The sequence below is a fragment of the Miniopterus schreibersii genome (assembly GCF_964146895.1).
Source record: "Miniopterus schreibersii genome assembly, chromosome: 1".
Taxonomy (NCBI): Eukaryota; Metazoa; Chordata; class Mammalia; order Chiroptera; family Miniopteridae; genus Miniopterus; species Miniopterus schreibersii.
The window spans coordinates 133,716,704-133,838,599 of record NC_138101.1 but is presented as its reverse complement, the minus strand read 5'-3'; the positions used below and the strand labels follow the sequence as shown (position 1 = coordinate 133,838,599).

The 121,896-nt window shown below is 49.3% G+C and overlaps 4 protein-coding genes and 1 long non-coding RNA gene across 9 annotated transcripts in view; 2 read left to right on the top strand and 3 right to left on the bottom strand.

Moving 5' to 3' along the window:
* Positions 1 to 1,126: 1,126 nt before the first annotated feature.
* LOC308557673 (myosin-6) lies at positions 1,127 to 27,810 on the bottom strand. Of its 3 annotated transcripts, none has more exons than XM_081138348.1 (39): positions 27,643 to 27,810; positions 25,826 to 25,858; positions 25,285 to 25,497; positions 23,950 to 24,093; positions 23,590 to 23,746; positions 23,464 to 23,491; positions 23,096 to 23,207; positions 22,721 to 22,813; positions 21,765 to 21,828; positions 21,430 to 21,528; positions 20,882 to 20,985; positions 20,658 to 20,796; positions 19,460 to 19,728; positions 19,007 to 19,177; positions 17,546 to 17,855; positions 16,803 to 16,873; positions 16,436 to 16,523; positions 16,230 to 16,347; positions 15,997 to 16,120; positions 15,577 to 15,713; positions 13,801 to 14,056; positions 13,425 to 13,667; positions 13,061 to 13,237; positions 12,633 to 12,778; positions 12,301 to 12,391; positions 9,859 to 10,248; positions 9,386 to 9,512; positions 9,176 to 9,294; positions 8,632 to 8,828; positions 7,931 to 8,114; positions 7,595 to 7,760; positions 7,370 to 7,494; positions 6,170 to 6,478; positions 5,660 to 5,863; positions 4,675 to 4,800; positions 4,190 to 4,465; positions 2,419 to 2,514; positions 1,586 to 1,720; positions 1,127 to 1,211 (listed from the first exon to the last, which is right to left on the bottom strand). In XM_081138348.1, the coding sequence occupies exons 3-39, from the start codon at positions 25,483 to 25,485 to the stop codon at positions 1,191 to 1,193; spliced, it is 5,817 nt and encodes a 1,938-aa protein (XP_080994474.1). In that variant the 5' UTR covers positions 25,486 to 25,497; positions 25,826 to 25,858; positions 27,643 to 27,810; the 3' UTR covers positions 1,127 to 1,190. The 3 variants fall into 3 exon arrangements, with proteins under 3 accessions (XP_080994474.1, XP_080994473.1, XP_080994472.1); XM_081138347.1 differs by lacking the exon at positions 27,643 to 27,810 and adding an exon at positions 26,361 to 26,570; XM_081138346.1 differs by having other exon boundaries at positions 1,129 to 1,214.
* A 2,666-nt stretch (positions 27,811 to 30,476) lies between these two features.
* On the bottom strand, positions 30,477 to 53,663 carry LOC308557681 (myosin-7). Its single transcript, XM_081138378.1, has 40 exons — positions 53,617 to 53,663; positions 52,212 to 52,265; positions 51,359 to 51,567; positions 50,936 to 51,079; positions 50,503 to 50,659; positions 50,286 to 50,313; positions 49,575 to 49,683; positions 49,401 to 49,493; positions 49,237 to 49,300; positions 48,748 to 48,846; positions 48,398 to 48,501; positions 47,641 to 47,779; positions 47,423 to 47,541; positions 47,160 to 47,309; positions 46,710 to 46,880; positions 45,466 to 45,775; positions 45,118 to 45,185; positions 44,655 to 44,742; positions 43,901 to 44,018; positions 43,668 to 43,791; positions 43,248 to 43,384; positions 42,749 to 43,004; positions 41,887 to 42,129; positions 41,523 to 41,699; positions 40,596 to 40,741; positions 38,561 to 38,651; positions 37,462 to 37,851; positions 36,864 to 36,990; positions 36,610 to 36,728; positions 35,749 to 35,945; positions 35,004 to 35,187; positions 34,668 to 34,833; positions 34,404 to 34,528; positions 33,550 to 33,858; positions 33,098 to 33,301; positions 32,851 to 32,976; positions 32,465 to 32,740; positions 31,462 to 31,557; positions 31,206 to 31,340; positions 30,477 to 30,613 (listed from the first exon to the last, which is right to left on the bottom strand). Exons 3-40 carry the CDS (start codon positions 51,557 to 51,559, stop codon positions 30,596 to 30,598), a joined length of 5,808 nt encoding a protein of 1,935 aa, XP_080994504.1. The 5' UTR covers positions 51,560 to 51,567; positions 52,212 to 52,265; positions 53,617 to 53,663; the 3' UTR covers positions 30,477 to 30,595.
* On the top strand, positions 40,604 to 48,144 carry LOC308557689. Its single transcript, XR_013998879.1, has 5 exons — positions 40,604 to 40,769; positions 43,849 to 44,127; positions 46,803 to 46,920; positions 47,144 to 47,316; positions 47,594 to 48,144. It is a non-coding gene; the product is annotated as an uncharacterized lncRNA (long non-coding RNA).
* Positions 53,664 to 72,049: 18,386 nt separating the features above from the next.
* On the top strand, positions 72,050 to 79,068 carry NGDN (neuroguidin). Of its 2 annotated transcripts, none has more exons than XM_081145597.1 (11): positions 72,050 to 72,097; positions 72,428 to 72,487; positions 73,110 to 73,181; positions 76,097 to 76,234; positions 76,485 to 76,569; positions 76,656 to 76,708; positions 76,959 to 77,079; positions 77,173 to 77,341; positions 78,084 to 78,240; positions 78,381 to 78,438; positions 78,893 to 79,068. In XM_081145597.1, the coding sequence occupies exons 1-11, from the start codon at positions 72,077 to 72,079 to the stop codon at positions 78,910 to 78,912; spliced, it is 954 nt and encodes a 317-aa protein (XP_081001723.1). In that variant the 5' UTR covers positions 72,050 to 72,076; the 3' UTR covers positions 78,913 to 79,068. The 2 variants fall into 2 exon arrangements, with proteins under 2 accessions (XP_081001723.1, XP_081001724.1); XM_081145598.1 differs by lacking the exon at positions 72,050 to 72,097 and adding an exon at positions 72,254 to 72,305.
* Positions 79,069 to 113,205: 34,137 nt separating this feature from the next.
* The window catches only part of ZFHX2 (zinc finger homeobox 2), a gene marked incomplete at its 5' end in the record, with an annotated part of 13,718 nt that continues 5,027 nt past the window's right edge, over positions 113,206 to 121,896 (bottom strand). The window contains 5 exons of one of the 2 annotated variants that reach the window (XM_081159130.1): positions 113,206 to 115,181; positions 115,442 to 118,924; positions 119,092 to 119,218; positions 119,670 to 119,870; positions 121,553 to 121,611. In XM_081159130.1, the coding sequence (XP_081015256.1) occupies positions 114,202 to 115,181; positions 115,442 to 118,924; positions 119,092 to 119,218; positions 119,670 to 119,870; positions 121,553 to 121,611 (4,850 nt within the window). In that variant the 3' untranslated portion in view covers positions 113,206 to 114,201. Of the gene's footprint in view, positions 115,182 to 115,441; positions 118,925 to 119,091; positions 119,219 to 119,669; positions 119,871 to 121,540; positions 121,612 to 121,896 lie in introns of both variants that reach the window. The other variant, XM_081159129.1, reaches the window with a different exon arrangement.

The window sequence follows — 121,896 nt, the reverse complement described above, 5'->3', positions numbered from 1 at the left end:
CTTGCTATCTCCTCTCTCTAATGCTTGTTTGCTCCTGTCCTGAAATGCTTTCCTTCTTCTGGGTGCTCCTTCCAGATGCAGGCCCCAGCTCCTAAGCCCTGCCTGAACCCTGGGACTCTGGTAGAGGTGCTCGGCTCCCCTTGGTGATAACCACGGGTATCTTGGTCTGACTTCTCTGGCCTCCTGCTTCTTGGTCTCCTAGCCTCATGTCCTGGCTCCTCACCAGAGCTGGAACCAAGGTTTCTGTGTTTCTCTAGTCTCTGCTCACAGTTCTCAGGGCTTCATGCACACCCCATTCTGAAGACTGGGGGCTAACCTTGGGGGCAGGGCCAAGGCCTCAGAGGAGGGCTAGAAGGGGCCTTAGCCAAGGGCATCCAGGAGATGAGGTGCCAGGGGAGGGGATGAGAAAGTGGTCAGGGGAGCCTGGCTGTAAAGCCCAGCATGGGGCAGGGGTTTGCTTGGAGCAGAATGAGGTCAGGACCAGTCCTGTTCCCTGAGAGCTGTGTAACCCAAACCAGACGATCCCTTGTGGGAGCTCAGAGAAAGAGAAGTGCCATTTATGGTGTGTACCTACATGTGCATCTGTGCCTCCATGTGAAGAGCTGAGCCACAGAGGCTGAGGTCAGTCCTTGGCCCCAGCTGACTGTCCCTGGGGATCATGGGGAGAGGGACTCCCCGTGGGCTACTTCTAAGGGGCTGATGACCACAATGGGACCTGTCCCAACCTCTTTATCTGCATGTCCATCCCCAGCCAGCTCTACACCTCTCCTTGCATCAGTGGGAAATTTATGTAGGAGGAAATGGGTGTCCCAGGACACTTTTAACCCTGGCCTCAGAGGTGGGATAGGTGGAGAGTGGCTTTAGCTTTGGCACTAAAATTCTGTTTCTCAGTGTCTAGAATTGGCTCACCCTTCTGGTGTCTGTTTTCTCCACTTTTGAAATTTCTCCCTCTTACCCTTTAACTGGTTGACTGAGCAGGATTGGACTTATGGTTCTGCTGCCCCAGGGAAGACACTTCCCTTCTCAGGGTCTCAGTTTCCTTCTCCACAGATGTGGGAAACCTTGGCTACCACAGCTTGGACACAGGGCAGGCTGCTTTCCAAGCTCAGGACAGAAAGGACAGGGGCTCAGGCAGAGTGTGGCACTCAGATTTATTATAAGTTAGCAAGAGCGAGGTCCTGAAGGCAGTGTCATTCCTCATCATGCATTTTCTGCTGGGAAAAGAATAAAAGGTGTGAGGGGGCAGCTGGCAAAAAGGAAGAAGGCTGTGGGGAGGAATCTCCAAGGCTTTCATGGGCGTAAGGGAGATACTCTGAGAGGGAGAGGTTCAGGTCTCAGGGATATTAGGATTCCATTTAGGGGTCTTTGTGATTTAGGACCTCTAAATGGAACCCCGAGGGGCTGGGGTTCTGTAGAGGTTCCAGTCATAGGGTTGCTCTGAGCAGGAAGGGGATTGTCAGGAATGGCTGCTATGGGACTCTTAGGGCTATCCAAATATAGGGTAAGAAGTGCCCACTCAGAGGGGCACTAATGTTGGAGGAAAGCTGCTGTGGGGGTGACTAGCCAGGCCTGGGAAGGGACTCACCTTGGTGCCGATGTCACGGCTCTTGGCCCGCAGCTTGTTGACCTGGGACTCAGCGATGTCCGCCCGCTCCTCTGCCTCATCCAGTTCATGCTGCACCTTGCGGAACTTGGACAGGTTGGTGTTGGCCTGCTCCTCCTGCAGGGTTCAAGGGGGTGAGAGGATGAGGTGAGAGGGGGTGGGGACTCCCTGTCCCTGACTGGGTTCAGTACTCTCACCCTTCACCCATGTTCCTGCAACAGCCTTGCCAAGGGCATCCTACTCCTGGCTTGGCACCTTCCTCAAACCTGCCCAGTACTCAGAATCCTCCATGGTCATCCACTGCCCAAGATGACTCCCTGCTGCCTGGTCCGGTCCTACTCAACTCTAGCTTCACTGCACCCGTCCAACTGTGAATCTGATGGACGCTCCTGTACCTGGGGTTTCCTGCATAGGTGTGCTCAGCAACACCTCACATCCACACTTTTCTGCCCATCCAGATGTCTTCCTCACTGTGCTATGCCTGGTCAGTTTCCCTTTCAGGCTCAATTTCACTGCCACCTTCCAGCCCTTTAGCATTGTCTGGCCTCCTGACCTATATGAGCAGCCACACTGCTTTCTCCTGGGCTTGGATATGAATTATAAGCAGCTTGTGGGCAAGTCCTGGGTCAAATAAGCATTGCTTTTGTTAACTCAGTGTACCTGACACAACTCTGAGCACACTGGACACCTGTAACAAATGTTTGAAAGTTAAAGTGACTACAAACGCGTTGTCCAGGCCCCATGCTGGGGAAGACACTTATTGCTTCAAACACACAGGAGTCTATTCACTAGAGTGGAGAAAACCATGAACTCACCGCCTCCTCGGCCTGGCGCTTGTAGGCCTTGACCTTCAGCTGCAGCTTGTCCACCAGGTCCTGCAGCCGGAGCAGGTTCTTCTTGTCCTCTTCCGTCTGGGGGTGGATGGGCAGGAGAAGTCAGTTTTGGGGGAGGAGCAAGTGCAATCACCTTTTCCTCCCTCACCACCCCACTTTTCTCCCCAAGTCTTAGCTGCCCCTCCCTCAAATGTGCCAGGTTAAAGAGGTGGTTGAGAGAGTCCATCTCTGACGCTCCTTGTAGGTCAAAGGGCCAAGACAAAGTCCTCAGTCCAGGATTAAAAAGCAATGAGAGCACTAGCTGGTTTGGTTCAGTGGTTAGAGCGTCGGCCTACAGACTGAAGGGTCCTGGGTTCGATTCCGGTTAAGGGCATGTACTTCGGTTGCAGGATCAATCCCTGGCCCTGGTCGGAGCATGTGCGAGGCAACCAATCGATGTGTCTCTCTCACGTTGATATTTCTCTCTCTCTCTTTCTCCCTTCCACTCTGTCTGAAAAAATAATGGAAAAAATGTCTTCTGGTGAGGATAAAAAAAAAAAAAAGCAATGAGAGCTGCCGCCTTAAAGCTGGAAGTGGGAGCAGGGGCTCAGAACCAAATGGAATTCCATCATCTAATAATATGGAGACACTGGACTGTTCCAGCTCCAACTTATCAGTTCCACCATAGATGCTCTTGGCCAGGGGTTCTAGAGTGACCAGAAAGGAATAATGATGAATGCAGAAAGAAAGGGGTATTATAGTCCAGATCATTCCAATCTATCATAACCCAATATTCTAATATACTATACTTGGCCAAATTTTGGGCACCAGGATCACTGATTCCAATGTCACTTGATCCTTCCTATCTCTACCTCGTTGCATGTGCTAGGCTGACGTTTCCTAGGCTGACATTATGTCCACAATATGTCTACAGTTCTACATCTGTATCTTTTCCTGCCCCTCATATCCAGCTGTCAAATGGACCAATAATCCTTTCTCTGTCTTTTGTTACCAGGCACACTGTGAAAATACTGAGTCAAAGGCAAAAGCTCTGAGCTATGCATAGGGAGGTCTTAGAACATTTTGGGGTCTTCTTTCTCTAAGGCCTTCTACCTGTTGTCCCAGAAGTTCCATGAAAAGATCTGAGTCTTTTCCCGTCCCTGACTTCTATCCCTAAAGTGCCACACAGTGTCCCTCCTGATCAGGTTAGTAGAAGGTGGAAAGATTCCTTGGACTATTCTGAAGCCTTCATGGTAGACCTTCAGGTTATTAGAAAATCTGGGGAAATTCTGATTAAAAGTGCTTTCAGAAAGTAGAAGTAGACTTTCCTGCATTCACTGGAAAAATTCATGGACTGAAGCCAAACTGACTCTGGAATACGTGAAAGAAAGTTAATCTAGCCCAGCCGGGTATGGCTCAGCGGTTGAGCATCGACCTAGAATCCAGGAGATCGAGGTTCGATTCCTGGTCAGGGCACATGCCCGGGTTGCGTGCAGGAGGAAGCCGATCAATGACTCTCTCATCATTGGTGTTTCTCTCTCTCTCTCTCTTCCTCACCTTTCCTCTCTCTGAGGTCAATAAAGATATATTTTTAAAAAAGAAAGAAAAAAAGAAGGTTACTCTAAAGGCAGCTTTTCAAGGAGCAGGTTTCAGGAGGGCCAAGTGGCATTTCCTGGGTGGCGGTTTGGCATGGGGTCTGTGGGGGCCAGGAGGTGGGTCTAGGGTAGCCCTTTGACCTCTAGTGGCCCAGCCCCAGAGCAGCCACCAGCCACACCTGGTAGGTGAGCTCCTTGATGCGCCGCTCGCTCTTCCTCATGCCCTTGACTGACTCCACGTTGCGCTTCTGCTCGGCCTCCAGCTCATTCTCCAGCTCCCGCACCCGGGCCTCCAGCTTCTGCAGCTGCTTCTTGCCCCCCTTGAGGGCGATCTGCTCGGCCTCGTCCAGCCGGTGCTGCAGGTCCTTGATGGTCTGCTCCATGTTCTTCTTCATGCGCTCCAGGTGGGCGCTGGTGTCCTGCTCCTTCTTCAGCTCCTCCGCCATCATGGCGGCCTGGGGACAGGAGACAGATGTAAAAGAACTGGGGCTCCGGTCTCTTCACCCTCAAGGATCACCTCTTTCCCATCTTGGCGTTTGCTCCCGGAGGCCCTCAAACCCACGGAACTGCAGAGTCAACTTGTTCTTACAGCACAGTGGCCTGGCCTGGCCCCAGAGCCCTTGTTCATGTCTCAGGGGAGGCGGGAAGGTGCGGGGACACTCACGTCTGTGATGGCCTTCTTGGCCTTCTCCTCAGCGTTCCTGCACTCCTGCACTGCCTCCTCCACTTCTGACTGGAGCTGGGTCAGGTCCGACTCCATTTTCTTCTTCTGGTTGATGAGGCTGGTGTTCTAGATACGGGCAGAGAAAACTTTCGAATGTATACTTTGTCGCCTGATCCTACACTTTATTCAGAGAGAATTAAAACTGGTCATTTGTTAAACACATGTCTTGCTTTTAGTATATACTCTCTTTTTCACCTGCTTTTCCTTTTCTTATGAGAATAGAGAAGTTCTAGATGTTGTATCTAATATTATCAGCTCTGAAAAAGATGTCAAGCAACAAAGAGTCTGCAGTTCTACTCCTGAGCTCTTTAGTAACATGGCTATGCAAAAGCATAAAAATATTCCAAGGAAAATGGGAATAACTTTATACCAGGACAATATCCTGGAAATGATTACAGTTACAGAAAGAATGTAGTGGGGTAAGGAAGAGAGGATCAGGTCAGTGCATGATGTCATTCCCACACATACTAGATTATGGAACTCTACCGGGCACTGCAATAAAATGGGCACAGAAACTCATTGCAGAGTACAGCAGTGTCTATGGGATTGCAGAAAAATGGTGTTCTGTTGAGAACTTACTTTATAAGTAGACACAGTTGTGCTCTTTTAAATTCCCAAAGTCCCATCTTTACAGAGCAAGATGGAGGTGTTTTCTAGATCAAGGATATCGAATAACAGCATGTATAACTCCTGATTTGGGACTTTGGCAGGCATCACCAACCAATTATGACACTCTTAGTTTTTATATCTATACTCCCTTCTCAGGTAGTGGTTCCACAGCCACGACTAACAGATGAGAGTTGACTCAAGAGATAGCTTGGGATCCTGGTTTAACATGCTCACTCAGAACCTCTGGTTCAGAGCATCTATGTCCCAGGCTCTGCCATTCAGCAGGTTTTCCCGTGGTGGCCCCTGACCTCCTCACCTGGGAGTGCAGCAGCTGCACCCGCTCGCTGGTCTCGATCAGCTCCTGCTCGGCCAGCTTCCGAGACCTCTCCGTCTGCTCCACCACGGCCCGCAGCTCCTCCAGCTCGGCCTGCAGCAGGTTGTTGCGCCGCTCCACGATGGCGATGTTCTCCTTCAGGTCATCGTTGGCCCGAACTGAATCGTCCAACTGGATCTGGGTATCCTGTGAGGGGAAAGAGTAATGTGAGGAGGACTCCCATTCGGGGTCTGATGTGCCCTATCCCAGATTCACAAACCTCTTGTCAAGTGGAGGGCAAAGAGGCACCTTCCCACATCTGGTCTCTAGGCCTGGAGGCTGGTCTGGTCCAGGACATGCTTTAGAGTCTGGTCAGCTCTCCTCCCCCAAGCCTCCAAGTCCAGGAGGTAGGTGACTCCTACCTTCTCATATTTGTTAGCCCAGGGCCCTTTTCTCTGGCCTTCACCATCCCTCTGGGCACACCCCCCTTCTGAGAGCCCCAACTTCTATTACCTTTAGATGGGCTTGGGCAATCTTCAGGTGCTTCTGGGCCTCTGAGGCTATCCTGTTAGCCTGGCTGAGCTGGATTTCCATCTCATTGAGGTCGCCCTCCATCTTCTTCTTCACACGCAGGGCCTCGTTGCGGCTGCGCGTCTCTGCGTCCAGGGAGGTCTGCAGCGAGTCCACCACCCGCAGGTGGTTGCGCTTGGCCTGCTCCATCTCCTCGTCCTTCTCAGCCAGCTTCCGCTCGATCTCGGCCTTGATCTGGTTGAACTCCAGCTGGGCCCGGAGGATCTTGCCCTCCTCGTGCTCCAGGGAGGCCTGGGAGAAAGAATCAAAGGCAGAGAGTCAGGGCATGGGGCAGGGTAGAAAGGGAGACCAATTGGATTTGGGTGTCAGCCAGGACTACGGCCTGGAGAGGAGAGCTGGGAAGAGACCAGGTAGGACCTGCCTTCCAGGCCACCTGGGTGCTCTGGGGGAGGAGGTGCAGGATGCCCTGGGCTTCCACTGCCAAAGACAGGATTTGGACCTCACAATTGCCAAGAGCCCCCAGCACCAACACTGCATGGTTCTGACTCATCTAAAATATTATAGAAAAAGAAGGGAGTTTTATAACCACAAATTCAAAACTTTACCTTTGCTTTCCAGGCCCCTCATCCTCGTGAAAAAAGTTAGAACCCCCAAACTCAGGGCTATCCCTAGGTTCTTAAAAATGAACAGTAACAATAGCTAATATATATCAAGTGCTTAAGTGTGTTACTTCATTTAATTTTCATAATAATAATACATTAATCTTATTAGATATGTACAATTAATTTCATTTTACAGGCAAGAAAACTGAGGCACAGAGATGTTAAGGAACTTGCTCCATGACAGTGGAAGTCCTGAAGCCAAGTTTCAAACTCAGGTCTGTTTGACTCTAGAGCCCTTGCTGCCACCCACTGTTTAAGGGGTTATTATGATGACCAGGCTTCAACTTTATAAACTTGGTGGGAAACCATATGGCTTATGATCAGACTGTGATGTTTCCTTTGTGCAGACCTTGGCCTTGGAGATTCGTGGGTAGTGGGTAGGCGACCTTCCACTAAGAATAAGAAGCCAATAGCTTTGTCTTGGGGTCAGGGCGAGAAGGACTTAAGGAGTCAGAAAAATAGAGTTGGGGGGAGCAGGAGAGAGTTCAAGGCAGGGGTGCAGGCGGAGCCAGGCCCTCACCTCAGCCTCCTCCAGGGCCGACTGCAGCTCCAGTTTCTCCACCTCCAGCTGCTTGCGGACCTTCTCCAGCTCATGCACATTCTTTCCTCCTTCTCCCAGCTGCTCAGTCAGGTCGGAGATCTCCTCTGAGGATTAGAGGGCCAGAAAGCTCAAAGCCTGTGTTCTCTCTAACACCCAGTGGCCCTCCTTGCCCCCACCCCTCCCCGGCCTTGGACCCCAGCGCACCCTGAAGGTTCTTGTTTTCCCTCTTGAAGGTCTCCAGGTGCTCCAGGGACTCCTCATAGGCGTTCTTGAGCTTGAAGAGCTCGGTGCTGAGAGAGCGCGCCTCCTTCTGTGAGGACTCCAGCTCCGACTGCGACTCCTCGTACTTCTGCTTCCATTCAGCCAGGATCTATGGGGACAGAGTTGGGTTCACTGCGCAGTCCCCGGCCCCACCTCCTGGGGCTGCCCAGGTCCCTTGCCTGGACTCAGCTCCTCCCTGCTCCCAGGAGGATGTCCTTGGCCTCATACTGATGCCAGCACCCCTGCTCTGCCCCTGACTGAGGCCCCCACCAGGCCCACCTTGTCGAAGTTCCTCTGCTTCTTGTCCAGGGCTGCGGCAGCCGCGTTGGAGCGCTCCACGTCCACCATCAGGTCCTCGATCTCGTTCTGCAGCCGGTGCTTGGTCTTCTCCAGGGATGAGCACTTGGCGTTGACGGCCTCCACGGCCTCCTCAGCATCCTGCAGCCGCTGGGCCAGCTTCTTCCTGCCAGGTTGGTTGTGTGTGTGTGTGACTCTACCCGGGAATAGCGGGGCCTTGGGACTGCCACATGGGGAGAACCCACTCCCTCCCCGCAGATCCTTGAGACGATGAGCAGACCCTTTAGGCCCTGGGACTCCAGCCTTGAGGGAGCCAAGGCTACGGGTGCCTAGAACAGTCTCCTCCCCACATGCAGCAGCCTCTGAGTGGCAGCCCCCACCTGTCCCCATGCCAGGCTGATCGATGGTAGCTCCTCTGACCAACAAGCTTTTTGCTCGTCTTATACGTGAGCATCAGGTATAACCCGGGCCAAAAGCTCGCCTGTCACAGGAAGTGAGTCAGGGCCAGTTGGGGTTCACTCAAGAGTGCAGGATCCAAGCACCTCTATTTTCCACCACATTTCTCCCACCCTCCTCTCTCTCCTACCTCAAATCTCCTTCCCATTCCCACTTTGCCTGTCTCACCCCATGTGCTCTGGCTTCTCCCTCTCTTAGATTCAATGTGGGGGCTGCCTGGGACTCACTTGGCCTCCTCGAGCTCCTCGGTCCGCTGGATGGCGTCCGTCTCATACTTGGTCCTCCACTGGGCCACCTCCGAGTTGGCCTTGGACAGGACTCGCTGCAGCTCCGCCTTGGCCTCCGTCTCCTCCTCGTACTGCTCGCGGAGCAGGTCGCAGTCGTGCCGGGCCGACTGCAGTGCGTGGGCCAGGGCGTTCTTCGCCTGGGAGGTGGGCGCCAGGAGGTGGGCTCAGCTTTCAGGAAAGCGAGGGGGTATGCCTTCCCCCGTATCTAAATCCTTTTCATATCTACGAACTTCAACTAAGGCCCCAGCCACAGTCAGGGTGCGAATCTCAACATCCTAGAGCAGCTTCCCAGTCTGCCCGCCCCACCCCTTTACAAATAAGAAAAGAGGCACTTGATGATGCAAGTGTGGCTTAGTTGAAGAGAAGAGCCTAGGCTGGAGGCCTTCCCATACAGGGGCCTCTCTTCTTTCCATTCCCGGTGTTGATGTTAACTGCCCCGGGGCTGCCCTCAAGCCTGTCCTGCCGCCTCCTAGCTGGGCCTCACCTTGCCCTCCTCCTCCAGCTGCCTCTTGAGGTCCTCCATTTGCTGGGTGTAGGAGAGTTTCCCTCGGGTCAGCTGGGAGATAAGTGCCTCCTTTTCTTCCAGTTGCCGGGACAGCTCGCCTGGAGGTGAGAATGTGGGTTTGTGGGCCATAGAAGAGGGCAACCAATGGCTTATCCTGGGGCTGGTACAGGGCTGGTTAGGAACACCCACCATTCTCCGTCTGCAGCTTGGCTTGCTGCGTGGTGAAATCGTTGAGGGAGCGTTGGGCCTCCTCCAGCTTAGTGCGGTACTCGTTGGCCTGATCCTCCAATGTCCGAGATACCTTCTCCAGGTTTGCCTTCAGGCAGTAAAGGGGCAGAGAAGTGTGAATGTGGGAGGGGCTGGAGTTGTCAGGGAGTAGGGGCTGGGTAGACCAGAGGAAGGAGGGGAGGCCAAGGTGGGGAGAGCACAGAGGGCAGGGGTGTGAAATGCGGTGGTGCTGGAGGGGCACAATCTGAAGAGGGTGCCTGAGTTCAAGAAGGGAAGAGTGGTGAGGAGACGAAGATATGGGTAGAAGGCAAGGGAGAGACCAAAAGGTGATGGAGAGAGTGACAATGAAAAGAGAGATGGCAGGTAGAGAAAGTGGAAGGAAAGCTCAAGCTGTGAGGGAGAAGAGGGCGAGGAGAGGCTAAGCACAGGCCCACCTTGGCCTTGATGATCTGCTCCATGTTGGAGGTGACATCGTCCAGCTCCAGCTTGAACTCACTCTTCTCCTTCTCCAGCTTCTGCTTCACACGCTGCAGGTTGTCAATCTGCTCGCCCAGCTCGGCCACACTGTCAGCATGCTTCTTGCGCAGGGCCGCTGCCGTGGCCTCGTGCTGCAGAGTGGCCTCCTCCAGGTCCCGCCTCATCTTCTGGAACTCAGCCTCACGCTTCTTGTTCATCTCAATCTGCACAGACGTGGCCCCGCCAGCCTCTTCCAGCCGCTCGCTGATCTCCTCCAGCTCCCGGGACAGGTCTGAGCGCAGCTTCTCCACCTTGGCTCGGGCAGTGCGCTCAGCCTCCAGCTCCTCCTCCAGCTCCTCGATGCGTGCCTGGGCCAGGACACAAAGGGCTCAAACCCATAGCCTGGGAGCCTCCTCCCCCAGCTCTAGAAGACTCCTGGCCCAAGCACAGAGGTCCTGTAGAGCAGTGGTTCTCTAGGGGTCAGTTGGCAATGTCTGGAGACATTTTTGACTGTTGTGACTGGGGTAGGAGGTTGCTACTAGCATCTAGGGGGCAGAAGCTAGGGATGCTGCTAAATATCCTATAATGCATAGGCCATCAATAGGAATTTGGTTGAAGCCAAAACTTCACGGCACTTCCCAGGGGCATCTCAGACCCAGTCTAAGAATCTGCAGCCCTAAATCCTGAGAATATGTGTTCAGAAGGGATCTTGGGATTCGTGAGATCCCGAATCTCATAGATTCCACAGATGCACTAGGCTCTGCTCTCCTAAACATAAGGCAGGAAAGCAGATGCTTGTATTTTACAAATATTTGCAACAATATGCCTCACAACAACCAAAAGCTTTTGATATCTTCCAAGTTGACCATAAAGTCCAGTCGACCACATTCTTCACTCTACAGGGCTTGCTTTATTTATGCCCAGGACTGGGCTCCAGTTTTATTGTCCCCTTCCAGGCCAGCTGAGTGCCCTCCTCTGCCTCTGCCTCATTCTTCTGGCCTTAGCCTTGGCCTTGACTAAATGGGAATAATGTCTCATCTACCATTTTGATCTGTTGTTTGACCAGCCAGGAGCAAAGGGGAGGATTGCTGAGATCCCTTCAAGTGTGGTCATGGACAGTCTTAATGGAATGTGGGTGGGTGGGTTCTGGGTGCAGGAGAGAGAGGACCACCATGCCTCTGCTCCCAAGATGGAGAAGGTGGGGCTGTGTGCGAGACCTTGAATAGGAAAAAGGAGGAGCCACAGCCTGTTGCCAAGGCCTGATGAAGATAACAGTACTATTTTTCTGGATCCCTGAGTCAAAGAAGTTGCCCAGACCCATGGTAGAAGAACCTGAGGATATCCTGATTTTCTGGCTAAAACCCAGAAGGTGCACCCAAGAAGAGGGGAGGGCAAATTATCACTGATGGCAGCCAGTCCCCGAGCAGCCCCTAGAGGAGTGAAATTGTGTTCATGTGTCACTTGCAGCCTGGGCCATGGGACCCAAATGCTGAGGGGAGACCCGCTATCTCCACTAGCTGCCATCTGACCAGAAACTGAGAGGATAAAGCCCTGCCCCCAGTAGCTGAGTGCCTGTTGCCCATGGGGTCACTATGTCCAGAGCAAGCCATGCAGCTTTTGCTCTTATAAAATGGTGATGACAGTACCTGTCTTCTTTGTTTCCAGGGTTCTGACAAAAACAGGACTAAAAGCTCATTAAAATTCGGGGTGCATTAAAGGTAAGGGAGACTGTGGCTGTTAATTTAATCTCCTCTTGCAGAGAGATGAGAAGGCCATGGGAAGAAAAAAGAACCCGTCCTTGCTAGCTGGCTGGCTGACTTCTAGTTGACAGAGTGGTTTCATATACACTTTTTCCTGTGGTCCTTTGTAAGCCAGGGGTTATAGTCCTATTTGACAGATGATAAGAGACTCTGAGGCTCTGAGCGGAAGTGACTTGCTCAAAGTTGTAGGAATTCACCCATATCATGGGTGCTCTGTGGGGATTAAGCCTGGGTTAGTAGCTGTGGTCAGTAACCGGGAAGAGTATGAACAGAGCAGCCTGTGAGGTGCTCCACGAAGGCACTTCTCATTCCCATGCAGGCGGAGAAGTACAAAAAAAGGGTTAGAGGAGAATCAAACCTTAGCAATTGTCCCAGAGCAGAAAACCTATGAGGCAGAGCATAGCTCAGAAAGAGAAGCCCTTTTTGTAGGTATGATTCCCGCCCCATTCCACCTCCACCCACAAAATAGTCTTGCTGCAATAAGACATTACTGTTCTAATGGGAGAAGGCTGGTGTTTCCAAGTGCCTGTAATCAGGACTGGTGGGACCTTTGGAGTGGCCTGGAGTTTTAGATACTGTCTACAACCCTAAGCAGCTCCTGAGGCCATAGCTGCATCAGAGCCATTGAGCACCCCTGGCCTGCACTGGGAAGAACTTTACCTGGTTTTCCTTCAGTTTCTTCTGCAGCTGAAGGGCCAGTGCCTGCTCATCCTCAATCTTACTGTTCTGCTGACTAATGTCAAACTCCTTCCTGGAGGAGAAGCAGGGTGACAGGTGGTCTTCCTTTTTCTGTGCCCATTCTCTTCTTTTGCCTTGACATGCCAGGACCAGTCCCCTCCCCCCTGGCTAAAAGCGTGAAGGAGGGGGGCTGTGATTGACACCTCATTCCATTGTACCCAGAGCAAACATGGCCAGTGGGGGTGCAGCACCCTGTGCTCTAACCCTCTGCCAGACACCTCCATTAGCCCTTCCTGGCCACCATAGTCTCCTACTTCTTGAGCTTTTCTTCCAGCTGCAGCTTGTCATTCTCTAGGTCCATGATGCTCTCCTGGGTCAGCTTCAGATCACCCTCCAGCTTCCTTTTTGCTCGCTCCAGGTCCATGCGCACTTTCTTCTCCTGCTCCAGGGATCCCTCCAGCTGGTGGAGAGAAGAAAACAAACAGGGTGTAGATAACCAGAGATCCACAGTGCATGCTTATCTGCTCTCCTCTAAACTCAAAGTCCAGTGGATTGGAAGTCAAAAGCAGCGTAGAAATTCCTGCAAGCACAAAAAATTCAGAGACCCAAGCTAGGACTACAGAGAGCAAAAAGGCCCTAGGGGTCACAGAATTTAGTTCTAGGGATCAGGAACCCCTTGGTCATTGGTGTTGCCTGCAAAATCCTGACCTGAGAGAGATCAAACGTGGTTCTTATTACTCACATCATCCACCTGTTGCTCCAGCTTGACTTTAGATTTGGTCAGTGTGTTGACCTTGTCTTCCTCAGCCTGAAGGTCATCCAGGGCCTGCTGGTGGGCCTCTTGCAGAGCTTTCTTCTCCTTAGTCAGTTTGGCGATGATCTCATCCAGCCCAGCCATCTCCTCTGTGAGGTTCTTCACCTGTCAACCAAGAACCCCATCCCTTTTAGGGTCAAAGGTTACCAGCCTGGAGACATCTATTGCCATCTCCAATGCCAAGGACCATGCTGCTATCAGGATTCCCTGAGTGGCCTAGTGTTGGTTAAGGTCAGTGTGGTCTTTGAATCCTTTGGAGACCTGGGCGGGAACCAGAGGGAGGTGCCCTCACCTTGTTCTCTGTTGCATGCTTCTCTTTCTCCACCTTGGCCAGGGTCAGCTCCAGGTCATCAATATCCTTCTTGAGCTCAGAGCACTCATCTTCCAGCTTGCGCTTCTTGGCGGTAAGCTCGGCGTTCATCTCCTCCTCGTCCTCCAGCCTCTCATTCATCTCCTTCACCTTGGCCTCCAGCTGGATCTTGTTCTTGATCAGCTGGTCACAGCGTTCCTCTGCATCATTGAGGTTGTCTTGTTCCTGGAAGAAGAGGACAGACAGGAGAGCTGGTGATCAAAGACAGTAGAGATCCAGGGTTGGTCCCTGGTGATGAGATTTGCTATAATCTAGGGGAGGGGAGAAGAGAGGTGAAAAAACAATCATGTGGCCTCACCGCCTGCACTTGGAGCTGCAGGTCATTCTTTTCCTGCAGCAGGGACACCATCTTCTCCTCCAGCTCCTTGCGGCGAGCCTCGGACTTCTCCAGCGTCTCTTTGATGCGTCCAAACTCCTCCTTCATGTTGGCCATCTCCTTCTCTGTCTCTGCGCTCTTCAGTAGAGGCTTGATCTTAAAGTACAGTTTCATCCAGGGCCAGTTCTTGACCCCCATGAAGGCCCGAATGTTCCACTGGATTACCAGAAGAGCATCCCTGGCAAAGAAGCATGGAGGAAGGGAGGGGCACTATGAAAGGGCACTTCCCAATCATGGGCAAACTGCACTTGGCTCCCAGCCCATCTAAGCAAGGTTGTAGGCATCTGTGGGCAGGAGCCCTATCTTGCAGCCTTGATAAACACCCCTCACTTCAGCCTCGTACACTGAACATGGAGTTGCTCAATAAACATTTATTAGTTGATCAATTAAAGACAAGGGCAGTTTATATCTTTCCTACTGGGGCCTTAGTAGTAATGAAAGCTACCACTTATAGAATGTTTACTATGTTCAGTATTTCTAATCTTATAAGAATTTCAAATATTAACATAACAAAATTATGTTTTACATATAAGGATATCTATAATGTATGTTATGAAGCATGAAACAAAATGACTATCCATGAACCTATCACCCAAACAAGAACTAGAGCATTGCCAGCAATGACTCTACCTGTGTGTTCCTTTCTCTCCCCTTTTTTAGTCCCCTCACCAGAGGCAGCCACTACCCTGAATCTTGTGGTTTTCCTTTCCTAGCTTTTTCAAAAATACTATAACTATATGTGTATGTATCTTTAAACAATATGCCACTATTTTTATTATTTATGAGCTTTATGAAAATTGAATCACACTATATGTATCCTTCTGTGACTTGTTTTTGTTTATTCAACAATATGCTTTTAAGGTTCGAACATATTACACCATGTAGTTGTAGTTCCCTCCTTTTCGTTGCTATATAATATTCCATCAAACGACTGTATTATTTACCCATTCCCCTGTGGATGGAAAATTGAGTTGTTTCCAGATCTTTGCTATTTTTACTAATGCTGCAACGAAGAGTCTTTTGTTGTCTTGTGTTGTACACATGTAGGAGTTTTTCTGTGAACATGTACTCAGGAACGGAGTTGAACGGTATGCAATTGTTCAACTTTAAAAGATGATAAATTGTTTTCCAAAGAGGTTGCACTAATTTACACATCTGTAAGCAGTGAATCACACACTTCCTGATTTTTGTAAATCTAGTGTGTGTAAATGGTATCTCGTGAGTGTTTTAATTACATTTCCCTATGAAAAAATTTTTTTTAAAGAATTCAAAATGAGCCCTGGCCAGTGTTCTCAGTGGTTAGAGCATCAGCCTGCGCACTGAAGGGTTTCAGGTTTGATTCCAGTCAAAGGCAAGTACCTGGGTTGTAGGTTCGATCCTGGCCCCGGTCAGGGCTCATGCAGGAGACAACCAGTCCATGTCTCTCTCTCTCTCTCTCTCTCTTTCTCTCTCTCTCTCCCTCCCTCCCTCCCTTCAACTCTCCCTGAAAAATGAATGAAAAAAATATCCTCTGGTGAGGATTAACAACAACAAAAAAGATTTCAAAATGAGACCCTGAGTGGTAAAGTCATTTGCTCAGACAAGCTGATAAGTCATAGAGTTAGGATTTGAACTCAGGTCTTCTGACCCAAGCCAGTCTATACTACTTGTCTGCCTCTTACATCTCTGGGGACACCTCTTCCTTCCCTCATGCCTCACCTGCGCTCCACAATCTTCTTGAACTCAATGCGCATGAGCTGGCCCCGGGCCTGGGCCTGGATGCGGGTGATGATGCGGCTCAGCCTCTCATCTCGCATCTCCTCCAGTAGCCCCAGCAGCCCTGCCTTGAAGAATACCTGCAGACAAGGGGGAGAGCCAAGGGGGCTGCAGCCTCAGAGAAGGCTATCAAGGGTGGAGAAAGGGTGGGAGACCCTGGCTGAGCTCCCAGAGGACCCGTCACCTGCTCATTCTAGACCTGGGAGTGAAATGTGAAAGATAAGACAGGAAGGAAGCCAGGCTTCCAGTCTTTGGGTTGATGCAGGAAGCCAAGAATCAGCGGTCTGCCTTCCAAACTCCCAGCTACTCCACTCAGCATGACTGCATGTCCTGCAATTCTACCCCATGGACCTCTAGACTCACCTTGGTGTGGCCAAACTTGTACTGGTTGTGGTCAATGTCCAGGGAGCCCAGCAGCTTCTCTGACCCCTTTCTGCTGTCAATGAACTGCCCTTCAGGGATGGCTGCTGGGTTGAGGATGCGATACCTGGGAAGGAGGCGCCCAGAGTCACCCATGTTCTGCACTGGTCTGCTCTGCCCACAGAATTTGGGACCACCTGCAGACTCCATTCCCCATGAAGTCCACCTGTACTCACCTCTGCCTGAAGTCCCCGTAGAGGATGCGGTTGGGGAAGCCCTTCCTGCAGATGCGGATGCCCTCCAGCACGCCGTTGCAACGCAGCTGGTGCATGACCAGGGGGTTGTCCATCACTCCTGTGGCAGTAGGGAGGAGAGAGAGGTCAGCCTCAGGGCAAGTGATGCCAAGTGCCATTCCCAGACTAGACCCTTCCTCATGGCTCACCCGGAGCCTTCCGTTCATTGGGGATAATGCAGCGCACGAAGTGAGGGTGGGTGGTCTTCAGGTTGGCCATCAGCTTGTTCAGATTTTCCTGGGGGTGGATAAGAGGAGGGAGTCAGGAGTCACAGGAACCATCCCTTTGGTCCCTGGTCCCTGGGCCCAAGATAACCTGTCACCAGGACTCTCAAAGGGATAAAGAGTTGACACATAATCTATGATGTGAGTTCAAGCTTGTGTAGAATTTACACGCCAAAAATGACCATGCAGCTTGAGATTCTTTCTTCCCCAAACTCAGAGCATCAGGTTAGGGCGGTGCACCCAAAGGCTCTGGGCTGGGCCCGCCCACCACAGGTCTCCGGGCCCTTCTCACCCGGTGGAGGGCTGACACCGTCTGAAAGGATGAGCCCTTTTTCTTGCCTCCTTTGCTTTTACTGCTATCCCCTGAAAAGAAGAGAAAGAATCATGACCAAGAACTTTAAACAGAGGAGCCCTTGGGCAGGGGCAGGACTCTGACTTCACTAGCTATGTGACTTCTTATTTCCAAGTCTCAGTTTTTCCGTGAGGATGGTAATTACCTTTAAAGGTGTGAAGATTAGATAAGATCAGTACCTAAACATGTCACCAGTGCTTGCCACATAGCAGGTGCTGAAATAGCATCGGCTCACTTCTCCCACCCTCTTCTAACCCCACCCTTCATGCTGACATCTTTCCACTTGCTACTTTTCTTCTGGCATTTCACCCTCCTTTCAGCCCACACCCTTCCTCTTCCTTTTCTGACCTGGAGGCTCATTTGTTCCTCTGTTTACCATAACCACCTACTCTGCAAGCTCTAATGCTGGGCGTGGCTCAGTGATATGTGCTCTACCTTCGCTGATCTCCAGGTGCTCACAGTCTTGAGATGACACATGACATATACACTGATATCCATAACACAAAGTGGAACATGGCACTTTCACAGAAGGGGTACAGATGGACTACTGTGGGATCTTCTGGCCCCCATCCCATGGCTCACAGGCTCCCTCCCGCCTCTAGAGCCATGAGCTTTGAAACAACGGGAACCCTTGCCCCTTGCACCTGAAGTGCTCTGGCCCAGTGCAGAGGCTGCCCTCTTACCAGCATCAGCGGCAGCATATGAGGAGAAAAGTGTGGCCATGAGCTTGAGGGAGGACTTCTGGTATAAGCCCACCACCGTCTCATTGAGTGGGTCTTTGTTCTTCTCCAGCCAGCCGAGGATGTTGTAGTCCACGGTGCCAGCATAGTGGACCAGAGAGAAGTGGGCTTCCTGCTTCCCCTTGACATTGCGAGGCTTCTGGAAGTTGTTGGACTTGCCCAGGTGGTTGTCATACAGCTTGGCCTTGAAGGTCATGTCAGTGGCCTTGGGGAACATGCACTCCTCCTCCAGGATGGACATGATGCCCATGGGCTGAGAGCAGGGTGGGGAGGTAGAGATAGTATCACTGAGCACATACCAGGCTTCCAGAGTCCCATACCCTGATGGAGCATCAGCCCAGTGTAGCTGGCAGGCCACAGAAAGCCTGCTGCCATCTCTTGTCCTCTTATAGGAAGCCAATGCTCTTGGAATTAACCTAAATTCAATTATATTCAAATCTGGCCTATATAACCTTTTTCTGCCCCAGAATACCCAGTGAAGAGCCATGTACCTCCCATCACCCCGCGAGCCCCCAAGGCCTCCCAGCACAGACCCCGCCTTCCTGGATAGCAATGACCCCAGAAGACAGTGAGGGCAGGGACAGGAATGTGTCAGAGCCACCAGACTGCAGGGCTGGCCAGACCCCTCTCTACAGGACAGATAACAATTCTGCAAGGGATGGTTAGAGGGATCCAGGTTCTGCACAACATCCTGCTCTTCAGAAAGGATGGTGGTTTTTGGGTTTTGACTTTTCTTGGGGCAAGAATTCTATTGAAAATTTGATGAAGCAAAAACTGCCTCTCCAGAAGAAATGCGTGTATACACATGCACACCGACACCCACACCCACCCTTTTCCATATAGTTTCAAGGCATTTTGAGGTCTCTGGAAGAGCAGCACCCTAGATAACCACCCAAGGCCTGAGGGAAGCTTTCCTGAAGGACAGTGGCTGCGCTGGATGAGGGTCAGTCCCTCCAGACTCTGTATCAGCAAAGCCCAAGGGCATCCTGAGGGCAAGTTAGCCCTGGGAGCCTCCCACAGCTTCATCCCTGTCTCTGGGGTCTATAGGAAATACGGGCTTTTCTCAGTGAAGGGGGAGAGGATGGGAACCAACACCCCTAGTTTCAGCCGAGGATCTGCCCATGAGTAATGCTTCCCTTGGAGTGTCAGAGGGGCCAGGAGTCCTCTCGTTTACTACATTCCCCTCTGAAGACACTGAGATGTGACCACTGTGAGGACAAGTCCTGGGAACAGAAGGAAGGGGCTTGTCCTGTGTGTGTCTGTGACTCCACAGTGGGTGAAAGCTGAGCCTGGAGAGAGGCTTGGGATTCTGGGGACTTGTTTCTTGGCTGTAGAAGGGATGAAGCTGTTCCTTTGTCTGGGATGATGGGGAAAGGAACACAGGGGATGGGGCTGAGGCAGCACCTTCTCAATGAGGTCGATGCAGGCCTGCAGGTCCATGCCAAAGTCGATGAACTCCCACTCAATACCCTCCTTCTTGTACTCCTCCTGCTCCAGCACGAACATGTGGTGGTTGAAGAACTGCTGCAGCTTCTCGTTGGTGAAGTTGATGCAGAGCTGCTCGAAGCTGTTGAACTGCAGGGGGAATGAGGGCAGAGGCCGGTCAGGTAGGCAGGTGTGCTAGTGGCCAGTGGGCTCAGCCCAGGGCTGTGCCCAGCCCAGCGAAGGGTGTGGCTGGTCCCCTCCCCTCCCCTGTTGGAGCAGGGAGGGATGACCCCCCTGAAGACAGGAATCTGACTGCCTTGGTCACTAGTGAACCCCACTTGTCTCTCTGGCGCCTGGCCTATGGTTGTCCTGTGGCCTGTGCCAATGAGTGTTATTGCTCTCCCTACTCCCAGGCCCCCCTTCCGAACTCACGTCGAAGATCTCAAAGCCAGCAATGTCCAGGACTCCAATGAAGTACTGGCGCGGCTGCTTGGTCTCCAGGGTGGCGTTGATCCGTGTCACCATCCAGTTGAACATCTTCTCATACACTGACTTGGCCAGTGCCCCAATGGAGTAGTACACCTGCTGCACGCTCTGTCCCTTGGTGACATACTCATTGCCCACTTTCACCCGAGGGTGGCACAGCCCCTTAAGCAGGTCGGCTGAGTTTAGTCCCATGAGGTAGGCAGACTTATCGGCATCTGGTGGAGAAGGAAAGGAGTAAGCAAGCACTTTCAGCAGACCCTCTTTCCCTGCCCCAGGGCCAGAGCCTTTCTGAAGGATGGGGTCCAATACCTTCTCCCTAAATAGCTGCAAATGGAGGCCTGGAAGGGCACAAGGCTTGCTGTGGTTACACAGCCAGTATATGCCCGAGTCAACCTGAAGCCCAGGACCCTTCATTCACCTTGGGCCTCCCACCACATGGCAGCTCCTCTTGCCTCCATCTTTATGTGTGTTGGGTGTCTCTGGCCCAGGCCCTTCACTAGCACTGTGTTAGCATGTCCCCAAGCTCACTGCACATTCTCATCTCTCCAGGGAAGGGATGGGAAGAGACGTGCTGTGCTCCCTGCCTCCTTTGTTCGCATCCTAAGACAGGCCCAGCATTGGGTATGCTCTACTCAATCCACGTGTTGACCAACTTTACTGGCTGGAAAGTTAAGTTCCTAACAGCATGTTGAACAGCCCCCACCCCCACCCCAACTCCAGCTCTCCAAATGTGCCTCCCAGTCTGCCCACCTCTCCCATGTCCCTCTCCCTCTTCAGCCTTTACCACACCCATCTACGCCACAAACCTTAGGTCCTCTATGGGGACTGACGTGGGGACAGTGGGTGGCCAGAGGCCTGGCTAAGCTCTAACAGAAAAGAAAGCCTGGAGGCAGGGCTGAGTAGGGAGGGGGTGGGGGCAGAGCCTGCCCCTTGGAAAAGGCTGCTCCCTCTGACTACCTGCTTCTCAGACTTCTGGTTTCCTCCCACTTTCTCTATTGTTGTCCACCTGGCTCCTTAAGAATTGTTAAAAGGCACCACTTTTGGATGCAGTGTGGGAGACCCTGCTCCCAGAGGACTGTCTCCTCTTGACCGTGAACACCCAGCACCTCCGGCCTTCCCAGCGCCTGCCCTCCTGCCCCTGAACCTTCGGTGCCGTCGGGCTCGGCCTGCTCTTCCCGCTGCTTCTGCTTGAACTTCATGTTTCCGTAGTGCATGATGGCACCCGTCAGCTTGTAGACGCCAGCTTTCTCCTCAGCAGTGAAGCCCAGCACGTCAAAGGCGCTCTGGACAGAGCACAAGAGGCAAAGAGCTGGTTGGAGTGGGTGGCCCAGGGGCCCTCTGGAGCCCTCACACCACCTCCTCACTCACGTCTGTGGCCAAGAGCTCCTCGGAGTCGTCGATGGAAGCCACAGACACCTCTCCCTGAGACACGAAGGCATAGTCGTAGGGGTTGTTGGTGATCAGCAGCATGTCTGTCCAGGCAAAGGGCAGGGGACAAGGGGGCGGGAGGGGTGGGAAGGGGTTGGGAGAATGGAGAAGAGGCCCAAGAGCAGATAGAGAGGAGGCGAGTCAGCAAGGACCATGGAGAGGTTCCAAAAGAAATTAAAAAGTAGGAGGGGTTTTGTGCCCCCCCCCCCAGGAGGGAGGACAGTGGGGAAATGACACCAAGGAGAAGAAGAGGGAAACAAAGAGGAGGAGAAAGCCAACAGGGAAGGGGAGGAAAATAAAACAGGAAAGGCTGGGGAGGGAGGCAAGAGGAGACGCAGGCAGCCCCAAGGTGGCGCAGAAGGAGAAAGCCACTGGGCAGGTGCAAGGAGGAGGGAGGTGGAGGGGGGGGCGGCAGGGGGAGGACGTGGAGGGCACTGGCCCTGCTTGGGGAGGGCAGTGGGGCAGCAGGGGCATGGGGCCGGGCTCACCCAGCAGTTCTGGCTTCTTGTTGGACAGGATCTGGTAGAAGATGTGATAGTTCCTCTCAGACTTGAGCTGGAAGATCACCCGGGACTTCTCTAGGAGATCTGAAGTGAGGAGAGGAGAGGAAGGTGGGTAAGGAAGGGGAGAAGGTTGATCCAGCAAGATGGAGAGAGTCAGGGGAAAGCCACAGTTTAAGGAACAAAGGACTAAACTAAAGCCGAGAGACAGATGTAGACGAAGACAGAAGATGGAGGGGAAATGAGGAAATAGGGCCACTCTCAGGGGAAAAAGGCAGAGGAGGGGTGTTGGGAGAGGTGCGCAGGGCTGCCTGCATACTTACAGGTCTCTATGTCTGCAGAAGCCAACTTTCCAGTGGCCCCAAAGTGGATCCTGATGAATTTCCCCTGGGGGCAGATGGGACAAAGAGTGAGGAAACTGGCCAGAAGAGAGAGAATTGGGATCTTGGACTTCAATGCAACTGGGAATGCCCTGGACATGTAAATGACTTATTTGGGGCCCCAGTTTAGTATCAGTAAAACAGGGAAAGGATGACATACCACCCATGGATCTTGGAGCAGAAACAATGGCACAGGAATGAGCACAGAGAGAATGCCTCCTGTTTGTACTTCTGATATGACCTCATGTAATCCTCTCAGTGACTAGTACTACTTGTTTCACAGATGAAGGGACTAGGACTCAGACAGGTGTGGGACTTGCTGGGCAAGTGTAAAGCCAGAGAATTGGCTCCAATATCTATGCTCTCTTCCCACTCTAATGTGGAAGAGCTCTAGAAAGAGAAATAAGGAAAATCTAGAATGTGACCAAATCTACCCCATTTCTTGACTATGGAACAGCTCTGGTGACTCTGTCTTTTTCCTGAGTTCCCAGAACCCAGGAAACTAGGCTGAGTAAGGAGGGTTGAGAGAGAGAGAGGCATTTGTTGATATCCCAAAGTCAAACACAGGACAATCAACTGGGTGTGGTTAGTGTTGGTTAACAGCCCCCCCCTTTTAAATCCTCACCCGTAGATATGTTTCCATTGATTTTTAGAGAGAGAGGGAGGAAGAGAGAGAGAAACATCAATGTGAGAGAGGAACATTGATTAGTTGCCTCCTATACTCATCCTGACTGGGGGTTCAACCCACAACCTAGGTATGTCCCCTGACTGGGAATTGAACTCAACCTTTTTGGTGTATGGGAATACATTCCAACCAACTGAGCCACCCTGCTAGAGCTAGCACCCCTTTTGTTGTCAAAGCCAGATGAAGCCAGTTGGCAGTGGTCAAGGGCACTCACAAATCGGGAGGAGTTGTCATTCCGAACAGTCTTGGCGTTGCCGAAGGCCTCCAGGGCAGGGTTGGCCTGGATGATCTGGTCCTCCAGGGTGCCCTGCAAAGGGAGCAGAACCATGGGAATTCATCTTCTGTCCACCTTTAGGTGATGGTGGAGAGGGCGGGGGCTTCTCTGGTCCTGGGGAAGGGGGTTGGGGCTGGGTGCGCTGCTGGGGAGTGTGCAGCTCCAAAAGGCCATAGAGTGTGTATCTTTTGCCAGAAAGGTCTGGAGCACTGGATTCAGTGGTGCTGCCACCACTGTTCCTCAGGGCAAAGCTCAGGGTCACCAGGGTCAGCCTGCCCCAGGCCCCTTCTGCAGAGCCTGTGGCCCAACCCGCACCTTGTTTGCATTGGGATTGTCCTTCTTGCCACGGTCACCTATGGCTGCGATGCTGGCAAAATACTGGATGACACGTTTCGTGTTCACAGTCTTCCCGGCCCCGGATTCTCCGCTGGAGGCAACAGGGACCTATCAGAACCTAGGATTCCCACTGCCCTCCATTTGGAGCTCAGCACTGCCCCCTCCTCCCTCAGAGTCCTGGCCATCTGACCTCCTCCACCAGGAGGATTTGCTCACCATCATTGGTCACTCCAGCACTTTTCTGAGAGCCCAGCACCCCACACTCCTTGCACTCACAGCCTTAAACCATTCCTCAGGAATCAGCCTGGGTCCCCCAACCCCTCTGTGGGTGGATGGCGCTCACTCACGTGATGAGGATGGACTGGTTCTCCCGATCTGGAAGAGAAAAGTGGACAAGCACTGGGGTCAGGGCTGAGGGCCTAGGTCCATGGCTGCAGGGCTGAGGAGGCACCGGGCAGGGCCACAGGGCTCACCTGTCAGCATGTACTGATAGGCGTTGTCAGAGATGGAAAAGATGTGGGGCGGCGCCTCACTCCTCTTCTTGCCCCGGTAGGCGGCCACCACCTCAGCGTTGTACACCGGCAGCCACTTGTAGGGGTTGACGGTGACGCAGAAGAGGCCTGAGTAGGTCTGGAACAGGAGACAGGTAGGCAGGAGAGTCCCTGGTCACCCCAGCTGGCTCCTCTCTTCCTGCAGCTGACCAGGGGCAGGAAGGAGGTGGGGGCACTGGGCCCCTTGGGAGAGATTTGACCTTCTCCCCTTGCGAATGTCACCCTGCCCTACTTTGGCCTTGGCCCAGGACGAGCTCCCTGCCATGTGCAGAATGCACTCACGTAGATCATCCAGGCCGCATAGCGCTCCTTGAGGTTGAAGAGCACGGCGGGCTCGTGGAGGAAGGTCAGCATGGCCATGTCCTCGATCTTGTCGAACTTGGGCGGGTTCTGCTGCATCACCTGGTCCTCCTTCAGGGTCACCGTCTAGGGAGGGAGCATGGGTCATAGGACAGAGTGAGTATACCTCCCAGTCTGTAGTTACCAGCGTCACCCATTTACCTCCTCCCAGAACATAGGCCACAACTTGGCCTTGGAGGCTCCCACAGCTCTTTTCTGACCAGTGCTTGGGTCCTACCCCAGAGTTCCCCAGAAAATTTGTCCACCTCCTGTCTCTCCCACCCCAGGGACTGTCTTAGAGTCCCTGTGTCTTGTCAGTACCCCAGACCCTATGCCTATAAGTATTACTGTTCAGTCCCTGTTTCAAGTCTAGTGACAAACTCGGAGAGGCTGCCAGCTCTGTCATCTGGGGCAGTGCTTGAGGCAAACCTTCACCTTTACTGGAAGGACATCTCACCCATCTGCCCTACCTCCCCACTGGCCACTGTCACTGTGGTTTGATTGGCACTGGTCAGTCTGCCATGCTCTGATGTCGTAAGATCTTGCGGGCCAGTATTCCAGCATTTGTTACAGTGGAGGAAGCTGTGGCTTGAATAATTAAATGATGTGCTGGGATGGTGGCTAGTTAGTGGAAGAGCTGGGATAAGATTCAAAGCCCCCAGTGGGTTGTGGCCCATTATTCCACACCTTGCTGGGACTAAACACTCAATCAGTGCATCTATAAGGCACACAGTCCTGAGCTGCTGCTGGTGACCAGTGACAATTCTCACAGCGGGCATGAGGGACAAGGGACCTGAGGCTTCTGAGTGCCAACCACTAGCCCCGGGACTGAGCATTAAGCTTAAGAGTTCCTGCTCTTTGTGTTCATCTGGGTCTAGAGTTTGCTCTTGGCTTGGGTAAGGGGAATTTGGGAGTTTGTCTGTGGAGAAAACTGAGGCACAGAGAAGAGGGATACAGGTTCGAGAAAGGAGTTTTGATGTTGTGACTATGCCCTCTATCAACGAGACCCCTTTGAGGAGGAAATCAGTTGAGGTTTCCAGCATCCTCTCTGGCAAGGGGTGTGAAATGCTGGGTGGTGCCCTGTCACACTCACTCAGGTCCCCCTGAGAAAGGTCAGAGTTCTCACTCAGATACTGGGCTCCTCAAGGGGGCATGTCTTGCAACCCAGCTGGCTTTGGCTCTTCTCCAGGACCCATCAGCTCCCAGTGCAAGTGGCTCCACCTCTGCACCTCCCCAAAAACCTTTCTTCCCCTTCCCCTGGCCCTGTGCTTCACACACCTTGCCATTCTCGGTCTCCGCAGTGACCTTGCCCCCCTCCCTGGATACGATCTTGGCCTTGACGAACTCCTCTTTGTCATCAGGCACAAAGCATTCAGTGCGGATGTCGAAGGGCCGGGTCTGGGCCTCTAGACGCTCCTTCTCCGACTTGCGGAGGTACTCGGCTGCCGCCCCAAAGTCAGCCATCTGGGCATCACTCATCTTGTTGCTCCTCTGTGGCAGAGACAGAAGGACCCAGGCCTCAGTGGGTGGCACTGCCCGCTGTACCCCCACTCCTTGCCCCACCTTCTCATCACCTGGGTCCTATCACTCTCCCCGGCCCCTCCCTTGAAAGGCACCTGGCTTGGGTCCAGCCCTCCCCACTCAACTTCTGTTTCCCTTGCCCTCTGAAGTGACACTGAAGGAGAATCTCTGTGAGGGGTCTGCAGGGGGTGGAATTGGCTGGAGTTTGCTAAGGGGAGGTGCTGAGCTGCTCAGAGGAGAGACAGTGAGCCCCTGGTCTAGCCACCTGGCTCCCAGGAGAAAATTGGGTGGTTCTCACCTGGTTATCACCTCACAAAGAATTCTGAAGATTCTGGACCATGGGTGGAGCCACAGAGGTGCAGTCAGGCAGAGAGAGCAGGAGATGAAGAACCGTGGAGGCAGGCCGACGGGGAGAAGGGAGGGGTGGGATGTGGAATCAGTTGAAATCAGAGAGAGGCAAAGAGATTAGAACACACAGCAAGAAGGGAGAGAGAGGGGGAGAGACACAGAAGTATGACAAGTATTGACAAGGACCAAGAGGCAAAATAAAACCAGGCAAAGAGAGGGAAGCCATAGAGGAGGGAGAAAGATGGAGACAGCATGGGGAGGACCCAAAAAGCAAGAGATGCTGGATGCAGGGAGATGCAGATGGAAGAAAAGGGGTTTCAGGTTTTTCCATTGGAACCTCCTCTCTGTCAGTGGGAACTTCCCAGGGCTGGAGGAAGGCAGTTCTAGCTCTACCCTTGCGCCTCCCACTGACCTGCACCCCATTCCCCCGTGAAGGCTGAGAGTTCTGGGGCTGGGCCACAGAGCCTCCGCCCAAACCCCCTTACCTGGTTCAGAGGAGTGTCTGTCTGTCTTTGCAGCCTGCTCTTTTTATATCCCGCTGCCCCCACCGGCTTCCTAAATTTGGAGTCCTTCCGGAGGGACCCTCCCTCCCACCTCTCTCCACGGCTAGCTCCTCCTCCCTTGATCCTTTGGCTCTGGAGGTGACAGAAGGACAACCGGGCCTCCAGATTTGCCCATGAAAGGTCTGTTGCCCCAGCCCCTCTGGCTCCAGGGCCTTTTTTAGTCCTTGGGCACATTCCTCCCCTCCAAAGGACTAATGGGCAGATAGTGGGAAGACTGGACCTTCTCACACCACCTCCCCTGTCCCACCAGGCCCTTACCTTGGTTATTTTTAACCTGAAGGGTGAGTTGAGCACACTGGGTGAGGGTCACCTTCTCCTACATGCTTGTCCCCTGCCCCCAAACCACAGGCTCCCCCAATCTTTCTCACCACCCTCTCCTTTCCACTCTGGCCTGTCCTCACATGGCCCCAGGCTGGGAGCATCTCCCACTCTCTGCCCTGCAGTCCTACAGTGCTAGGGATGGGGAGCTGGAGCCAGGATGCCCAAGTAGGGGGGTCTACTGCTCAGCTCCATGACCTCTGTGCTGCCCTCTCTCAGCACAAAAGCTGTGTCCTGTTTCCTTCTGTTCCTCAGTTTTTCACACAGGTGTCCTCCCAGGGATCTGAGGCTGTGCTGCTTTAGGGACACATCTGGAGCCCCCCAGCCCCTCTCTGAATGCTCCTGATACAGTGCCCATCATCCAATCGCTCAAGCAGGGGAAGGGGGGTTCCCTCATTCACCACAGCAAATCTGTACACAGACCCACAGGCCAATGCCCTTACATGCGGACTTGAGCACCACACATCCACACCCATTCTTAAGATTTTCACGCTTATAAACTTAAGCTTACAAATTTTACTACTTGTTACACACACTGACACACACATTTGCACACCCACATTTGCGCACATAAGCTTTTACTCTCCCACTGCCACCTTCTGCTCCTGGTGGGGAACAGCAAGGGCATGGGAAGAGGCAGGAGGCATTAATCCCTGGGGCCTGAGGGAAGAGGGGTGGGGGTGGGGGGTTGCTCCCTTCTGCCTCTCTGAACTGCCAGAGGGTACAGGTGCTGCTGAAGCTGGTTGGGGCCTGGGGATTTGCACCAGTTGGGCCCTAGGCTCTGCATTGCCTAAGGTGGGGGTGGGGGGTGGAGCTCAGCAGCCTGCCACCCCTTCCCAGGTAGAGCTTTGGTGCCCCTTCCAGCCCTCTTGAGGCTTATACTCACATGCCCTTCTCCATGGTGTCCCCAAGTGCCCCAGGCTCTCAAGGCCCCCTCCCCAGCCTCCACTGATGCCACCTCTCAGAGGCAGTAGGTGTCAGGTCTTCGGCAGCAGTGCCCGTTATGACTAAGTGGACATTGTGTTCAGGAAACAAAGCCAGCCTCCCCTGCTCTGGCTTTCCCCCACACCCTCACACCCAGGAATACTCTCCCAGCCCCCCACCCCATCTACTGTCACCTCTCAATATAGCTCTAGAGTGTGGAGGTGGGTAGGACACACAGGGGTCACCTTCTCCGGGTAAGAGAGCTTTCCATTAAGTATGTGGCTTCTCTCCCAAGGTTCCCAGCTCCCTAGGACCCTCCATTGCCCCATTAGCAGACTCAAGAATACATATCTATCTCCAGAGGACTTGTATCCTATATCCAGTGTCCTGCGAGTCAATGCCACACTCCCATCTCCTGCAGGTGCATACGTCAAATTGCTATCCCCAAGAGATACAGGCCACCTGTCCCCAGCTCCAGGTCACTTGAGGCCCCATTGTGCAAGCTGGGGGGTTAGCTCTTGGCTCACTGCGTCACTGCCTGGTTCCCATTGCCCTGGGGACATGATAAGGGGCTGAGAACAGCAGGTCAGGCTGGGTCAGGTCTAGGTGACAAAGACTGGGCTTTGTCCTCAGGAAACCCTGTGTTCTGAGCAGGTCAGACTCCATGTAGGTGGAGAGGGGGGTGAGGGGTGGCAGGCAGCTCTCGGTGTCTCCTATGGAAGGTAGGAGGAGGGAAGGGGCTGACTTGGTTCCAGGCTCTGCCCCCTGTGTGGCCTGGTTTGCCCTCCTGTTCCTCTCGGATGCCCCTTCCACTCTCCCGGCTCTCACGCCCAAACCCGCTCTCCAGCTCCCTCAGCTGCCCCTCATTCTGCTGGAAGTCCTGCAGGGCAAGGGCACGAGCTGGAGGCTCCGGCCACAGGTGAGGAGATGAGGAGGTAGGACCAGATCTCCTCTCTTCGCCTGGCTCCCTGTATCTCTGTCTGTCTGTCTGGCCATCCTTTCCCTCTGCCTGGCTTCCTTTCTCAAGGTCTGACCTGGCCTCGGCCGTGTTTCTGCCCATCTTGGGGTCTGACGTGCCTACATTTCAGGAGTCTCTGCCTTCCCTAAGCCTGACCTCCGCTTGTCATCTGCCTGTCTCAGCTCTGCCTCCACGTCTTGCTCCAGGCTCTTTGCTGATCTCTCTCTCATCGCACTGTTCTCAGCTTTCTGATTTTCTTTGTATCTGAAGGTGACCCGAGATTCTTTCCTTCCTTCAGGATCACTCGCCTCAGCTCTTTGGGTTCCTCTATCCAAGGCTCACCCTCCCTTCTCTCCCATCCCCTCTCAGCACCCTCCCCTCGGGTGGCTCAGCTGCCAGTTCCCTCTCACACTCTCTATTGCCTGCTGTTCTCTCAGCATCCAGCGCCTGCTCTGTCTTCTGCTCTGAGAGCTTAGATTCTCTGGGTATCCCCTGCACCTCCCTTTTCAAATGTGTCCCTCTTTTCTCTACCTGATCTCATTGCTCTCGGGTGGGAGAATGGAGAAAGGTGCCAGGAGAAAGGTGGGAGGGCCTGCGTATCTTTTCTCTTTGATGGTTTCCCTGGTCCTCCTGTCCCCAGGTTTCTTGAGCTCTTGCCCTCTCTCTCCCCTGCCACCCTCTTCAGGTCTTTCCCTTTCTCTCTTCTCCCTTCCCCTCCTGTAATCTGCATCCCTCGTTCCTGGGATGAGCCCTTGCCCTCACTCTGACTGCAACATTTAAAGCTCAGAGGTCAGAGTCTGGGATGGAGCAGGAGCGGGGCTGGGATTGGCTGTGTGTGATGGGGTTGGGGACATTCAGCCCAGCATTGAACCAAGGCTTCCAGAGTCTCAGCAGGAGGCTGACAGTCCCATTTCCTCCTCAGCCCCTGCCCTCCGTGGCCCACAGTCCCAGGCCTTTGCTAAGCAGCCCAGGAGAGTCAGTGGCTCCAGGGAGACTGGGCTTGTTTAGCTGCAGTGGGGCTTGCTCCTTCCTCCCAGCCCCCCAGCCCCCCAACGACCCCACTCCTCCTCCTCTTCCCCAGAGTCCTGCTCACACGTGACTCTCCCCAGTCCCTCATCTGCCTGCTTCGCCTTGAGATGGCCTGCTGTGAATGGGCCACTGAGGAGAGACTTGTGAATGGAAGTTATAGTGGGGAGAAATGAGGGAGAAGAAAGGAGCCCCCTGGATGGAGGGGCCCAGGCCCTGGGAGATGAGGGGGAGGTGAAGGTGGGCTGCGGGTAGTGTTCTCCTGCCTAGGTGGGGAGAGGGGCACTGGCCTTTAGGGGTGGCTGTGTCTGGAAGGGTAGTGGGCTACAGGGGCAAGTCCTTGTGCTCTCCCAGAGACCTGCCTTGACTGGGGTTTGGGGGTCATTACCCTACCTACTCAAGTGGGTCACATCTCAGAGGGTACTCCTACACACGAAACCCCCTCCCCATGGCCCAGCCCTGCTATTGTCAGTGGCGGTGGTGGGGTAGCATTGATCAGAGCTGGGACGTATGTCCATAGGAGATGGGCTCACGTGCTCTAGGTGAGTTTTAAGGGCTTCCCTAAATTTCCTTAACCTTGAGTGTCTCTGAGCCAGGGAGAGGGCTGGAAGGAGAGGTGTCAGCTGCTGAGAGGGAAGTGAGGGGGGTGCAGACACTGCTGCACTGGGGATGCTCAGACCCTCACAGGCTCCCTGGGGAGGCTTCTTTGGTCTGGCCTGTGAAGCTGCCCCTCCTCCCCTCACTCCTGTGTCCCACCCCTGTGCTCATATCCTTGTGGCTGGCAGGCAGTGAAGAAGAGTCCAGAGGCAGGATCTCACTTCGAGGAAAACTGTTTTATTCTGCTTCCTCTAAGAGGGCTGCTTTTATAGGCTCCGAGACTGGGATTCTGTTGGTGCCTCAGGGCTGAGCAGAGCAAGGAACTGTGGCACAGCTACTCCTCATTCAAGCCCTTTTGAAAGAAAACACAGTCCAACTTAGCCCTGGAAAGGTGGGTGTTGGGTAGGGTTGGGCACAGAAAACAAAGGGGAGACAGGGCACTTGGTGGGGTGGGGGACTGCTGTGTGGCCTGACAGGGACCCCCTTGGTGGGGGAGGGTGTATCCTAGGGATTGGTTGGAGGGGCAGTTCTGGAGGGTAGGACTCTGGGTCAGCCAGGGGGAGCTGTGAGGGTGAGGACAAGGGTGCTCTGGGATGTCGACTTTAGATTTGCTTTGCAGGTTTGTAGGCCGAAACTAGGCACAAAAAAAGTGGAAACTGGCAGCTGGGGGAAACTGGGCATATATAGGAAATTAGGTGTTCTAGGGGTTGCTGACCACTCTAGGGCTGGGGTTTGCAAAATCACTGAAAGTGAGAGCTGGAAGAATCTTAGAAGTCACAGAGGACTGAATCACCCTGCCTTCTAGGGCCTTGTGCTCCAGCTGTGGGGGATGAATGAAGAGGAGGCATCCCTTGTGTGGGGGGCTGAGTCTGGGCACTGATATGAGGGGGTGCGCTGCCATGGGGGCCACTAACAAGGCCTGGGGGTGGGGGTTGAGAACCCACCTTGGTGCCGATGTCACGGCTCTTGGCCCGCAGCTTGTTGACCTGGGACTCAGCGATGTCCGCCCGCTCCTCTGCCTCATCCAGTTCATGCTGCACCTTGCGGAACTTGGACAGGTTGGTGTTGGCCTGCTCCTCCTGCAGGGTTCAAGGGGGTAGGAGGATGAGGTGAGAGGAGGCGTGGGGTCAGCCTCCCAGTCTAGGGCACTGGCTCTCCTGTGTCCCTCCTCCAGGCTCAATCTCTAGCAAGGTCACTCACCGCCTCCTCTGCCTGGCGCTTGTAGGCCTTGACCTTCAGCTGCAGCTTGTCCACCAGGTCCTGCAGCCGAAGCAGATTCTTCCTGTCCTCCTCCGTCTGGGGGTCAGGGGTGGTCAGGAGTGAGGATGGCACAGTCATAGGAGGCATGGCCCCTCCCTCCACTTGTCATCTTCACCCTGACCCAATTCTACTTTCTGATCCTCACAAAACATGTAAGTTCTCCTTATAATTTTTCGTCCCCTCCCAAAAAAGTATAAGTATTTTTAACAGTTTGTACCATGAAAGGGTCTAGGGAGCTGATGGACTCTAAAAAGTGTGCACAAAATTGTTAGTGTGCACCGTTTCGGGGAGCAGGCCCTTGGGGGTTCTGGTGCCCTATGAAGGATAAACCCCACAGCTCTAGAACCCAGCAGGTGCTGGCGGTGACTCTGGGACCGCAGGTGTGATGGGATCTCCTGGGCTGCAAGGAAATGACATAGACTTGATAGAGATTAAGGACATATGTGCATAGAGGGATGGTGACTTTCTGGATTGGACAGAAACAAAATATAATTGAGAGTCTTATTCTAGAAAATACAATGGAAGGCTAAAGTCTACACCTCCTTGTGTAACTGAAAAGTTTTGCAGTTTGTTTGAATGGCTTTGGTATATTTTTTTGGTGTATTTTAGTGGTGATGGTGCCAGGCCAAAGCTTGGCCACATACTTGCTTTCTGTTTAGGGTGAGCTCTCTCTGGAGCTCTGTGTGTGTCCTCAGGGGACAGGCTGAGGGTGAATGCTGAGGAGGAGCTCTTAGCCAGAGTCACAGAGACTGACCTCTGAGCCAGGGGACACCCAGGGCAGGACAGGGATGAGCAATGTGGAAACGGGCATCCAGGGCTTGCACTCCCATGCCTTGCTCTGGAAGAGGCTCACAGAGAACACTTCATTCCTGTCCACTGGTGGTCACCCTGGCTTCAGGCCATGGTACAGAGGACCCGGCCCCAGAGCAGCCACCAGCCACACCTGGTAGGTGAGCTCCTTGATGCGCCGCTCGCTCTTCCTCATGCCCTTGATCGACTCCGCGTTGCGCTTCTGCTCGGCCTCCAGCTCATTCTCCAGCTCCCGCACCCGGGCCTCCAGCTTCTGCAGCTGCTTCTTGCCCCCCTTGAGGGCGATCTGCTCGGCCTCGTCCAGCCGGTGCTGCAGGTCCTTGATGGTCTGCTCCATGTTCTTCTTCATGCGCTCCAGGTGGGCGCTGGTGTCCTGCTCCTTCTTCAGCTCCTCCGCCATCATGGCGGCCTGGGGACAGGAGGTGGGTGATAAGTGGTCTGGCTGAGTCCTCACACTCACCACCCAGGAAGGAGACCCTGGCCTGGTGCAGGCGGGGGGGGGGCGGCGGGGGCACTCACGTCTGTGATGGCCTTCTTGGCCTTCTCCTCAGCGTTCCTGCATTCCTGCACCGCCTCCTCCACTTCAGTCTGAAGCTGAGACAGGTCTGCATCCATCTTCTTCTTCTGGTTGATGAGGCTGGTGTTCTGAGGGCCGGGGTGGGCAGAGCATGAACAGCACTGAGCATCCATGACTGGCTCCCAAACCTCACCTGCTGGGTCCTGCAGCCCACGCTTCCCTCCAGGAATGCGCAGGGGAGCTGCTCACCTGGGAGTGCAGCAGCTGCACCCGCTCGCTGGTCTCGATCAGCTCCTGCTCCGCCAGCTTCCGAGACCTCTCCGTCTGCTCCACCACGGCCCGCAGCTCCTCCAGCTCCGCCTGCAGCAGGTTGTTGCGCCGCTCCACGATGGCGATGTTCTCCTTCAGGTCATCGTTGACCCGGACTGCGTCGTCCAGATGGATCTGGGTGTCCTGTGGATCAGGAGGATGGACATGAGAGAGGGAGCTGGCCTCTGGCCTGTCAGAAGGCTCTTACACTGAACTGGGTGCCAGTGGAGAACCACTGTGGTGGCTCAGGCGGAGCTGGTGGGTTGTCTCTGCAATGGCCCTGGGGCAGGAGGTATATGGAGCTGTAATGGGACACCACCAGCCACTTGGCCACGTGGACGCCATCCCCTCTCTGGGCAGCTGACTTCCTGCTTCCGAGAGTCTCCACATACCTTCAGCAAGCTCTGGAGGCTCTTGACTTGTTTCTGGGCCTCAGCAGCTATGCGGTTGGCATGGCTGAGCTGGATTTCCATCTCATTGAGGTCGCCCTCCATCTTCTTCTTCACACGCAGGGCCTCGTTGCGGCTGCGCGTCTCTGCGTCCAGGGAGGTCTGCAACGAGTCCACCACCCGCAGGTGGTTGCGCTTGGCCTGCTCCATCTCCTCGTCCTTCTCAGCCAGCTTCCGCTCGATCTCGGCCTTGATCTGATTGAACTCCAGCTGGGCCCGGAGGATCTTGCCTTCCTCGTGCTCCAGGGAGGCCTGGGAGGGGGGCGGGGAGAGAGGGTCCAAGGCAGACAGTCAGGGCATGGCCGGGGCAGGGGTCTGTCCATGAATCACAGATACAAAGTGAATTCAAGAGTGGTGTAAGTGGGTCAGTCAAAGAAGCAGAAGGAGGAAGAAGAAAAGAGAATTTAAAAGAAAAATGAAATAGGCCTAACTGAAGGTGACTCAGGCCCCGCAGAGGAGAGCCAGCAAAGAAGACAAAGGAAAATGAAGAGAAAGATGTTGCCAAGGAAACAAGCAATCAGGCACAGAGTGTAAAACCCCCAAAGAGGGAGGCAGAGGTGGAAAGGGGAGGAGAGTGAAAACAGAAAATCTTTCCTAAGATGTCATAGGTAAAGTGTTTGTGTGAAGGGAACTGAGTGACCTTTTCATTCATTCCACAATATTTGTTGAGTGCCTACTATGTGCCAGGCACTGTTTTAGGCTCTAAGGATGGACCAGTGAACAAATCAGACAAAAGGGAGATGAGAACAGGGACCACAGCCTAGAGCTCCCCCCACCCCCACATTACCCCCCCACACCTCCGCCTCCTCCAGGGCCGACTGCAACTCCAGCTTCTCAGCCTCCAGCTGCTTGCGGATCTTCTCCAGCTCATGGATACTCTTTCCACTGGAACCCAACTGCTCAGTCAGGTCCGAGATCTCCTCTGTGGGAGGGGCCGAACAACTCAGTTGGGGGCTGCCCTGGTCCACTGGGGGAAGGCGTGTGCCTCTTGGAGGCCCTGTGTGGTGCCAGGAGTGGGCATTCTTCCCACCCCTCCCCGGTGGTTTCCAGCCCCAGCGCACCCTGGAGGTTCTTGTTTTCCCTCTTGAAGGTCTCCAGGTGCTCCAGGGACTCCTCATAGGCGTTCTTGAGCTTGAAGAGCTCGGTGCTGAGAGAGCGCGACTCCTTCTGTGAGGACTCCAGCTCCGACTGCGACTCCTCGTACTTCTGCTTCCATTCAGCCAGGATCTATGGGGACAGAGTTGGGTTCACTGCGCAGTCCCCGGCCCCACCTCCTGGGGCTGCCCAGGTCCCTTGCCTGGACTCAGCTCCTCCCTGCTCCCAGGAGGATGTCCTTGGCCTCATACTGATGCCAGCACCCCTGCTCTGCCCCTGACTGAGGCCCCCACCAGGCCCACCTTGTCGAAGTTCCTCTGCTTCTTGTCCAGGGCTGCGGCAGCCGCGTTGGAGCGCTCCACGTCCACCATCAGGTCCTCGATCTCGTTCTGCAGCCGGTGCTTGGTCTTCTCCAGGGATGAGCACTTGGCGTTGACGGCCTCCACGGCCTCCTCAGCCTCCTGCAGCCGCTGGGCCAGCTTCTTCCTGCCCGGAGAGGTGGGAGTGGTGGGGGGTGGGAGAGGGTGGGGAGGGTGGAGGGTGTGGATTTGACAAGAGGAAATGACATGAGTCTTGTGGAAAACAATCCTTGAAAACTCAGAAGCGGGTGGGAGAAGCCTGAGGATGGGCCCCAGGGGGCGAGAACGGGCAGGCAGAGTCTTGGTGGCAGGATGTGAAGACCCACAGCACCCAAGAGGGCCTTCTGGGTGGCATCCCCCTAATCCTGGGCCAGCCTTTACGCTGCAGACCTGGAGGGGACATGAGCTTCTGCAGGCCACCCCATCTCCCCCTCCACAGCACCCTGCCCCAGGTGGGAGCACTCTGCCCTCAGACAAACCTTTTGTTCGTCTTATATTCGGATGAGAAACATAACGCGAGCAAAAAGCTTCCCTGAGAGGAGAAGGAGGTGGGGCCAGGGCAGGGTCCTCCTGTGTTGTCAAAACCAAGCCAAGCATCCGTCCCCATGCCCAACCTGCTGAGGTTGGAGCGGCACTACGTCCTGCCTGCATAGGGTCCCCAGCCAGGGGCGGGCTGCCTGGGACTCACTTGGCCTCCTCGAGCTCCTCGGTCCGCTGGATGGCGTCCGTCTCATACTTGGTCCTCCACTGGGCCACCTCCGAGTTGGCCTTGGACAGGACTCGCTGCAGCTCCGCCTTGGCCTCCGTCTCCTCCTCGTACTGCTCGCGGAGCAGGTCGCAGTCGTGCCGGGCCGACTGCAGTGCGTGGGCCAGGGCGTTCTTCGCCTGGGAGGTGGGCGCCAGGAGGTGGGCTCAGCTTTCTCCATAAGCAACACCCGCCCTTGCCCACCTCTTCACCGTCTTTTCAACAGCCTCCCATGGCTTACCTCTCTCTAAATCCCCACTGGACCCAGAACAGTTTACTGAGAACGAATAAGAAAGTACGCCCGTGCAGCACTGCACTCTACAAAAAGCTTCGTGCCCATCAGCCCCGTGCTCCTCGAGGCAGCAGGCATTATCACCCCAACCCCCATTCTGAGGGGAGAAGACAGCGGCTTAGACACGGTCGTGATTTCCCCAAGATCACCCAACCCTAAGAGGCAGGTTAGAACTTGCGTCCTGGCCTGTTTTTAAAGTCATACTCTTTCCCCTTTTTCAGGAGCTCAGCAAAATGCTAGAAATAGGCTCTAGTGAGTTTCTCTCTCCAGTTTCGGATTGCCCCGCTAACCCAGGGCCCGTAGGCACCCTTAGCCCATGTAGGGTCCAGGAATGGCAGCAGAAAGCCTGGGGATTAAATGTAAGAGGCATGTGGTGGGGTCTAGGCTATTGCTCCTTTTGGAATTCTGGGAGGATAACGATGGACAGCAAGTCCCAATCTGGGGAAAAGAAATGATGTGGATGCAGTGCTATGTCCTGGCAGGGGGCCAAGTGGCCTGAGTCTAAGCCTCACCTTAACCTCCTCCTCCAGCTGCCGCTTGAGGTCCTCCAGCTGCTGGGTGTAGGTGAGCTTGCCTCGGGTCAGCTGGGAGATCAGCGCCTCCTTCTCATCCAGCTGGCGGGACAGCTCACCTGGAAAGGCACCAAGGCACACTCAGCTCCTGAGGCCAGGCACTCCTCTCTCCCCCAACTCCTCTCCTAACCCTCAGGCTCCATTCTCTGGAGAGGTATGTGTGTGTGTCTACCTAGGGCTGGGGTGGCGCTCACCATTCTCAGTCTGCAGCTTGGCCCGCTGGCTGGTGAGGTCATTGACAGAACGCTGGGTCTCCTCAGCTCTGCTCCGGTGCTCATTCATCTGGTCTTCCAAGGTCCGGCACATTTTCTCCAGGTTAGCCTGAGAGAGGAGGGAGAGTCATACGATGGTTGTAGGGGGCATCGAAAGGGGTGTCATGGAAGCAATTAAAGAGAAGGAAGAGGCGCCTTGGCCAGTGTGGCTCAGTTGCTTGGGCCTCTTCTGTGCACTGAAAGGTTGCTGGTTCGATTCCTGGTCAGGGCACATGCCTTGGTTTCGGGCTCCATCCCCAGTAGGGGATGTGCAGGAGGCAGCTGATCAATGTTTCTCTCTCATCATTGATGTTTCTTTCTCTCTCCCCCTCTCCCTTCCCTTCTAAAAATCAATTTAAAAAATCTTTTTAAAAAAAGAAAAGGAGAAGGAAGAGGGAAGGCATAGAAGGAAGGAGAATATCAGAGGACTGGAGAGAAGAAGGAAAGTGGGAAACTGAGCCATCAAAGAAGAGAGGTGACATGGGAAGAACGTGGAGGTGGGTGGAGGGAATTGGAGGAGAGAGGCTAAGCACAGGCCCACCTTGGCCTTGATGATCTGCTCCATGTTGGAGGTGACATCGTCCAGCTCCAGCTTGAACTCACTCTTCTCCTTCTCCAGCTTCTGCTTCACACGCTGCAGGTTGTCAATCTGCTCGCCCAGCTCGGCCACACTGTCAGCATGCTTCTTGCGCAGGGCCGCTGCTGTGGCCTCGTGCTGCAGAGTGGCCTCCTCCAGGTCCCGCCTCATCTTCTGGAACTCAGCCTCACGCTTCTTGTTCATCTCAATCTGCACAGACGTGGCCCCGCCAGCCTCTTCCAGCCGCTCGCTGATCTCCTCCAGCTCCCGGGACAGGTCTGAGCGCAGCTTCTCCACCTTGGCTCGGGCAGTGCGCTCAGCCTCCAGCTCCTCCTCCAGCTCCTCGATGCGTGCCTGGGCCAGGACACAAAGAGCTCAGATCCATAGCCTGGGAGTCCCTTACTCCAGTTCTAGAAGACTCCTGGCCTGTCTGGAACAGCAATTCAGTTTTGTTCTACCAGTGGAGGTATGGAAAGAAAAGAATTTGGGGGAGATGGTTTAGGCAGCAGAGTTAGCCTTCCTTTATGCCAGAACATTATACATTCTCTATACTGCAAGGAAAGTGGTTGAAGCTTGCTCTTGAAGAGGGACAAAGAGACCTGTGTTCTAGGGACCTCTGTTTAAACTGTGTTAAAGCAGTCTAGTGGGGAAATCATAAAAGTTAGAATGAGAGAGCCATGTTTGTTGACCAGACAACTGAAGACCTAACTGTCTGCTCTAGAATTAAAAACTGAAGTCACGGATCTTCAGGGCTGCAGAGACCTTAAAAGCTACCAGGTAAGAGGGGAGGACATTGAGACCCAGAGATCTGGCTTGGAATAGGAAGCCAAGATTTCTGGCCTCCTGATCTGTGACCTTTTCAAGGTCTCTTCCTACATTGTCCTTGGATCACCCAGCCCCTCATGGAAGTATTCCATGGGGGAACTATGATAGCTCAGTGTCCCCTTTCTTGGACCCATAGCAAACGTCTGTGATGCTGGGGAGAAGACAGCCTGGAGGAGGGGGTTGGGAAACAGAACCAGCCCAGGGAGTCCAGTGCCCACCTGGGCATCCCAGACTTTACCTGAAGCTCTTTGAGCTTCTTCTGTAGCTGACCACCCAGGGCCTGCTCATCCTCAATCCTTGCATTCAGGGCATTCAGCTCAAAGTCCTTCCTGTGGAGAAAGAGGGAGGCTAAGGCAAGGGAGGCCATTTGGGCTCCAGGAGGGTCCACCTGTGGCTGAAAATGGTAATAAAACAAATGAACATCAGGATTTCATTAGAAAAACAACTTCCAAGCTGATGGAGGGTCCACCTGTTGAAGGACTGAAGTCCAATAAGAAATGTGATAGGAAAAGCACTGCAGGTGGAGTGACAGGACCTGAGCTCTGAGGGACTCCCCTCTTTGGTCTGTAAAATGAGGGGGTTGGACTAGACATTTCAAAGGCCTCTTTTCACTCCAATGGTCTTTAATTCTGTCACTCTTTGAATTTGGTTAAACTTTCTGACCCTTTGTTTCCTCTTTGGTAAGTTGGGGCTAAAAATACCATTCTTTAAAGGTGGTTTGAGGATCAATGGGATCATATATTTACTCACTCATTCTCTCAGAGCCTTTCAAAGTCCTGACTCTAAAACACCATAAGATCCTTGATTATTCAAATATGTTCTACAGGCTCAAGTTGGAAAGTGGAACTATACATTTTGGAAAGACTTGCAATAAGAATTAGAACCACTGCCTGGCCGGCATGGCTCAGCGATTGAGCATTGACCTATGATCCAGGAGATCACAGTTCGATTCCCAGTTAGGACACATGCTTAGATTGAGGACTCGATTCCCAGCAGGGGGTATGCAGGAGGCAGCCGATCAATGACACTCTCTCATCATTGATGTTTCTGTTTCTCTCTCCCTCTCCCTTCCTCTCTCTGAAGTAAATCAGTAAAATATATATTTTTAAAAAGAATTAGAGCCCGGCCAGGCATGGCTCAGCAGTTGAGCATTGACCTAGGATCCAGGTGATCGGGATTCGATTCCCAGTCAGGGCACATGCCTGGGTTGTGGGCTCAGTCCCCAGTAGGGAGTGTGCAGGAGGCAGCCGATCAATGACTCCCTCATCATTGATGTTTCTATCTCTCTCTCTCCCTCTCTTTTCCTCTCTCTGAAATCAATAAAGATATATTTAAATAAATAAATAAATAAATAAATAAATAAATAAATAAAAAGAATTAGAACCACGAGTTCATGAGAACAAAGAAATGGCCTGACCCATTTCTCTGTGGCTCTCTGTGAAGGACCTAAATGATCTTCCTTCCCCCCCTCCCACCCTCCCACCCTTCCTGCCTGCCTTCCTTCCTTCCTTCCTTCCTTCCTTCCTTCCTTCCTTCCTTCCTTCCTCCCTCCCTCCCTCCCTCCCTCCCTCCCTCCCTCCCTCCCTCCCTCCCTCCCTCCCTCCCTCCCTCCCTTCCTTCCTTCCTTCCTTCCTTCCTTCCTTCCTTCCTTCCTTCCTTCCTTCCTTCCTTCCTTTCCTCACCTGAGGGTATTTTTTCCATTGCTTTTCAGAGAGAGTGGAAGGGAGAGAGAAAGAAACATCGATGTGAGAGACACATGATTGACTGCCTCCTGTACATACCACGACTGGGGCCGGGGATCCAGCCTGCAACCAAGGTACATACCCTTGGCCAGAATTGAACCTGGGACCCTTCAGTCCGTGGGCTGATGCTCTAACCACTAAGCCAAACTGGCTAGGGCTAAACAAACTTTCTTGAGAGGCTTTTGGTGTGGAGACTTCCTCTGTGTTAACAGCTGGTCCCCTAAAAGACTTGTGTACAAAGGGTGCGAGCTGTTATTTTCCATCCCTTTTAAATGCCCAATAGAAAAAAAGAGCTTAAGGGATTCAAGTTAGACTCTTTGCCAGGGAGGACTGCCGGGTTCTGATGTGCATGTCTGGGGGTGGAAAGCACTCTTCCTGGAAGCCTTGACCACAATTTTGCACCCACTTATTGAAGCTGTATGAGGCTGTTGCCTCTGAGGATGGATGTCTTGGGTCAGCTTAGGCTGCCATCCACAGAACAGGGTGCTGGGTTGGGGAGAAAAAAAGGCAACAGGGAGGGAAACACGCTACTTTTTCAGCCGCTCATCCAGCTGCTGCTTGGCGTTCTCCAGATCCATGATGCTCTCCTGGGTCAGCTTCAGGTCACCCTCCAGCTTCCGCTTTGCTCGCTCCAAGTCCATGCGCACCTTCTTCTCCTGTTCCAGAGACCCCTCCAGCTATTGGAGAGAAGGACCAGTGTGCCACGTGAGGACAAGTATCCTGACTTGGTTATTTGAAAACTCAGTCACTCCCGGGTTGGGGGATCCCAAGAGATGTCCAGGGCTTTGGAAAGCTTCCCCAGAGTGGGCCAAATGTTACCAAGGGCTGTGAGAATGCCTAGCATGTAAGGATGCTCAGTAACTGATACATGATTGAATGAATGACTGTGGGATGAAACCCCAAATCTACATTCATTCATTCTGCATACTATAAGCACCTACTGGGTTTCAGGAGCCATGCTAAGCACTGCAGAAACAAAACTGACTAAAACCAAGTTTCCACCTAAAGGCAGCTCAGTCTTATGGCTAAGAGAGATGCTTCAACAATGATAAGACAGAGTGATAAGTGACTCAAGATGTGCACAAAGAACTATCTGTGGAAACAGTGATCACTGAGGACCAGATCCTGTCTGAAATATTAGAAATCCAAAGGTCCTCTTTGAGGAGCCTCACAAAATTCCCAGAGAAATGTAGCATGTTCTTATGAGATAATCCTTTGGATCCTGTGGTTGAAGAGATTTATAGTCTTGAACCTAAATTGGAATAAGGAAGCCCATCTCTACTGTTGATTGTGTCAGTGAGATGATCTACATAACTCACATTTGATCATCCTTCCCCTTTTCTATTCCTAGCTCCCTTCTAGAAATGTATCAGGAAAGGAAGCACTCTCCAATACCTCTCCCCCCACCACACACACAGATGGACATGGTATGTCTAGGCCTTATGACAATCTACTCACATCATCCACCTGCTGCTCCAGCTTGACCTTGGCCTTGGTCAGTGTGTTAACCTTGTCCTCCTCAGCCTGAAGGTCATCCAGGGCCTGCTGGTGGGCCTCTTGCAGAGCTTTCTTCTCCTTAGTCAGCTTGGCGATGATCTCGTCCAGTCCAGCCATCTCCTCTGTGAGGTTCTTCACCTGTCAACCAAGAACCCCATCCCTTTTAGGGTCAAAGGTCACCAGCCTGGAGACATCTATTGCCATCTCCAATGCCAAGGACCATGCTGCTATCAGGATTCCCTGAGTGGCCTAGTGTTGGTTAAGGTCAGTGTGGTCTTTGAATCCTTTGGAGACCTGGGCGGGAACCAGAGGGAGGTGCCCTCACCTTGTTCTCTGTTGCATGCTTCTCTTTCTCCACCTTGGCCAGGGTCAGCTCCAGGTCATCAATGTCCCTTTTGAGCTCAGAGCACTCGTCTTCCAGTTTGCGCTTCTTGGCAGTGAGCTCGGCGTTCATCTCCTCCTCATCCTCTAGCCTCTCATTTATCTCTTTCACCTTGGCCTCCAGTTGGATCTTGTTCTTGATCAGCTGGTCACAACGCTCTTCTGCATCGGCCAAGTTGTCTTGTTCCTGAGGGTGAGGCACAGAGGGGAGGCTGTTCAGTGGGTGGGGTCTTTGCTGTAGTAAGTGGAAGTGGGAGAGGCTAAGCCCTGGCTATAGGAGGGGAGCTCCAGGACATCCTCCCGCTGCAAAAAATCTCAGAAGGATGGGGGGAAGAATTTTAGGGCAATGTGATGGGAGCTTTGGGGGATGGGAACAAAGGGAAGGGAACCGGAAGTCTCTTTATCTGGCCTCTTCCTCTGATCTCCACCACTGAAGGGAGAAAACTACATATATATATATATATATATATATATATATATATATATATATATATATATATATATAGCAATGAGATGGGAAGCTTTATTCCCTGTTTAGGGATGAGGACATTGAGATTCAGAGGTAATGCATAGTTAGCCCAAGGTCACAAAATTATTGAGCTGTGGATCCAGGATGAACCTAGGTGGAAAGCCTGTATTTTAAACGTTAGTTCTTTCCCCCTTTCCCTTTCCTCCTCTCAAGGGACCTCTTTGGAGGCCTTTGAAAATGTTGATTCCAGAATCCTTTGCCTGTGAGGGGACAAAATGGTTAGCCCCTGGGTGGGGAGGTGCAGGGTGGAAGAGCCCAAAGGGACCCAGAGCCTCACCGCCTGCACTTGGAGCTGCAGGTCATTCTTCTCCTGCAGCAGGGACACCATCTTCTCCTCCAGCTCCTTGCGGCGAGCCTCGGACTTCTCCAGCGCCTCTTTGAGGCGCCCAAACTCCTCCTTCATGGTGGCCATCTCCTTTTCTGTCTCTGCACTCTTCAGCAGAGGCTTGATCTTAAAGTACAGTTTCATCCAGGGCCAGTTCTTGACCCCCATGAAGGCCCGAATGTTCCACTGGATTATCAGCAGGGAGTCTCTGCAGGGGCCCAGCGAAAGAGTTGGTGAGAGATCTCTCCTCCTTCCTTCCTGTTCTGAGGCCCTAACTACCTAGGCCCTTTCCTTCATCCATCCTGTTCTCTGACCATGAGGCCCACCCTCTGTCCCTATGAGACACTCCTGCTGGTCTTATTGTTTGAAGATCCAGTGAGCTCTTTCTCCTGACACTGCCCATGAACCAGCCTTGGCCTCAGGCTGGCACCCTCCTTTTGAGATCTCTCACCTGCGTTCCAGAAGCTTCTTGAACTCCATTCTGGAGAGCACACCACGAGACTGGGCCTGGATGCGGGTGATGATGCGGCTCAGCTTCTCATCTCGCATCTCCTCCAGTAGCCCCAGCAGCCCTGCCTTGAAGAATACCTGCAGACAAGGGGGAGAGCCAAGGGGGCTGCAGCCTCAGAGAAGGCTATCAAGGGTGGAGAAAAGGTGGGAGACCCTGGCTGAGCTCCCAGAGGACCCGTCACCTGCTCATTCTAGACCTGGGAGTGAAATGTGAAAGATAAGACAGGAAGGAAGCCAGGCTTCCAGTCTTTGGGTTGATGCAGGAAGCCAAGAATCAGCGGTCTGCCTTCCAAACTCCCAGCTACTCCACTCAGCATGACTGCATGTCCTGCAATTCTACCCCATGGACCTCTAGACTCACCTTGGTGTGGCCAAACTTGTATTGGTTGTGGTCAATGTCCAGGGAGCCCAGCAGCTTCTCTGCCCCTTTTCTGCTGTCAATGAACTGCCCTTCAGGGATGGCTGCTGGGTTGAGGATGCGATACCTGGGAAGGAGGCGCCCAGAGTCACCCATGTTCTGCACTGGTCTGCTCTGCCCACAGAATTTGGGACCACCTGCAGACTCCATTCCCCATGAAGTCCACCTGTACTCACCTCTGCCTGAAGTCCCCGTAGAGGATGCGGTTGGGGAAGCCCTTCCTGCAGATGCGGATGCCCTCCAGCACGCCGTTGCAGCGCAGCTGGTGCATGACCAGGGGGTTGTCTATCACCCCTGCAGCAGTGGGGAGGAGAGAGAAGGTGTGGGGAGAGCACTGGACTAAGACCCAATGTCCTGAGTTCTGATCCTGGCTCTGCCACTTGTAAGCCTTTAACCTTAGCAGGTCAGTTAATAATAATCCTTAATTACTTTTCATTTTTTTCTAACTTTTAAGAGTAACCAAGGGCTTTCACATTTTTATTTGGTTTATGCCTATTATCATAGCATAGCCAGGGCAGATATGTCCCATTTTCTAGAGAAGAAACTAAGACAAGAGGGGTTAAGCTCAGAGAGGTCAAGCCCAGAGAGGTTAAGGGGCTTGACCAAAGTCACTAAGTTGATCAGAACAGAGCTAAACCTTAAACCCAGGCCCATGAGCCTCCATCTCCTTATCAGTCAAAAAAGGATAAACGATTCTCATGTCTCATTGGGGGTTGTAAGGCACTCATGAGGTAATGTCCATCAAAGAGCCTTACACATTACCCTGAGTTACACATTCCAAAGGTAAGGCAGCACTGGGGTGGAGGACCTCACAAGGGAAAGGAAAAGAATGTGATTTGAAAAGTGCTGTAGCAGGAAACTAGGAGGTGACTTAGAAGGCCCTGTTCTTGGAGCAGTGAGTCTCCAGCAGTAGTGAGTTCTTGGGCTCACCTGGAGACTTGGTCTCATTGGGGATGATGCAACGCACGAAGTGGGGGTGTGTGCAGCGCAAGTTGGTCATCAGCTTGTTCAGATTTTCCTGTGGCCCAAAGAACATGAGGGAAAAGTAAAGAAAGTAGAAAAAAAAAAAGAGAGAAGTAAGAATGGGAAAGGAGAGGAAAAACAGGAAAGACAGAGGGAGAGAATGCAAGGAGCTAAAGAGAATGAAGGATGCTAGGGGGAGACATGGGGAGGAGAGAGAGGATAGGAGGCAGGAGGGAAAGAAAAGAGAGGTGATGGGAACTGAGTAAGGAAAGAGGTCAGCAAATGAAGGGGAAGAAAATGGAAATGAAGAGATGAGAAGACAAAGTGTGGAAAGGATCACAAATGGAATGAGACAGGGAGTGCGAGGAGTCAGGATGAACAAGGCAAGGAAGGATCCGTGCTGGGCCAGGGTTAGGGGCCACGCACTCACCCTGTGCACGGCTGACACAGTCTGAAAGGATGAGCCTTTCTTGGCCTTGCCTTTGCCCTTATCAGCAGCTGTGGGAAGAAGAGTCAAGAAAGGGAGCACAGGTGGGCGTGTGGGGAGGCCAGGGCAGGTGCAGTCATATCCTCTAGCTTACATCCTCACAGGCATTTGGACTCCAGGGGACGGTCTTCACTGTGGGTGCCTCAGTTTCTCCACCCAATTCTACCTCAGTGAGCCTGTAAACCTTGAGTGCAGCCTGATATGGAAGTGGTGGGGTGTAGCAATTGTCCTGCTTCAGATCCAGGGCAGAAACCCTGTTCCTTAATCCCCTGGTTCCCAGTCTCTACTTACGTGCATCAGCAGCAGCATAGTTGGCAAACAGGTTGCTGAGCAGCTTGAGGGAGGACTTCTGGTATAAGCCCACCACCGTCTCATTGAGTGGGTCTTTGTTCTTCTGCAGCCAGCCCGAGATGTTGTAGTCCACGGTGCCAGCATAGTGGACCAGAGAGAAGTGGGCTTCCTGCTTTCCCTTGATATTGCGAGGCTTCTGAAAGTTGTTGGACTTGCCCAGGTGGTTGTCATACAGCTTGGCCTTGAAGGTCATGTCAGTGGCCTTGGGGAACATGCACTCCTCCTCCAGGATGGACATGATGCCCATGGGCTGAGGGTGGAGGGGAGAGTGTCACTGATCATGCCTCATACAGATGGAGATAGAGCCTGCTCTAGGGTCATTATTTGCTTATAGAGATACCCCATTTGGGCATTAAGGTATCAGGCTCAGCTCTCTGTACAGTTATCTGTTGACTGGCACCTATTCAAGCCTTCCCAAGGTGGGAGACTTTGTTTGATTTCAGAGGGACCTTTGTGAAAGTCTGGGAATGTGGATGCTCTAGGTGCTTTACATATCACTCATCACCCAGATCCCTGAGATGGTGCAGGTTGAAAATAGGGGCACTCTTGCCCTAGCCAGTTTGGCTCAGTGGTAAGAGTGTCGGCCCATGGACTAAAGGGTCTTGGGTTCGATTCTGGTCAAGGACATGTACCTTGATTGCAGGCTCGATCCTCAGCCCCAGTCAGGGCATGTAGGGGAGGCAACCAATCAATGATTTCTCACATTGATTTCTCTTCCCGCTCACCCACTTCCCCCCTCTCTGAAAAACAATGGAAAAAATATCCTTGGGTGAGGATTTTAAAAAAGAAAATAGGGGCACTCTTATAATTTCCCACCCCACCCTCAAACTTTCTGCTCCTTAGATGGGTAAGCCAGAGTAGCTAAACACACTGGTGGGGGAGACCATCCTGGAGGTGTCTGTCCTCTGTGTGTCTACTCTCAGGCCCATGGGAACTCAGCTCTCCTAGGTGTCACCCTGTCCTGGATGGCTAGGACAACATAGGGCTCTGGAAACTTTCACTCAAGTGTGGCACAGCCCTTGAGCGGGTCGGCTGAGTTCAACCTCATGAGGTAGGCAGACTTATCAGCCTCTGGAAGAAAAGGGTAGGTAGCAAAGGATCTCTAAATCCTGCTCCCCAGAAGGGATGGGGTTCGGTATTCATGTGGGTATGAGTGGACAGTTCAGGTGGGGCTGAGGCAGCACCTTCTCAATGAGGTCGATGCAGGCCTGCAGGTCCATGCCAAAGTCGATGAACTCCCACTCAATACCCTCCTTCTTGTACTCCTCCTGCTCCAGCACGAACATGTGGTGGTTGAAGAACTGCTGCAGCTTCTCGTTGGTGAAGTTGATGCAGAGCTGCTCGAAGCTGTTGAACTGCAGGGGGAATGAGGGCAGAGGCCGGTCAGGTAGGCAGGTATGCTAGTGGCCAGTGGGCTCAGCCCAGGGCTGTGTCCAGCCCAGTTAAAGGTGTGGCTTGTCCCCTCCCATCCCCTGTCAAGGCAGGGAGGGAGGACTCCCTTGAAGACAGGAATCTGACTACCTCCATCACTGCTGAACCCTACTTGCCTCTCTGGCGCCTGGCCTATGGTTGTCCCGTGGCCTGTGCCAATGAGTGTTATTGCTCTCCCTACTCCCAGGGCTCCCCCGACTCACGTCGAAGATCTCAAAGCCAGCAATGTCCAGGACTCCAATGAAGTACTGGCGCTGCTGCTTGGTCTCCAGGGTGGCGTTGATCCGCGTCACCATCCAGTTGAACATCTTCTCATACACTGACTTGGCCAGTGCCCCGATGGCATATGACACCTAGAAGGTAGGGAGAGATCCAGGTGAGGAGACTTGTTAGGAAGAGTGAATTCCAAAGCTCCCACTACACCATGCAAGCCCCTGCCACCATTTATCTTCTGAAGATGACCCACCTGCTGGACATTCTGCCCCTTGGTGACATACTCATTGCCCACTTTCACCCGAGGGTGGCACAGCCCCTTGAGCAAGTCGGCTGAGTTCAACCCCATGAGATAAGCAGACTTATCAGCCTCTGGAAGGAAAGGGTAGGTAGCAAAGTTGATAAAGAGATGACTCCTCTGCAGATGCAACCTTCAGTGACACAACTGCCCTCAGCACCCCAGACTCCCACCTTCGGTGCCGTCAGGCTCAGCCTGCTCCTCTCGCTGCTTCTGTTTGAACTTCATGTTTCCAAAGTGCATGATGGCACCAGTCAGCTTGTAAATGGAATTCTTCTCCTCTGGAGTGAAGCCCAGCACGTCAAAGGCATTCTGTAAGAAGGCCCCATGTTGGTGGACCACAGGAAAGGGAGGATGGCAGGTAAATGAGATCTCTCTTCAGTTGGAGAGAGAACCCTGTGAGTTCTGAGATTCCCATACCCAGTGGTGACTCCAAAACAAAGATGGGAGGTGCAGGGTGGAGGGCAGACATCCTCTGCCCCAGGGCCAGTGGTCACATCTGTTCTCTGGAGGTGCTCTGGGTTACCCACACATGCTTCCTACTGTTGTCCGTTTTCTAGGCCCCACACTTGCTTCCATCCTGGACCTTCCATATCTGTCCATATCTGTTGTTTACCTAACAGCCTGTACAGCTCATGGAATCCACATGACCTCCTCCCTTCCCTTAGTGATGCCTTATTTTTTGACTTGTCTGCTTCTCTGTCCCATGGCTTTCAGCTCTCTCTGAATTGATTGGACACGAAATACTGGCCAGCTCTGTCTCATCACACTTATATCTCAGCACACCCTGGCCAGAGCAACATGCTGGGAGGGCCATACCACTACAAACAACAGACAGTCAATGTCAGCTGTACTCCTGGGCCAGTGGAATGCCCATTTGCCCCTCACCACCAATACCTTCATCTCTCGATTGGGTCCTTACACACTTACATCAGTGGCCATGAGCTCCTCAGAGTCATCAATTGAAGCCACAGTAGTCTCTCCTTGGGAGATGAATGCATAATCATAGGGGTTGTTGGTGATCAGCAGCATGTCTGGGGGAAGAAGATGTGATTAGGATGTGGCACAAACCCTTGACTCTCACTGGGGCTGCCACAGCACAGGGCCTGCCACAGCACAGGGCCTGCAGAAAAGCAAATGACAAGACTTAATGTGGCGCCACATCCCACAGAACTCTATTCAGCAGTGCCATAAACCCAGTGCGCTCCAACAAGCAGCCCAAGCAGAAGGGACCAGGTTGCCATGGAGACAGTTGGTCTCAGTTGGTAGCTCTGACTCACCCAGCAGCTCAGGCTTTTTATTAGACAGGATTTGGTAGAAAATATGATAATCTCTCTCTGATTTCAGCTGGAAAATAACTCTGGATTTTTCCAGAAGGTCTGTGAACAGTAGGGGAGAAAGAAAAGGTTGGAATTTAGGTACAAGGAAACAAAAATGAATGCTAAATCTAGCAAGCAAAAGGCAGAGGGAGAGGGATAAGAGGAAAGAGAGAGACTCATACACAGACACACAGAGTTGTAGATGGAGACAGAGACCCAGTAGGAGAGAAATAGTCTCAGAGAAAGACACGCAGAGCTGCAGAGACAGAGATGGAGAAAGACCAGAGGAAGTCTCAGAGAGAGATGGATACACAGACACACAGATACAGAAAGAGGGAGAGAGATTGAGGGCCAGAGACCTGGAGAGAGACAGAGAGAGAGAGGTTGAGATCAAGATGGTTAAAACAAGGGTGAGCTCAGGCTGAGCCCTAGCAGATTCATGGCACTCACAAGTCTCTATGTCTGCAGATGCCAACTTTCCAGTCGCCCCAAAATGGATTCGAATGAATTTCCCCTGGAGAGATAGAGGAGAGTAGTGAAGAGTTGAGGGAAAGCTCATATTTGATGCCATCCCTCGACCAGCCCAAATCCCAAGTCCAGGGTCAGGGACTCACAAAGCGGGAGGAATTGTCATTCCGGACCGTCTTGGCATTGCCGAAAGCCTCTAGGGCAGGGTTGGCCTGAATGATCTGGTCCTCCAGGGTGCCCTGCAGAGGTCAGGAGGGTGGCAAGTGAGAGGGTTCTCTCCCCTTTTTGTAGTGTGGGCCCTTGGGGGACAACAGACCTACCTTGCCTGTGTTCTGGTCCTTCTTACTGCGATCTCCAATGGCAGCAATAACAGCAAAGTACTGAATGACCCTCTTGGTGTTAACTGTCTTCCCGGCCCCGGATTCTCCTCTGTCAGGACATTCAGGGGCTCATTAGGCAGTGCACAAACACTGCTTGAGGCTAACAAGCTTCAAGTCAGGAGAGAGTGCCTGGTCCTTGACAGTGGGAACCCTGACGAAGGCAGCTGACAGGTGCTAAGCATCCCAAACACATAGCTGTATTCTGACATGCCCAGGGTCAGGGGTAGTGACCAGGAAGGATGGCACAAGACGGTGCTGGGTTTGGCCTGTGGAACCTGGTCTTAGCTGGGCAAAGTCAATCAGAAGAGACGGGCCTGGGCTGTTTGGAGTAAGAATGGGTGGGGCTGGAAGAACGTGGAAGGGAAAGATGGAAGAAAATGAAGAATTGAAGAAGACATGGTGATACTGGTCTTAGGGATAAATGATGAACTGGAGAAGAGTGGATGCAGGGGATTGGAGAGGAAAAATAAGAGAAGGAAGGGAGAGAGCAAAGAGAAGGTAAGGGGAAAGGCCAGAGAAGGAGGAGCTGGCATGAAAGTGGAGGGAAAAGAGGAGCTGGTGTGAAGCTAGGGGCCCTGATGGGGCTGGGGAGCCTGAATGGGCTGCGGTCAGAAAGATTCTGGAAGGGAACAGGGTAGGAGCCACACTCACGTAATCAGGATGGACTGGTTTTCTCTGTCTGTGGGTAGAAAATGGGGAGGGAAAGTCAGGAGCCACACAGGACGCTCTTGTTTGGTGCCCCCCTATCTCCTTGCCCCCTACCCTTCTCCAGGCCTGCCCCAGCTGCCAAACCCCTCTGGAGAAGAGCCGGAATGTGCGTTTCCTCAAGTGGGGTGCTCAGGAAAACCCTTCACTTGGGGTCTGTCACCTGTCAGCATGTACTGATAGGCGTTGTCAGAGATGGAAAAGATGTGGGGCGGTGCCTCACTCCTCTTCTTGCCCCGGTAGGCGGCCACCACCTCAGCGTTGTACACCGGCAGCCACTTGTAGGGGTTGATGGTGACACAGAAGAGGCCTGAATAGGTCTAGGGGTAGAATAAGAGAAGTGAGTTGCTAGTGGGAGGGATGGCATTAGAGTTAGAGAAAGATTGCAGGAAAGGGAGAAGGGAAAGTCTATGAATACATTAAATCTGAGTAATGCCAGCCCCCAGGGTATTAGAACTAAACCAAGGATGTAGGGACTATGACAGAGTGCAATACTGCCTGGGCACAAAGAACAGAGATTCTTGTCTCCAGGATGGACATATGTATGGACCAGGAAGCTACCAGATTCAGAGGGATGTCACAGATGGAGCACTCACATAGATCATCCAGGCCGCATAGCGCTCCTTGAGGTTATAGAGCACGGCGGGCTCGTGGAGGAAGGTCAGCATGGCCATGTCCTCGAGCTTGTCAAACTTGGGCGGGTTCTGCTGCAACACCTGGTCCTCCTTCACTGTCACCGTCTGCAACAGTTCCCACACAGAGCCTACTGTCAGCCTTCCCTCAACAGAGACAGGAGTTGGGCAAGTTATAGGATGATGGTGTTTAAGGAAGAAGGAGAAGATACATTGGATGTTGAGAACGAGAAGGGCTGTTTGGAGGATGTGGATCCCTACCTAAAGGAAAGGAAAATCGTATTGCTTTTAGGTCTATGTGGGGTGGGTCTTAGCAACACCTCTCTCTGTCCACCCAAGGTGTGGGGGGTGCCCAGAGAGACCTCCTATGCCAGCCCTGCCACCTACCTTGCCATTCTCTGTCTCGGCAGTGACTTTGCCACCCTCTCGAGACACAACCTTGGCCTTGACGAACTCTTCTTTGTCATCAGGTACAAAGACATCCTTCTTGAGGTCAAATGGCCTGGTCTGGGCTTCCAGCCGCTCCTTGTCTGACTTGCGCAGGAAGGGGGCAGCGGCCCCAAATATTGCCATCTCTGCATCCCCCATGGCGGTGCCTGCAGTGGGCAAGAGAAGGAGCTGGCTGCCCTCCCACCCACCTGTCCTCCCCTCCACTCTTCTCCCTGAACTCTCCTCTACAGTGGGAACCCCAGAGCTAGCACCATGCTCAGGAGTCAGGAGGGGTCACTGGCAAGTCCCTTGTTCCTTGAGCTTGTCCTTCAACCTGAGAATGCCTAGCAAATCTGTCAGGCAGATGGGGAAACTAAGTTTTTTTTTTTTAAGTCCTCACTCAAGTATATGTTTTTATTGATTTGAGAGAGAGAGAGTAAGAGAGAGAGAGAGAAACATTGATGTGAGAAACATTGATCAGTTGCCTTCTGTATGCACCATGACTGGGAATAAAACCCACAACCTTTTGGTATACAGGATGATGCTCCAGCCAACTGAGCCACCTGGCCAGGGCGAGAAGGGACAGCTAACTTTGTTCAGCCTGGGACTCCCCTGGAACAGGGAGGAGCATCCTGGGCTTCTTGGAGCAAGAAATTGACTATATCCATCTCTGACCCTTGTCTTTCCCTGGCCCCCCCACTAGTCACAGGTGACAACTCCTGGTCATCAAGACATTTTCTGTAAGGCAAGGCAGAAACTAGAGTGCCATATCCTCCCAGATCCTCCACACCCCATCTTCAGCTTTCCTTACCTTGACCTCTCAAATATGTCTGTAACAGGAAAGTGTCTCAAGCCCGTAGGGAACCTGGAGAGAGGCAAGTCTGGGTCAGTGCCACCTCCCTGCTGCTCCCTAGCTCTGCTCTTCAGCACCTATCTACCCCTCCCCTAGGGCTGAAAATAGGTGGGAAGTGGTAGTCAGCTTCTCTGGTTCTGTCCTCTCTCTTGCTTTCCAAGCACTATTCCTTTTATCCCCGAGTGCTAATTCTAGTTTTCTGACATCAACTCAATTCTGAGCCTTAGTCACCCTCCCTCCTGGGAGATGATCCCACCCTTGCCTGTACCCATCTAGTGAAATTTGTTTTCCTTGATTTATTGAAGAACAACAAATGCTCATATTTGTTCAGAGCTTTATAGCCTCCAAAGCTTTTTATGTACATATTCCTACTCAATCCTCAACCCATTCTACATATGAGGAAATCAAGGCTACAGGGCTTGCTTGTCCAAGAACACGTAACAATAAGTGGTGGAGTCAGGACTTGAACCCTAGTCTCATGACTCTAAAGCCAGTTCTCTTCCATCCTGTCCCCACTTGATTGTCAGTCTTGGTGGACATTCTCAGAGAGGAGACCGTGTGGGCATCTTCTTATAAACACTCCCTTCACACAGCCAAAAGCATTCCACTGTCCTCTGAGAAACATGCATGCCCACCGTTCATGTCTCACAGACACACTCCCTTCCTGCATATACCTCGCCGCCCCCCCAGTGTGCCATTATGCCTCAGCAACAGTTGTGCACTTAAATATGTGTACAGCTTAAGTAGGCTCACATGCTGTACACTGTCGAGTATACAGAGACCTGGAACAGCCACACCATGTGTCTGGGAACACCTGTTGCAGGGTATACACAAACTGTAGCAGTCTCGACTCCTGGATGCACACACAAGCACCTCCATGTGCATGGACGTGGGTAGTTACCCATCGCAGACCTCACAGAACTAGCTTTTCAGCATACCCACTTCCTAAGAAATCATTCTCTGCCATCCTCTTGCCCTGTGCCTCGCCCCAGATGGACCTGCTTGTCCTCAGGCATGATCATAAACACATCTCCCACTCGATATTTCTGTAATCTTAGACAGTGAGGTACATACTCTTCCTCACCACGTGTTCAGACCATACATGCACACCACATGCACGCACACACACATGCACACCCCTCTAATGCATTCTGGTCTTATATGCTTTGATATAGACATCCCTCAGTAACACATGAGCCCCCCACTCCTCCCCACGCATGTTTGGGCCTGAACATGTGTGCTCAGTTACCAGATCCAGTACTCTGCAGGAAGCCCCGCATGCAGCTTGCTGTTCCTAGAGGAGCCCTTTCCTAAACCTGGGCCCCCCTTATCCCCAGGAAGGCTTCCAGCTCTGTGCTCCTACCTGAGCGCAGAAAGGACAGACAGAGTGCAGGAGAGAGCTGTGGAGCCTGACCTGGTCAGGGGCCGTATATATGGAGCAGCAGGGCAACCCCACCCCCACCTGCACCCAGTCCCCAGCCCGATTTAGAAAGGGCTGTTGTCACTAGAAGCATTTCCCCCAGGCTCCCCCCTCCTAAACAGCACTCCTCTCCCCCCTTCCAGCTAGGAAACAATTGGAAGTGGTCGTCATTGTTATGGCATGGAGTGTGCAGGGTCTGAGTTCCAGGGGGCGGGGATGGCTCAAAGTGCAGCCAAAATATCTCCCAGGCCAGGCCTCACATTCCACAGCTGGCAGGCAAGGGAACTGACCACAACTGACCACCTTGTGACCTCAGGCAGGCAAGGCCCTGACCCTCCCCCAGGGCTCTCTTGGCCCCAGGCACAGCTGCCCCTTGGTCCCCTGTCCCAAGCACTGGCCTGGCCCCATTTGCACAGTGTCCTCCCTGCTCCCTGGCTTGGGTCCTGCATCCAACTGAGATGAGAGGGGGCTGAGTGTGAGCAGCAGAGGGTGGGGCAGAAATGGTGGCCTGGCTCCAAGGTGGGGGGGCAAGACTGAGGCAGCTGGAAGAAGTTTTCCCAGTCAAGTGACAAGAACAACGACCAGGAAGCTTAGAAATGGGGATTCTGGCTCTGATACAAATTTCCTTGGACCAGCCAGGTGATATGTTGAGGTCACTGAGCCTCAGAGCCAGACAGGCCTTAGTGATGGGTCCAAGTTCTTCATTTTATGGAGAGGGGAAGTACCTTCTTTAAGGTCGAGCAGCCAGTCAGGGCAGCAAAATTCAAGGGTGCCAAAAACCTCAGCAAATGGAAGAGGGAGCCCAGCCTGTGTAGGGAAGCTGGGAAGGAGAGCTGGGAGTCTAAGGATGCAAGGATCCAATGTGTGCGGAGGGCAGGGTCCAGCTTCCAGATGTTCCTGCTTGATGCAGTCTCTGCCTAACTCCTTTCCCTAGTTCTGCCCACAGGTACTGAACACCTAGTCCAGAGCCAGACACTCTGGAGCCACAGATAACACAGCTCCTGTAGGAGACCCCTAACCAAGACAGCCGTTGCCTGGCCCACCCAACCTCTTATGTTCTGTGGAATAGTGTCTGTCCAAACCTGGTGAAACTGGTATTCTGGCAAGTGGGGCAGAGAGACAGGAAAGATCTGCCCCTTTCCTGCAGGGCTTAGGAGCAGCCTGAGTTAGTAAGGAAAAGGAGCTGGGGCTCAGCCTGTGAGCACAGGACATAGGCAATGCCACTGTCTTCCAGCAGTGGTGTGCAAGCCTCCCTGGCTCCAAGTCCAGGCAAGCACTGCCTGGTTTGGTTTAGAATCCCCCCTCCTTCCCAAATGCAGCTCTTTAGTGCATGCGGGTTAGCCTATCTGGTTAGCTGTCAGCTTGGAAGGAGAGTGGCAGGCCTGGGGGATGGGGGCAGTGCAGGTACACTGAAGGTGGTGGGCACAGCAGGGAAGCGTAAATCTAGGTGGGGGGGCCTCAGTGGGAGCTGCTTGGTAACCAAGGCATAGCCTGAGGGCATTGAGGTGCAGGCAAGTAGGAGCAGGGTGAGAGGGGTAGGGGGTAGACCGTGAATACAGGGGCCTTGTCCAGTGCTGCTGCAGCTCTGCAGTGCTGAGGCATACAGCTGCTGGGGCAGCCCCTGTGGGCCCAACTGCTAACGTGTCCAGCAGAACAAACTGGGGGTCCTGATCAGGCCCTGCCACATGCAGAGGAATCAAGCCCACTGGTAGGGACCCCAGTCCCTGCCAGGGATTGGCAATGAAGGGCAAAATCTTTCTCTCTGTTTTTAAAGAGGTTAATAACTTTTATATAGTTGGTTTATATTGTAAAGTCTACATCTATGGTTTAATCAGGAAGAAAAGTTTCAGCAAAATCTCTTTTCATGCATCCCTTCCAGGTTTCCAAGCTCAAAGCTGCTACCCCTCTCTGATTTTCCAGGGCTCAGGCACAGAGGCAGGCCATTGAGATGCACCAAGAATACTTGGGACATGACTGAGCCATTTCAAAGCCAGTGTCTTCACAGTCAGCCTCTGTGGCTGTGGAGCTAGGAAGCCTTTTTTACATTTAGTAAATCAACTGTACTTTGCTTTCTTCCTAGTGGGCTTGGGGGCACTGGCCTACTGGTGTGACAGTGTTACTGTTCTCCACACCCCATTGCAGAATAGAACTTGGCCTCCCCGCCTCTAGTCTCTGCCTAAGATCTCCAATCTGAAGACAGATTGGAGGGTCTGATGTCCTTAAAGATCCCCACTCATTCCCCAAGCCTCTGGCACCTGCTTTTGGCTCCATGATTCTCTTCCTTCTGCTCTCTATTATATAAACTGATTCCTTCATTCAACAAGTATTTAATGAGTGCCTACTATGTGCCAGGCATTGTTCTAGGAAATAAGGGTCTAGTGTGACCAAAATAAAGACCCCTCTTCTGAGTAGCTCTATTTAACTGTTTGCAGAATTGAAATCCAAGCCTGAGCTTATAGCCAGTGCCTTTGCTCACATGCACATTCCTGGTGGAGGGAGTGAGGGGCCAGGGGCCCCACTGGATGAGGTGGGTTGGATCTCACAGAGTGTACGACAGAGTGATAGCAGACAAGACAAAGGAGAGCAGAGCAAAATGCTATAAATAAAGAGGGACTGGAAGAAAGCTCCTTCACCAAGGTAGACCAAATAAGGCCTGGAGTGGAAGGAAGGTGATCTGTCTCCCCTGCCCCTCCCTCCCCTCCCCTCTCCGGCATTGTGCCTGCTTTGTCTGGGCTCTGTCACCACCCTGATCAAGTGTCAGGCCCAAACTGGGGCCATTTGCTGTGAACATGCCATTGGGAGTTCAGAGGAAAAGTTGCTAAAATTACTACCAAGAGTGGGGGGGGGGGGAGAGGTGCCCTCGGGTAAGTTCGAGGAGACCCCAGTGTGGAAACAAGCCCCCAAATCCAAAGGAGTGGGAACAGGATAGGGGCAGAAAGAGGCAGGGGGCTTGGCCCAAGAATGAGGCACCAGTTGTTTGCACATATGGGAGAAGGGACCCACCCTGGAGTCGGGCTGAACACTCCTATTTGCCTGCCCCTAGAGTCCCTGACCTTGGGGGGACCCCAACCCTGGCTCCACATGAGCCTGGGATTAGGGCTTGAGCTTTGTGCTTGTCTCAGGTTTCCCTTTACAAACAGCTGCTCCTTCTTGTCATTTCTTTTGTCTTCCTCCTGGCTCCAAAATCTTTTGTTCCCTTCTGCACCCGGCCCTCACCCCCTAGTCCAGAGCCTCTGCTTTCCGACAGACAGTAGACAGCTGGGAATGTGGGGGCAGGGGCTGGGTCTGGCCCAGTTTTGTTTGGTGTTTGGGAAGGTGGATCTTGCCATCAGGGAGTGCTGGATAGGCACAACTTACCCAAAAGGAGGCTTTGTGGACTTGGTCTGTCTGGTTCCAGGGCTGGAAGCCTCAGAGGGCATGCCTGGTGAGCTTGGGGGTCAGACACAAAGATTCACTCCATTTTCTAGCTGTGTGGTTGAGGTGAGTCACAGAACCTCTCTGAGTCAGTTTCGTCATCTGTAACATGGAGATAGTCACATTTCCCTCTCAGGGCTATAAAGACCACTAGAGTTTGTACAGGTAAAGGGTCCAGCACAGCCCCAGACACACAGTGGGCCCTCACTAAGGGGCAGCTTTTACTGTTAGGAACACAGACTTCACTGCAGGTGGGTAAGGGTGGTTACACTGCCATAAGTTCTCTGCCCCACATCTCCCTTAGCTCCAATAATCAACGTGGTTCAAGGGATGTCTGGGCCAGGGTGAAGAGAGACTCAGCAATCCTGTGGTCTCTTCCACCCATATTATGGCTGCCCTTGGGAACATCATGACCAGGAGGCCAAGTCCTCAGGCTGTCCCAGCCCTGAGGCCGGGAAAGGCACCACTGCCAGAGTGTGGGCCATGGACTAACCCTTGTGACAGGCCAACATGCTGAGCTGAGGTCCACCCAGAGTTGCCCAGGCTAAGTGGTGACATTGGCCAAGGACATTTAACAGGAGCAGAGGCCCCAAGGAAGAGGCTGCATGGCCATTAGACCTAATTGGAAGCTAGATTTTTGTGTATGTGTCCTGGCTAAAAATCTTAGGGATCCTGAGTGGAGTTGCCTGGGGGAGCAGGGCTGGTCTTAGGAAATTGGGTGGTGGAGGGGAGGAAGATTAAACTGAAGCCCTCGGAGATGGAGGGACCTATAACACACAGTCTCAGCTACCTTCCGCAGCCAGTCTTAAGACAGAGCGTTGGTGTTTGATGAACTTGCCAGGTGTGCCTCCCTCCCAGCTTCCAGCCTATCTCATTCTTCCTCCCACTGCCCGGCTGAGTCCCAGGGCTGGATGCAGAGGAGAATGGCCAGGGTATTGTGATATGAAATAATTGGGCAAACTGAAAAACAGCATCCTGGAGTCACTTGCTGGGCACTTTGGTGTCTCATCTGGAGCCCTGCACACTGCTCTCTCTGTGATGGGCCCCAGCTGGGGAGGCAGCATAGGCCCCTGCTCCTCCACCTGAGGTCCTGCTCACAGGCATCCCTGTGGCTGCTGGGCCTGGATCAGCCCAGGCTGTGGAGAGACCATGGGATTTACTAGGAGCCAAGAGGCTGAGTAATCAGCACTACCCTTCCCCCAAGGGGAGAAGAAATTCTGTACTTCATTCCTTTCTTCAGAGGCCCCACTTCCTTAAGCAGGCCTCCCTGGGATCATCTCGTCTCCCTGCTTCTACCACCACCGTCAATGCAGATGAGTGCACACAAGCGCACATGCCTACACACATATACACACATGTGCATACGTGTACGCCTCCACACAAAGACCTATAACACACAGTCTCAGCTACCTTCCGCAGCCAGTCTTAAGACAGAGCGTTGGTGTTTGATGAACTTGCCAGGTGTGCCTCCCTCCCAGCTTCCAGCCTATCTCATTCTTCCTCCCACTGCCCGGCTGAGTCCCAGTCAGTCCCTGAATCAGGTGCCTTGCTGAACTCGGCTGTATGCCCAGGTCTGTGGGGGCCACAGGGGGATCACATGGCCTCTGACTCATAGGCATTCCCATCAGCTCAGGAAGCCACAGGTAACGTACTAGAGAACGGGGAGGATGGTCCAGGGCTACACAGTGTGGTCCACACCCAGAACAACCCAAAGGCAGAGAAGCTCCTGTTCAGTGTGGGTTGGAGCAGTCAAAGGTTTCTAGGTGGGCATCTGAACTGGGGCTTGAAGGCAGGAGGGTAAGGCTTTGAGAAGCACTGGGAATTGGGGATGTGGTCTAGGTGATCAGAATCACAGCATGACCAAAGGCGTGGCAGGCGATGGCATGCTGAGGTAGTAAGGACACAGAGGACATATTCCTAGTTGGACTATGGGGGTCTGGATATTTCAAGTGAGGCCACGTTGTAGAAGAGGGAGCCTAGTATGCCAGGCACCATGCATATTATCTCTCTCAGTGCTCACATTTGCCTGTCAATTAAATTGCATTTTATGGCTGAACAACAGGGTCCAGAGAGGCCAAGGCTTTTGTTCAAGATCAAGCAGCAAGTGTTGTGCTGGGATTCAAACCCAGGTCTGTCTTGCTCCGGGGTGTTTTCTACCGACACTACCATGTTTCCCAGACCAGCAAAATGGACAACATCCTGGAGGCAATGAAGAATTCCTAAAGCTCTGGACCAGGGCAATCACTGTGAAGGTGTGACTGAGAGTTTGAGGGGCCTCACAGGAGTACTATTGGGCACTTTGAAGAAGGAGGGGCTGGAGGCAGGGGACCGGAGAGGAGGCCAGAGTAGCAGTCAAGGTCAGGAGGAGGGTGTGGCTAGCAGACTTGAAGAGGAAAGGGCAAAGCTGGAAGGATTTCTAAGAAAGAAAGAAAAACCTTGTTGACAGACTGGATGCAGATGCAGAAAATGCGGAAGGAAGACTCATGACTTCGTGATGTTTGACAAGGACAGGGACAGCAGCCAAAGGGAACCAGCTCTTAGGTGGGCAGGAGGAAGGACTAAGTGTTTGGTTGGGAAGAGCTGGAGGTAACAATGGGGCATCTGATAAGAGATGCTTTGCATTCCTATAGGAAGTTGGAATTCTGGGACTGGCAGGCAGGCGGCTGAATGAGGCCGACCGCCCGAGGGACAGTGGAAGAAGCCTTGAGATTGGAGACAGGAGGGAAAGCTAGAGGAGATACCCACGGCGCCAAGATGGGAGATGGAAGAGAAGCCCACAGAGAACGAAGATGACTTGAAGAGAGCCAGGGAACACGAGAAAAAGGCAGTTTCCTAGAAGCCAGAAGTGTTTCAAGAGGAACAGGTGGCTGTAGTGTCAGATGCCAAAGAAAGACTTCGTGTCAGGGAGACGAAGAGAAACTTGAATGATCTTGGAGCAAGCACCTTCTGTAGAGTCACAGACGAGCCTGTCTGCAGTGAGGTGTAAAGAAAAAGCTGAGTCAACAGGAAGTGGAGGCAGTGGATATAAACAATGCGTTTGAGGAGCTTGGCAGTGAAATGAAAGAGATTAGACAGCAACTAGACGGGGAAAAGGGCCAAGTAACACTGTTTTGTTTTTAAGACCAGGCAATTCCAAACACATGAAGAGGGGGTGATAAAAGATGCCTTTGTTTTGATCCCCATTTTGTTTTATATTTCCTGGTTCTATTTTCTTTTCCTTTTATTTTATTTTAAATTTATTTTTAATTTTAAAATTTTATTTTTGTTTAAAATATTACAGATGTCCCTTTTTCTCCCCAATGACCTGTTCCACCCCATCCCATCCCCCTCCCAGTCCCTCTCCGCACCATTGTCCATGTCCTTGGGTTGTGCATATACGCATATAAATTCTTTGGATACTCTCTCCCCCTCCACCCACCCGCCCTCCTCCGTCCCTCTGACATTTGTCAGTCTGACCTATGCTTCCATGTCACTGAATCTATTCTGTTCATCAGTTTATTAAGTTCTTTAGATTCCACGTATAAGCGTGATCATGTGATGTTTGTCTTTTCCTTTTAAAAAATTTTTTTATTGATTGATTTTAGAGAGAGGAAGGGGAGGGGGGAGAGGGAGAGAGAGAGAGAAAGAGAAACACTGATTTGTAGGTCCACTTATTCATGCATTCATTGGTTGATTCTTATATGTGCCTGTCCAGGGATTGAACCAGCAACCTTGGCTTTAAGGACGATGCTCTAGTCAATTGAGCTGCCCAGCCAGGGCTTGGTTCTATTTTCTTATTCCCATCTTTCTTTCTGGAAGCCTGAAGGGTGGTCTGGAAATACCTGGAGAGTTGAGATGCTCACCACCATAAAGTGGGCTTGCAAATGGGAGGCTCAGCCAGCTCTCTCGTCATCTCCAGATACACACATAGGGAGCTCGGAGCAGAGCTTGGGGCAGCCCCATCTCTCATCCTTTGGCCCTCACCAACTGGCCTTAGAAGGTCTTGGTCTCCTGTGTCCCAGGGTAAAGTAGGGCTGGAGGTGCAGGAAGTCCCCCTAGAGAGTCATCTGGAAACACAATTAGCACCCATGACTCAGCTTCTTGCTTATGCCTCAGTATTTTAATTTTAGCTAGAAAGAGGATGTTCCAGGGTTGAGGTACAGGTGCCTTTACCTGCCTCACCCCATAACCCAGCTGTGGGATAACTGCTGGTCTCTGGGAGCAGGGCTTTGCTGGTGTCCCAAGAGGATGGAAGATGGGAGGAAGGCTGATCCTTCTCTAATGTTCCTGTGCTGCAGTGCCGTGTAGCATTCCTGCGGTTGGATGTGCAAGCCCAGGTTTACGTCAGACTTGAATTCCAGCCCTTTGCTACACATGCTGTACACAAATATTAGAAACTGATTAAGAACACACAGAGGTGCATACATTATGCAGGTCCTTCCAGCCTTGGGGGAGGGTGGTAAGTGACTTCCTTTGGTCTGACTTGGAACGGAAGAGCCTGGGGCACCGGCTGCTGTTTTCTCTCAAGGGAGCTTTTCAGGGGCAGCAGGCAGCTTGACTGCCAGATCACCTTGGAACCATGGGCCTGACTAGGGACCAAGAGCTGGTCAGGCTCCTCGGTGTCTAAGGGGACCAGGGCTGGGGTCTTAGCTTCCTTACCTGCAGAAAAGAAGGAAGGGCCTTTATCAAAGAGCTTTGGATTTGCTAGATAAAAAGAGCCTGACCCATTCTGAGCAGGAAGAGTGGAAAGCAAGCAAGATGGTGAGGTAGTCTGTTTGTTGGGGAGCTGGAGAGAGGGGCATGCCAGGAGGTACAGGGGAGTAGTAGGGATAGGGCTGGCAGAATGGGGGTTCAGCTGTGCAGGGAATAGGCCAAGACTGCAGAAAGGGGCAGAGCTGTGTAGCTGTGGGTCTGTGTGTGTCAAGGGGGGGGGGCTGGGGAATGATAATGACCTTGCCCCAAGGGCAGAGTCTCACAGCTCTGAGTAGTCAGGGCAGGGGGCATAGGTTCCAGCCTGGCTTAATCGTGCCTAGGCCCCTTGTCTCTGAGATTACAGCCCTGGCTGCCAAAAGCAGCTCCATGGGAGTGGTGTAAAACAAAGCGAAAGGCCCTTTTGTGGTACTGGGTTCCTAAGAATAGCTCTGGCTCGGCTTAGGGAGGTGTCTCCCATGGCCTGCATATCCTGGGTCTTGTTCTCAGAAGTGTCCCTATGCCTGGTGTCTGGTGGTGATGATTGCTGGTTGTTAGGGGAGTGGAAGCTGTCAGCCCACTCCAGCCTGTTACTTGTACTTGTCCAGTTCAACTTTGAGGGAAGCATAGCAATGGGGCAGAAGGAGGAGTGGACAAGAAACCGGTCTAAATGTGTTAGGAAAGAGAGACAAGAGCCACTGGTTTGGAAAACAAATCTGGCTCCTGAAGCTGAAGACAGTGAGGATCCAGGGAAGAGGGAGTGGGGTAAAGTGGCCAGGAGGGAGATGGCAGCGGGATGAAGGATAAGTGGGAAAGGCTTGTAGGAAGTGGTGGGAGAAAGCAGAGCAAGACAGAGAAGAAGGGAGAAAAGGTGCAGGAGACAGGAACCGGGAAGAAAAGGGATGAGGAATTAGGATGGCTGAAGAGGAAGGTGGAGAGGGGCGCAGGAGGAGAGGGAATGCATGGGCATTAACAGAGAACAGCAGATGAAAAGAACAGAGAAAGAAGTGGTGAAAGACAGCGAGCACTCCTACACAGACATAGAGCAGAGGAGGGAGTGGTGCAGCTCTTGGAAGAGCTTGGAAAAAAGGCTCTCAAACACCATTCCTGTGAGATAACAATGCAGTTTAAATCCCTCCCTAATCTCCCTTCCTATTATTAGCCCTGCGTCCTCTCAGAGATGGGGCCACAGGTCCCTGGGCTCTGTCCTTTCCCCATGCCCTTGGCTAGAATTAGACGTGCCTGCGTGGTCATCTGCTAACCATGGTTCTTCTGGCTTTCGGCAATGCCACTAGAGAAGAATGTGGAGAGGTGGCCGGAGGAGACAGGAAGGTCACTGACACCTTATGTGGAATAGGCAACACCTAGACACGGAAAGGGCTAAAGAGGCAGGCCAGAGGCCTCTTTGCCCTCGAAGAGTTTTCAGATCAACGAGCACATGGCCAACATGAACACAGGTCCAGAGTGACAACAGTTAACATGTGCAAAATAACTGAAAATCTGAGTATAGAAATATAGGAATGCAGAAGTGCTGCCACTGAAGGCAGAGCAGTGAGGAGAGCGAGCAATTAGGGAGGTGTCTGGAGCAGGGAAGCTGGAGGTGGTCCTTGAAAGGGCTGGGTCTTGAGCAACTCTCTTCATGGCCACTGGTCAATGCTGTTGGCTTTCTGAAGGAAATAGGGAGATGAAGGCGGCTCTGTCTACCTTTCTGGTCCAACCTCTAGGAAGCAAGGCTGTCATAGTTCAAACAAGGAGTAGCAGACTCCAGGGTTTTAAGCAACTTATTTGTTGCTATTTACTTGAAACTGTTTTCTTTCTTGTCTAATTTTTTCTTTTTATGTTTTTCCCTTGCCCTTCCTCTTGCCTCTAGTTTCCTTAAATGTTATTTGTTGTTTTGATATTTTAAATGGCCAAAAGTTATTACATATATTTTTATCTTGAGCTCTTTCACCTCTGATAAATCTAAATAAAATACATGATGAATAGTGTACCAATGAGGGTGAACAGCTGCTGTTCTCTGTTCCTAGGAGAGTTCCAATTGCTCCTGCAGCATAAGGGACATAGATAATCCCCTGGATCTTATGCAGGGAGAGGGCAGAGGTAGCTTCTCTCTCCCCCTCCCTCCCTCCATCCCTCCTTCCTTCCCTTTCTATTGTTTTTTCTTTTTGTCTCTCTGTCTTTTCTTCTCAATCTCAAATCTCTTTCTTCCTTCCTTTCTCACTCCTTCTTTTCTTCCTCCCAAACTATAAAAGTAATGATCATGGAGAATTAATACACAGCATAGGGAATAGTGTCAATAATATAATAACTATGGACCATGACAGGTGGTTACTAGACTTATTGTGCTGATCACTTTGTAAGGTATATAAATGTTGAATCACTGTGTCCCACACCTGAAACTGATATAATATTGTATGTCAACTATAATTTAAAATGAATTTTTAAAAAATTAATGCTCATTGCTTTAAAAATTCAAACAATGAATCTTCTATAAAGCAAAAGAAGTGGAGCCCCTTCCACTATTCACAGTCCCACTCCACAAAGACAACCATGGTCAATAGTTGTAGTGTATCTTTCCAGACTCTTTTATGTGTATGTACAAAATATGTATTGGGATTTTTTTTTTTTTTTTACTGGGATGCACAAAAATGAAATGTTTGTAGTTTTTGAATCATCAAGTCATGGATGATTCCAGGGTCCCCTCTCAAGTAACTTGCATTTGGATGATTACCAGAATCTCCAGAGGATGCACAGTAATCTGCTCTCAAAAATGAACCAAAATGAATTAAAAAATGAATCAGAGAGGCTGAGGAAGGATCTATACAAGTATGCTGGCAAACACTCCCTTTCTGCCTCTTCTTTGCCTCTGGAACCTCCCTCTTAGAGAAGGGGTCACTGGGACAGAGAGACTCTGCCTGAGGGCAGAAGTGACAGTAGGTACATGGTGGGCTCTCAGATCACAGGGAAATGATCCTAAGATAGCAGAAGCAACTATCTGTCTCTGCTGTGAAAGAGTTTTGTTTTTGTTTTTTTCACAACAGTGACACTGACATAATGATGCTTGATCATTTCCTTTGCAAAGCCAATTCTGATTTGTCCCATTTTTCATGCTTGGAAATTTACCTAATCATTTCTGTTTTGGGCTATGTAACTTTTCCTTTAGGTCACATTTGTACCTGTCCTTTGTTGTGGAAGTTCTGAAGTGGCCTTTATCCAAAAGTCAATCAAAAGTTGTGACCAAGATCCTAATATAGTTGGTGACTCTGGTGCAGCCCTTGAGCTGACAGCTGGTGTAGTGTGGATGGCTGAATTCCTGATGCAGAAGCCTAAGCCCAGAAGCATCTGAAATACCCTGCTCCCTACTCTCCTGCTCTGTGCTGCTCCCATGGGCTCACCACTCTCCACAGCAGACCCCAGGCTGAGTCAATACTAGTACCTCTGGTTTCTTTCACTTCCCAGAGACCTATGCCCTGGTCAATCAAGGGAACAGCCAAGATGGGGGAAAAAGGAAAGAAAAGTCCAAGGCCACTGTTAAAGATTTTGACAGAGCGAGGTCAGTAGGATAAGGGTCTGAAATATGGAACTATCTTGTCATGTAAACAGGGAGTGTGCATGTGGAGGACTGAAGTGGGAGGAAGGCTTGAAATCAAGAGAATGGAGGGTGGGAAAAGAGTACAGAGAATGGGGTCTAAAGCCCCAAAGGATACTGGGAGGCCTAGGAAAGCCAAGCCATGGATCCTAGGGAGGAGGGCAGGAAGGATGGCCTGGTTCCCACTCCTTGTCCTTTTTTGCCTCTCCTATTCCTCATCACCCCCATGGAATCAGTCTTTCCCCCATCTTTGGCCCTATTTCTGACCCCAGGCAGGAAGGACAGAGTGAGCTCTTGCCCGAATTTGGAGTCTCAGCATCAGGTCATCCTTGCTGCTGTGCCCTAGTTCTAGAAACTCCGCTTCTTTCTTGTTCCTAAGAATTGGGCCCCATCCTGTGCCCCAATCTGGTAACTGAGCCCTGTTCCTGTTCCCTCTGCTAGAGGCACTCTCTTGGTGACCCTCTTAGTTTTTCTGGCTCCTGTCTACTTATCAGAGATTAGGTTTCCTCCTTAAGCCCCAGGCTGGAAGCTGGGGGTCCTATTTTCTGCCAGTAGAGGGAGACTGCATATCTTAAATATTTACAGAGTAAGTTTCAACATCAAATAGAACTGTGTTCAAAAAGCCTGGCTCCACTATGAACCAGCTGTGTGGCCTGGGTGAGTTACTTAATTTCTGAAAGAAAAAAAAAGTATTATGCAGTGTTGTGACTCAAAGTGTGATCCATGGAGTGATACATCCACATCAATGGGAGCTTGTTAGAACTTCAGAATCTCAGGCACCAACCCAGACCTATTGAAACAGAACCTGCATTTTAACAAGACCACCCCCTGGCCCAGCCAGGTTATTTAATGCACATTAAAGTTTGAGAAGCACTAATGTAAAAGAAAGAGCACAGGCTCTGGAACCAGGAGGATCTTGCTTTAAATCCCAGCTTTGAATCTGAGTCTTACCTGTCAAATGTGGATGGTAATACCTCCCCCATATACTTGGCTTTAGGATTATGTATACGAAGTTATAAAAAAGGAGGGGGTGTAGCCATTATGAAAAACAGTGTGGAGATTCCTCAAGAAATTAAAAATAGAACTAACATATGATCTAGAAATCCTACTTCTGAGTTTATGTCCAAAGGAAGTGAAATCATCATCTTGAAGAGATATCTGCACCCCATGTTCACTGTAGCATTATTTACAATAGTCAAGACATGGAAACAACCTAAATGTCCATCAAAAGATAAAGGGATAAAGAAAATTATGTATATATGTGTGTGTGTGTGTGTGTGTGTGTGTGTGTGTATATAAAATGGAATGTTATTCATCCTTAAAAAAGGAAATCTTGTCATTTGCAACAATATGGATGAACCTGGAGGACATTACGCTAAGTGAAATAAGCCAGACACAGAAGGACAAATACTGCATGATTTCACTTATATGAGGAATCTAAAAAAGTTGAACTCAGAAGTAGAGAGTAGAATGATGGTTCTCAGTGACTGGGAGGTGAGGGAAATGTTGTTCAAAGGGTACAAAGTACCAGATATGAAGGATAAAAAGTTCTGGTGATTTAAAGCACAACATGGTGGTGACTAGAGTAAACAGTATTGTACTGGGTACTCCAAATTTGCTAAGCAAGTAGATCTTAACTGTTCTCACCAAAAGAAAGAAGAAGAAAAAGAAAAAAAGAAAAAGGTACCTATATGAGGTGATAGATATGTTAATTAGTTCGACTGTAATAATCATTTCACAATGTATACATATGTCAAAACATCATGCTGTACATCTTAAATACATATAATTTTATTTCTCAAATGTACCTCAATAAAGATGGGGGAAAAAGAAGTTATAGATACAGCTCCCACCAAACAGTGAATGCTCAATAAATGGTATCTATTACTACCACCTGCCTGCTTAGCTTTCCAAACCTGTTCCAATGCCCTCTTATTAGAATATCTTCCTGATTCTGAGTGCTTTAATAGACTAACTCCTTTTATCTGATGTCAGGCTGGTCTGGACATCCTTGCAGCATCTGCAATGACAATGTTCTCTAGTATCTGCCCCATGTCACTGGGCCCTGTCTTATAATTCCAGATCCCTGCTCCTTCCAGTTTGACTGTTCAGCTAGTGTCAATGGGCATGGTTAATGGGTGCATGCCTCGCCACAGCCCAGAAATGAACATTCATTCCACTAATACTGATCAAGCATCAAGTGTGTGGCAGGCACTGTCCTGACTTCAGGAGGTCACAGATTAGTACAAGGTGGAGACATACAGTGACATACAGACATACAGTGACAGTACAGTGTGATAAGCACTATGATGGAAGAAGTACCAGGTGCTATAATAGAAGAGGTCCAGGAGGACAAAGCAAGGCTACCTAATCTGAAGGCTCTCTGGAGGAAGTGATTTTTGAGACTTGATGGGTGAACTGGAGGGGTCAAGGAAAGAGGAACTGGAAGAGAGATCAGCATGTCCAAAGGTCTGAGAGGAATTGAAATGAACTCCAGTGTGACTAAAGAATGGGAGTAATCAGGGAAATTAGGGCAAGAGAAGAGCCTGGAAGGCAGGTGAGTGCTGGTCACAAAGGACCTTATGAACCAAGTTAAGAGAATCTGGACTTCATTCTGCGTGCACTGGGCAGCTGTAAATGTGTTTTAAGGGTGGAAAGTGATATATCTGATTTTATAGAATAAGTGGTATAACCAATCAGTCTTGGGAAAAGTGACATTAAGTTTTCTGATTCATTTGTATAGGGGATTCTAGAATTGCGGTCAGAGGCAGGAAATGAAGAGACCTGCCTAGAGAATCTGGGAATTAGATATGAAAAATGGAAAGAGGTTCAGGAGAAGGGAATGTAACATTATTTCTATTATTCTGCACATTTCATGTTTAACATCTCCCTTGTTAAAGGTGCCTCCTCCCTTCTTTTCCATTCTCTTTTTAAAATCACTAGGCAAGGCCCCAATCACAAGTGTCCTCATAAAAAAGTCAGAGAAAGAAGATTTGACACACAGAGAAGAGGAAGCAATGTGACCACGGAGGCAGATATTGGAGCTACCAGCTTGGAAGAGGAAGGAATGGACCATTCCCTTGAGCCTCCAGAGGGAGCATGGCCATGCCAACACCTTGATTCCAAGACAGTGAAAGTGATTTCAGACTTCTGGTCTTCTGAACAGAATAAATTTCTGTTGTTTTTAAGGCACCAAGTTTGTGGTAATTTGTAAAAATCAGTTACTGTAAATCAATACAACATAAAAAATAAAACTCTTAAGAATGAATTTAACAAAAGAAGTTCAAAATGTACTCTCTGAACACTAGAAAATATTATTAAAAGAAAATTTAAAAGACCTAAACAAATAGACATCTCATGCTCATGGATCAGAAAAGAAGGCTTAGTATTGTTAACATGGCAATACTCTCCATACTGATCTACAGATTCAACACAATCTCTATCAAAATTCCAGCTAGCTATTTTGCAGAAGTTTACAAACTGAAGTTTACAAACTCCTGAAGTGAGGACAGTGTCTGCCACAAAGTTGGTGCTAAAATTCATATAAAATGCAAGGGACCCAGATAACCAGTCTTAAAGGACTCACACTTCCCAATTTCAAAACTTGTTACAAAGGTACAGTAATCAAGATAGTATAGTACTGGTATAAGGACAGACATGTAGATAGATCAATGAAACAGAATCAAGAATCCAGAAATAAACCGGTACATTTATGGTCAATTGATTTTCAAAAAGGGTGCAAGACAATTCAATGGGGGAAAGAATAGATTTTTCAACAAATCGTGCAGGGACAACTGGATATTAAAATAAAAAAGAATGAAGGTGGATCCTATATCACACCCTACACAAAAATTAACTCAAGCCCAGCTGGGCGTGGCTCAGTGGCTGAGCATCAACCTACAATCCAGGAGATCATGGTTCGATTCCGGGTCAGGGCATGCGCCCAGGTTGAGGACTGGATCCCTAGCAGGGGGCATGTAAGAGGCAGCTGATCAATAACACTCTCTCATCATTGATGTTTCTCTCTCTCTCCCCCCCTCTCCCTTCCTCTCTCTGAAATCAATAAAGATATATTTATTTAAAAAAAGTTAACTCAACATGGATCAAAGACCTAAATGTAAAAACTAAACTCTTAGTAGAAAACATAAGCATAAATCTTCAAAATCTTGTATAAAGCAATGATTTCTTAGATATGATACCTAAAGTACAAGCAACCAAAGAAAAATTAGATAAACTAGACTTCATCAAAATTAAAAACTTTGAGCTTCAAATGATACAAATGATACACATCATGCAAGTTAAAAGACATCCCACAGAATGGGAAAAAATATTTGCAAATCATATATTTGATAAGGGACTTGTATCCAGAATAAACAAGGAATTTTTATAACCAATAATGAAAAGACAAATAACCCAATCAAAAATGGGTGAATGATCTGAATAGACACTTCTTCAAAGAAGATATACAAATGGCCCATAAGCACATGAAAAGATGCTCAACATCACTAGCCATTAGGCAAATGCAAATCAATATTACAGTAAGATACTACTTCATATTCACTAGGGTGGCTATAATTAAGACAGATTAAAGCAAGTGTTGGCAAAGCTATGGAGAAATTGGAACCCTCATTCATTGCTGATGGGAATGTAAAATGGTGAATCCTCTTTGGAAAACAGTCTACAAGTTCCTCAAATGGTTAAACAGTTATCATATGACCCAGCAACTCTACTCCAAGAGAAATTAAAACATATCTCTCCACAAAGATGTGTATACAAATGTTCATAGCACTATTCACAGCAGCCAAAAAGTGGAAACAACTCAAATGTCCATCAACTGATGAATGCATAAATAAAATGTGGCATATCCATACAATGAAATATTATTCAGCAATTAAAAAGGAATAAAGTTGTAATACATGCTATGGCATAGTTGAACCTTGAAAACATTATGCTAAGTGAAAGCGCCAGTCACAAAAAACCACATATTGTATGACTCAATTTTTATGAAATGCCCAGAATAGGCAAATCTATAGGACCACAAAGATTAGTGGTTGCCTAGGACAGGGAGTGGGGGTGGGGTGGAGGTAAAACAGTTCCACCTATTGGGCACACTGCTTTAGGGGGTGATAAAACTGTTTTAAAATGTGATATTTGCACAACTTAGTGAGTATACCAAAAATTATTGAATTAACAGCTTAAAATGGGTGAATTATATGGTATGTATTAAATCTCAATAAAGCTGTTAAAAATTTACTCAGTATGTATGTACAAATGTTATGAATGATTGCCAGTTTATGATTCTGTCTTCTTTGCCAACACTCGTTGAGTCCCAGGAGAGTTTTACAAAGGTTTACTGTACTGCTAACTCCAAGATTTTCTTGTAACGAGATGGCTGACAAGTATTTAATAATTTAAAGCAAAACAAGGCAGTGTAATTTGTCATTGATATAATGCATAAGAACAAATTAAATGTCAAGTTCCAAGAAAAGGAAAAGTTATTTGTGACCTAACTAGAAAACTTATGTTGAAATGTAAAATTTTCCCAATACAAATCCTGACAGATGGTACAAAAACTGTTGGTTAATTTACTGAGTAGGCTGTTAAAGCACAGGGAGCCTGCATGCTGGGCCTGAAGCAGCAAATAAATGTTAGAAGCGGAGGCATGGGGACTAGATACATATTCCTTCTTCCTGAGCCCAGCAGAAGATTTAGAAACCAGGAATTCCTCACCCTGGCTGCTGAGATCTGAAGGTTAGTTCTTCCTTAATTCCAGAAGGCGGCTCCAAGTCAGAAGAACCTATTTCTAGTCCTAGGCCCGCTCTGCCGTTGCGGGACAAATTCAAGACCATCATTTGCCCTTGCAGTGCTTATTTCGTAATGCATAGGCTGGGTTTGAACCAAGTTCTGCTGTAGACCTGTGTGACCAAGGGCGAATCACTTAAATGTGAACCGGCTTCCATATTTGTAAAACGTACTCCCTTTCATGTCTCCAAACTGGTAGTGAGGAGTGTTGGGGCGGCATCTGGAGGTCTTTCCACCATGCCCAGATGTACGCACGAAGAGGGTGAGCGGCTTGGTTGTCCGTTCTAAACCCTGGCTCTGGCTTCTCTGGCCCAATTCTCTCATTTACAGGTGAACAAAGCTCCGTGACCGAGTGACTTCTCCATGGATACACAGAAGTACGGTCACAAAACTCCATCATAAAGGCCTCGGGGTCTGTGAGCAATGTGGCGCAACCGGCGTTGAACCAGCAGCCGGGGACGGCGAAGCGCAACGTGGCCACCTCCTCAGAGCCAAGCGGAGGCCCGCCATCTAGAGGGCGGTTCGGGCCCCGCAAGGAAAGCGTGGTGAAAAGGCTCTGGGTACTGCGGCTTCCAGGAACCAATACGCTCTCAGTGATCTCGCCTAACTCCTTTTTTCCATTGGACCTCTATAACTGTCAATCAATCACTTACCCAGTTTTTATTGGTTTAGCTTCAATCATTCTACTCAATTTACTAATCACATGGTTTTTTCCAAGAACATCTTTACGTTATTAGCTTTCTTCCTAAGTCTGATGGATTTAACCAGTTCTTCTATTCCATTGGCTGGACCCAGTCTCTCTTCCTGTACATCCTGTTTGAGGCGGAAGTGAGCAATCCTTATTCCTATTGGCTTAGATTTGCAAGCAGTGGTTGTCCATCAGTCTATCAACCGGGAAGTACAGCTCCGGAAGAGGCGGGCCTTGTAAAGATGGCGGCCCCGGCGACTACGGTGTGTGATCTTTCTCCGGTTGCTGTCGTATACGTTTCCTTTACCCTAAATGGCTCAGGCGAATTATTGGAGCAGGGAAAGGGTGGTGATGAAAGTAACTTCAGGGAGGCAGCTTCCCTGGCACAGCCGGGGGAAAAGCAGCAGTAGAGAGTCCGGGCAGGAATTACCACTCTCTCCAGTAACCTTTGAGGGGCTGGCCCGCTAGGAGGCAAGGCTGCTTGTGAACAGGAGTGGGAAGAAAGGAAGTCTGGGGTGTCCGAGGAAAGTGGGGGCTTTTTCATCTCATTATCCAGAGGAAAGAATGGTTTTTCTTTACTCTCCCTCCTGTAGGAGGTGCTGGAGTCAGACCTGCCTAGAGCCGTGGCACTTTTGAAAAACCTCCAGGAGCAGGTGAGTAATGTCATCCCTTTGGAGCAGATTAATCACGGATTGCCTTTGACTTTGTGTGCTTCACCTCCAGACTTTGGAGATTTGGGGTACATATTTGAATGCTACCAAATACCATAAGAGCAAAAAGATTTTATTACCTTTTCAGGCTACAATTAAAAGTAATTGTATCCAAAGGAATACAGAAAACTCAAGAAATAAATTATCTGAATAAATTTCCTTTATTATTATAGGTAAGGAAACTGATGCTGGGAAAGGTGATGTGATTTGCCCTTTGAATGCCAAGCTAATGTACATTTATATAATTCTGTACAATGTAAGTTCAGCCAGTACAGATAAAGTTACAGTCCCCTGTTACCACCATCCCAGTCCCTATCACCTCTTCATGGTTTGGTAAGGTGGTTTCTTTAGCTTTAAAAAGAGGTGAAAAGTTTTTTCTACCTTTTGAAGAAGTATCAGAAACCATATCTCTTATTCTTTCTCAGAACTGAAAAGAAGATAATACTGTACCCTGGAACCGTGTTTAAAATATTTTTTAGGTGGCATTGTTTAGCTTTTGCCTTTCACAGCTTACAGAGATGACTTGGTGTATTCTAGTCAGTTGTTTTATTTGGACTAATTTCAGGTAATGGCTGTAACTGCCCAAGTTCAAGCTCTGACAAAAAAAGTTCAAGCTAGAGCCTATCCTACAGAAAAGGTAAGACATACTTGAAGAGTAAGTATCCCCTGACTTGATGTTCTCAACAGTTCTTTCATGATAGGTTTATTGAATAACTTGTATACTAAGTGCTGGAGCTTTAAAGATGAATAAAATCCAGTTTCTGTGTTGAAGTGTAGTAAGACAGATCAAAGTAGTAGATATAAGCAGTAGCAGCCATGTTGCAGAGTCATGATGGGTGGCTGTGCAAGCTGAGGAGAGAGATTAAATGATTGCCAGAGGAGCAGAGGAAGTCAGGGAAGGCTTCTCAGAGGAGGTAATAGGATTGTGAGGAATAAATGGGAGTCAGAGGTACAGAGAGAAACAGATATGCAAAGGAACAAAGTCCTGAAAGCATGGTGATACTCTGGGAAAGGAAGTGAGTCCTTTAGTGTAGATGGATAGTGTGTGTGTGTGTGTGTGTGTGTGTGTGTGTGTATGTGTTAGGAGTAGGAAATAAGACTGGGAAAGCAGTGATTCTGTGAAAAGTCTTTGTCAGCTGAGGAGTTAACTATTGTATTTCATCTAATCTAAGATGCTGTTAATTGAGGACATATCACTCATATATACTAAGAAAAAAATCCTACCTGTTAATCTGTGACATATGCTAAGATACTGTTGATTAAAAGATGCATCCTGACTTCAGAGATGTCAAAATATAAAAATGATGTTCATCTTAAAGTTGAAATATGGTAGTTTATAAATTAAGGTCTTGTAGAACCTTCTCAGGGATCATTGAGTATGGCCAATCTAGATAGAGGGTTTTGGATCCCTCCTGCTTGTAGAAAATCTGGTGTTATCTATTTTATATATAGAGCTTTTGTCCTAAGATGTTATTTAAGCAAAACATACAGTAGGTCAACAAAAGTATGAAAGTCATTACAGTAGGATAATAAGAATAATTGAAGGATCTTTAATCATGGGATTTATGATTTAGAAAGCAGTTTTGTGCTTTAGAAAGATAGCTAACAGCATTTTTAATATATTCTCTTTGCTTTTTCTTTCTTTATTCAATTTTGTTCTTACCTATTTTTATATTTCCTGATTTTTTAAAATCTTTGCTTTTTCTTCCTTCTTTGTGTTTCTTTTATGTGCTTGTAACGCGATTTGCACTTGACAGTGCCCAAACATGTCAGAAGAACCTACTTCTCAAATTCTTGGCTGTCTTTATTCTGGGTACCATGCTTTGTTCCATTTTAATGCCTTTTTGAGATGGGCTGCCAGCATGTATCTTAGATCACTATATATTTGTTTATTCATTGAGCAGATATTTACTAGCTTGTCACCAAAGACTTTTACTAGGTGTTTCATAGGTTACAAAGTGCTTTCATGTTTTCTTATTTGAGTTCCATAATTACACTTTGACACAGGAAGGAAATACTGTTCATATTACAGATGAGGAGACTGATGTTAGAAGGTTAAGTGACTCACTCAGTAGTTGACTACTGAACAGCTAATTCAGAAGTTAAACTTATTGTGGCCTGTGCACCAAAGGGTCGTGGGTTTGATTCCCAGTCAAGGGCATGTAACTGGATTGCAGGTTCAGTCCCTGGTCCTGGTCGGTCCTGGTTGGGGCCCTGTCGGGGATTGGGATCATGCAGGGCTTGTGCAGGAGGCAATCAGTGTTTCTCTCTTATATCAGTGTTTCTCTCTCTTTCTCTCTACCTCCCCTTCCACTCTCTCTAAAAATCAATGGAAAAAAATATCCTTGGGTGAGGATTAACAACAACAACAACAAAAAGTTAAACTCAACTTGTCTTCTTTAAGTTCTTTGCTTTTCCTCCTGTACTACACTAGTGCTGATCTTAAGAGCTTATCTTGTTAGAGTTAGACTGAGTTTGAATCTCAGTTCTGCTTCTATTACTGTGTAATCTTGGGCAGAGTATTTAACCCGTTTGATAAAGGTCTTCCCAGTGCTGTGGACTTTCTCAGTTTTACTTTGTGCAACAGTGACTCCTTTTTTAAAAACAACTATAACTTACGTCAGTGCTCACACATGTTACTTTTATTTAAAAGAATAAACATATAATATTTGCTTAATTTTCTACCTGTAAATATAATAAACTTGTAATTTTAGAAAGTTTGTAAGATACGTAAAAACACAAAGAAAATTAAAAATTTTATGTAATCACTGTTCTGAGATAACCACTAGGGTACATTTTTTGGAAATTTATTATAAAAGCAATACATGCTTGATGGAAAAACAGTTTCACAGTGTGAGCACTCCATTTCTTCCTTTTTCTCATTTTGATCTCCAGAGATAGCATTTGTTAATTGTGTGTTATTTTCCAGATGTATTTCTGTACGTATAAAATGTGTGCATCGTACTCCCCCCCTTTAGTCAGAACCATATTATATGGAATATGGTGGAATTAAGTTAGTACGACAGGAATTATATCACTGTGTATAGATCATTGTTTTTACCTGTATCACATAATTCCATTGTATGGGGATAAAATCAGTAATTGGTTTTGATTAAATTAACTTAGAATTCAGCACTGTATGGAGACATTTTTGATTGTCACAACTTAAGGGGGGCATCAGTGAGTAGAGGCTAGCAATGCTGCTGAACAGTCTCTAGTGCCTGGACTGCACTCCACAAATCATCTGTCCACAAGTGTTAATAGCTCTGAGGTTGAGAAATCCTGCTATAGTCATTTTGGGGATACTTTATTGATTTTCTTGCTCTTACTGTGTTTCAATAGTGCTCTGACCTTTGCTTCTCCCTTGTTAGTATAATTTTCTCTGCGGCCATTTTAGGTATAGCCTCTCCCTTGAGATTACTCCAGATACCTTGTATGAATTGATTGGGAAAAACTTGCACTTGGAAAAGTTTACCCTGTTTGTCCCAGGCTTTCCTTCTGATTCTATGGCTAAAACTGAATTTGTATCCCTTGCTATTTTGTTCAACTCAGGGTCTCAGCCTCTTAGAAGTGAAAGACCAGCTGCTGCTCATGTATCTTATGGATTTGAGCCATCTCATTCTGGACAAAGCCTCAGGAGGGTCTCTTCAGGGACACGCTGCAGTTTTGAGACTGGTGGAGATTCGCACGGTATAAAGCATTTGGGATCTTAGAGTCCTAGGTTTCCAAATCCTAAATTCCAGGACTTTCACACAGTAGCTCTCATTTGAGTGGATGTTCTCATGTTTAAGTGAGGAAACCAAATGAAAAATAGTATTTTTCTCTTTATTTGTTTTGCTTTGTGCATATTTTAGGTGCTTTGTCTGGCAGCTTAATAAAGGGACTCTGGCCCGTGCTTCACTTTGGGAAGGGAATGTGATCCTTTTTAACCATGTTACAGGTTTTGGAAAAACTTCGTCCCTTGGACCAAAAACTGAAGTATCAAATTGACAAACTGGTCAAGACTGCAGTGACCGGCAGCCTCAGTAAGTGGAGGAAGTAGTACGCTATGTGTGGTTCATTATGAAGTCCCAAATCTTGTAAAATCTCTTGGTTGTTTTTTATGTTTTAGGTGAGAATGACCCACTCCGTTTTAAGCCTCATCCCAGCAATATGATGAGCAAGGTAAAGGGTTGCGTTATCCTGATTTTCCTGAGTAATCTAAGCCTGAATGAGCCTCATGGTGATCCTGGATCTCCTGGGATACTCTTATTGCTATTGATTCTAAGTTTGTGCCTTAGAGTGTTGACTATAAGATTCCCCCTTCTCCTTTTTGTTTATTTTCCCATCTCCCCAGGGTACTCCAGCTTTGTTTTTTCTTATCACCTGTCTGCTAACACTTCCTAAGTTTGTGGACATTATATTCTTTTTGTAGTTGAGCTCTGAGGATGAGGAAGGTGAAGCAGAGGAAGGCCAGTCTGGGGCTTCAGGGAAGAAATCTGCAAACGGAGCAGTTAAGAAATATGTTCCACCACGCTTGGTTCCAGTACATTATGGTATGAACTGTGGCTACTATCTCCTCAGTGTGAATTGTTTCTCTTCTCCTTTTCTCTATTCTGGGATAACCCTTGCTAATTTTTATCACATAGATGAAACAGAGGCTGAGCGGGAGAAGAAGCGTCTAGAACGAGCCAAAAGGCGAGCATTGAGCAGCTCTGTCATTCGTGAACTTAAGGAGCAGTACTCAGATGCTCCAGAGGAAATCCGCGATGCCCGGCATCCTCATGTTACTCGCCAGAGTCAGGAGGATCAACACAGGTCTGAGTCTTTGCAATTAGACATTGTTTTCTGTGCTGTAGAAACCTGTGTGCTTTGGATGAATATGATTAAATCTGGTACCAAGAGAACCCATATTATATGGGTTCTGCCAAACTGGAGTGGGAAACTTGGGAGGACAGTTTCTAAGAATTAGGGGTTTGAAGTACAGAATAAGAACTGGGAAAAAGATCTTTTTCCCCCCAACTGAGCAAACACTATATGAAGAGAAATATATGCAGTTCCACCTAGTAGGGCATTAACATTCTGTAGTTCGCTGTGACAGCTCTCACTTGAGCAGAAGGCAATAAAAGCAGGTTTTTGTAGTGGCATCAAGATTGCTAGATAAGTTCAGGGAAGAGAAGTAGAAAAGTGATTATAACTTGAGTGCAGACTCACTGACTTTGCCCGGTTGATAGGCTTGAGTGAAAGGGCCCAGGTGGCTAATCCTGTCTATGGATCTGAAATACAAGAGTTTTCTGATAAAATAATAGTTTAAATATTCCAGTGGTTGGTCTGTGAGTTCATTTGTAGGGAGGAAGGAAGTTCTAGCACAAAGACATTTCCTTGAAGTTCAGTATTGAGCATTTGGTATATCCTTACCAAATACTATATTGCCCTGCTATGACATTTCTTGAGAACTGTCTGAATAAGGGGTGAGTAAATGTCTGGGCCCAGGTGCTGGGCTGCAGCTTGTGTCTATGGACTGAGCATGCTGGAAACAGTGTCTGTGTTTCTCTGGCAGGATTAACTATGAAGAGAGCATGATGGTGCGTTTAAGTGTCAGTAAGCGAGAGAAAGGACGACGAAAACGCGCAAACGTCATGAGCTCACAGCTTCATTCTCTCACGCACTTCAGTGACATCAGTGCTTTAACAGGAGGAACTCCTCATCTTGATGAGGTGAGGTGTTACAGTGGTGGGAGGTGACCTTCATGCTTTCAGCCAAATGTACATGGGTCTTGTTACCATGGGGAACTTGGGAAGGGATACTAACACTTGCAAGCACACTGCCATTCCTTCACTTTTTCATCTGTCTCCAGGATCAGAATCCTATTAAGAAGCGGAAGAAGATATCTAAGAAAGGTCGGAAGAAAAAAGGTCAGTAAATGGCTAGGACTTAGGTGATCAGGTGCAGTGTAGAGAGTATGAATTGGGATGCCAGCTTTGGATTTGCCATCTTAGGTCTTAACAACCCCTATAATAAATATCTCTTCCATGCTGGGCATTAATCTCTTTAGAGGTGGGATTTTATTTTTCTTCTTTCCCAAGCTGAAAATCAGCATCATTCACAAAAGAGATTTCTGGATTCTTTCTCTGAGTTCCCACAGTGCCTGTTGAGGCTTCCTTAAATAGAACTATAAAAGTGTCACCTGAAGGAACCATTATCCCATTTCAGTTTCTTCCTACTCATAGTCTTTTGTCCTGGGAGGATATAGAGTGCTGCCTAGGGGACCCACCCGTACTGAGCCCTTCTCTCTAGATGTCTTTTTGTTCTTTCCCTTCAGCTTTTCCAACTGTCCTTTGCCTCATTCTTGGTTTCCCTTCCTTTCAGGTTTTCGAAGGCGGCGGTGATTGTGGGTGTACATATTTATATATGTTTTTTGTCATCCTGGGATACTTCTAATTTCACTGTATGTAGGTTTTTCCCCCCTTGGAATTTATAAATTGTTTGCTCTGGACATGTGGAAATATCTTTATTAATAAAACTGATTTTACTTATGAATTGAAGCCCCTTTTGCACATGTATGACTCAATTGCTGGGTGTGGGGAATTTTAGGTGAGAGCAATAAAAGGGAAATATGAGATTTTGAGGGGAGTGGGAGAAGTTTGGCTATATATAGTTTTTTTTTAAAAATAATAGAAACTAGCAGTTGGTTATTTAACAAAAAAATTGAGAGATTAGAGTACTATAATCAACTCTTCCAACCCATGTTGTCCCAAGTTCCTGTATGGTTTATAATACAGATAACCTGAAATGCATGGATTTTAAGTTTTATTAATGTAACTTGCTGGCCACCAGGGGGCATTAGTGGTTCAGAAAAACCTTGATGCTTGACTAATCAAAAGTAAGATAGAACCTTTCCTCATCAGAGTTACTCTTGTCTCCACTTCTCTGAATGTTTTGCTTTTCTTTCTAAAATAGCATGAACATAGGGCTGATTTTAGCTCAGTTATTGAGTGAGTTTATCTGGAGGGAATGGTAGAATGAGAAGACTAAAGTATGAAGAATCAGTATAGTCTTGTATTTTTTAGTCACTTTGACCCTCCTTCAACTACGACCTCAGTTTGCCAGTCAGTAAAGGCCATCCCATTTATTTATTTATTTATTTATTAAAATATATCTTTATTGATTTCAGAGAGAGGAAGGGAGAGGGAGAGAGAGAGATAGAAACATCAGTGATGAGACAGTCGTCATTGATTGGCTGCCTCCTGTGCACCCCCATTGGGGATTGAGCCCACAACCTGGGCATGTGCCCTGACCAGGAATTGAACCATGATCTCCTGGATCCTAGGTAGATGCTCAACTGCTGAGCCACGCCCAGCCAGGCTTTTTTTTTTTTTTCTTTTTTTTTTTATAAGCCAGCCTTTTTACAAAGAGCTTGCAAAAGAATGCCAGCAAACAGGCAGAAAAGTTCCTATCTTAAAGACTAAAAGAATGAAAGTCTCACAGAAATATCTGCCCAAGTCAGGACACTGGTAGGAGTTACATATCTGAGATCTATTCTTTTCAGAGAATGACCTGTTAGAGATCCCTCACTCCTTGGATAATACAGAAAGTGAAATAGGAATGGAAAGAAGTTGAGGAGTCTGTAACAGAGTTAATTTATTGGAGTTTAAGGGCTTGAGGTCTTATGAACAATTTTCAAGTCTGGCATTCCTGTGGAGTGTCATGAAGAGGGATATAATTTGGGTCATTACATCACTAGAACCTTGTTGATTCTGATTCCTATGAATTTGGAACTCTACTGGTCTGTCTGATTGGGGTGGGGTCTGTTTTCAGTCAGTGGCAGCCTGGTAGAAAGTAGGAGATAGCCTAGTAATGTTCTCTGTTAACTCTCTGATCTTGGGCAAATCACTTAACATCTCTGGTCTTTAATTTTCCTCAGCTGAAAAAGAAATGGGTTAGTCTCTGAGATTCCCTCCAAGCCAGAGAGCCTAGAGCTGTTTCTCATGGATGACAACAGGATGCTCTTACTTCTGGGGCCTCTAACTTTTAGTCCCTTGCAGATCTGAGAGAGCCTGACATGCCCAGGGCCCTCATACTTTTATTTCTTTGAGTGAATCTAAGCAAAGAGGCACAAGAGCAGACTTAGAGATTCTTACCCCTTTCTGGCTGAACTACCTGGACTAGAGGTTCAGTTTAAAAAATGCTTAGGACTACTGCATTTGCTTAGGACTATTGCATTTACTTCTAATTTACTAAAATTTTTGATTATGAGAACTGCCAAGGGAAAGGAGAAACTTTTTTTTTTTTTTTAAGATTTTACTTTGTGTTACATACTGAGCTAAGTGTTTTATACTTAATCCTTACAAAATACATGTCATCTCTATATTACTAGTGAGGAAACTGAGACAATCAGTTTTTTGCCCAAGGTTACGCAGCTAATAAGTTAGAGAACCAATGCTTGTGAAACACAGAGGATGGAGGACCTCAAGTGTCCAGGGATTTATGAGTCTTCAGAGTTTTTGTTTTTTCCTTTTTAAAAAAATAATACTGGTAGGTAGTTTATAACCTCAAACTCCCCTCTCCCTGCTGCTCATTTCTTTTCCAGGCCTTGCTTTCAAAGAAACCACAGAAGTTCCAGACACTGTTCTGGCCTCTTGGTGGTATAGCAGTGGACTGAACAGACAAAAATCCCTGCCCTTGCAGATCTTATAATTCAATCCAGTCTTCTAATGTCACAATGTCTTGTTATCCTTGATCTAATAGATGACAGGCAGTATTTGAAAGAGGTTTTTAAATAGGAGTTGAATAATTTCTGAGAATATTTGCCCCAGAGTTATCAAACAATGTTTAGAGTATATTTTTGACAAAGTTTTACATGGATTTTTAATGTGTAAAACAGGCATAAGGGAGGTTACTTTAGTTAAAGTGAGAATGAGGGGTTCTGGAGCTCCATATTGTCATGGCTCTCTTTCCCCAAGATTTCTGAGGAGCTCTAAGGAAACTTTTGAACTCCACAGAATGTAGTTTGAAAACCACTGCAGGCCTGGCCGGGTGTGGCTCAGCGATTAAGCGTCGACCTAGGATCCAGGCGATCAGGGTTCGATTCACAGTCAGGGCACATACCCGGGTTGCGGGCTGCAGCTGATCAATGACTCTCTCATCATTGATGTTTCTATCTCTCTCTCTCCCTCTCCTTTCCTCTCTCTGAAATCAATAAAGATATATTTTTTAAAATATATAAAAAAAATTAAAAAACAAACAAAAAAACTCCACTGCAGTAGAGCAAGGGACCTAAGATTTAGGATTTGAGGGTTTCTTTATGGCCATTGTTCTTCTTTCTCATTCTTACCCATAAATTCAGTTCTTTAGTTGTTCAGACCACATGAATGTCAGATTTTCTCAGTGCAGTGCTAACAACAGATTCATTTCCAGTGCTCAGTAATGTCTGTCATTAGTGCACATGAGCATCTGTTCAGTTTTATCAGGTGATGGTAAAGTCTTGACTCTGTTCTGGACAAGGAATTTAGCATCTCTGCTTTAGTTTAATTTTCATCTTGAGGGGGTGGGGATCAGGGTTTGACCAAGACCTCTTTTTGCCTCTAAAGCGTTTGTTACAATTTTGTGAAGGCTTGGCAAAATGTCTGTCAGGAGTTCACATAGTCTTCATGGATACCTTATTAGAAAAATACATTTTGTCTATAAGGAAAGGATGACCTGATTATGCCTGTTTTCAGCACCGTGGAGAGTTCAAACTCATTCCTTGTATTGGGTTGGTGGAAGGTACATAGCTACACCAATCCATAGAACTGTGTGTGTAGACCTACCCTTTTGCAGGGCTCAGTTTATCTGTCCAGTCTCCAGTTCTGATTGGTACAGATTGAGTGAGAGTCAGCAGCAGTCCTGAGTGTTCCCATCCTCCCTGGGATCATGAGGTGTGTAAACTTCAGATTCATGTTCAGATATCTAAGGATTTGGCCAACTTAACAGGCATATGAGTGAAATCGTGCCTTCTGCTCTATTGGTAACATCATTCATATAGTGATGCACAAGGTTTTTAACAGTCCTTGAAAAAAAACTGCTTTTCTTCTTTGCTTACACACCCTTGAGAAGACTTAAAGTTGCTTTTTCATTCCTTGGGCCCAGCCTCTTTTTCTGCCTCTGCATGCAGAAAGGCATCATTGCGCTGGCTCTCTGCCCAGTCTTGCTTTTGTATTTCTTTGATCTCATTGTTCAGAGGGTCTCAGAGAAACCCCAAGAGCCATGCCTTTGCATGTTTAAGCTATTGATGCTTTTGAAATAACAGAGCTTCGCTGTGTAAGAAGTGTATTAAAGGTCTATCTTGAACAAATTTGGGTCAATAGGTGGCAGTAGTCACCTAGTTCCAAGGCCCTGACACCCCCTGAACACAAGTGCATTTGATGGCCATTATGTTTAAGGTTTTGAGAAAGGAGGTCACATTGCAGTAAAAATGGGGGAGAAGCAAGCCTTTTTGTTGGAATCCAGGAAATGCTGAAATGTGCTAGATTATTTCTGTGAGGGTGTTGGAGGGGGAGATTGCTGTCAGCTGTGAAGGGCATGGTAGCAAAGGGCAGGGCCTCAGGATTGGGCGAGTGTGGTGTGAGTACTAGGGCTTCTGAGAGCTAGAGTAAGACTTAAATGAGGACCAGTGCTAAAAGCATAGAGTCTAAGGTTGGGGGGAGTAGAGAGAGGGAGAGAAGTGGAGGAGGGAGAGGCAGAGCTGTGTGAAGGGACTGTGGAAAGGGTGGGCTGTGATGGGGAGAACTGTGGTTAGAGGGGGAGGGGTAGGCTGCAGCAATACTGAGCCTATCTAATGGGGGAGGGGAGGGGGAGATACTGGTCTCTGCTGCAGCTGCATTGGCTCCCCTCCCCCACACTTTCCAAGGAGCCTGAGCAATGCTGACAAATCTGTCTTCATGTATTTATTATTATTAAAAATGTGAAGGATCCTTCCTTCCTGGAAGCACAACAAATACCACTGATCACATTTCTCTCTCCCCTCCCTCTGCAGAGCTTTTGCATTCTCTCATTCTTTCCACCCTACCCCTCCCACCCCCTGTTTGACTGGTGGGGGGACCCTACCCTTTCCTTCCCTGAGCTTGGTGGCTCCCTGGGGGTTTCTAATGATGGTTGGGAGTTGCAAGGCCTTGCTGGGAGGAAGCAGCTGAATGGGGGGCATCCATTGCTCCAGGGAGGGAGTTGTACTCCAGCATCCAGTAGGGAAAGGAAATCACTTGGAAATAAAGATGAAATCCTTTCTCCAGCTAATGTAAGAAGAAGCAGGTGCACACATTCCTTTATGAACCTAGCATTCCTCCCTTTTTATACCCTTTTCCTTTCTACTGCCTGAATTCTGAGGGAGAAACCCCTTTGGAATGGAAAAAGCCAGGAGTTCTCTGTCTTCCCTCCCTTACCTTGTTAAGTACCTCTCCTCCCAGGAGAGCCATACAGAATTTATTCTTCTAGCTTGAATGTTGTGTTACTGAGAGCTTTGAAGGGCAGAAGCCATGGCTTCCCCCTCCCTACCTGCACCCCAGACTCCCCGGCCCAGGTGGGGGCCTCTTTTGTTGCTGTTTGTAACCCTTCACCATGCCCATAGGTGGTGCTGCTGTTGCTCTGCATGCAAGGTCCTCCTCTCCAGCACTATTCCTCTCCACCCCCTGGCGCCCTCCCCCGCCCTCCCCCATCCCCAGCCCTCTTCTGCCTGATTGTTATTCCACCAACGTCTCCTTTACTGTTCCCTTCCTCAAATTAATTTTGTGGTGCTCTTTTTTTCTGCAGTGCCATCTTCCCCTCCCCCCTGCTCCAGCTCTCTTGCTTTCTCTGTCTCTCTTTCTCTCTGCAGGATTTTCATCTCACGCCTTAATCTAAAATCTGCACTCTTCTTTATTCCCTTTCTTTTTCTTTATCTCTTCTACCTTTGGCATATTACAGAAGACTCCTAATGAAAAGGGGCTGTAGGTGAGAGTGGGTTAAAAAAAACAGGGTGAGGGGGAACTTAGGGGTTAGTGTCGAGGGCTAGGTCAGAAGACAAGGCTCTGTGAGGGAAATGAGTAGAGATGGGGAAGTAAAGGAATCCTTTGCTGTCCAAATGTATTCAGTTTTTAGATTTGGATAGTGAGAGTTCAGCTGGCAAGGGATGCTGTGTTATCTGAATTTATAGAATTTCATTCCACATGCTGGGAAAATGGGAGACAGGGAGTCACAAGAATTCAGATAATAGGGCTTCATCCAAAAACTTTTGGTTTCTGTTGCTAAGGATAGCTCTGCTTTTGTTACCCTTTATTTTGAAGACTCTGGAGGAAAACCATGCTCTAAAACCTGTTCTGTAGTTTCTTATGAAGTGTCCTGTTACTGATCTTTTGAGTCCTTAGAAGGTTCTTGCCAGGGCAGTTGTGATGCTTAATGGACACCCTGGCTGTCTGGACACTGCTGAACATAATTCTGGCTGCTCACCTTAGTTAGCTCCTGTAGCCTGCCCTCCTCCTCCTATTATTCCATCTGTCCTTTATCTCAGCCAAGTTTACGTGGTTGTCCCACTCAGCCATAGCTCCCTTTATTGTTTAGTTTTTCCAGAATGTAGTCCAAACTCATCAGACCATTATCCTTAGCTCTTGGCCCACCTTTTTTTTTTTTAAAATCCTCACCTGAGGATATTGTTTCCATTGCTTTTCAGAGAGAGTGGAAGGGAGAGAGAGGGGGAGAGACAGAGAGAGAAAGAGAGAGAGAGAGATGTGAGAGGGACACATCGATTGGTTGCCTCCCGCATCAGGGCCGGGATCAAGCCTGCAACCGAGGTATATGCCCTTGGTCGGAATCAAACCTGGGACCCTTCAGTACACGGGTTTACTCTAACCACTGAGCCAAACGAGCTAGGGCCCACCTTGCTTCTTAATTTTATCTGGAGACCACTCATTGTGTGACCAGTACAGCCCTAAGGCTAACTGGCCAGTGTTGTTGATTGTAAAGGTATCAATATCTAGAATGGCTAATTTTATTTTATTGAGTTATTTTTATGAATTAATAGCATCCTAGTAACTCCCTGGATAATAGTGCTGAGTCTTTGCCTTGGAAGTGTCTGCAAGATGGACAGTGTGGCCTCTTTTTTTGTTCCCTGGTATAAGGAGATTTCCTTAGCTTAAGTGGCAGCCCCAGAATGACTGGCTTCCATCTCCCTAGTATGTGTGCATCAGCGCTGACTTCTGGATCGTAAAGAGAGGCAGAGTTGGCCTGCCCAGCAGGGCCCTGGAAAGAGCCACACTGAAAAATGGGTTAGAACACCACACCCTTCATTTTATTTTATTATCTGGGCCTTGGAGGTGCCTGTGGAAACTTCTCTTTTATCTTCCTCTCCTGCCTTCCTAAGGTGTGTATATTGTGGAGGCACATGGGCCAGTGGCCTCTTTGTTTCCTCGGCCGATTTTCCTACTGCCCTTTTCAGAGACCTCTCGTCCTATTCAGGGGACTCTGGTTAGCGCCATGGACTCATGTAATATAGACAGTGTTCCCTGTTAAGGTACCTCTCTTTAAAGGCAAGGCTCAATAAATATTTGTTTCAGTAAATGGCAGGGGCTTAGAGGAAGGAGTATAATAGTATTCTTCTACAGAAGAAACTTTTATAAATTAAGTTCTGTTTCTTTGCTACGTGCTATAGTGCTGTGGCTAAAATTGGTTGATTTTTGTTTTCTTCCACTCAGGCCCTATGAGGGGAGTGATTTATCCAAAAGTGTACAAATAAGTCACTAGCGAAGCAGGCATTAGAGCCTTTATCCTCTTGGACATCTAGTCTTTTTGTTGACTACCCTTAGGAAACCAATGTTCTTGTTTTATCCCCAGGGTCACTTGTAGCCATTAGCAGGCTAGGTTCTGTGTTTAAGCCACCTTAGCAGGCCTGCTGGGGGAGAGCATCAGCAGTGGGAGAGGGGGTATGCGGGCCGGTGAGGTACCTGGCTCACTGAAAAGGGGCTGGCATTTCCCTTGGGTGTCACACATCATGCCTTTTGGAGGAGCGGAGACTTTGCCGAGGCAGGGAATTTCCAAAGCCCTGGTTTCTATTTTCCATTTCAGATTTAGTTTGACCTTAATGCTAACTATTATACCCCTTCCTCTAAGCCTTTTCCCCTCAAAAGTATCTTGGGCTGGATAGCACATGGTGGTAGATGCTGGAAACTCTGGACTCTGCTCATTTGCAACTAACTCTTCAGTCCGAGGACCACAAAAATTAATGAAAGCCCTGTGGACCTCCCATTTCCTCCCACTAGTGCTGATAATCCTAAGTCTTACAGAATTTCTCTCTAGTGTAAAGCCATGACTGTGGCTATATTAATAAATGTTCTTATAGGTTTTATTATTAATTAAAACCTAGACTAGGAAAGAAATTCAGAAATCATTCATGTATTTCCACTTTGACTGAGCCTGTAGCAACTTACTCTGAGAGCTGCTTTGTCTCATCTGCCAGCCTTCAGTTTAGCACGACGGGCAAGCTCTGGAGAATAAAAAGCCCCTGAGTTTCTACTTCCTCTCCCAGTTTTGATTCACTCACTGCTAGCTCTTGCATGAAGCCCTAGGTGGTAAAGAGATCAAATCAGAATTCCTAGCCAGGAAAACCCTGTCTCTTAGCGACAATGATCCTTGTCTGCCATTGCATTCAGCTCTATGGCCGTTAATACCAGAAAAGCTTCCTCTGGCTTCATACCCTCCTTCTCAGTTTTTTTCAGTCAATTCTTATGTAATCTGTCACTGATGGCAGACTACCTTCTTGCCCTCCTTTCTCCCTTCCCAAGGCTTTAAGCTCCAAAGCTTCCTAGATGGCGTCCCACCAAAGGGGTGCTTTCTGAAACCCAGCCCTTCCTCTCTTTCTCATCCCTCAAATCCTCAGATCATTCCCCTCTTGGATGTATTTCCCTCATAGTATCAGCTGACACCCTTAGAGAGCCAGCTGGGTGCTGCTAAAAATCCCATTCCTCACCCATCTCCCTGCTGGAGTTCCTAGAAGCAGATTCTGCAGCCTCCTGTCATCCTAGCCTCCTTTTCTGTTCATTTGGAAGTTTTTCTCCATTGCTTTTGATAAATTCCTGGCTTGGCAAAAATATCCAGTATTTAGGAAGATCCTGCAGGATGAGTTCCCTCTCTCTGGCACTTTAGTTAACCCTCAGAAGAATCTGCTCCTGCCACCTTCCTGCAGTGCTGCCATTCCCCCTCTGCCTGGCCTACGCTGCGCGGGCTTGATAAGTGGAAGTCCTCTGCACAGCCCTCTTTATCCATCTTGGCAAACAAAGCATGGCTCTGCCCCTGACTTCTCTTCGTTCTCCATTATTTATCTCTTCTCCTTCACCTCCCACTGCTTCCTTCCCTTCTCACATACACCCTTCATTCCTCTTCCTTTAAATCTCCGCTTGTCCACTTACCGTTGCCCATCTGTGCCCACTCCTGCCACCCCACATCTTTCATTTTCAGTAGCCATCTTCCTCATCGCCTCTCATGCTGAGGAAGCAGCGTGGTATGGGAAGAATGGCTGCAGAGTGGGTCCCTGGTTGTCAGAGTAAGCTATCCCTTTTTTCCCAGAGGATCAGTGGCTATCTTTTCCCATCTTGTTTTCAGTGGTCCTTAGGAGCCAGGGAACCCCAGGATGCTGACTTGCTTTTGGGATGAAAAAGCTCTCCTCTTTACTTCTTCCAGTGTTGAAGAGGAGAGGTGTCATTTGGTTCAGATGCCCGCTTTTTTTGCTCTTCTTGAGTGTATGTCTGTCGTGTTTCTCCCTCCCTTTCTCTCGTTTGCTCCCTCTTTCTATCTGTCCCGAGTACAAAGCAGCTGCAGGACTGAATGAGTCTGTCTAGAGGCTCTGCCAGTCTATGCCCCTCACTTTTGCTCCTCCCCCTCGCTGTGCGTGCTATTGGGTGGGGGTGAGGGGTTTGGAGGGCGGTGGCATGGTGCCAGCCAACCCAGAACCATCTGTGGTGCCTTCTGCACTGAGGCGGGCTCTCTCTCCCACCCTCCTCCTCTTCTGCCCTTCCTCTCCCATTTTTAATTAGCTGCTGAATTAATTAAATCCCACATGCTAATTAACATTCCTACAGGGAAGAATACCAGGTCAGAAAGTAGGGGGTAGTAAAGCAAGGCTTCTGTCCATTTAGGATAGATTTAGGGATGGGAAGGTAGAGGAAATGGGAAAAAAGTGTTGATGAGGAAAGAGCAATCTAAGAGTGGAAAGACACCTGAGAGAGGTATGAAGAGACAGAGAATGGAAATCATGGAGAGTGAATATATTAAAAAGGAAAATAATTAGACATTAACATTGGAGAAATGAAAGTGTCTTGAAGCCTCTAAAGATTAGAGGTAGAGCTGTGGGTCTCCAACATTAGCATGAATAACCTGAGAAGTAAGGATACAGAGGATGCTAATTTGATGCCCTGAATGTTTTCTAAAGAAATAAATCTCAATTTTAATAGGAGTGCTTTAGGTTAGAAATGAAGAACTTCCTCCTTACAAGGCCTTGGAATGCTGTACCGGAGGAACTCTTTGGGAGATAAATTCTTATCTGTCTAGAATGGTGAAAGTTTGCCCAAAACCAGGGGAAGTGATGAACTTTGAAGGTTTTTTTTTTCCTAGGGAGAGAAATATTCATCCTTAAGTGTACACTGTGTCCTGGAGAACCAAGAAAATCCAGAATGGGAAAATTAAGGATTCATTTTCAATTCCCTTTCCTTATTGTATTCAGGGTGAACTTTGAGTTTGCTCTTGTGTTCCTGTCAACGTCTTAGGGATGAATCTTCTCTTCAAATCAGATAATTGCTTCCTTGGGAGGTTGAGAGCGCTGATTCCTAGCCAGGACTTCAGAAAGATGACTGTCTAATGGCTGGCAAAAGGCTGGAGTTATATATGGCGCAGAAGAAGGAAGGTTGGGGTGTGGATTGACAAGCATATGACTGGCACCAAGGATTCCTTTAAGGTCACTGAACAAAGGGACAGCTTGCTTGTCATTACTTTTCTCTTTTGAAAAGAAAAGAAGACTATATTCAGTACAGATCTAAACTCTCCCTGTCTGGCTCCTCACTAAGAACTAAAGTCTTGGAGGAGTGCGTTAGGTTAGCAGAGCCTCTTGATGGCAGCTACTCCAGTGTTTCCCAACCTTTTTCAGTCTGAAATACACCAGGAGCAAGTACTATCTTGTCTCTGCCCCTAACCACCATTCACTTAGATAGCATTCTCTGCCATTATTCATACTGAAATATTAATTCACTCAAAAAATAATTGCATTTAACTGTGCAGAGCATAGAGTATCATTAATTAAAGAACACTTATGAAGTACCTACTATCTGCCAGACACACTAGGCATTCATTAGGTTTAGATAAAAAAATAAAGAATAAGATAGAACTACTACATCTGAGGGGTTTATATTTTGATTCGGGCGGGGGAAAGATGTATTCAATAAAGTGCAGTAACTGTGTATATGTGCAAATGTGCATGAACTTCTGTAACACCTATCGCCTGTGCTGCTTTTGTGTCCTCTTATACTTATTCTTTCTTTTATATGTGTCCTATCTGTCCATAGAGATGGTAGCTCCTCGAGGGCAGAAACCCATGTCTTTAGAATGAGTTACACATTTCAGTAGTACAAAGCTTCACATGCTTGCAACTGTTCAACTGTGTTGACTAACATACAGCCATATATCAGGGAATACATGTTGCTTTAGAATCTGTGACATTCCTAGTTATGGCAAATATTTGTCCTCTAAAGGGAACTCTTATTTTTTAAAGTTATAAAAAACATGACAGAGAGTAAGATAATTATGTGATGAGTCAGGTAAGTCACTAAACAAGGTAATGGTCCTTAGTCTCAGTGGGATTTGAAGCCAGGTCCTAAAGAAGGACCAGGGCTGAGGAGAGGGAGTTGAGTGTAGAAAAAAAGTCACAAGCTTGTTTGTATATGTACTGTATTTCCTTTCACTTTTTATAGCCATTTCCTACCATCTTCACACTCAGAATTATGATTAGGCCATTCATACACATTTATGTCCTGTTTTGTTCACTTAACGCTGTATCATATTTTCCTATGCTATTAAAAAATCGGATTAAGAAATGATGAACATGTGATAATACATTATGGATATGCAATAATTTATAAAACCATTTTTTTGTTAGACATTTAAGATGTTCCCAGATTTTTTGGTGGTGTTTTTTTCCTTCTATGATGGATACCCACATCTTTATACATAGATCTTTGTAATTTTCTGAAGTAGAATATCTGGAGCAAAGGAAGAGGACCCCCCATTCTGGTCTGTGATTGAGTTAGATTTACCCAGGGGAGCTTATTATTTAACTTCTTAAAAGAATTTATTTTTTTGAATAGGTGAAAAATATAAAGGTAATACAATGAAATCTCCTTCCACCTTTGTCCCTGATTTCCCTTCCCCAGAGGTGTTTTATGTCTGTATAAGTACATGTGGAGATACAGAAGTTTTATTAAAAATAGAGCTCATTTGATCCCACCTCCCAGAAATTCTAATCCAGTCTAAGTGGAACCTTGGAAAGCCTTTTTTACCCTCTAAAGCTTTCTAGCTAATTCTACCTTGCAGCCAGATTTGGGAACCACCAAGTTAGATGAACTCTTGGGATCCTTTCCAGCTCTCAAATTTAATGACTGAAACTCACAGAATTAATAATTAAAAAAATAATAATGGTTAGTGTTAAGACCAAACCATAATCAGGCATCATAAAGATTCTCTTTGAAATGATGTCAGGGATCTAATTTTGGATACTGAGTCTAATTTTTGATACTGAATTTATTGTTATTAATACAAACAATGCCTAACATTTATTTAGTGTTAAGGTTCTGTGGAAAGTACTTTATACATTCTCATTTAAACCCAATAGCACCCTATGTGCTAGGTAATTCTTTTTTTAAAAATCCTCACCCAAGGATATTTTTTCCATTGCTTTTTCAGAGAGAGTGGAGGACGGGAGGGATATGAGAGAGACACTTCGATTGGTTGCCTCCCACATGCGCCTCGACCGGGGCCAGGGATCTAGCCTGCAACGGAGGTATGTGCCCTTGGCCAGAATTGAACCCAGGACCCTTCAGTCTGAGGGCCGATGCTCTAACCCCTGAGCCAAACTGGCTAGGGCTGCTAGGTAATTCTTAAACCAAGGCTTTGGAAAGATTAAGCTGCTAGCCCCCATTATCAAGGGACCATTAAGTGGCAGAATGAAGATTATAACTCAGGTCCTGGCCTGTATGACTCAGTTGGCTGGGTGTCATCCCATGCACCGAAGGGTTGCCTTTTTGATTCCTTGTCAGGGCACATGCTGAGGTTGCAGGCTCGATCACCAGTAGGGGGCATGCGGGAGACAGCCGATCTATGTTGCACTCTTATATCAATGTTTCTCTCTCTCCCTCTCCCTTCCTCTCTCTCTAAAAAGTCAATAAAAATATTTTTCAAAAAAGATTAGAACTCAGGCCTCTTTTCCAGGCTGGTATTCATTGCCTTCCTCTCCCGACCCCCATCATGAGATTATACTATGCCTGGTATTTGATAACTTGCTTTTTTCACTAAAAACATATCTTGAATATCTTTCATTTCACATATAAAGGTGGCCTTTATATCTTAGTTCATTTTTAGGGCATTGGAGGTATTTTGTCATTCACTGCACATGAATACATTTCTAAAACAAATTTCAAACAGTACAGATAAGGGAAACCCCCTTGATCCTCACTCCCTCAAGTCTTACAACCACTGTTATCAAATTCATGTGTACCTTCGGGACCCTTTTTCATGCATTTATGTATGTACAAAAATATATGGTTTTGTGAGTGTTTGTATTTTTACAATAACGGGAGCATACTATACAGAGGGATTTGTAACTTGCTCTTTTATCATAATTTAAAATCTTGCCATGTCTCTACCGAAAGATCTTCCTCAGTTTTTTAACTGCTACGTAATGTGTGTGGTTTACATAACTGTTTCCTTAATGATGGAAATTATTATAAACACTGCTATTGTAAAGAATGTCGAATTATTTTTCTCATAAATGCCTAGAAGTAGACTGCTAGATACAAGTTGGAGATGTTAGTGGAGAGTGCCCTCCACGAAGTCTAACCCAGTTTATGCTTCCCCAGCCGTGTGTGAAAGTGCCATTTCCCTTGCCAGCACAGGCACACTGCAGCTCTTCCCCTGAATTTGCTTTATGTTAATTGCTTCTTCTAGATGGTCTCTTGCAGAACAAGCCAAATATTGACAGATCTCTTTTGATTAAACTCTAGGGTAACTTTTCCCCTATTATTTCTGACCTCTGTCTTGAACCTGTTCTCTGAGATACATAGACTTTTTTTTTTAAGAGTCTAATTGTCTAAATCTTGTGTCTCTTCTGGCACATCCTCATGCCTATCTGCATCTCCCTTTGCAGTCGCTAATATGTCTGGAATGGTTTAGGTATAACCTTGCTTACAGCCAGAATGACTTTTAATTATTTATTGGCACAGGGAGAAGCAAGTTGAAGAATTATATATAACACTTTGTTTTAATGTATTGCTTATTTTCTGTTTTAACACTGTTTAGTAGCTGTTATTTTTCCCTCTTTGCCATCTGTTCAGAATGTGTGTCAGGCTACCTTGAGTGAAAGCCACTAGAGGGTAAGATCATCAGGAGGCCTCTTGATGACAGGGCAGCACTGGCCAGCACCCAGAGTGAAAATGGGCCTGCCCTGATGATAAGGGGCACAGGCAACGTCAAACCCTACTGACTTTTGGATCACATAGTTAGGAATAAATAAGCAACAAGGAAAAATAAATGATACTAAAATTAAAGTGTTAGAAGAAATAAACATTGTTTGCTATATTAACAGGTTCAGTTGCCTTAATAGTTATTTGAGAAAAAAGAAAGGCAACAGATGAATTTGGGAAGCCTTCTATTCCTTAAGGCCTTCGTGGATTTTTCTCCCGTGTGAGTGATGGAAGAGTAAATATGTAAGAGGCCTCTTCTAGCCCTGGGGATCAAAGATCCTTGAATAATTTGGAGTGTTTGCCTCTGTGGCCATAGAAAGTGCAAGTTGGGTAATTTAGCTTCCAGATCTTGATACCATGACTGATGAAGGAAGAAAAAAGTGACAGTGAGGGACCATTCAAGAAATTCCAGAGCATTAGAGCTGAGAGGGAGTTTGGAAGTTGTTTAACAATGGCATATGGTTTAATGGGCTTTGGAATCTGAAAAATAACTGATCTTGAAACTCAACCAACTTTCTAGCTGCATAGTTTTTGCCCAGTTACCTATCCTCTCTGAGTATCAGTTACTTCATTTGCAAAATGATGATAATAACTACTTCATAGGATTTTTATGAGGAATAGAAATAAGTATAAAACATTTCTCATAGTGCCTAGCATATAGAAGGTACTTAGTACATGTGCTTAACACATTGGCCAGCATCCTGATTTGCATGAGGAAACCGGCTCTGGGAAGTGAAATGGGCAGCCCAAGTTTATCGCTTGTGAGTAGCAGAGCCAGGCCCTGGATTTAAATTTCTTGACTTTTAGCCCAGTTTTCTTTCTGCCACCCCACAATGCAGTTGTTTTTCGTTCATTTTTTATTTGAAAAAGAAAAGAAAAATCATGCTGCTACCACCCCTCTACTCCCTCCCCCCACCCCTATATGCATTCTTCTTTGTTCTTCTTTGTGTATAGAGAGATAATTGGGACAGGAACCCTGCAGAGGTATAGGATAGGAGGAAGCATTTAGTTGGAGAGGCTTAATTGACCAGCTTATCAAAAGGTCTTGCCAAGCTGGCAGTAAACCAGTGATCCTGAGTCCTGCTCTGGCTGTAAGCAGTGAAGAGTATGCTTGAAGCTCCTCCACTCCCTCCCCCTTATTTCCTACTGCGCTTGCAGGCTCTGGTTGGCCAGCACTTCCAAATGGATGAGGCTGATTTGAGCCAGTATCCTATTGGTCAACTGTTTTCTCCTAACTAGGAGCTACTAAGGAAGATGGCTGGTCGGCCCTTGGGATTTTTCTGCAACCTGCAGAGGGAAGAAGGGAGGAAGAGGTGAAACTGGAAGGTCCAAGACTGAGAGTCTGGCCTCAGCAAAGAGATGCAAAAGTTGCCCTGGCTAGTGTGGCTCGGTTGGTTGAGCTTGGTCTGGTGCACCAAAAGGTCGCCAGCTTGATTCCTGGTCAGGATGGGTGCCTGGGTTGTGGGGTCAGGGCACCTGTGGGAGGCAGCCAATCAATGTTTCTCTTTCTCTCCCCCCTTCTCCCTTGCTTTCTCTCAAAAAAAAAAAAAAATCATTTAAAAAAGAGAAAGATGCAAATGCCTGGGAATCCTTGGCTCCCTTATTGTTAAATCCTGTGCAGATATTGCCCTGGATGGATGAAGTTGGCAACACCCACTCTCCTTCTTGAGCTTTGTCAGGGACTCTTGTATCCTGTGCTGCCACATCCTGTCACTGTGGTACCCTGTGCTCTGGACCTTTACCTACCTTTTTTTTTTCTTCTTTTTTTAAAATTTTTTTATATATCTTTATTAATTTCAGAGAGAGGGCAGCAGAGGGAGAGAGAAATAGAAACACCAATGATGGGAGAGTCATTGGGAATGGAGCCTGCAACCCAGGCATGTGCCCTGACCGGGAATCGAACCTGGATCTCCTGGATCCTAGGTCAATGCTCAACCGCTGAGCCACGCCCGGCCGGGCTACCTGCTTTTCTTGATCATGTTTTATCTCTTCCTACTCCCATTCCCAAAAGGCCTTATTTCTGTCAGGAGACAGTGAATAAATGAAATCAGCTAATCACTGCTAATTAGTCTGCTTTCTCATGATATCCTTCCTAGATAATACCTTAACCTAAGTAAGAGAAGCACTCTGGACATGGGTAATTTGGGCAGCATGGTATCTGTAACAGGTAGCATTTGCTAGGTGTGCACTAACTCTGAGTACTGCTTTTGGTATTAGGCACTGTGCTAGGTGCTGGGATAAGATGCGAGCCTCTTATGGAAGAGTTCACAGTTTAGAAGTGAGTCAGGCATGTTCAAATAGTCATTATAATATGAGGTGTGCTCTGGGGCAGACTATTTGTATAAGGTCTCAGTAACATCAACTGAGCAAATCCATTGGATATGTTGGGGGAGATTTTGGGGCCTCATTCCTGGCCTGGGTGCTGGCAGTAGGGAGCCTGCACACTTTATTTGTCTGTAGACTGAAGATCTCATAGAAACCTGACACTATAGTGGAGTCAGAACTTTTGAGAGTTTTTTATTGGTACAGAGACTCTGTATCTGAGAGGAATTTTCTTGATGGAGCAAAAGCCTTGATAGCATTGTTCAATCACTGAGGGGTAGGGACAGTCATCACATGCTTTTATCCAGTTCTCTGAACTAGAGCTGGATTAATCAATAACTTTTTTGAGCACCAACCATGTGCAAGGAAGGTATGGGAATCAGGCATATAGATTCCTTTCTGGACCCCAGAAGCCCATGGTCAAGGCTCAGGGCAAAGCTTGTAGGGCCAAAAAGAAGGAAGGATAGTGATTTAGAAATTACTATTAAAACAGCTTAGTGGCAAGAATTGAGCTACCAATAATTACATCTTTTTTAAAAAAATAAAAAGTACTCCTTACTTGGAGCTAGCTACTAAGCAAAGCCCTTGATAAATACTTGACTGGCTAAGACTTGTCAATGCAAGGAAAGCCTTTCTGAGGGCCTTGGTGAAGTGGTATTGCATCACTTGAAGAAATAAAACTCTCTCAGCTCTTAAATGTGTATAAATATATAGTGCTTTAGGATCCTTGGAGGGAGATGGCAAACTAAATGCAAAATGCCATCATTAGTCTGGCCCATGCCATTGGGAAACCCTTGTCCTATTTTATAATATATTTACATATTGATGTAGGGTAGATGTTATTCCCTCTTTATAGATGAGATGAGGCAACTGAAAGACAGGCTGACTCTCCCAAATTCACTCAGCTGGTAAGTGGCAGAAGTGGGAATGGAGCCCAGGTCATGGTCTAGGTTACTTTTCTCTACCCCATGTGGCCTGACTGAAGCCATAGGCGGCTCACATCTCATAATGGGACAAGGTGAAGTAACTAAGGTCTAGAAAGGTTAAATGTTTTGAGCTGATCTTATCTTTGTTTCAGAGAAAGACCTTTACTTAAATGTCACCTTCTTTGTAACTACCCCATTTAAAATTACCCCTTGCCCCTCCTATACACACTCCTATCTCTCCTGCTTTATTTTTCTCCATAGCATTATCACCATTTTACATTTTTTTTTATATATATACACACACACACACATATACATATTTATACACACACACAGACATACATATATACTTAGAGATGGCTTATCCACTGGACATTGCCTTATGGTACATTTTAGGCTGGCATTTCAGAAGCAGAGGAATGAAGTATAGTGATTAGAGCAAGCCCTGACGTGGGTCTTGGGCCTTGTCTTCTGGCTGAGAAGAGATTCTGCCAAGTAAAAGAATCTTAGAAGTCTGCTTAGGATAAAGCTAACAGTAGATAATGTGTGGAAGAAGAGATCTGAGGAATAGATTCTTAGGTTCCTTTGCTCTTGTGCTTGGTCCTGGGCTCTGTCAGGGTTGGGGAGGCCAAGAGGGTTCTGAGTGCTCGGGTTCCCTAGAGTAAATTGTTTAGGTTTATCCAGTTATGACTAAGGCTGCTGTATTAAAACTCCAGGTTTATGCAAAATATAATGATCGATGAAAGAGAGATTATTCACTTATACAAAGATTCTGGGCATTCGTGTGCTATAGATGACAAAACCCTGGACTAAGATTTATCAGACCTGGGTTCCAATCTTGGCTTTGCAGCTAATTTTCTGGGTAACTATTGATAAGGCACTTAACTGCTCTAAAGCTGGCTTTCCCTGTTTTTCTCTAGGTTGTATGAATCCTGTGAAATCATAAGTTTTAAAGTCTATAGAGGAAGGAAGGAAATGAATATTTATTAGCATTTATTGAATGACTCCTAAGTGCCAGCCACAGTATAAGATGTTTTCATTAGGAAAATTAGCTCATTTAATCTTCAAAACTACTTGGACCATTTCACAACCATTTTAAAGATGGGGGAACTGAGGCACAGGGGGATTTGCCCTCAGAGTCAGTAACTTTTTCAGGGTTCTGGGTCTACTGCATGAGCTCCTTCCTCAGAGTCTTTGGCCCTCGAGAGACTTCCAGGTGATCCTGCTCTGAGTGTGTGTTGGAGCACTACTGCTTGTCCTGGCATGATTCTCTACTGAGCTTCAAGACGAATAAATAAATTGTTTTTGTTTCTCAGTGGCATTAAAATGGGGATCAGGAAACACAGCAGTCCTAAACAGTGTTCTTTGTCAACAACCTGGATGAAATAGATTAGAGTGTTCCCAAGATCTCCAGCTCTGCCCAAAGCCAGTGGGCCCAGCATTTTACCTGTTGATCTCTCTCCTGGAGCCTCCTCTCTCTTGATCTCTTTTGGCTCAAACACCTTTCTTTCCCCTTAAGTGTTCATTTCTCACTCAGCATGTTCTCCCTGGGTGACACCATTCATTCCCAAGGTTTCATCTCCACCAGTTTCCTAATAACCCCTAAATCTGTACCTTCGGCTCAGTTTTTTTCCTTGAGCTTCCTACTCCTATATTCATGTGCTTGATGGGTCATACCTCACCTGGATGATCTAACAAACCTTGGCTTAACATTTCTAAAGCCAACTCCATCATTCTCTCATCACATCTACTTCCTTTATTCACTTTCCCGGTAGGTGGTTCCATTATCTTCCTGATCTCCCAAGTGCCAAAGCTGAGCATTATTCTGGATTTTTCCTCCATTCACCCCTATATACCATCAGTTAAGGAAAGCTGATGTTACTTCCCTTTCCTACTACCACTGTTTTTGTTCAGTTTCTAATAATCTCTAACCTCAACCAGCCACAACCTCCTGTTACCTCTGCCTCTGGTTTTATCCCCATTCAAATTTACCTCCAATTAGCCACCAACGTAATCTCTGAAGCACAAATCTTACCATCATTCCCCTGCTTAAAATCCTTTACTTGCCCCTGGTAACCTTCAAAGTAATGTTCACATTTCCTAATGTGGTTTACACAGAAGGACCTGCCTGATGTGTCACCTGCTATCTTTGCCTTACACTTTATGCTGCGCAGCAACAGTCTGCTCACAGTTCCTTGTGCTCACTGTTGCTCTTTTGCAGACGTAGCACAGTTCCTGGCATAGAATAGATACCCATTAGTTGAATGATAGTGAAATATATAAATGTGAGAGCCACTGGACTAGAAGCAGTCCAGGTTCAGAGCTTCTAGAATAGAATACTAGTGAACAACTTAGATAGAGAGCCTAATCGTTCTCCTAACAGTTTGTGTGAACACTGTTGACTTTATAAAATTCTTTTCTGCTCTTGGTTTTGTGGTAAGGGACTCGAGTCCCTTGGGATTCAGGACACTTAGACCTAGTTTTGAATCTGTCACTTGGGGTAACTCCCATCCCATCTCCAGGCTCAGGATCACTGGGTGAGCAAGGCAGTTAATAGAATGGGCTCCGGAGCCAGGCTGCTTTGTTGTAACTCCAGATGATCCTCTCAACAGTTAACCCCTCCTGCCTCAGTTTCTCCATCTATAAAATGGGTTTCATAATAGTCCCTATCTCACACAGTTGTTGAATGAGATAAGTTAATATAGTGCCTGATATAGAGGAAGTGCTAAGTAAATGTTGGTCACTATTGTTGTTGTAGGAAATATTTGGCCTTGAGAGGTCTCTAGATAAATTGATTATGGGGTTCACCTAGTGGAGGCAGAGAGAACTCAGGGCTCCTTTTCAATCCTTAGTCCTGGGAATCTCACCTAGCAAATTAAAAGAGTGACTCACTCTTTCCTATCTGTGGAATGGGCAGGAATAATGCTTGCCTCTAGCAAGTTCCTGAAGAGTAGAAGAACCAAAGAAGAAAGAACAGATGTGAAAGACCGAATGGGTATTTCCCATCCCTGTTTGTATCCTCTTCCTAGATGCCTTTACCCCTAGGCTCCCAGAGCCTTCTTGCTGCTCTTAGGACCCTGAGACAGCCATGACATCCCTTCTTGCTCATGACTTGTTTCCATTCTCCTAGGCCTCTATCTTAGAGAATCCAAGAGTTTCTGGGCTGGGGTCCAACTGATGGTCATTGTATCGTCCCTTTGGGAACATCTGCTTAGTAGTCGCCCTCCCTGGACAGGCAGAGTTGCCCTAAGGGGTAGTGCCCTCAGTGGCTGGCATGTTGATTTCCTTTCACTTCTGTCCATTAGAGCCTATCAAGGCAAGAGTCTGTATTGGGCCCGGCACTTGGAAGCACTCCAGCCGAGCTCAGTCCCAGGCCACTCCCCTGATAAATGCTGAATTTCTCCATATAAAATGGGCAGAGGGAGATGCTTCCATGATTCTAGACACACTCATTTATATCTGTTTACATTTCAAGATGACATATTTAAACTTGATTTCTAAAGAGGCTGTCAAAAATATAAGGTACAGCATCAAGACACTATGGGGTATGGCCTTATCCATGAGCCGTGCTTCATCTTAGCTTTAGACCACTGCCCTCCTCCACTTCCTCACTTTCTTTCCATGTTTCTCCAAGTGCTGTTTTAATTTTTTGTACCTCTGGTGGAAAAGAAAATGGCAAGCCCACCAGATAAGTCCATTTCTTCTGGTCCTGGGCAGTATGGAGAAGAGACAGCAATAGGCTTACTTAGTAAGTCACCTAGCTGTTTGTCTGTACCCAAGTTCCTCAAGGTGTGGCCTAACCAATGCCAGTTATTAAAATCACCTTGAGGAGTGGAGAATTAAAATGCATATTTCTAGTCCTTCCTTGTCCTATTGACTCAGTCTCTGGAAGGTGGCCTGGAAATAAGCTCTGTAAAGAAGCTTATCAGGTGATTCTCATGCTTACTCAAGTTGGAGAATCATGGCTTTAGAGGTTGGCTTGTTAGTCTCCAACATCCTTCAGTAGAGGATTGAAGTTGGCCGAGGAGGGCTAAGCAACTTCACTCAATGAAAGTCAGGAAGCTGCTTGGGGTTCAGCTGAAAACATCCCACTTAGACATCTGGTTTTCCTGAATGGCATGTTCCCAAGGCTGTGATGGAAACGGAAGGGAATGGGGGGCATTCACCAGCCATCTTGCCAGAATGTAGAGTGTACTGAAGTGATGGCTCATCTCTCTCTGTCCCCAGCCCCAAATGATGGAATTAGATGGGTCTGACTAAAACATGTACCGTTCTAATCTTAGCTTCATTCATTCAGCAACTATTTATTAAGCACCTACAATGTGTCACACACTACTTTTGGTATTTGGGATACACTCATGAACAAAGCAGAGGTCCCTACCCTTGTGGAGCTTACATGCCAAAGGTGAGAAATAGAAAATAAGCAATAGACATAATAAACAAGTCAATTATGTAGTATGTTAGTAGGTAATACAAGCAATGGAAGAAAGAAAGGGTAGGGCAGGGTAAAGGGGCTGGGTGGGGCCGGTATCGGTATTAAATAAGGCCGTTGGGTTGGCCTTCTGAGGAAAGAGCAGGAGGAAGACTGGCCATGCAGGTCTCTGGGAAAATGCACATCTGCACAGAAAACACAGCACAAAGGCCCTGGCATGGGGAGCAGACTGTGTACCTTCAGCTTGGGGCTCAAGGCCTTAAACCATTTTTCTAGAAAACTTACTACCATAACCCTACTTTTTTTCTATTTTAAAAATATGTCTTTATTGATTTCAGAGATAGGAACGGAGAGGGAGAGAGAGAGATAGAAACATCAATGATGAGAGAGTCATTGGTCGCCTGCCTCCTGTATGCCCCCCACTGAGGATTGAGCCCACAACCTGGGCGTGTGCTCTGACTGGGAATCAAACCTCGATCTCCTGGATCATAGGTCGATGCTAAGCCACACTGACCGGGCATTACCCTACTTCCTTTAGTGCTCAGGCTCTTAAGGAAATCTAACTGTAGCCTTAGAGGATGTGCTAAGCTTACAGAATTAGAGAAGGTTGGCACTGGAAGGGACTGTAGGCACATTCCCTTCTTTTTATCAGAAATGCAGGGAAATCAGGTGCCACGCTGAAAGGTGTGGCAGAGATGGGGCCATACTGCAGAATCCTTCCTGCTCACTAGTGTTAGAGTTCTCTGAGCAGTTTTGTTTGAGCCTAACCCTCTAGAAGGCAGAGAAGTGGGGTGTGGAAGTGGTGGGCTGGAGGACTTTCCATCTTCCCCCAGTGTTTCTGGCTGCCTTTGGCCTTCCCTCTGCCTAGTCCCGCCCCCTGGGGACCATTACTAACCAATCTATCCCCCTTCTTTTCTGCTAATGGTGGAAAGCTTAGAGTGGCTGTCAGACAGAGTGATGGTTCTAGAAGACAATACATAGTTTATCAATATTGGGTTTTGTAACTTGCCTCTGCTGCCACCATTGTAGGGAGCCGGCCAGGCTTGGCAATGTTTGATAATAGAATCATCATCATTTATATTGCTGCTCTGGAGTGCCTCTGCTACTGACAATATCTCTGTGCCTGGGGGCCGGAGAGAGAAAGGGGCTCTAGAAGGGAATGTGAACTGGGTTGGAATCCATGACCCTGGAAAGCTGGACTCTGGCCTCTCTTACTGACCACTGGAATAATTTAAGAAAGAGCATAATTTAACAAAGGTGCCGCCCAAGGATAAAAGCAGCCCTAAAATGCTTTTATTTCTGTGCCCTGTGAGAACATCCAGGCTTTACCTCTTGCTCTCTGGTTGGGTAGTTGACTCCACTTTGTCCCCTCTTTATCAGATGGTTCCTCAGCCAGAGAAGTGGTCAGCAGGTGGACAGTGAGTCACACTCAGAAGTGGCTGTGCCATCCCAATGCCAAAGGGTGGCCCCGCCAGGAACACGGAAGGGAAGGGGAGATAGGGTACTGGGGCACTTACAGACTTGTAGAGCCCCAAGGGACCTCATCATTCCCGGAAATTTGGATATAGAGCTGTTTGGCAAATCAAGATTGTATTTCAAAGCTATTCTCTCTTTAAAATGCTGTGGCCAGTTATCTTGTGAAAAGAGTTATCATTCTTGTGAAGTTGGGGCGGGCAGGGTTGTGTACTGGAAGGTGGGTGTGAAGTGGTGCAGGCTCACACAACAGGGCCCAGAAAGCAAAAGCAATTGAATAATATTCTTCGACCTTTGGAATGAGCTAGATTCCACCTATTTCAGTTGTTCTCCAGCTCCCCAAAGGGCCCCATGAAAAAATATGGGCTCGAGCTATGGCAGAAAAATGGATATTCAGCAGCTCAGGGCACCTACAGGCCCTGGCTGGTATCTGAGGCTGGCTCCCTGGTCGCCTTACTCTAGTGGGTCACCTGTGCTTCTTGAGGATTCTGATGGAGCAGTTAAGCAACCTCGGGCACTCTGGGTGCCAGAAGGAGGGTAAGGAAAGGGAAGTTCTAGGAATACAGTGGAGATAGCCCAGGAGACATTTGGGGGTTCCTGAACAGAATGAGGTTGAGGTGGTGATGGGAGTCCAAGTTTGGGTTGGTAACAATGATATATGTGTATACTGGGGGCAGGGTCATCCTAGAAGAGAGGGTGGAGCTTCGTTAGAACTGAAGTTCTGAATCCAGATATCAAGAACACTTGGGGAGATTTTGTAAAATGCTTGCCCCCATCTCCATGCCCACAGGAATACAGAATAGACTCTCCAGAGGCAGTTAGATGCTTCAGGCTTCCAAAGGTGGAGATGGAGGCAAAGGGCAGGGGTGGAAAAGACTAGGCTCAGGTCTTAGCAAAGGGAAAAGGGATCTCCATGAAGCTCTCTAAAAGTAAACATAACTGATAAATCCCATGCTGGCTTTGTCCCCGAGTTTAAAATCAACATAGAGAAACAGAAATAAGCTAAAGGTCAGGAAATCCTGGTCCTAATGCCAGTGCTGTCATCTAGTGGCTCTGTGACCTTGGACAAATCACTTCACCTCTCTGAATCTCAGTTGCTTCTACTGTAAAATTAAGGAATTAGGCTTAATGGCTGCCAAAGTCTCTTCCCAGCTCTGAAATTATATGTGTCTTTCTAGAGAGTGATATGGTTTCCCCACCGTGAGCTGGTTTGGTACTTTCCTGCATTACAGTTGGAAGACCAGAGCCTTGGTGCTGTCCCTTTGTTTATGGAATGTTAGATTCAGCTGACCTGGGGCCAGTTCATTTACCTGTCAATTTCTAGGCCAGAACCACCCCTGATCACTTGGTGGAGCTTTCCTCATAGTGGAACACTGCTTCTGTGGGAATAGAAATAATTAAGTTAGAAATTTTAAAAATGAGGGTTCCGTGGCCCAATGACTTTGAGAATCAGTGGGTTAAATACATTCAAGTGTTTCTTTTTCTTACTTTTTTTCCAAGACCTTTCAGAGCCTTTAATACACCAATACGCATTTTGAATCTCAAGAGGGGGAATACACAGCATTTCCCAAACTAATTTGGTCATGGAATCCATTTTTCTGAGGAGCATTTTTCATAGGGCACCCCAGAAAGAAGTTTCACTCTACTGGCATCTCTCCTTGAAAAACAACTCACTTTTCCCCAAATTCTTGACCTTCTAGATGGGTAGGAATGTCCACTTTTCCTAGTCTGGAATCCCAAAGACAGTCTTTTGTCATGGTCTTCCTGGGCAGCCTGGCAGGCATTGCCAGTGATTTTTCTAATTGTTATTGAATCCTTATTGAATTGATACCCATCATGGTTCCCCATATTGATCCCCTGCAGCAGATGCTCACAGAATGCCCTCTTCACTTGACAAAGGGGTAGCAAGGGGCAAGGCAACATGGGCTTCTCTGAGTTCAGAGCCTTCTCTTGTGACCTGGGCTCACTGAGGGTCATTACGGCTGGATTGATAGGTATTAGCTGTTGATTCTCTGGTTTGGAGTTGTTTTTCAATAAGAGACAGAAAAAAAAGCTGCCAGAGTCCCCCAGCCTAGGAATACATACTTTTCCAGGCTGGGCTAGGAGGGAAGGTAAGCTTGGGGGTAAGGAATTGACCGCGTTTTATTCGGGCAGGAAAGACTGGGTTGCATTCACTTGGACTCAGACAGTTTTTACACCCATTTTCCATGCCCCTGTCTCAACACTTTGCCCTCTTTCTCACTCATTCATTTGGTTTTTTTCCATCTCCTCCCTTTTCTCTTAATTAGACAGGGCTCTCCTTCCTCCTCCCACATCCCAATCTCTTCTTTCCATTCCCTCTATGTGCCGCACCCCCCTCCCCAGCCTGGCAGCCTGCCCTTTAGGAATGTTAATTAGCATTCTCGATTTAATTAATTCAGTAGCTAATTAATGATTGGGGACTGGGGGGTGGGGAGCTGGGGTGCAGGGGAGTTGGGGGCTGGAGGTGGCAGGGAGAAATAGCAGAGGCTGCAGAAGGCATCGCAGATGGCTGTGCGGTGGCTGGCACAGTGCCCACTGCCATGGATGCAAACATACACACGCACACGTACACACACAAAAAGGAAAGGGTGATCGAGGAATAAAATCAAAAACGGAGAGAAGGGCACAGGGGCCCTGGGAACTGGGGGTGGGGAAGGCTCTAGATCTATTTGAATCTGCTCCGGAAGTGGAAGAAGAGAAAAAAAAAAGAAGCCACCACAGACGCAGAGAGAAGAGCGCTCTCCCGATACCCCACCCCACCCCCACCCCACCCCAGCCACCCCTCCTCCCTGGCATGGGATTCATGGGCACCAGCTGAGGACAGGGTCCCCTCACTCTGCCTGCCATAAACATTGGCACCGAGGACCCAGACTCAGAAGGACAGGACATTCCCAAAGAAAAGAGTTTTTCTTTTAAGTTGCTTTTTAAAATATATATGTATATATATTTTAAAACATTGCACTCGCTTTGGTGTGAGGGCGAAGGCGAATGAAAGAAGGTGACCGAGCCAAGAGGAGAGAGCACAGATGGCTTGGTGGTGGTATGGTGTGGTGAGTTGTGGGAAGGAGGAGAGGGGGTCTGTTAGAGGTTGGGGGTGGGCTGAATGAGGACCCTGTTTTCCTCTTTTCATTTTCTGTGGATGAAGGAGAGAGAGAAAGAGAGAGAAAGGGGGTGGGGAGAGAAGCGAGACAGATGGCAGAGTGGAGAGGCGGCAGCCAGTGCCGGCACTGCCCAGCTTGGGCGGACCCAGCTACCCCCGCCTGCCAGCTTTCCAAGTGCCACCCTTCCCCCATCCTCCCCTCTCCCCATCCCCCCAGCTTGGCACTGATCTCAGAGAGAGAGGGAGGGAGGCTGGGCAAAGAGCATCTGTTCCCTCCATTCTCCCAGCTCCATCGGCTGCCAACCTAGGGCCATCGTCTGCCTCCATCACCCCTCCGCCCGCCCGCCCGCTCGCCTACCCACCCAATCCCAAATGGGTGCTGGATCAGGTGCCGAATCTGGCTGACTCCTCGGGTATACCAGTCACTATGCATTGCTGTGTGTCTGCCACTGCTGCCTGGCACTCATGGGGCCGTGTGTGTGTGCGTGTGTGTGTGCGCGCATGTACATGTACGCATAAGCGCGTGCTGTATGTGAACCTCCTGGGCATGGGTGGGGGTTGACACTGCGGTTGCCAACCTAGTGTCCAACCAGAAAGACAGAGGGATGGAGTGGAAGGAGGGGAGAGGTTTGGGGCCTGGGAGGGCAGAAGAGGGAACATGAGTTGCTTCATGCTGCCTGCTTATAGGCATTGGCATTACAGCTGCCACCCTTGTGCCCGCGGAGATGGAAGGAGGCGAGTGGGGAGGGGAGCAGCGGCAGGAGTCCTGGTGCTCTGGGAGGAAGGCTTGGTACCCGGGAGCCACTGTCATCATATCCATCAGGCTGGTGCCTTGAGCTGGGGCAGTGGAAATGGGCCCCAAGAGGTAGAGACGAGGGGTGGGGAAATGTTGCTGATGTTGCTGTTCCTCTAGAGCTCAGCTCTGAGAAATGGTTGGACTGTGAGGTCGTTAGTCCTCTTCCAGTCTGGAAAGTAAAGTGGTGGAGAGAGTAGCCAGGGAAGTGCCAAGAAAGCATCTAAGAGGCAGGAGAAGGGACTGCCACTGCTCCCCAGGGAGAGCTCATTGGGGCTGGCAGTCTGGCCCTTTGTCAGAGCACTGAAGGAGAGGCAAGGGGACTTGGTGTGAGGCGGGTGGGTGCTGGCACTGCCCAAGGAGCCTGCACAGGCTCTGGCATTGTGAGGAATGGGGGAGGGTGGCAGTGCCTCTTGCCAATCTGGTTGAGAGGGTTATGCCAGGAGTGAAGGGAGGAGGCAAGATGTGTGTGCGCGTGCACCTGTGTGTGTGTGTGTGTGTGTGTATGTGTGTGTATGTGTGTGAGAGTTATTTGGGAGAACAGACTTTTTTCTGCCAGGACCTCCTTCCCATTCCCTCTTAGGCATGGGGAGTGGAGCAACAGACGGAGAGAGGCGTGAGGACACAAAGGAGGAAGCGCGCCATTGCCAAGACCCCAAGGAAGAAGGATGGAGAGGCTGGCAGTCCTGCCTGGCCCCCAGCCAGTTTCCTGCTGAAGATGGCCAGATCCTCTTGCCTGGTCTGTATGTGTTACTATGCCGGAGTGGTGGGGGAAGGAAGGGCTTGCTTGCTGATCTGGGATCTAGAATGGGAAGGGCACCTTTCTGCGGATCCCATTGGGACTCTCCACTCTAACAAGTGAGGTGTCTGATTTTCTCTCTGGGGCCTTTCTCTTTTCCCCCTCCCTCTACTCCACCCCTCTTTCATCTCTCTGTCACCACCTGGGTCCTACTGCTTGGCACCCAACCAACTAGATGCTGCCACGCTTGGCAGTGCTGCACTGGCACGTGAACAGTATCTCAGATCCTGGCACTGCGGCAAACCCAAAGCCGCCAGACATACTCACGACCGCCACTTGGCGGCAGTGAGAAAGGGGGCAGCACTGCCAGGCATTGGGTGGAGCTCTGTGCTGGGGACTGGCATCAGAGGATGATGCCCCATCAGCAGGGCTGAATCAGGGCTCTCCAGCCTATCCCAACTCCACCTTCCTCCAACTAGATAGCCACCTCCCTCCTACCCTCATAGCCCCCAAGAAAGGGATTTAGATGGTGCCATATGCAGTTTAAGCAGCTATTCCAACAGAAGCTGGAGCACAGAGGGACTAGGTCATAGGTGAGAGCCACATGCAAGGCTCCAGGCCAGTGGACTATACACTCCTATTAGCAAGGATAGAAGAATATCCTAGGAGGGTGAAATGCGATCCTAGAGAGAGGCCAGCCAGCTATGTTGTCACAAAGATGGTGCCAGAAGAGACTGGAAGGAAAGAAGTAGGAAGAAGGAGGGACCCTCAGGCCTTCCTATTGTGTGGTGAGGTGGTTTGTTCCTGATATATTTCATTCTTCCCTGTGCCTTGTAATTGGCTGAGCTGTGGTTGAGATGAACCAGTTCTTTCTCCCTTTATAAAAGGCCTATCTTCAATAACAGTCCTAGAAAGATGGAGAGGTGCTCTACGTCTAGAGAGATAGGCAGACATTAGAAAGACAGAGGCGCCTCAGACTTGTCCTTTCAGAAAGACTATTCAAGGAGATTTTGTGTTTAGGAATTTCTCAGTGGAACCCCAGTTAGAGTTGGATAAATGTCCGTATCTTTGAAATCTACCCCTGGAAGGGAGAGCATGGATCAGCAATGGGCCCTGGTAGAGAAGAATGCCCCCGGAGCAGAATCCCCAGCATCTGTGGTGACTCAGACCAGACCTGTGCCTTCAGAGGCAGTGCCGTAGGCAGTCCCACAAAACTGGAAGAACTTTGAGCAGTTGGGCTTGCCTTGCTTCCTGGGTAGCCAGAGACTGTAGAGCAGTGACTAGGAAGCTCTTAGGGTAGAATTGGCTCTGGGTGGTGTTGGGGGAGGCTGGGTGGCTCCAATGAGAAATAGGACCTGCCCAGAGGGAAGTAAAGCCGTTGCCCATGCTGGGCTGAGCTACTTGGAGCTGGGGCAGTTCTGAGTTCAGCATCTCTGGAAGTGGAATGAAGCTTCAGAAGAAGCAAGGTGGTTTCCGCAGCAGAGGAGAAAGCAGTGAAGTGCTCAGCTAAGGGGTGAGTGGACAATGGCTGTAACTTTTCTCCTGTTCAAGAACAGCTGACATAAGCAGAAGACACAATCAGACTTCCAAAATATTGGAGGTGGGGTTGATGTCAGTGCAATCAAGAAGACAATCTGAGGTGATGCTAGGCTCCTGGCTGGGCTCTAGGTGCTGGAGAGTTGGGGGCAGGTCACAGATATATATGGGGCTGAGAGGTCTAAATTAGTGTTTCTTAAACTCCAGAGAGCACAAAATCCCTTCAGGAGTTTCTGATTCAGTAGGCCTGCATGTGGTCCAGGAATATGCATTTTAAACAAGCACTCAGGTGACCATGACACAGGTGGTCGAAACTCTGAGAAACACTTCTAAGAGATGGAAGTCACCTTGTGGGACAGTTGATCTAGTCTGGAGTTATCACGCCTTTTGCATCTTTCTTCTTCCTCCCTAACCACAGTCATGTCTTTATGTTGTCATGTATGTTATATGTGTTGTGGGATGTGTGGATGTGCGTTTTAAGTGGGGCAGCAGGAGGAAAAGAGGTGACTGTGAGGTCAAATCAGGCAGATTTAACCTGTGAGAACTATGCTTCCCACTGACAGTAATCATCACAGAAGACTCCCTTAGGGAACAAGCAGAATGTCCTCTTCCTTTCACCCCAGATTCTGGCTCACCGCTGCGAACCTCTAGGTGAGGAGCGCTGTCAGGAAGTTGCTCTCTGGGGTCTAGTCAGATTGGTGTGGATAATGTGGCTTATGCAGGATGGGTCCTGTTATACTTCTCTCTCGAGGCAGGTCAAGGTCCCAGCTGCGGAAGTAAGTGAGCCCAGTGCAGGACCTAGCCCACTGCTGATACTCAGCAGGTTGCAGATGATGCTGTTGTTTGAGCACTTGGTGGACTCTCCAGGAGTGAGCACAGCGCAGGTCCTTCCAGTTGAGAAGATGATGCAGGCTTGGTCTCAGGGAGGGGCTGTGTATGTGGGCAGTGCTGAGCACCTGCTGGTTACTTCTGATGTTTTAGCCATTATTTGTGTAAGAACGTGTGTATGGTTGGGAAGGATTATGAGTCAATCTCAGGTAACCATCCCCCATCACCTTCTTTCTGGTCCACTGATAATCAACATGCTTGGGAGCCGCAAGATACACCGACAAGGAATAATGCCATTTATCCATCCTGTGTGGAAGGCTGTCGGGGTCGTCTATATGGAGAATAAGGGGGTGGGTCTTCACCCAAGTATATGTTCTTTCCATAAAGTTAGTCTCTCCCTGAGGCATTCCCTGGGGATCACTTCCCATCTTTCCCAAAACTTGAGCCATTGTCTAGGTCTCCTACCCATGTCCTCTCCCTTGCTTTCCTTTCCTCTGAACCTTTTCACAATGTATCCAAGCTGTAGTGCTGTAGACCCTGAGGCTGGATCTACACCTTTCTTGTAGCAAGAGCTTCCTTGGTATTGGGGGCATTTCTTCCTTAGTCCTCTAGAAATGTCATCCTCCTGGCTTACAGTTTTCTCACTATTGCTCCCCACTGATGGTTTGAGCTCCCCACTGCAACCTAGAAGGAAATGCTCCCCAGTACCTGGCCCTTCCTATAGCACAGAGTCCCAGCCCAGTTTACCCCTGTGTTGCATATAAGTTTCCCCCAGAATTTTCTCCTGATTTCTCTTCTACATCCCTCCCCTCCCTAGAGTCATGCTCCAAAGGAGTGTAAGATCCTTTCCTCATGGATTAATGTTCACATTTGGCCACCTTTCCTGACACTAGTTACATTTCCTTGTGTATAAGCTTTTCCTACCTACTGTTGTGTGAAGAAAATTAGTATGTATTGGAGGGTGTTTCTACTTAGGGGAGTGTTGGTGTTGGGTCTGGGACATGTCCCCTGTGCCTTTATGCCCATGGGGCCTATACTTGCTGCATTTGTGTGTATCCCTGCAGCTCTGTCTACACGGTTCTGCTGCTGTTTCTGACCATGTGCTTGCTTATCTTGTTGGCGGCTATATATACAAAACTCTGTACTTCAGGAATGAACATTACACAGGTGAATGATTGCCTGAGCAAATGTGTCAAAGCAGATCAGGGTGGTGACGATTTGGGGAATCAGTGATCTGGTCTATAAACCCTGAAAAGAACAAATACAAGGAAATTAAGGAGGTAGATGATATTGTACCTGGAATAGTTGGCATTTTTTGTTCTTGTGCATGCTTCTGTAAGTACACTTAAGGGGCTAGAGGGTGGGGGGAAGAACAGGTGTCTTTTTGTGGTCCTATTGCAGACTCTACCCCATTTAGCCAGTAAGGCTTTAGATTCTCATATTCTTCTACAGATTTTGATTTTTGTTCCTACTTGAGAGTTGGATACCTTAAGCCATCCCCACCCAGACTCTGGTTTAGAGCAAAGACAACCAAGGTCATTTCCACCTCCTGCCTTCTGGTACTGACCTGGGCAGTAAGTAGGATGGACCAGAATTTGGATGTTTTAGGACCCACGTATGTCAGAAACCCTAGGCCTTTGCCACAAGCCATGGAAGACCCATCTTAGGAACCATCGATTCAGGCTCACTTTAGGGCTGTGGAGTATTCTACATAATAGATGTTGCTATGTCAGGTGCTTGAGTTGGGGTTACTACTGCACAGAAGCAACAGGAGTCAAGCCAGGTGTTCACCTCTAGCATTCTGCATAGGGCTGTGCTGACTCGGCTTCTGCCCATCGGAACAGCTCACTGCACATTTCTGGAACAGGAGCGCTGAGGACTCCTGATCTGAGAAAGGGGTTAGGGGCGGGGGTGCTTCCAGCCACTAGGAACATGGAGTGGTGTACCCTCCAGAAGCATGCTGATTGACCCAAGTCAGCAGAGTCAGCCAGACTCATCCCCCAAATCACAGGGTTCCTGATAAGGACAGTTGCTCCTGTCTACTATTGTGAATGTCTCTGGTGTCTCCAGGCCAGGGTATCTAGGTGTAAAAGAGTATGTTGGAGGGCCAGAGGGGAGGGATTTCTGGCTATATTAACTCCTGGTGAAAACATTCATGGTTCTAACTGAAGCCAAGCTACACTGCTGTAAATCCCTAAAATGCATGACACCACACCTCTGATCATCCCATGCCAGGTGTTTGCCAAGGTTTTCTTTAAAATGTTTCCTCTGTTTCTCCTATTTTTTTTTTTTTTAATTTTTTGTTTTCGAATTTTATACACAAGTCACATTCCCAGAAAGCAGAATGAAAAAGCTTCTTTCCTCATACACATGCTGCTAAGAAAATAGTTTGTACACAGAATTTCAACAGGAGAAAAAGGATAGGGAAGAAGGGAGGGGTGCAAGAGAGAGAGGTGAGGGAAGGTGGCAGCAAGAGCAAGACCACAGTAGGCCAGTTTCTAGCCTCCTGCTTGCATTTGTAACTGGCATTTTTGGCATCATCAGAATAACTAATTCCACCCCACCCCAGTTTGCTAGAGTTGGAGCTTTTAATTTTAGAAATGAAGGGGACCGGAAGTGAGATTCACAGAACATACAGGGACTAGGGACAGCCATTCTTAACCCCCTCCCCCCTTTCCATCTTTTCTGCACATAAGCCACTGCTTCAGTATTAACATGTTCACAGAGTGGAGTGACAGAGACTGGGAAATCCAAATCCAGGGCTGGCTCAATGTGTGTGTGTATATGAAACGGAGAATGGGAGTGGAAGAAGCCTGAAGGGAGAAAGTCTGGAAGCAGACTCCCTCACAAGGGAAGTTCTTAGGGGCAAGAGTAGTAGAAGATACTATCTGGAGGACTGGGAAAGTTTTGGGGGCTTTTCTTTGCTAAAATAAAACACCTACTTCTCCACCCTATTTCACTTTAGCTGGGCTTTGGGGTTGCTACACTTACCACCTGATGCTTACAGAGACAATTAGGATAGAATTGGGGAACCGTGTCCCAGCTCATCCCTCTTGTTGGTGGTATCACCCTGTCAGAGATTCACCTTGTGCTTCAGTCATCTCCTTGCCCACCCATCTCCCCACAATCATGTTCTGGCCCCCATGGGCCTCACCACATGCTCTGACTCCTTTTGGGGTGCCCCCAGCAGCTGCTGCTTACTGGAGGGGCTGGGCTGAAGGGAGCAGGCGCCAGGGCAGAGGACAAAGGGGAAGAACACAGATGGGGAACAAGCATCCCCACAAGCAAGGAGGTTTAAGAAGTGACCAAAATGTGAAGGGGCCACAGGGAGGGAAAGAAGAGTAAGGGTTTGTAAAAGAAATGAGTAAGAAACGGTGGTTAGCTATATGAAAAAAGCATACCCAAAATTCAAACACCATACTGCCCTGTCCCCCTTTCCTTCTGGCACTGCCAAGACATTTTTAGCAGCACTGGCTTTTCTCACAGCTGGGAATGAGGGGATATTACCTCTCCTGATAAATACTCAATTCAGAGGCAAGGATGTGTCTCCCAGTCTCCAGGCTTCTCCCCATTACCAGCCCCCCCCCCCCCCCGCTGGGCATGACCAGGGCAAGGCTGCACTGCTTTGTCCCCAGGATCACCATACCCATGCAAGGATTTAAAGCTGTTTGATCTTCCAAAGATGAGGTGCTTTCAAGAAACCCTTAAAATGGGGAGAAGTGACACAAACAGGAAAAAAACACATTTGATAGGAGAGTTTTCAGGTTTTTTTCTGTATTTTCCAAGTTTGTTTTTCTTTAGTTCATTCCTCTGGTCTCTCCATCTCTTGCTCCCATGCACATGTGTGCGTTCTCTCCTTTTTGGTTGTGTGTGTTTCAGTTTTGTGGGTTTTTTTTTTTTTTTCAAGAACTTTGGATTTGCCGTTTGGTGGACAGCGCCGGTCCCAGAGGCTGGACCCCCACATGGCAGGGCTGGGATAAGGAGCAGGCCCACGGCTGCTGAGAGGATCTGTTTAAAGCCTTTGAGAATAAATTACTGCAGTTCCCAGGATGCAGGGTGGGGATTGGCAGAGGGGTTCCTGGTGGCAGCTTCCCCTAGAGTCCAAGCCACAGGGACTCCCCTGCCAGGTGAGGGAGTGTAAGGAGAGTGAGCTGGGAGCATTTCTCCACCCCCAGACCTAAAGTTTGGTTAGTTTTGTGGGCTCCCTGCCCAGCCCAGGCTCCAATCTTGAGAGCCAGTTGGGTATTTGGAAAGTTTTTGAGCAGTATGGTGCTCTAGACAAGGGGGCAGGAAGGAGAAGAGGGAGCAACAGTTTATTTTCCTTCCCCCTTCTTTGTCTTGGGGTTTCTTTTTCCTTTCCTTTTTTCTTTTTTTTTTTTTTTTGGTGTTCTCAGTCAGTGGAACAGCATGGGAGAACATGTATTTGTGTGTGTGTTTATAGGAGTTGGGGTGTGACTGGGAATTCAGTGGGGAAAGACTGAAGGACAGATTCTGTGTGTGGTGGGCAGGGCAGACATGAATGGTCAGGATGACAAGATGAGGGTGTGTCTGTGAAGACACAGGGCTAGGAGTTGTGGAGGAGTATATCTGGGGGAGGGGAGGAGGCAGGATGCTGCTGGAGGGGGTGTGTGTGTGAAGCCCACTGAGGGAGGGAACTGAAAGATTCCCATGAGGTGGGCGGAGCTGAAGATTGGGGTGAGGGATTTGAGGTCCCATCAGACACCCTTTGGGATAAGAGAGGAAGCCCTGAGGCCCTCCCCTCCCCCCAGATCTTGGTTTATCTGTTTATAAAGCTAGAAGTGTAGAGGTAGTAGTAGTTTTTGGGTTGGAGTCCGTGTGAGGTAATCTTGCTTCCTCTTTGGCAAAAGCCACGGCAGCCGTGGCAGCAGTGGCTGCGTTGGTGACGGTAATGGGTGGGCCCCCTGGGGGTGGGGCCGCCTTTCGCCTGTGGGCCGAGGAGCGCAGGTGGGAAGCCAGGGCTTCACGCCCACTCAGCAGCACCTCACATGCCAGGCAGTGGTAGGTGCAGATGGGCACCCGAAGAGGGGGTGGCACGGAACCACTAGAGCCCCGCCCAAAGAAACAGAAGGATCTCTGATGAGCAGTGGCCGGGGCCTCCCCGTCAAATGCCATCTTGCACTGGCGGCACAGGTAACGGTAGGTCACATCCACAGTGGAGATACCAGTGCTGCCTGTCAGCAGCTCGTCGGCCTCCCCGGCCTCCCCCTCTCCTGGAGCAGGCAGTTCGGGAGGCTTTGGAGGTGCTGTGGCTGTGGGCTCGGGGGGCTGGGGTGGTGGCTGCAGGAGGGCATTGGGGAGCAGTCCGATGAGTGTCTGAGGTATCACAGGGTTCATGGGAAATAGCCCCTTCTTCATGCCATAAAGCTGTTGGAAGTAGGCCCCCTGTAACTGGGGGCCAAAGACAGCCGGTGGTGTGGCCCCTCCTGCAGGGGGCAGTGGGAAGGGCAGGAACTGGCCCCCCAACAGGGCTGGGACGGTGGCCTTCAATGCTTTGAGGTTCTTGAGGGCATCAGTGGAAGAGTTGGTAGGGGCTGCAATTGGTTTTCGCTCACCAGAGACCTTGTCCCCAGAGGGCTCAGTAGGTGGGCCCGGGGTGGGGTCATTGGTGCCTGCTGTGGAGGTGTTGATTTGGTCGGGCACAGGTCTCTGAGGTAAGGGGCAGCCTGGGCCAGCAGTCTGGACCACTGTGGTAGCAGGCAGGACTGAAGTGGCGAGGCCAAGAAGGCCTGAGGAGGCTGCAGGGCCTAGGAAGATGAAAGGAATGATGAAGGATTAGCTACCTCATGGCCCCTCATCCTTCCTGCTATAGGCTACCTCCAGCCTCACTCACTCATTCCCACCACTAGCCTCCATGCTCCCTTTCCTCCCTTCTTTCCCCCAGGAGCCTGAAACAAAGGAAGACCACAGGCTATAGGAGATGGGAAGAATCAAGAGGGAAAAGGGAGGGCATGTCATTAGAGGGAAATGCTCTCTGAATTCCAACTCCTCCCAACCTTCCACTCACCTGAATTGAAAGGAGCTAAACTGCCCAATGGGGGCTGGGCCAGAGCTGGGCCGGACAAGAGAACTGGGGCCAAGCGAGGCAGGGCTGGGGCAGCCCCAAGGGGCACAGAGGCAGGTGTGGTGGCAGTTGGGGCCTTGGGAGCCAGGGATGCCTCAGGTGCTGGGGCCAAGTCGTAGCACTTGCTTTCACTCTTCAGTTGGGCTCGGACTGCCTCCTTGAGCTTGGCCAGGTGCTGGCGGGAAAAGAGATGGCCTCGGCAGGAGACATAGAAATCGTACTTGACGTCACAGTAGGGGCAGTCCGTGCGCTGGGCTCCCAAGGGGCCCTCATTGCTGCCCCCAGCCCCACCAACTGCTGCCCCCTGCAGTTTGGCCTTCTTTTCCTTGGCACGGGCATTCTGGAACCAGACCTGGATGACTCTCTTGGGCAGCCCAATCTCCTCCCCCAGCACCTCGCACTCCTGCATGGTGGGGGTGCGGTAGGCTTCATAGCAGGCTTTCATGATCTTCAGCTGCAGGCTGCTCATCTGGGTCCTGTAGCGCCGCTGCCCCATTCCATCTGGAAGCCCGGCCCCACCTGGTCCCCCACTGGTCCCTCCAGCCCCAGGGGACTCTGGTTCCGCCAGGCTGGAAGCAGATGAATCACTTAGATCTCCTGCAGATGGACTGCAAGCCTCACTCTCTGGAGAAGCTTTCACAGGTTCCTCTGGGCCCTCATCCTCACTGGGGGGAAGGGGAGGGGGAGGTGGGAGAGGTAGAGGTGGCTCTGGTGTTGGGGTGGTGGCCTCCTTCCCAGGAGGCAGAAAAGGCAGGGGCCCTATAGTAGGGGTGACTGTGGGATAGGGAAAAGCAGGTGCTTCTCTCTTTTGAGCCTCCCTCCCAGTCCCATCATCCACCTTTCCCAACAAGAGGTTGAACTTGGGGAAGGGTGCAGGGGTGGGTGTGACAGAGGGCTTGACTGCCGGATTGGGCACTCCCCCAGAGGTGCCTCGAAATTGGCCTTTCCTCTCTCGGGCCCTGGTATTCTGGAACCAGACCTGCACCACCCGCTTTTTGAGCCCCACTTCTTCAGAGATGCAGTCGAGCATCTTGCGTGTCGGATTGGAGTCCTGCATGTACCAGCGGTACAGGATCTCCAACTGCTCAGGCAGGATGGTGGTGCGCAGGCGCTTGTCCCTGGGAGGCTCACCCTCCCCTCCACCCCCTGCTTCACTGCCCGTGGGGGACAGGCTGCCATCCTCAAGCTTCCTTTTGAGCGGTGGCCCTGGCACTGGTGGAGTGCCTGCCACTAGGGGGTTTCGCTCCCCAAACACCAGCAAGGGCAGATCTATGAGGTGTGGGGAAGCACTAGGCTGCACAGATGGCAGGAAATGCAGTCTGCGGTGACTTGTCAGGAGGTCCTGGCTGGGGAAAGACATGGCACACTGGTCACAGGTGTGGAATGGGGTTGGTGAAGGAGGAGGCCTCCCTTCAGGCTCTCTGCTGTCTGGCTTTGTTGCTTCTGCTTGGCTCAGCTCCTCTCTGTCTGGAGGTTCTGGTGATGGGACCTTGGGCCCTTTGGGGGGTTCCAGGCCCTGTTCCTCCTCTGCGTCTTCCTCCTCTACCTCTTCTTCCTCTTCCCCTCTCTCTGCCTCTTCCTCTTCCTCTTCCGTGGGCTGGTCATCATAGCATTTCTTAAGGTGTCGAACCAACTCAAAAACACAGGAGAAGGTGGTGTGGCAGCGCCTGCAGCCAGAGACTCCCCCAGTGCCTCCTACTGTTGGTGTAGGCCCCCCTTCACTGGCATTTTTGCGTGCTTTCTGGCGGGCATTCTGGAACCACACTACCACCACACGGCTAGCCAGGCCCAAGAGACTTGCAAGCCGCTCCACCTCTCCATCCTTGGGGTAGGCACTGGTCTCAAAGAAAGACTGCAGAGCTTGGGTCTGGAACTCTGTGAACTTGGTTCTGGAGAATCGGCGGCCTGCAGGCACTAGGGGAGGAAGATTCCCTCTGGAGTTTTCTTCCTCCTCGGAGGGCCAGTGTCCTCCTGTCCGGCTTCGCTCCTCAGGGGGATGGGCCCCCCCTGTCTCAGGCTCTGGCACCAAGAAGGGTGGACCCAGTTGGGGAGCAGGTGAATCCAGAGACCCATCAGGAGGTTTGGGAGGCTCTGCAGGGGGCGGGTACAGGCTATCATAGCTCTTTCGAAACTGAGCAGCATAACGGCTCAGGGCCTCAAAGGGCAAAAAGCGGCAGTGGACATGCTCCTCGTGTGTCTTGAGGATGAGCATATTAGAGAAGAGTTTCCCACAGGCCCTGCAGGCCAGCTTATCCCCACCCCCCAGGGCTTCTGGTGGGGGTGGGGTCGGAGGAGGGGGTACAGCCTGTTTCCCCTCATTGTATTGGATCACCAGCTCAAAGCCAAAGTTTTCTAGAAGGGCTTTAGCTGCAGTGCAGGTTGCCTCATTGGGTGTTGGTTGAGGGGGTGAGGCTGTCCCTGCCTCGGTTCCCTCTTCAGCCATGGGGGGCCGCTCCCATTCCTGCTCAGCCAGCTCTGCCTTTGGGGGTGGGGGTTGGGGAGGAGGGGTGGCAGCTGGCAGAGATAGCAGGGGCGCAGGCCCAGCCAATGCCAGCTTAGGCCCCACCTTGAGGTCATGGAGGTAGAAGGGCAGGAGCAGCTGCTGCTGCTGGAGCTTAAGCAGTGATTCGGGCACCAAAGGGAAAGGGGGCAGGACAGGTGGGGTGAAGAGAGGAGCTGGGAATCGGTGTAGGTCCAAGGGAGGGGGAGGAGGAGACAAGAAGGGCAATCCAGATATGAAGCCATTGGGGTCGGGGCCCTTCTTATCAGTGCCTGCCTCCCCCTCAGTTTCGCCTTCTTTGGGCTCTTCTTGGCCACCACGGTCTGGTCCCTCAGTCTTGGCATCAGTCTTGGACCCCCGTGAACGAGTCTGGTGCAGAACTGAGCGCATGTGGATCTCCAGGGTGGAGCTCTGGTTGTAGGAGACTCGGCAGACTGTGCACTTAAAGGGCTTGTCTGTGGCAGCAGGGGTAGCAGGTGCTGTGCCAGCCTCTCCCCGGGCAGGGCTGGAGGGGTCAATGGCAGCCTTCTTCATCTTGTGCAGGTGGGAGACAGAGTTATAATGGACCAGGAGGATATTCTTCTGTGTGAAGGACTCTTTACACACAGTGCACTTATAGGGCCGGGCAGGGTCCAGAAACTTGTCCAGGGCAAAGTTGGTGGTCTTCCGATAGGTCAAAGGGTGTCGAGAGTCAGCTGGAGCTGGTTCTGCAGGGCGGAGCTCTCCAGCAGTCCCCTCTTCCTCCTCAGTCATAGTGGATGGAGGAGCCATTTCTTCAGCCTGGGCATCAAGTCGAGGGGCTGGAGATGGGGCTGGAGAGGGGGGTTGGTCAGGGCTTCCTGTGGGCTTGTCTGGGGCCTCAGCTGAGGGCAGGGGAGGCTCAGGAAGAGAATCGGGACTCGCTTCTGGGGTCAGGTGAGGGCCTTCTAGGGGAGAGAAGGGGTTGCAATGAGAAGGGAACTTTAAGTCAAACCCCACCCATTCAATATCTAGGGCAACTGATCCTTGCCTCAGTTGCCTTCAGACCTTCATGGTCTGTGTAGCCCAGGTCCCCTTTCCTGCCACCTTGGGAGGTTTGCCATCCCTTCCTTACCTGCTGCCTGGTCTCTGCTGGGTGCAGGCTCTGGCCTGGGAGCCAGGGGCTCTGGGCCATCCCCCAGAGGGCTGAGAGAGGGCCCAGGCAGCACTTTGGTCATAAAGGTCATCTCTACGGTTGTGGCCTGTAAGGGAAGAAATCCCAGTGACTTCCCTCCCAACCCCTGGCTACTCCTATGCCTGTGCCCAGCCCTTTTTCACAGCTCCAGCCTCCTCTGGACAAACCTCCCACCTAACGTCTGCTTTTCCCACCCACAGAGGAAAGGGCCTGGGCTGCACCTCTCCTGTCTGACCACCCAGGCCTGCTGTGGAACAGCTCTTCTCAGGACTTAGTGGAAGTGAAGGAAATGCTTAGCTTCCTCACAGGCAAGTAGAGGCAACTTATTAGATAAGCTCCACTGTGAGGTTCCCTCCAACCCTAAAATCTACTTTCAAATCTGTAAAATGCTGTTTCCTTCACCAACACCCACCCCCAACACACACACTAGCCAAGCACCCCCTCCTTTGCCTCCCTTCTTGCTCCTCCTGCCGGGCCTTACAGGGCCCTGCATGAGTATTCACCCAGCCTGTACTCACCACAAGCAGCAGCTTCTCAACGCACTCCGGCACCACGTTGTGAAGGTGGCTCAGGTGGAAGTGCAGGGCAGGCCGGCCCACCAGCTGCTCCTGGCACAGTGGGCACCTGTACTTGGGCTGCACTGCATGTTGAGAGAGTGCATGAGCCCTCACCTGCTCAGACTCTGGGCTCAGGAAGCTGCAGTATGGACAGCAGTATACCTGGGGGACACATGGGAGGTGGATGGGGTGTCAGGGACAGGTGGGACCTACCATCACTCATCCTTTGGGCTCCTGGACACAGCAAAATCCCCCACTCCCAATAGAGGAGGAGTGAGCCCAAGAGGAAGGCATCACTGTGGACCCAACCACAGTCCTGAAAGTTGGCTCCTCCCTCATTTCCCATGGACTGGGACAAAGGCCTAAGCTAGGCCACCACCTTGCCTTGCCTTCTTTCTTTGTCTGGCCCTCTCCCTCCATCCTGGCTTCTTTTTCTTCGGTGTGTCTTTCCCTGTTTCTGCTGCCCTACTCAGTTCTCCAGCTGACAGTACAAGCCCTGTACCTACCTCCCAGGGATTTAGTTTTCTTTTCTTAACCACCCTCACACTGCCTGTATCTTCTCCCTGAAATGGTTCCCCTTCCCTCTGGCACTTCCAGGACCCAGAGTCTCCCTTGTCTTGGTCTTTGTGCCTCCCCAAGGCCCCTGAACTAAGTGTCTCAGGTAGGCGCCCTCCCTACCTGTCTGCTCAGAAGCCAGCTCATTCTCCCTCAGAGGCTCAGCAGTTTCCACTTTCTTTTCCTTCTTTTATTTTTCTTCTCTTCTTAATACAAACATTCACCATAGCTCCCCCAGTGGCTCAGGAAATTCTGGCCTGGCTCTTTTAGTGCATTACCACCCACACCTCTGGAGGGTGGGACTGAGGAGCCTGGGGTAGGGCCTGGGAAGCCCCTGTTTCCCCCTTAGTCACCTGATTGCCTGTCTGCCAGCCTGCATTTGTCTCCCTGGCTCACTTCCTATCCTTCCCCCTCTGCTATCAGTCCAGGCCTGTGTGCCAGAAAAGGGATGCTCATCTGAATGTACCTAGGCCTAGGAGCAGACATCTGAGTGGGTCTGTTGAGGGAGTAGGAGTTAGGAGGAGGGAAAGCTGAGGACATAAGCCATTACTACAGCAGTTTGCAGGAAAGCAGTCATGATAAATACTGCATATTGCAGCTCCAGTTTGGAGAGCTGTGAGGCACAGGATGGCACCTCAAGACCAAAGGCTGGGAGTCCCCCAAAATCAATCAGGCCACAGAGCTAAACTACTGGGGCCTGCCTAGGTCAGGCAGAGGACTGGGTCTGGAGACTTAGAGATTTGCAGAGGTTGCTGTCTGGGTGAATCATCTGGGCTGGTGCCTCTGCTCTCAGGAGGTGGTGCCAGAACACTTCCATCCAGGTTCAGGGCTTCCGGCAGGAGATGAACATCCACATCTGGTTGTCTTTCTTCCCATGGCAGAAATAAAGAGCTGGGCAGCAGCTAGTTTTTTTGGTTTTGCCTTTCTCTCTTCATTTCTTCACTTCTTTCCTCCCTCTGCCTACCTCCAATTTTTCCTGCCCTCAATACAGCTTCTCTCTTCACATTTCCCTCCAATTCCTGCCATTCTTTCCTCATCTCCCTCAGTGCTCCACCCCTGGGGGCCAGCTCTGCCCCCTGTTGGTGCTCAACACCCATAACTGGGCCCAGGTGGAATTTCTTAGATGTATTCTGAATGAAATAAGTCACAAGCACGACAAAATTAGGTCTTCAGTCTGAAATCTCTGTAAAGCTCTGCTGATTATAATTTCTGCCTTCAGAACATGAGCAGATCTCAATAAAACTAGATCCCCACCCCCCTCAGCTCTTCCCAGTTACCCCAGTTCTGACCGTGGTCTGGCTGGCACTGTCTCCAGGAGGGCCAGTCTTGTTCTCTGCCTCTTCAGAAGCTGAAGATGAAAGGAGAGGAGATTAAGAGATTCTACAGACCTCCCTCTTCCTTTCACAGACCCCCAGCTCTTAAGATGACCTGATTTGTAGCACAGAGCTTCCAAAGTAGGGGGTTGGGCTCTGGGGAAAGGGAGAAAGGGAAAGAAAGTAGAGCTATACTGAGTACAGTGAGGGGAGGCTGACTCAGCAGGGCTGACCCCAGGTTAGCAGGATGGCCAGGTTTGGGTCCTCGAAGAGAATAGAAGCACCGAGCCTTCTGTGGCTCTGCCTCCCTTCCCTCTGAT

Bases quoted from the DNA above. Each gene is read 5' to 3' on its own strand.
- LOC308557673 (XM_081138346.1), bottom strand. From the start codon at position 25,485: ATGAGTGATGCCCAGATGGCTGACTTTGGGGCGGCAGCCGAGTACCTC. The intron at 6,479-7,369 runs GTGAGGGCCTGG...TCTTTCTCCCAG, and splicing joins CGGCCCTGGAGGAGGCTGAG to GCCTCCCTGGAGCACGAGGA. The intron at 1,721-2,418 runs GTGAGTTCATGG...TGAACCCTGCAG, and splicing joins AGCGCCAGGCCGAGGAGGCG to GAGGAGCAGGCCAACACCAA.
- LOC308557681 (XM_081138378.1), bottom strand. From the start codon at position 51,559: ATGGGGGATGCAGAGATGGCAATATTTGGGGCCGCTGCCCCCTTCCTG. The intron at 49,301-49,400 runs GTGAGTCCCTGA...CTATCTCTCCAG, and splicing joins ATGACAATTCCTCCCGCTTT to GGGAAATTCATTCGAATCCA. The intron at 31,558-32,464 runs GTGTGGCTGGTG...CCTGACCCCCAG, and splicing joins TCAAGGAGCTCACCTACCAG to ACGGAGGAGGACAGGAAGAA.
- NGDN (XM_081145597.1), top strand. From the start codon at position 72,077: ATGGCGGCCCCGGCGACTACG. The intron at 72,098-72,427 runs GTGTGTGATCTT...TCCCTCCTGTAG, and splicing joins TGGCGGCCCCGGCGACTACG to GAGGTGCTGGAGTCAGACCT. The intron at 76,235-76,484 runs GTATAAAGCATT...ACCATGTTACAG, and splicing joins GACTGGTGGAGATTCGCACG to GTTTTGGAAAAACTTCGTCC.